The sequence below is a fragment of the Haliotis asinina genome, chromosome 13, assembly GCF_037392515.1.
Source record: "Haliotis asinina isolate JCU_RB_2024 chromosome 13, JCU_Hal_asi_v2, whole genome shotgun sequence".
Taxonomy (NCBI): Eukaryota; Metazoa; Mollusca; class Gastropoda; order Lepetellida; family Haliotidae; genus Haliotis; species Haliotis asinina.
The window spans coordinates 6,442,619-6,586,797 of record NC_090292.1 but is presented as its reverse complement, the minus strand read 5'-3'; the positions used below and the strand labels follow the sequence as shown (position 1 = coordinate 6,586,797).

At 42.9% G+C, this 144,179-nt stretch overlaps 5 protein-coding genes across 5 annotated transcripts; 3 read left to right on the top strand and 2 right to left on the bottom strand.

The window, feature by feature from the left end:
- Positions 1-27,101: 27,101 nt before the first annotated feature.
- On the bottom strand, positions 27,102-37,779 carry LOC137260316 (leucine-rich melanocyte differentiation-associated protein-like). The gene is made up of 5 exons (XM_067797996.1): positions 37,410-37,779; positions 36,077-36,216; positions 33,206-33,326; positions 31,863-31,962; positions 27,102-30,148 (listed from the first exon to the last, which is right to left on the bottom strand). Exons 1-5 carry the CDS (start codon positions 37,529-37,531, stop codon positions 30,083-30,085), a joined length of 549 nt encoding a protein of 182 aa, XP_067654097.1. The 5' UTR covers positions 37,532-37,779; the 3' UTR covers positions 27,102-30,082.
- On the top strand, positions 37,767-61,640 carry LOC137260315 (WD40 repeat-containing protein SMU1). The gene is made up of 13 exons (XM_067797995.1): positions 37,767-37,857; positions 39,567-39,633; positions 48,258-48,401; positions 49,025-49,177; positions 50,185-50,335; positions 51,187-51,275; positions 52,441-52,581; positions 53,832-53,927; positions 55,437-55,564; positions 56,390-56,491; positions 57,433-57,625; positions 58,650-58,802; positions 59,232-61,640. Exons 1-13 carry the CDS (start codon positions 37,832-37,834, stop codon positions 59,328-59,330), a joined length of 1,542 nt encoding a protein of 513 aa, XP_067654096.1. The 5' UTR covers positions 37,767-37,831; the 3' UTR covers positions 59,331-61,640.
- Positions 61,641-64,077: 2,437 nt separating this feature from the next.
- LOC137260388 (cysteine-rich motor neuron 1 protein-like) lies at positions 64,078-97,903 on the bottom strand. Its single transcript, XM_067798056.1, has 20 exons — positions 97,852-97,903; positions 86,351-86,455; positions 85,469-85,573; positions 84,655-84,774; positions 82,577-82,660; positions 75,526-75,615; positions 75,081-75,188; positions 74,374-74,466; positions 73,413-73,517; positions 73,064-73,150; positions 71,950-72,060; positions 71,257-71,337; positions 70,763-70,843; positions 70,434-70,520; positions 69,499-69,579; positions 69,054-69,137; positions 68,163-68,267; positions 66,906-67,007; positions 65,996-66,100; positions 64,078-64,139 (listed from the first exon to the last, which is right to left on the bottom strand). The coding sequence occupies exons 1-20, from the start codon at positions 97,901-97,903 to the stop codon at positions 64,078-64,080; spliced, it is 1,848 nt and encodes a 615-aa protein (XP_067654157.1).
- A 3,732-nt stretch (positions 97,904-101,635) lies between these two features.
- LOC137260103 (uncharacterized) lies at positions 101,636-132,069 on the top strand. Its single transcript, XM_067797807.1, has 3 exons — positions 101,636-101,974; positions 128,736-128,867; positions 130,250-132,069. Exons 1-3 carry the CDS (start codon positions 101,659-101,661, stop codon positions 130,501-130,503), a joined length of 702 nt encoding a protein of 233 aa, XP_067653908.1. The 5' UTR covers positions 101,636-101,658; the 3' UTR covers positions 130,504-132,069.
- Positions 132,070-136,130: 4,061 nt separating this feature from the next.
- Positions 136,131-143,274, top strand: LOC137260139 (BPTI/Kunitz domain-containing protein 4-like). Its single transcript, XM_067797838.1, has 5 exons — positions 136,131-136,581; positions 139,379-139,492; positions 139,683-139,772; positions 141,233-141,349; positions 142,892-143,274. Exons 1-5 carry the CDS (start codon positions 136,521-136,523, stop codon positions 142,960-142,962), a joined length of 453 nt encoding a protein of 150 aa, XP_067653939.1. The 5' UTR covers positions 136,131-136,520; the 3' UTR covers positions 142,963-143,274.
- The last annotated feature ends 905 nt before the right edge of the window (positions 143,275-144,179 follow it).

The window sequence follows — 144,179 nt, the reverse complement described above, 5'->3', positions numbered from 1 at the left end:
CTCAATTTCCGTAGCAAGCAATTCTTCCCTCGTTTAAAAATTAAAACACAAGGTCTTTTAGAACACATTGTTATCGATGTAACCACGTTTGCTTGGCCCTTGTGTCATTTAATTTGAATTTCTGCCACACATATTCAGAAGCATTCTTTCTTTCCATACAGCAACACCATAAGAACCTATAGTAGTATGCCACTGCAATGGTGATTAACCTAGAGCAGTTCTCATAACAGCGGCGACAGCCAGGCTCACATCTTCCATGCAGCAACAGAAGCCAAAACCTAGTGAATTTCATTGTTGAGTTTTTAGCTCATCTCTCAGAAGCCATCCCCACACCTGTCAGGGTCAATTCCTGACTTCATTCATCAAACGCCGTCCTCTGCGTGCTGATCAAAGCCTGCGCAGTTGTTATTTCGATTTGTTAATGGAGGCTGAGCTTAGCTAACATCTGACCTTTAAAAACATTGTTACACTTTTTTCATAAAAGATGCATATTCCTTAGTAGGCTCAATTCGTTGGCTCAGATATGTGTTATGTCCAGTGCATTGCCAGTTCGTGTATGTCTTCGGGAGCTCAAGCTTTCCTGTCAGAGGGGTAGCAGGACAACAAAGCTTAGGTCCCCATTACCGCAAGCTTACTGTTTGCGGTTGTTATACGACAAAATAGGTAGCCACTACCTCCAGTTTTCCTGTGGTGAGGTTCCAGGAAAGACGGTCAGCAGTGTCCCCCGCCTGTGTGCTTGTTGTTGTTTCGGAAAATAGGTCACCAATCCTTCAAATACCTGTCTGTGGTTGTTCCAGGACTAATGGTAGCCAGTACCTCAAGTTTGCCTATCCGCGCTTGTTCCAGGACAAAATATGTCGCGAATGCCGCCAGCTTGCCTGTGGTGAGGTTGTTGCAGGACAAAATAGGTCGTCAGTGCCCATAGCTTGCCCGTGGTTAGGTTGTTGCAGGAAAAAAAATAGGTCGTCAGTGCCTCCAGTTTGCCTGTGGTGAAATTGTTCCAGGACAAAAGGTACCCCAAGCAGGGTGCTCAGTGCCTATGTTCTTCTGTCTGCGAGTATTAACAGAGTGAATAGACAGGGTGCATAGTGCCTATGCTCTTCTGTCTGCAAGTAGTACTAGAATGAATAGACAGGGTGTTCGGTGTCTATGCTCTTCAGTCTGCGAGTATTACTAGAATGAATAGACAGGGTGCTCAGTGTCTATGCTCTTCTGTCTGCAGCCATTAACAGAATGAAAAGATAGGGTGCTTAGTGCCTATGCACTTCTGTCTGCGGGCATTGACAGAATGAGTAGATAGGGTGCTTAGTGCCTATGCTCCTCTGTCTGTGGGCATTAACAGAGTGAATAGATAGGGAGTTCAGTGCCTATGCTCTTCTGTCTGCGGACATTAACAGAGTGAATAGACAGGGTGTTCAGTGCTTATGCTTTTCTGTCTGCAGGTATCAACAGACAGACTGTGTCCTCAGTGCGCCACGGTTGTCTTTTCGGATCTTCCTCTAGTCGTATTAGCCCTGTACTGTCATACATGTCGAACGTATTCCAAGTCCTCGAGGGCAAAACTGACCCAACAGTAAAAGTAGTACCAGGAGATTTATTCCAAACAGGTTTATGTACAAAAAAAACAATCTTTCTTAAACATCCCCTGTATGTTATTGCAATGATATGTTTTCAACACGTACATAAAACCACGTGATGACCACGGTGTACATACCTGATGTTTTCTGACCCGTGGGTGATCCTTTGACTCATAAAAATAACAAAATGATGGCAATTGCTCTTTTGAGAAAAAAATAAATAATTTTCATGAACAACCATGTCAACACGAATAAGGCCGTGGAATGTTTAATTTTTAACTTATTGGCGAATGGGCACATTCATGTAAAATGTCTTTTTGGGTCCTTACACGATTCAAGATCAGTGCCAAATGCAGCCACCATGTAACTGTATGGCAGCACTCTCATACTCGTGCAGTTCGCGTTATTCTTCGTATAAAGCAGCTTCTAGTTGGGCCAGGTTCTGTACAGGAGGATCCCTTTGCTGCACACGACGACCAATCATGTCGCAGGTATGATCCAAAGAGTTGCGATCGGGTGTCATTCAATCGTGAGATGTATCAGGGGATGCTTAACTAAGTTCTTTGTGTATAGCTCGTTTGTAGCACTGACGTGCGTGAGATATGCCCTGTCCATATTGTGAGCATGTTGGCACGCAGATATGCTCTTTTCAGAAGACCATCCAGCTTCCTTGTTCACAGTCTAGAGGGTAGTGACCATGGTAGTCAAGATGGGCAGACAGCTCCCGTCAGTCTGTTATCACACCACTAAAAACACATCGGTTTCTTTCTGACGGTCCCTGGGCGAGGATAAATTACAGGACTATAAGATCTCTGCTTCATGGAAGTGGCCACTGCTCTCGACAATTGAATATACATCAGAGTGAGCGGATTCCCTAGGGGGATGTTGGAATGATAAGCACGGCAATAGGCGTATGAATGATGATTTGTCAGTACTGGGTACGGACCCGAGGGAATCTGACGATGGACTGATTCTGACTGTAATCAGGGAATGTAAGTCGTAGTTCTGTTACTGATATAGGTTTTTAGGGCATTGATTACTTTCTCTGGTAGCTACTTATTTATACGACTGATATAATTTATAGCCAGCTGTGATATCAGACCACAGCTGGCAGAGATATTTCTGAATTGATTCAAGATGATATCACTTGCCTTCTCAAACGAGTAACGACACGTAACGTACTCTCATTGAGCATGCACTAGAATGTAACATTTGTTGTCAGTTACTGGTAGATGTAGGTGTTGATGGAGACGCTGATGGCAACATACAGTCGTGGATAATTATGTAGATAATGCCTGTGGATGATGAAGATGATGGCGATGCTGATGGTGATGATGACAGTCGTTATTTTGCTGCTGAAATTTCTGCCGATGGTGATGATGATAAAGAGGCTGATGGTATCAGGAACAGGTGCCCGTGATGACGACAGTGATGTCCCATGATAATGATAAAGAGGCTGATGGTATCAGGAACAGGTGCCCGTGATGACGACAGTGATGTCCGATGATAATGATAAAGAGGCTGATGGTATCAGGAACAGGTGCCCGTGATGACGACAGTGATGTCCGATGATAGTGATAAAGAGGCTGATGGTATCAGGAACAGGTACCCGTGATGACGACAGTGATGTCCGATGATAATGATAAAGAGGCTGATGGTATCAGGAACAGGTGCCCGTGATGACGACAGTGACTTCCGATGATAGTGATAAAGAGGCTGATGGTATCAGGAACAGGTGCCCGTGATGACGACAGTGATGTCCGAGGATAATGATAAAGAGGCTGATGGTATCAGGAACAGGTGCCCGTGATGACGACAGTGATTTCCGATGATAGTGATAAAGAGGCTGATGGTATCAGGAACAGGTGCCCGTGATGACGACAGTGACTTCCGATGATAATGATAAAGAGGCTGATGGTATCAGGAACAGGTGCCCGTGATGACGACAGTGACTTCCGATGATAATGATAAAGAGGCTGATGGATTTTGCGATGATAAGCATGATGATTATGCTGTTGTTTCTGTGCTGATTGCAAATAGAAGTGCCCTTGCTTCTGATGACGATGGCAAACGTTGATACTCATAATGACCACAGCCACGACGAGCCGGTGGGGTAGCCTAGTGGTTAAAGCGTTCTTCCGTCACGCCGAAGACCTGGGTTCGAGTCCCCACAAGGGTACAGTGTTTGAAGTCCATTTCTGGTGTCAACCGCCGGGATATTGCTGGAATATTGCTAAAAGGCGTAAAACTAATCTGTCACTCACGGCAACTTGGACAATGGCGATGACGATAATAAGTATGGCGATGATAATTGAGACGATTACAACAACAATGATGATAATGATTATCACAACTGCAACTACGACGAATACAACGACGAGGATGACGATGTTTTTGGTGGTAATGAAGGAGTATTCGACAGGACACATTTCTACCGACTGTTCCACGGTTGTAAGGTTCTTGCCACCAACACAGCACGTTAAGTCTGATAGTGGAGACACATATCAGCATCATATATCCCCTATATGAGGACTACAAGTACCCAACCAGGACCGATCTGGCTGTTACAGCCCTCCAGCAGACAGAAGAACAGTTGACGAGACAGAAACAATTGGACAGTACCAGATAAATCTAAACTGGCCTTTTCTATGATTCTTCTACAGTAGCAATCTGCCTGTCAGGGAGATCCGATTGCTCTGTCTGCGGTCGGCTTAAGACATACTACGCCACGGTAATTGCCTAATAAGATAGCCCGCCATTTGGACTTCACATATGCATACTGTCACTCGAGGGTTATGGCTCGGATGTGTAGAAAGACGGGGGATACATACTGTCTGGGTCTGTGGCGGATTACGATCACCAACAACAGTCGTTGTGTAGGCTTTTTGTTTTTGGCTATCACCCGAGTGTCAAACAAAGAGCTTTACTGAAAATAACATCAGTAGTTTCAAGTATGTTAGGGGATATTTTCTGAATAGGATTTAGAACCTTGAGCAGAGGTATTATATTATATCATTGTCTATTATATGGGCGCTGCCTGGAGGTAAGATTTGTTTTCCGAGTTTTGGTATAGATGGGAATTTGGGAATTTGCATGTTGAGGGTTTACATTACAGTTACGTGATGGTTGGCAGATTTAGGGCAAAATAAGTTGGGAGGAACTTGAGATTGGGTTTGCTGTCGGTGGAGTTTGGCAGTTATGGTGTCACAGTGTGTAGGGCAATATGACGTGCGAGCTCGAGGTCTTTGTGGGCTGAGTTTGGCAGTTTAATGTAACAACAAACTGGACAATATGACGTTTTGGGCCTGTAATGGTAATGGTTTAATAGCATGAAGACCAATATGACGTGTAGGTCCGTTGTAGGCGGAGTCCGATGGTTGTGGTGTCATAACATCAAGGACAATATGACGTGTAGGTCCGTTGTAGGCGGAGTCCGATGGTTATGGTGTCAAAACATCAAGGACAATATGACGGTCAGGTCCGTTGTAGGCGGAGTCCGGTGGTTATGGTGAAATAACATCAAGGGCAATATGACGGTCAGGTCCGTTGTAGGCGGAGTCCGGTGGTTATGGTGTCATAACAGCAAGGGCAATATGACGGTCAGGTCCGTTGTAGGCGGAGTCCGGTGGTTATGGTGTCATAACATCAAGGACAATATGACGGTCAGGTACGTTGTAGGCGGAGTCCGATGGTTATGGTGTCATAACATCAAGGACAATATGACGGTCAGGTCCGTTGTAGGCGGAGTCCGATGGTTATGGTGTCATAACATCAAGGACAATATGACGTGTAGGTCCGTTGTAGGCGGAGTCCGATGGTTATGGTGTCATAACATCAAGGACAATATGACGGTCAGGTCCGTTGTAGGCGGAGTCCGGTGGTTATGGTGAAATAACATCAATGGCAATATGACGGTCAGGTACGTTGTAGGCGGAGTCCGATGGTTATGGTGTCATAACATCAAGGACAATATGACGTGTAGGTCCGTTGTGGGCGGAGTCCGATGGTTATGGTGTCATAACATCAAGGACAATATGACGTGTAGGTCCGTTGTGGGCGGAGTCCGATGGTTATGGTGTCATAACATCAAGGACAATATGACGTGTAGGTCCGTTGTAGGCGGAGTCCGATGGTTATGGTGTCATAACATCAAGGACAATATGACGGTCAGGTACGTTGTGGGCGGAGTCCGATGGTTTTGGTGTCATAACATCAAGGACAATATGATGGTCAGGTCCGTTGTGGGCGGAGTCCGATGGTTATGGTGTCATAACATCAAGGACAATATGACGGTCAGGTACGTTGTGGGCGGAGTCCGGTGGTTATGGTGTCATAGCATCAAGGACAATATGACGTGTAGGTCCGTTGTAGGCGGAGTCCGATGGTTATGGTGTCATAACATCAAGGACAATATGACGTGTAGGTCCGTTGTAGGCGGAGTCCGATGGTTATGGTGTCATAACATCAAGGACAATATGACGGTCAGGTCCGTTGTAGGCGGAGTCCGGTGGTTATGGTGAAATAACATCAAGGGCAATATGACGGTCAGGTCCGTTGTAGGCGGAGTCCGATGGTTATGGTGTCATAACATCAAGGACAATATGACGGTCAGGTCCGTTGTAGGCGGAGTCCGGTGGTTATGGTGTCATAACATCAAGGACAATATGACGGTCAGGTACGTTGTAGGCGGAGTCCGATGGTTATGGTGTCATAACATCAAGGACAATATGACGGTCAGGTCCATTGTAGGCGGAGTCCGATGGTTATGGTGTCATAACATCAAGGACAATATGACGTGTAGGTCCGTTGTAGGCGGAGTCCGATGGTTATGGTGTCATAACATCAAGGACAATATGACGGTCAGGTCCGTTGTAGGCGGAGTCCGATGGTTATGGTGTCATAACATCAAGGACAATATGATGGTCAGGTCCGTTGTAGGCGGAGTTTAGGCGGAGTCCGGTGGTTATGGTGTAATAACATCAAGGACAATATGACGTGTAGGTCCGTTGTAGGCGGAGTCAGAGAGTTATGGAGTAATAACATCAAAGACAATATGAGGTTGAAGTCATTTGAAGTACCACCTGTGTTATCAGAACAAGTTAAACACCATGTCGTCCAGTCCCAGCTCTCCAGGCCAATACATCTTTCCTGTCCATAGCAGCTGTCGGGTTGAGCTCAAACTAAGACGCGGACAGTATGTTCCGGAAAGCCTTTAATACGTTGCAGAGATGGCCGGCAATTGGTTTGAGAAGGTTTCGACGCAGCTTTGTAATGATGAAGGCGTGTTCACGTGGCTGTTACAAGCTTAGATCAGGCTCATTTGTATAGATAGCTCTTGACAAGAGCCTTCCATATTAAGCAAGAGAAGGTCTTCTTTAATGCACGCCAAAGTCTCTTAGCTCCATATTTCGTATTATCGATCCGCGTCGGGTTTTGAACTCGACCATGCTGCTAAAACGTATAAATGCATTTTTTAAGTTCCGCTTCCATTCAGCTCTCGAGAAGGGGATTAAGATGATAAAACTCGTAGTAATCTCTGAATTATTGAGTGAATATGCAATCCTTCTGTCGGCGGATTTGAAAGAAGTTGAATTACTGAGCAAATGGAGAGGTTATGTCGTGAGGTTCCTCCGTAATGTCAAGATTCTTTCAAACCACAGGCTTTGACATGTTGCCCATGTTCATGGGGGACTTTACACGTGGAATCTATTTGTTATTCCGTTACTATGGCTTCATGATTAATTCCGTAAAATGCACGTTAAGATGTCATGATTGAATAACTGTTCTCACGGGAGACAAATATTGGACACGTTGAACCTTGAGTGGATGAGTGAGTGAGTGGTGATGTGTTTGTGAGTGAGAGGGTGGGCTTGTGGGTGAGGGAGCTAGTGAGAGAGTGATTGTGAATGGACGCTTATGTTGATTCGTCAGTGTTTGAGTGAGCGAGCGATTGATAGATAATGGAATCTTTTTGTTTGAGTGGCATTTTAGAAGTTAAGGTGTACACAAGGACAAATTGTTATGGATAACAATTTCTCTATTGCGTGAGTGTGACGTTTCGATACAGGTTCTTGTACCGTTGACACTCCTGCTTGTCGCACTCAAGCAATAAAGAAATTGTTATCCATAACAATTTGTCCTATTTGTAAATGGAATCTTTGTTAGATCACACACACCCCCCACCCCAGCCATCACTGACGCATTTGTATGTGCCCCTCAGAATAGTCTGAAAGTCCAGGACTACACCAAACATGGTTTTGTTTATTCCAAAGAGACAGTACTGTTCTGGCATAGGGAATCTAATCCGTCTGTATCGTAGGTCACCCGTATTGGGTTATCCGTTTCCGTTCACCTCGTGGCCGTGGCATATGCCAACTGTGTCGTTCACTTCTACCATAGCAACCACAACGGTTCCAAGGCGGTCCTCTCTTTGAACTTTTAACAACACTTGGGCACATAAGTCAGCAACGTTAAAATATTCGGAAAAGGTGTCATATGTGGTCACATATGTCTGTAACTACTGTAACGTTCATATTTGTATTGTATAGTATATTGCTACTGTTTCTTGACGGAATGATATGTAATAAATATCTTATCTTATCTGTAATACAGATATTACCCAACTTCACATATCAGGTTCGCGATAATCTACGTTCGACTAACTTGTTACGAAATACGTGCTCTTTTCCGCAAAATGATGTTTAAATAGCCCCTCAAGATAATGTCGATTTCCAGCGTCACATATTTTCACAGTTTTGATTCTAAAAGTCATCTTGACAGCTTTTCTTCGACATCAACCTGTCATAGCTCGTGAAGACATGGGTTAAAATGACCCTTCAGTGACCCACGCTTGTCGTAAGAGGCGACGTACGGGATCGGGTGGTTAGGCTCGCTGACTTGGTTGCCACACATCATCGTATCTCAGTGGTGTAAGTCGATGCACATGCTGATGATCACTGGATTGTCTGGTCCAATCTGGCTTATTTACACGCTGTCGCCATTCAGCTGGAATATTGCTGCGTGTGGCGTTAAACAATTAAAACAAAAAACAATTAAAGCGACATAAAACAAAATAGTTAATACGATTTACACACATACACTTGCTGTGTCAAAAATGTATATTAAGCATACAAATCCAGGTGCGGTGAGGTTGGGCGTGGTGATGTAGGTCAAAGTAAATATTATACATCTTCAAACTTATACAAAGTGACACACCCCGTTAAATATATTTCGATCTTGACTATACAAAATCACGTTGCTGGAGTAACATGTCGGATAACCTATCGGATATACCTAACAGGGTGAACATTTAAAACGTGTACTGTGTAAGCGTCATGTCCATCGTACATTATGTACTGAAATATTAATTTCGTCCGGCAGATATTGAATGATATTGACGAGAGTCCCCCAGATGAACTACCCCCATGAAATGAACCACATGCCGTGTTGGCTTCCATTCGCTAATCCTCAACACAAGCTAGCCACTTTAAACAACAAGCTCCCCGAACCACCCTCCCACCTCGCCCCGGCGCCCACCCGACATGTCGTTGCCACTCAACCGTGTCGTACCTGACGACACATGATTAATCTTTCCTGTTGGGAACAGAAATACTTGTCCAACAGTTTTAAACAAAGGAAGTTTCTCTACACAAGTGAGGAATCTCCCCACATCAAAGGTTGTGATGACGAGGAAACACTACGGTTGTGCCCGGCGCACCTGTCATCCACCTGATTAAGTCAGATAAGTGACGTTCTTGTGTTCATACTCCAGCGAACGCCGGAGATATAGAAATGTTTTCATGTCACCTGTCAAGCACTGAACTGTCTCGTCCAGGTATCGGTATTTACAAAGCTTCGTGAAATACCTGAGTGTAGTTTGAACAAGAAAGGGACAAGCAAACACACATTATAAGCTGCGTATAACATATGCTGGGTAACGCGAGTTTGTTTTTCCTTACATTGCTAATTTCCGTATGTCTGTAATCCATGGGTTACTCATTTGGTCATACTTTAAGACAAAAACCCAAATGTCTGATTATCTGTATACAATATGCTACAAGATACACATACGCACATACACGTGCCCACAGATACAATCATACACAATCACACCGTCATCCCCACACTATGCAGCTGCTGACATACATTGTATATGCATTATCTAGCACATGATATCCAAACTGCACGTGCGTCATGGTCAGAACGTAGGCCTCATTCAATTTGTGTATTCATTGCGAGTCTGTCTGTAACGAATTCAGAGGCAACCACTAGTTTTAGTGGTCACTGGTGCCGTTCGTTATGCACATTAAAAAAAATATACAGAGAGAGCTAATGTTCAGGACAAAATATCGAAACAAAAGGACATTCGATATCAGCGAGTTCGATGTGAACGTGGTTTGCTGTGTTCCATTCTCTTTATATAAATGAGATGGCCCATTATATACAGGGATGGGGGAAGATGGGGAACTAGATCAGAATAATTTTATGAACTATCTGTTATTAATTACAAATCTGTATCATCACACATTACTGTAAGCCTTCTCTTTAGACTGAGATAGTGAGTGTGTGAAGTTAGTTTTACGCCTAACTCAACAATAATCCAGCTATATGACGGCGGTCCGTAAAAATTCGAGTCTGGACCAGACAATCCAGTGATCAACATCACAAGCATCGATCTGCGCGATTAGGAACCGATGACATGTGCCAACCAAGTAAGAGAGCCTGACCACCCGATCCCGTTGGTCGCCTCTTACCACAAGCATGGAATGCTGAAGATACATCTTAACCCGGTGTGTGAGTGAGTCAACATTAATGGTAGTTTGTCAGTCAGATTGCGACACTCTGAGTAAATAAAAACGCCAAAACGCTTTCCATATCCGTAAGAAATCTCTGCTAATTCGGTGGAACAAAACAACGTACAAAACATCATTTCTTAACGGGGTCGAATGCTCAGCCGCGCTGACTGATGCTTGTCATCGTATTCACTAGATTGTCTGGCCCAGAGTAGACATGCGTCAAAATGCTGGACTACAGTTGATTGCAGAGTTCAATAACAGACAAACAAACAAACAAAAAACCCAAAACAGTCAGTTGTGGTGGTTTTCTTATCCAAAGACCTTAGCCTGATTTCTTTCATTTTGGCAGCCTTTTATGGCAGGTTGTTCAGCAACACTTCCCGATATCCCTTGTGAATCATTCAAAATACCTGGCAAATTTCCTGTTAATCGGTTCAGTATATGGAACACAGCAGTTGGGGGATTCTGTCACGTTGCTTTCAAGCGAATGTTTAGCATGAAAGAACGAGCAAGTGGACATTCTTTCTTGGCCGCCCGTTAAAGTAGTCCTGGAAGAGTTATTCCCCTTAATTGATGCTCGTGCTCGAAGGAGTCATAAAATCCCCCATATCTTTCTTGCAACCTGGACGTAATAGCACGCGCGCGCGTGCGTATTCTTTTCTTATGTTTTGCTGTAAGTAGGGAAAAATTTATGCCACTTGTTGCTTCCCTCTTGAGGTGATGATGTATTGATGTGTATTGGCATGTAAATGTAATGCCATGAATAATGTAAACAGGATGTAAACAAGGCGTTAACAGGGCGTGAGAACTCACGGGCCACTGCGGGAAGGGGCACGTTGGGAATACATGAAAAACAACGTCCTTCCTTCAAACGACTAACCGCTAATAAGTAATTTATCATTACTGGTTAACTAAATTGCGTTTGTTAATAATGGCAAACATGTTATCTCGGGTGATTAATGAAACAACACACCTATGTGAGAAACCTGAAACGGTATCTCACTATCTCGCATATTCAACTGCTAAAAGACACAAGGCAGGAACAGGATTCTTTATTAGCTAAAGTTGAATGGCATATGGTCCCTTTATATGGATAATGGCGGATGCATTCCTCCAACATGGTAATACTAATAGCCTGCCATTGTTGCTGGAACAGGGGTCTGTTGCTTTTTATATTTTAATGTTTCATTTTGTTTTTCTTTATTTGTTGTAGCATTCAACAGAACAGTTTTTTCGAGGTGAAGTGAAATGAGACAGACAGCAAACACTCGGTTGCACATATAGGGCGTTTGTGTGAATTAAGATTCACTCTGGCAAACATTAAATTGTCTAGGCATTCCAGTCATGATATATAATTATTCACTAAATGAATAAACAGATCGTGCGCTTTATATGAAATACATGCAAATATGATAACAAACTAGTTAGGACGATAAGAAAAATTATAAAGACGTACATTGACTTCGTTATTTGTCAGTCCTAACTTTTTTGACCAGTGGCAGATGATTAAACTTCATAATGTTTTGTTTGTTATCATAATGATGAAGATGGAAGAATATTATCGAGTGAAAACGACTCCGTCTTTGTTGATCAATTTATGCTTTTACTTCCAGTAGGTCATGCAAGTCACGAAACAGTTAAAAATTCTGGGATATCATCCGGGTACTCATGGGAGAAAAACAATAATAAAAGCAACAACCAATCCACGGAAATTGCTCTGGTTCTTTCAGTAATGAGTCCACATCAACATAATACCTTTCTTGTAGATTGCATGCGTTTTCCAAATGCAGTCTAAGTAAACTTAGTCTCAGTGTATTTCGCTACACTCCACCAATGAGTCTAACAAAACCTAGTACAAGGTCGCGTCAGGTAACCTTAGAGCGACCAATGGCCGTCCAATCAAACGTGAGACGGTTAAATAGATTTAACTAATCAGACAACGGCTACTATTTAGGGATCGGAGGGACTTTCAAAATATTCATGTCACTGACACAGATCTCTGTACAAACAAAACTCCGCATATGACACAGTTATTTGACCTGCAGTATATACGCTTTGGGGTTTCTGTTGACATGGTTACCATTGTCTAATATTTCCGCAAGATGACATCCTTGAATATTGCCAAAACACTATTTTCAGCGACTGCTTACTCACCGTACACATGGTTGTACGTACGCCCTGTGCATCACCCGGAAGCGAGCGTACGCTACATAGCATTCAGGGAGAATCGTTCGGGTACGAACTTTTTCGAGATAAAAAGTTCAAAAGGTATGTGCGAATGTCTACTTTCGCGATTTGGTAAGCTGTGTTCAGATTGGTCAATCTCAAAGGTTACCTGACGCGAACTCCCATAAGGTTTTGTTAGACTCAGTAGTGGAGTGTGACGAAGAGCACTGAGGATAAGTTTACTTAGACTGTTTCCAAATGCAAATTTAAAAAAAAATCATTTCATGCAGTCTTCGCTATTATTTTCCCCCTTATATCAGTAAGACATATAAGCATTTCTTCAAAATCAATCCCACGACGCCTTGTACAACCCCGATATGTAAAATCAAGACAATTATGTAAAAACTATAGCAATATGTCAAAAGTTAACGCAAAACGTGGAAAATAACGCAATATGTAAAGTGTGTATTTAACGCAAAAGTAAAACACCCAACGCAAATTGTGAAAACAGTTCCTTACATTATGTAAAATAAATAACACAATATGTAAAAACCAGAGTCTCACTGTCCCCCTGCTCGGGACAAATTTCTGTCTCACTGTCCCTCTGCTCTGGACCACTTTCTCTATCAGTGTCCCACTGTTCTGGACAACCTTCCTGCCACACCTGAACTGTGCCACCTCTGTCTTTGCACATTCCACCTACTCTACTCTTAAAATGATCAGATGGAGTTAGACTCATCTAGTGTCACCTTTCATTTTCATAGTAGCAAAGGACCCGTGAAGGTCCCGGGGTAGAATAGGCCTTCAGCAACCCATGCTTGCCATAAAAGGCGACTCAGCTTGTCGTAAGAGGCGACTAACGGGATCGGGTGGTCAGGCTCGCTGACTTGGTTGACGCATGTCATCGGTTCCCAATTGCGCAGATCGATGCTCATGTTGTTGATCACTGGATTGTCTGGTCCAGACTCGATTATTTACAGACCGCCGCCATATAGCTGGAATATTGCTGAGTGCGGCGTAAAACTAAACTCACTCACTCACTCATAGTAGCAAAGATAGATCACTGGACTCCGCGTAAAATCTATTTGGGTAAATATTTGAGTGAACGAGTTAGTAAGATATTGGGATAATAGCGTCTAAGCCCACCAAATAACATATCTCTTATCAAACTGTCCTTATAGTTGCGCCTATAATTCCACATAACCAACTAGTTCACCTTAAGAAAACAATATAAAGTGGAAATACCAAAACAAAAACAAACAAACAAAAAGAAACAGGAAAAAAAATTCAAAAAGACTAAGGCTTCCGCAGTAATCCCCGCTTGGAATATATTTTATTTATTTGGATTATTTTGAGGTTTTAGGGTAAGGATGTGGTTTAGGGTTAGGGTAATAGATAGCGTTAAGGAGTGTTCATAAATAAACATTAATATTTGTTCATTATTACAGAATGATAAAATAAAACGGAGGAAAGGGGGAAACAAACAAAAGGGACAAGAACAAAACAATAAAGTGCTAATTTATAAAATACACACACAACAACAACAACAACAAAAACAAAACAGGCAAAAAAGGCAAAAACAAAACAAACAAAACATTGAAATAAACAACACAGTTACCAATTAACTACAATGTAGTTCCCCACTGAACACTTCTGGAAATTTTCAGAAACAGCAATTAAGAGGTGAGGAAACCTGCTTCCTTCGACCGCAGATCAGCGTGGAAATGTCTCGTGACTGGATAGTTTACTGGGAATGAGATCCACAGAATGTGTTACACTCACAACCAAATCGAAAATTCAGCAAATGAAAGCTATTCAGGGTTTACTTTTCTGAAATGAGCGCTTTGACTGTTTACATACGTTAACGTGTAACAGTAAGACATCGTTATAACAATAGTAGTATATGCGATGTGATCTGGCACTTTGTGACTCGTATTTCTTATTGTAACTTTTGGGTTGTAGATATTATAATACACCCTGTTAAAGACTGTTAAATGAACCGTAGTTTCTATATTAAACACATGACAATGTCTCGCAATGTGTTCTCTGAATTTCTCTGTTTTGACTTAAAGTAGAATCTAAGTATAGGAGTTTCGGCCTCATCATATTACAACAGTATAATGTTGTGTGTCCTTCTTGTTATTCAGCGCCAGTGTGGGATTTAGTTTCTGCTATGTTTCAGGTTTTGCATGGTGGCACACCAGAGGTAATACGGCACAGACATGTAGTCATGTGCCGAACCTACCGCCCGTGCACAATTATCACGTGCGTCAGCATCAACATTAGTCGTGTGGCTCGTGTGCAGTCAACAACGTTGGCATATTCATCAGAAGGCGACGATGTTGCCGCGTCTACCGACTGTGAAGATGACAATGTGATTAAGAAGATTGCACTCAAGCCCGAAAGATGTTCAGGTAAATAATATATGTGAAATATGTTAATAAGAATGGACAAGAATTATCCGGAACATTTCCCCGTACTACAATAGCCGTACTAACCGTTCATACATTTATGGCTAGTGGGGTGGTTTTGGGTTTTATAGAGAAGCATGTACATTGTGTCAGCGACCATCCTGCATTATATGTTCAAAAGCGATGATATCACCACTATATTAGCGTAAGTCTTTAATCTTTAATATTTTCATGTACAAATTTGCTGAGCCCCTAGCAACCACCACCACTGTAATCCAGTTGTACTAAGCGTAGCGAAAGAAATTCGTTCTAGTATTTTCAACAGTATTTATTGGATTTGTAACGAAAAGTTATACAATAAAGTTGAAATTAATTCTTTCAATATTTCTGCTAATATGTAGTTGATAACGTACATTTTCTAACTGTATTTTCTTTCTTTAGACAACGGGGTGGATGAGCAGTTGATCGCACAAACCACTGGGCACAGTTCTAAGCAATGCAATCGGGGAGTACAAAAGTGTAGACGAGCAACAGGATGAGATGGTGAGCAAAATTCTGAGCAATGGAAGTAAACGGGTCATCAAGGCTGTGCGAGGGCGAGGTCCACGAAGACCACGTGTGACGTTGAGTCTGTGGAATTTACGGTCAATGTCAAGATTGCATAATTGTAATTTCCGGAATAAAGGTTAATTTGAACTTTTGCATGTCCGTGTCTCTTTAAGAAGCAGACGAACAGAAGAAAGTAGTCCCGTAGTATAACCAATATTTTGGTTGGTTATACTACACCCGAGAACAAAGTAGTCGTAGTGTAAGAACAGTTATATATTCACATAATGCGGAAGTAGACATGCCTAATACATTGTCACAAACTACAAAAAAAGTAACGAAAAAGTAAATTCGAAAAGGATGCTTACAGTTTTGTACACATGTGTAACCTCAAACATTATTAGGGTACGTTCCACATTGATTCTGGAATGTTTCAGAAGATAAGATCATGCTTGACCAAACGCAACCAAAAATGATTTTATCAATCATTTTTGTCATGACGTGCATGGATGTCATGCAGCACGAATATTGATTGTTTCTCAAGTGCCAAACATGAGTACAGCTCACTATGAAAGACCCAAAATGAATCTCACAATATTGCACCCACGATCTTTGCAAGTACTGTGCACGAAAATGGGAGGTCTCAACGCTTCCGATCGAAATCATGCAATTGGACGATCGCAAGCTGGCGAATCAAAGAGTGAGGTGGCAAGGATCGTCAACATTCATCCCAGTACAATAACTCGATTGTGGGATCGACTTCGTCAAACAATTTCGACATATGACCGTCCAAGATCAGGAAGACCACACTTGCCCAAGACCGGTACATCCGGGTAACCCACATTCGTGTCCGCCATCGTACCGCCCGGGACACAGCACAAAAACAGGTTGGAGCCCGAAGAGTGGCCGATCAGACAATCAGGAACCGTCCCCGAGAAGTAGGAATGCGTGCCAAACGTCCAAAATTTGTCCCCTCCTTGACACGACTATATCGACGTCGACGGGTGAGATGCTGTTTCGCGGTGCTGCCATTGAGCTTGGCAGACTGGAGGCGCATATGTTTCAGCGATGAATTCCGTTATCTCCTCAGGCGACGTGATGGTAGAGACCGTGTCTACAGACGTCAAGAATGCTTTGCTCCTAGTTGGACGAGATCGGACAGGTGGACAGATTCGGTGTCGGGAGTGTTATGGTGTGGGCAGGGTGGGGGGGGGGGGGGTCTCATGCACCCGCAGATCGGAAATTGTGCTTGTCCAAGGCATTCAGACGGCCAGTCGATACATCGAACAGATTCTCCGTCTTTCACCTTGTTGACCGTCAACGGCAGTTCTTCCAACAGGACAACGCCAGACTCCACACAGCACGTGCCACCGTGGACTACCTGGCCAATAACAACATCAATACCCACCCCACAGATCCCCGGATCTAAACCCAGTCGAACACTTTTGGGATTAGATCGATAGAAGGGTACGTCGACGTCGTAATCCACCACAGAATCTTCAACAGTTGTTCCACATGTTGCTGGAAGAATGAAGAAGGTTTCCATAACAAAACATTCAGCAACTGATTGCATCTGTACCTAGGATGTGTCGGGCAGTGGTAGCAGAGTGAGTGAGTTTAGTTTTACACTCAGCAATATTCCAGCTATATGGCGGCGTTCTGTAAATAATCGAGTCTGGACCAGACAATCCAGTGACCAACAACACGAGCATCGATCTGCACCACTGGGAACCGACGACATGTGTCAACCAAGTTAGCAAGCCTGACCACCCGATCCCGTTAGTCGCCTCTTGTTTTTTAATTAAACCAGTTCAGTTTTCAAGCTGAACATTTTGTACAAATGATATTAGTATTTCTAATGCTATACATTCTTGAAGACGTGGTTGTAAATCTACCAACCCCTCAAATTCAAAATGTGAAACAAATATGAACAAGTATGAGACCATTGTATTATTTTTACTCTTTACTGCAGATCAAAGACGCTTGTAATCACAGGAAACATCATTTTTGTTGTCCAAGCATGACTTACTATGTGTTGGGAATAAACCATCGAGGCATAATGGTTCATTTCTCGTTATACGTTATCAGCTAATTTGCATTTTTGATGATTTGTCTCTATAAGTCCATATCAAACGGCATCAGAATCTCCAACGTTGCACTTTGCGTTCCACGTGACCTTTAATGACCTTAAATGACCTTTAATGTCATTGATACTTACTACATCGATAGTGAATGCCAAAAGTATGTGCTCGCTTGTGAGAAGCGCTGAAACCTGTAACACAAGTTGTAACTTGCACATGACGTCTTGGTGAAGAAGAATATGTTTTATGTTGTCTTCAAAAGATTGTTTGAAAAGTCTTGCCTGCACGCCTGGAATTGGCAGTCGTCCTGCCTCCACAAGAGTCCTTGGTCCACTTCTGTAGAGTAATGTCTTCTTGACAGTCGTCTGCATCTGAGGGCCTTCAAGGTCCAACTCTGCCCCAGGAGGAGGGTATCCACGGTCCTAATAGGAAAGATAACGAACAGCTAAATGTTTCACATCATTCCTGCTTACTACATAGATACTTAATGCCAAAGCATATGTGTGGGATTGTTCGTGAGAGACGCTGTAAAATGAAACACAAGTTGTAACTTGAACATAGCGTCATGGTGAACAAGAATATGCCTTCCTGCTCCCCGGTCATCATCTTTTCATTCGTCCTGTTTTTACTTTTTGTCTGTAAAACGTGCCACTTCAGTGAAAATCTGTTAGTTTGTTCCATGAGTTATGAGAGAATTGATTGATAATGCCAGGATCAAAAGAAACAACCAGCACTGTAGTTCATGTCAATGATCAATGATAAGGAATACTGCTTACCGACATTTTGAAACTTGATCTGCCCATCAGACACATCCACTATGTGTAACAGAACTCGTTCATCATATTGGACAACACAGTCTCTCAAGGGTGTGGATCACCTTGCATCCTATCGTTTGTGACGCCATGACGACTCACAACAAACGGGTGGACTGTCGACGGAACATTTGTGTTCTACGGTGTTCAGATCGGCATGCTTGTATCCGGTACAAAGGTAGCGAGCTGATTTATTGACAGCAGATCCTCAATGTTCACATGACGTTGTGCTAAATGGACTGAAATTAACTTTCTCCTGACTAAATGTTCTCTTAGTGACTGACGACTTAAAATAAAACCATTTCACTTGCTTAGATAACAAGGGACATTTTTACACTCGCCAAACATCCGTATTAAGTTTGTTCCCATCATGTATCCATATGGAAATTTACTTAACGCCCTCTCAACGACTTGAATTTGGTTCTTACCACTACAGGACAAACTGTTGAGTTGGTGTGAACGTGGGGGCCAGTTTGGGACTTGTAGGTGGTAGTGGCAGCGGCGTGGGTAGGTGTCGTGGTGGCGGTAGATGTAGCTCTTGTGGTGGAGGTTGTAGTGGCGGTTTAGTCTGTAGGCGAGCATAGTTTTCAAATTTGATGGTAACGTGGGAAGGCTACTAGCCTACAAAATAATTCACTAGATCGACATTTGCATGTAGAAGCTAAGCTAAAGATTACAAAAAGTTAAAATTCCATTATCTATCAGGCCATGATCTTGCATGATTTAAGAGTGTATTATACCATAACAAGTCGGAGAGAGTGACATACTTGGAAATATACTTGGACTCCATGGAAATTCACTAGCCAGTCGGGCCAGTGACGGTGAATATTTACTGACCCGACTGGATTTTTACTAGCCATTGACTATCGAGCCAGTTGCTATTTCGCACACTTGGCGAGGGTGGTGTAGGTGGTTGAAGTGGTGGCGACTTTGATAGCTGAGCTGGTACTGGTTGATAGTGACTTGAACAGTAATTTTCCCATAATGTGCCTGGATCTGAGAATGTGGGTTCGAATCCAGGATTCGACCTCAATAAAAATACTACAATCTCTGCTGAAAATGTGCAATCCCAAATATAACGCGTGTTCTAGCTGAGAAGGACGTATGCAGAGCCAGAAACTCATGAAATGTATCAGCCGAAATATAAATAATTAAAACTTACCTTGACGGTATCATCTACAGTTTCAACAGTATCAGTCACTATTGTACAGCACGACTGCATGCTTTGTTACATAATGCTTCCCTGCTTTTTTCAATGAAATGATCGTATTAATTACATACATGCCAGTCTGTTTCCGGAATACTTACTCTCTAAATTTGATGATCATATATTTTCCAAGTGTTCGGGACGGATGGGGTAGCCTTGTGGTGCAAATGTTTACTGGTCATGGGCTCGAATCCCCTTATGGTAACAGTGTGTGAAGCCAGTTTCTGTAGTCTACCGCCGTGATATTACTATGATTTACTAAACGTGGCGTAAAACCCACGTCACTCACTAACTCACCCATTCCAATTGTCACGTTTTCTGTATGTTGAGCAACATTCTAGCTCCACTTTCTCTTGATGTATGCATTCCTGAACATTTACGTTCACTGGAACATGCTCCAAAAACACAAGTCGTCTTGCCGTGTGGGCGTACACGTCATTAATAATGTTTGAGAGAAATTGAAGCCTTTCGTATATTGTTTCCTATCTGTTTCTAAAGCTGGATACATATTGATCATATTTCGAATTATGAATGGTACTGAAAATGTTATAAAAGATGTTATTAAAATGTGCAAAAAGATTTTTTTGAAAAGCACTTCATATTGATGTGAATAGGTATGACCGTCCTTATATAAGCCGATGCGACGGTGCATTTACCTCAAAACAATTCGAGTTGATCAGAGCTACAACAGTTAGGATCTTAGTGTTTTTTTTCCCAAGATTTATCACAGACACTTTCATATTTGACGCCTCTTAAACCTTGGTAGAGCTGTTCCAGAGTTAACTTGTGTCATATACTAGCGTACATTCTCATGTTTAAGTGCCTTTGCGTGTGTTTGTGACGAGAGCCACCTTTGTCGCGTGATATAGTCTCCTTTCACACATTTGACCTAGTTGACTCATGTCATCGTATGGTCATGGCGTTGATCACTGGATTGTCTGGTCCAGACATTATTATTTACAGACCTCCGTCATATAGCTGGAATATTGTCGAGTGCGGCATAAAACAGCAAACAACCAATGAGACGTTTGAAGACGGACGCGACAGCGAGTCCCGTTAGCTGTCTCTTGCAGCATGCATGGATTTGTTTCAGCAGATCTAACCCCGATCTTCATATGAATGTACTCGCTGTACATGCGTTGAATGGCCTATTCTACATCTGAAGCCTTTGATGCATTAAACTTTGGAGCTGCCAGCACGTAGAAACCTTATTTTATTCCATAAGTATATGTGGCCCTTTTCGCACTTAATGACACCGTACAGGATTACGAAAGCTGATATAACCTTGCATATTTTTAGTTGTATCATTAATAATGTACGAGATGAGCGATCAGTTGTCAAAATCCCGTGAAAGTGTGTTTGAAGTCAAATCCATTGCTCACAACTTATGATGACGTTCTTAATGCTGGTCCTACTGGGGCACCTTGGCTTTGTCCTCGGTAAGTGTTGGTATTGGTTGGTCCTACTGGGGCACCTTGACTTTGTCCTTGGTAAGTGTTGGTATTGGTTGGTCCTCGTTGGACACCTTGGCTTTGTCCTTGGTCAGTGATGACATGTATTGGTCCTCGTGGAGGACCTTGGTTCTGGCCCTGGTCAGTGTGTTGACAAATGCTGGTCCCCGTGAAACACTTTGGTTTTCCCCTGGTCAGTGTTGACATATGCTGGTCATCTTGGTATCTTGGCTCTGTCCTTGATAAGTGATGACATTTGTTGACATTGGTTGGTTCTCGTAGCACAGTGTGTAAAGTCCATTGTTGTGTCCCCTGCTATGATTCTGCAGGAATATTCCTCAAAGCGGCGTAAAAGTATCACCACTCACCATTTCCAACCTTATGTTGCAGTAAAAGCCGAGACCAACCTAGCTGAGGGGAAACCAACCAGCTCCAGTACAAGATGTCATAGATGTTGGCTGTCAGACCCCGCCCATGTTGTTGATGGGTCGAAGTCTGCGAGGTTTGCAAAAAGTACATGCTTCAACACTGAAGCTGGCGACTTGCATCCATGGTGGCAGGTAGATCTACAACACACCTATTTAATTACCCATGTGTTCATCGTGGGCAGCGACAGGGACGGTAAGTACACAGATAAACACTTCAGTAGGGGTAGTAATAATGATGGCTATTTATACAGCGCAGATTTCCACACACACGTGCATGCACAAAGCGCTAACATATTATTAACCTATTTAACTCAACCTGCCTGTTAGGTGCTAGAAGGTTAGTGGTTACATGACTTTTCTCACCGTTTACCCATTTTCTGCTGGGTGACCAGAGGCAATTTTGAACAACTCACTTGCCTACGCTGAAACCACATGTGTCTTATGCGCTTCGTTGTGGGTCAGGACCGAAGTCGTAGAAACTCTTAAGTTATCAAACTAGGTCACCCATCCAAGGACTCTCCGCGCTCAGCGTTGCTTAACTTAATCTGAAATGTAACCTGAGCTCTATACACAGAGCCACACACCTAGTTACAGCAGCTGCAGAAGTGGTGGTAGTAGTAGCAGCAACAGTGGTAATAATAGTAGCAGTGGTAGTACTAATAATAGTAGAAGTAGTAATAGTAGCAACAGTAGAAGTAGTAATGGTAGCAACAGTAGAAGCAGCAGTAGTTGTAGTAGTAGTAGTAGCAGCAGTAGTAGTAGCAGTAATAATAGTAGTAGTAATAGTAGCAACAGCAGTAGTAGTAGTAGTACTCCTCACTTTCCACCTATTCTGTAACATTCCACCTATTCTGCATATCCATCTATAACGAAGGTCTTTGCGTTAATCGACGCTGGATCAGACAGTCCAGTGATCGACAGTATGAACATCGATCTGCGGTTATGTAACCAGAATGTAAATACACTACCAAGCAAAAGAGAGTGACCGTAGACCTCACTTCACCCAAAACTAGAAACAAAGATTTATGTGAGATTTATCATGATCATTTCCCATGTAAAACAAAATTATTTTCCAGTAATATAACATGATAAATCATTGTAATGCAACTCAGCGTTCATTGAAAAAGTGTATAAACAGTCACAGTATGAGACACGTCATCAAGGGGACACGTCATCAATAGCGACTGTGATCACTATGGGAATCCATACACGCCAACATACGTCTCCTCATTGACGTTGTCGGTCGGTAGATGACCTCAGCTGGAATCATTTTCCTAATACAATAGGGTCAGTTCTTTGCTGCTGATCAAGATGATCCGAGAGATGCTCAATGGAATCCGTGTCTAGAGAAACCGCTGGCCAAGGAAACAGGTATTCTCGAACAGGTCTGGTGGTGTGAGGTCTTGCGCTGTCCTGCTGCAAAATTCCTTCTCTTGGGTGCTGATGTTGAATATAGGGCATCACAAAAGGTCCCAACACTCCATCTTTGTATTCATGTATTCTCAGATGATAACCGGCCGTGTTGATCTCCGGCCAAACATGCTGCCCCATATCCCATGCTGCCAGGATGACCTTCCTGAAGGCTGAACGCATTTTGGCGCCAGCCATTACCCGATTGCCGGTCTTGTTGCGCTTGCGTACGTTTTGACATATTCGTATTTATATTGTTGTTGCTTTGGGTTTTTTTGTTGTTTTTTTCAGTGTGTGTGTGTGTGCGTGCGTGCGTGCGTGCGGTTACTCATCGGTATTTATGCCACTATCGTGGGCGTGCATTTAGACCATTTTGCACCATTATGTTTATCACGTTTTGAAACAAATGCAGAATTTCTTCCATTTTTTCGCCAGTCTGCCTTATTATCGGGACCTGGCGATTGTTTTCTGCTTGGGTTTAAACCTGCACCAGCGTTCATGTTGTTTATACAAGACTGATAACGTTTGCCTGGTAGTTTACCAACAAACAAGCAGGAACACACCGATTACTTACTTTACATGATACTTCCTAGGACAAGGACTTCACGATTTCGCCATCGAGGTGTTCAAACAAAAGCCCTCCAAAAACGACGGCAATGCAGCTCTGTGCCACTATTACGAGGGAGTTTTCAAACCTTACGCTGGAAAATCCGTAAACTGTGACCAGCCAATCAGCGGTCGCTTTGTCAGACTTTCCGGAAAGAAGACTCGGGGACCAGACGACAAACTTACGCTGTGCGAGGTCATGGTGTACGACTCTTTACAATCACGTGGAGCCGGTGAGTCGATGTAACAGATTTATAATGAAGTACTGAAAATATTTATAATAAATATTTCTGATCTGATAATAACTTAAAATACAATCTGATCTACTTAGTAAGTCGATCCGAAAGGAATGCAAGTAGCCTAAACCAGGTGGACGAACTTTAGACATCACGAAACCCGTTAAGTGCTTGACCCTCGTTTCACAGAGCGCTCCTGGGGCCACAGCAAATGTTTGAAATGGTAATATATGAGAGCTACGGTCATTATCATAACACTGCGACAGACTTAAATCAATGTGAAACGACAGGAGTTACGGTCACTAACATCTTAGCGCTACGACAGTCGTATGTCAATGTTACGGTGTTGCAGTTAAGGTAACTATCATATCAACACTGCTACAGACGCAAGTCAATGTTTAAGTACGGGATCACTACCATCTTAGCGCTACGACAGTCGTATGTCAATGTTACGGTGTTGCAGTTACGGTCACTATCATACCAACACTGCTACAGACGCAAGTCAATATTAAAGTACGGGATCACTACCATTTTAGGGCTACGACAGTCGTAAGTTGGTGTTAAAATACTTAAGTTAGTCACTATTACACGAACACTGTGACAGACGTAAGTCGATGTTTAAGTCCTGGGAGTTACGGTCACTATTATCTTATCGCTAAGACGGATGCCGTAAGTCCATGCTAAGGAATAGGAGTTACGGTCACCATCAGACGTAAGTCAATGTTAAAGTGTGGAAGCTATAAGCATCAGTACCTTCTTGCTATGACAGTCGTAAGGTAATGCTAAAGAATACAAGTTACGATTACCTTAGCGCTAAGATCGTTTGTGTACCCGGTTGTGATGATAGAGACGAACCTATTGTAGAAACGAAGAGGTAACGAAGTCCGGTGATGAATACACGTACATGCCCTTGTAGATAGATTGTCTGATACGATTACTTATAGACCGCCGTCATATACGATCTGATAAATCTTTCTGGATCTATTTTTCGTAACTCTTTGATAAGTGCTGATATACACTTGTGGTCTCACGTGAACGCAAGGAAGGCGTGATAAAATATCCAGATGTTAAATAGAGGTCCCTTGATGTATGGGGGATAAATTGCTTTAACTCACAATTGTTACCGTCCATTTGACGCCGTGTAATACAGTTATTCTATGAGACTGTGATTAAAGTTTCGATCACAGAATCCGGTAATAAAGAGATCTATGACTTCGGAACCTTTGGTATTATTATCACATATTGCAACATCGGTCACAGGATTGTTTGGTCTAAACGCGTTTAATAAGTGAGACTTTAACATTTAATGTCGCTTCATCGTTTTATCTACCGCACAGCAACATATCTATACATGCACACATGAGACTGGATTAAATACAGTTGGCCATCACAACTGGGTTCGAGTCCAAGGATGGGTGTTGTGTGAGTGACAACTGTCTTCACAGGTATCTCCTAGAACAAGGACACCAAAAACATTTTATGGTTTATTCATTTTATGGTAATTTTTTTTCGGGGAGGCTGATAGAGTTGTTTTTCAGATTCCTAAACTATTAAAACAAAAAAATCTTAATTACAGGTGAGGTTAATTACGGGTAATGCTGTTTTCTTAATTCTAAGGTAAAATCCGGGAAAACACTATCCCGTACAAGTCGTTTTCGGTGAGGGACTGTGTTTTTTTTCAGATAGCAAACAAGCCAATAAATGAAAAGTATGAACGCAAGTTCTTAATTACAGGTAAAACCTACTACCAAGGCCAACATCCCACATGGGATGCCGAGTCAGTGGCCACGTACAAGATGACCAAAATCCAGTGTGCAGTGACCTGTGAGTGGACATACGGCTGTGTCAGCTTCAACACACCCCTGAAAGATGACGGCACTTACTGTGAGATCCTGCACAAAGTGGTCGGGCAGAAGGGCAGGAAGTTGACAGGGTGGAAACGTATCCGATTGATGCCATGAGCCGTGTAACAACAATTTTTCAATTCTTAAGTTATTTTGACCAAAGCAAACGTAGAATTTCTCTAATCTTTCTGACTGATTGGTCTGAGGTCAAGAAATCATTCGGTACCACTTTCGAACTGAAATGCACAGGTGGGACTACTTCTTTTGGTCAATAAATGTATAAATGTCAATAATCCGTTACGTAACCACCAGTTTTATACTTATACGTGTCCACCTGTAATCTTCAACGTTGAGCAGATACTTACATTGATTATCATTCACATTTAGAGGAAGATTTCATGGAGAAGTGTTAATGTTGACAGAGATTGTGTGAAAGTTTTAGTGTAAATTTTCGAAGAAATAAATCCAGATCACCAATATGTTGTTGGAGCTTGCATTTCATCCAGCAAGTTTCCAATGCGTGAGCAATTACCCTGGTGTACTGGTTAACGCAGGCGCGAAGGGCGAGCTGGCTAAAGCAACAGGCTAGTGATCCAGCGAGAGTGTCGGGATCGAGCCCACCTGTGACGCGCGAGCGTGTGTGTGTGTGTGTGTGTGTGTGTGTGTGTATGTGTCTTAGTGTGTGTCTTAGTGTGTGTCTTAGTGTGTGTGTGTGTGTGTGTGTCTGTGTGTGCGTGTGTGTGTGTGTGACACTTGGAGTCGGTATATGGTATATGGCCAGATGGCGGCCACACGAATACGTACATACACCTAGTTGCGGGTACAGTAACGTGCAGTAAACTTAGACAAGTTGCGATAAGTCTCCACTATATCCCGGATGCATATGCGACTCAGCCTGATAAATGTATTACCTCCCTTGACTGGCTTCTTATCCAATCAGGTGTCTACGCTGGGAAGTTGAGCGAACCAATCACAACTCACGTTTGCTTTTTAATTTATCTAACCGATTAAACTTGGCTACACAATCCATGCAGAGGTTCTCTAAAAGGTAGAAGGAGTTCTTGCATATGTTGTGTTAAAGTTTCGGACCTGTCAATTTGTTTGTATGATTTCCCCAAAATCTGAGTCACACTGCGAGCAAACCTTCACAGTTGCTACCGCTTCCTTTGCTGACACTGGCAAGCTCGGTTATAACGGCGGTCTAGCTGACTGGCTACTGTGAGAATGCGGAGCCAGCCAAGGGAGGTAATAAAATTATCAGGCCGACCCGTAGATGCGTCCAGGGTATAGTGGAGACTTATCGGAACGTATACCCTTGAGATATCGAGGATGCTCTTGCATCAATAAGACGACTAATCTTCTCAACCCAATCTGACCAACGACCTTTCAAGTCCCGATGGATTGTTTGACTGCAAAGGCAAAAGTGTCGAATCGAAGTTTGTGGAAGTAGATGTTTGATCCACTACGTAAATATCTGAAGACATTCTATTGCTGGATGCAATATTTTGATGCTCACAACAAAACCGAGCAATACCTGCAAGAAACCGTTTATTCATGACAGTAATATCGCAATTGTCAATCGGTGTGGAGCATGAATATATTTTAGGGACGCTTCATAAAATCTATCAGCGAGAAACTTTGCGAGAATTACTGAGTTCTTAAAAATATTAAAAGTAAAATACTAATATGATGGGTTACTAGTTTATCACACTTGATAACAACTGTAAGTGTGACAATGGTTGTCTCCCCTTTGGCCATGCTTGTGTGGAACACAGCACAGTGACACTGGAGTTCACTGCCCTTGACGTCCTTATTCCCGAAGGTGAAAGCCCAATCAGAAGCTGTATGCTGCTGTAAAAACACTCACAAGAACATTTATATTTGAAGAGCACATTTCACTCGCAACAACAATCATGCTCGTAACAACTTGAAAATCTCATAATTGTCAATGCACATGATATATTAAAATCATTGAATAATTAAAAGTTTGCTATTTACACAACAATTGAATCCTGTATTTTTAACAATTCAAAAATATATCTCATCCAACAAAAACAATTGCATTTTCGTGATATCACAACATAAAATACAATAACAATCATGAATTACAGTAGATAAATACTTTTCAAACCAACTGGAAGACCCAGTGATAAACATAGTTGCTCCATATGAAGCTGCCAGCCTGCTCAAATACCACGTTACAGAAATGTGAAAAACACTGAAAAATGATTTTGATTTATTACTGAAAAAATAATTAAATTATTTTCAAATGCTGACTCCAGCACCCAGTATGTTTGTTACTGACTTAACACTGCTCTCAACAATATGCCAGCTATAAGGCAGCAGTATATAAATAAACGAGTCTGATAATCCAGTGATCAAGAGCATGAGCATCGATCTATGCAACTGTGATACAATCTCAAGTCAGTTAGCCTGTTAATTGCCTTCTATGAGAAGCATAGTTTACAGAAGATCAATTATTCTAACACGGATTTTATGGGATTTAGCATATCAATACTGATTCTATGATTCCTTCTTAATACTCCGTCACATTCCACCTACTGCACAGCTCGTTGGCTTAATCCATTTATCACTTGTTTTGCATGTACACAGACAACATCAAGGCTCATGTCGACTTGTGTTTGTATATCAAGATCAGCTATAGTTATTATGATGATGGCAACAACACTGATGCACATTGGCCAAAATACAAGACTGACATTTTCATGCGTAAACACTCATGGCTGAATGTAAACCACAAAACCATTCTGTGATACAGGTTTTGTGAAAACCATGGTACATCAGAAACAATATATATACATCGAATTTCCGTGTAGCAAATATTCAGCCTGAATCAACCAAGGTGACCATATTTATGGCAACTAAGGTTGACTTGATTCAATGGAGTCAACAGGTGTTAATCCAGAACAAGTTAAGTAAGAACCATACATAAAATGCAGAGTTAAATATCATAATAAATAGCCGCCAGGAGACAGCAGGCATCTGTATTGCTATTAAACCATCAAGTACCACAGCTGACAAGCATTTCATTGCTTGACAAATAGTTTCTACTTCATTCCTATAAAACAACAAGAATATTCAAAATATCTAGTTTAACATCAAACAGAAAAAGTAATTAAAAATAGAATCAAAATTATCATTGATGTTGCATTAATAATTATTTATGACAGCATGTGTAAATTATGAATCATTCACCTACATAGATAGCAATTTCTTGTTTCAGAATCATATACATCAACAATACCTGTCAATTATAACAATCAACATGATGATAATCATGAGTCCATATATAATTCTTGGTACAATATCAATTATATCACCTGAAGGAGGTTAGCCTCACCTGGATGGTGCTGTGATCATTGTCTGTATTTATGTGCAAGTTACGTATGGTTTGTTGTTTAGTGCCACACTCAGCAATTTTCCAGCTATATGGTGGCACTCTGTAAATAATCCATGCTGGAACAGATAATCCAGTGATAAACACCATGAACATTTATCTACGCAACTGGGATGCAATGACATGTGCCAGCGAAGTCAGCGAGTCTGACCACCCGACAAGTATGGGTCACTGACGACTGGATATCAACAGAGAACAACATACATGAAAAAAACATTAGCTCCCACTGCGGTGTTCGAAATTAACTTGTTTTAGCTTGTAGCAAGCACTTGCTACCTGGTTTAGGTAGCAAAATCCCTGGCAGCAGAAGACCCATTACTGTCTTTTGCCATATGGAACTCTATTAGGTCTCCTGACCCTCTCTCCACTCCACCTGATTACTAGTGGTTTACATGATCGAATTCTCCAAAAGTCTGTCGGTTGCAAGTTTGATTTTCATTAAATCTTCAAGGGTATTTGTTTGCAATCTACATCTCCAGTCAAGTTGAGATCTATCCGTTGAAAAGGACTGATGAGCAGATACAGTTTCACTATAAAATACCAGGTACCATGTCCTTTCAAAACAGGATTTTAAATAGCACATTTGCTACTTCAAAGCATTAATTTCGAACCCAAACAGTGGTGAACAATGTAAATTTGGGTTACACCTTGGTTTACATATTCGCCCAGGTCTAATCCAGGTTTTGAAATCAAAAGCAAACACTGTCCTCAAAAAGAACACATTTTGGCTTATCCACCTCATACCGTCACATTATCATTTTCCATTACCATTTTGTTACCTCCTTGTTGATCAAATAGACTAACCCTTTACTATAATAAGATATACTGGTGTTGGCTAGGTGATGGAAGAGTTCACTCAACCAATCAGAAGAATATGGGTTAAAATTAAATTGCACTATTTTTTTCTCCACTGAATTCAAAGTCCATGACTAAAATCCCAGCCTCAGTCAGTGAGTGCAGATTTGAAATTAAAGTGTTAATTCCACAGCTCTTCATATTAAAAAACAAGTAATGATATTCATTTTTCAGGCACTATAGAGCAGTTCATAGAGGTATGTTTCACTTCAGTGGCGACACCTGTAAAGGGAGGTAACTCAGTTCCAGCAGCTGCTCCGTCGTTTGCCAGAGACGTTACTGTTGCTTTTCTTACTCCTCTTGGTCTGAAATGAAAAAAAACAAAACAAAAACCTCATCTCACAAAATAAAATACATTTCACTCAATTTCAACTCAATCACAGACACTGTCTTTGGAACACAAGAATAAATATGTAATATTCTTTCAACAAATCTGTTGTATGAAAGATTGGGTACAATGTGTGAAGCCCATTTCTGGTGTTCCCCACTGTGATATTGCTGGAATATTCCTAAATGTGGCGTAAAACTGAACTCATCCATTGTTTGATCCGCACTGTAGTAGCCGGTGAGTCAAAAATGAACGTTATGGATGACAGTGTCTTGTTTATTGCGCTAAAGGTCACATGCAACGTAAAACACAACGTTGCAGATTCTGATACCTTTCAGTATGCACTTACCAAAGCAAATCATCAAAAATGCCAATTCAACCTATAAAGTTGAAAAATAAATGTGATGAAAAAAGCCAGCAAAATCAGTATTCAAACGATTCAGTCATTTTCCTCCAGCGTGGGGGGAGCTTGAAAGAATATGCCTGCCCGGAGTATGAGGTCATGAGCAGTAGTCTAATCTTGGTTGTGTACAAAAATAAATAAATAATCTACTCACTACATTTAAAAAAAAATATTGATAGTAATAAGCAGATGCTGTCACATTCTAGAAAACTATAGGTTTATTGAAATATGTCTGCCTGCCTGTCTGCAAATGTCAATGTGCAGTGCACAATTTCATGCAAATTGAAATAAACACCTATTGGGCTTATGAGCCATAAACAAAAAGCCAGCTTAGAATATTGGCAACTGAACCAGTGGCCAATGAAAAGGCATTGTTAGACTTTAGTGCACATCCAGTGGCTCTGACTGTGGTTGGCGTCACGGCTGCTTTATTTTGAGGGAGGTGAACCCAAGTACAACTTTTGATTTGTGATTACATACTTATAATTTTGTTTATTTGTTTTTTCTTAATCAGACATGCATTTTATGTATCATGAATAAGTGATAACTGTGTTTTAATTATGTTTGATTTTTTGGTTGCATGTGACCATTATTTATCGTTTCAATGTAGTGGCGTGATGATTCATATACAGGTGAAACCTTCCATTCCTTGACACCTGCATAAGAGACCATCAAACCTGTGCAGTTAAGGCAGACAACAAATCAGCCCTCTCAGATCACCAGAAAAAATTCTCTCCCTAACAAATGAAGTCTGATGAATTCAAAGTCCTGTCAACCAAACGTCAGGACTTCACAAAAGAAAACTGTTGAAAGACATCAAATTTCCCCACCACAAACCTTTGATCAACAGAAGCCAAGGATACTGCATGCCATCAGAACTAATGAAACTAGAGACTATCAAAGGAACGTGTCTGTTTGTTGTTACGATTTAAACACCCTTGTTTAGTGACTCCATCACTGTTGCTGTTTGTTGTTTTTAGTTCCCTACTGGCTTCTTCCAATTATGTGCCACTGGTTATTCTATTACATGTGTGTGTTTTGTAAATCCTCTGCTTATCACGAAATACCATGTATATATGCTTCTAACCATTTGATGAAGTAAACTTTCAGCTAGATAACGATGTAAGAATCTTCACTGAAACATCGCTTAACACAATAAAAATGTTATTATCCATAAAGTTGTAGGTTTCATTTTTTAACTCACTCAATTATCAAAGATACATACTAGTGAAAATGTGTATTTGCTTATTACTAGATACAACTGTACTGGATCAAACATGCCACTGACCGGTTTCCGGTATATTCTCTCTGCTTCCCTTCTTTCGTCTGGGGTCACTGGCTTGTCGTCCAGAACCTCCAGTGTGGGGATTTTACTGATCACGTAGTACCTGGCAAAAAAATAAAAGTATATAACATTGATGAGTGAGTGAGAGAGTTTACTTTTACACAGCACTTAGGAATAGTCTCGCTAAATGGTGGAAGTCTGTAAACAATCGAGTCTGGACCAGAACGTTCAATGTTTTAACAGCATGAGCAAATGGGAACTGATGACATACGTCGGCCAAGTCAGTGACCCTGACCAACCGATCCCATTAGTCGCCTCTTGCGATTGACTGAATAACTGCCTAGTGTTCCAGATGAGCTTTTGGCCATGATGGTATGATAATGATACTTTTGAAACTAAGCGGGTATTTCCAATTTCAAGTGGGTATCCATACTATTAGATATTCACCATCTGTTTAAAATCTGGGTATTAATTTCAAATAAACAGAACAGCCGGGTCACTGTTTTATTCAATAACATAATGAGACAAAATCCACCGAACAATGCCAGATTATAGCTAATACAGGTTTATCCACATGTGTTATAAGAAATACTATGTGCCTTGCTCTGCATCCTTATTGGTGTTAAACAAGATACCAACAAGGCTACATAATGGTGTAACAGCCATGTCTTCACTTCTCTTTATTTTTGTCAAGACCTTATTCCCATTGTGTTAACACTGTTGCAGTTCTCCGCTACAAATAGCTAATGCTACAAGTTCATTTAAAATATCCCCTGCAACTGATTCTGATTGTGAAACACAGTACTAGCTTATTAATGCATCTAGCAGTCCTCGAATGAATTTTTTTCTGTTTGTCAAGCACAAAAAACTCAGCCATTTGATTGGTCGCTATTTACATATGGACCAATCAGAGAAGGGTTTATAAATAAGGATTAGCATTCTATTTCTGTTGCACATTTTAACTGTGCTTAGAATTATTCAAGGTTTTTTCAACCTCAAATATTTAGAGATGAAAAAAACTTAAGTTTCGATTAACTTGAATTGACATGATATGCAATGTGATTTTGATGCACTGGATAAATATGCATTGCTATTTTGCCATAGTGTAAACGTAAATAGTTAGTGTTTTTTCCTATGCTGTAATTTATTTTTATTGCATGTTTCAACTTTTCTATAGCATATTTTACGCAATTACGCATGATGCTCTGGATAACATAATTATAAATGATAATGAATAAATAATGAGGAGAGTTCTACAGGTATACAACTTCTTTATGAACAAGATCATAACATAAACAACCATAGCATTGTCTAGAAAATAATGTTAATCCGTGAGTATGACCAACCTGAAGTCAACATACTGCTGATAGGATCCACCGTTGAAATAGCTGGGGGCAGCGGCATTGTTCATCATGGACAGAAATCTCAGATTTGGGCAGGTCTTGGAAATAGTGGCAACAAACACACCTGCACAGAAAACACTTGACTTTAGGACATACAGTCAAACCTCACTCACCCGATGTTTCAGAGTACATTGCATATTCTTACTCAACCATCCCAGTGGTTGCATCAACAAAGTAAACTGCATTTTTAATGCAAAAAAATAATGAAAAGTACCATAAAATGGTATAATATGAAAGAACAATAAACTTTGAAATGATTCATGATTGTATTGAATATTTCATGAGCAGAAGATTTGGACTACATATAATTTTATGTCTGCCTGCACTTATACAAAACCTGTGATGAACACTGGGTTCAACCTGATGAAGGAGAAACAGTAGACCATGAAATGTCATGTCTGTCAAATTCAAAATATGGAAGTTGACATTCATAAATTTTCCCTATGTGTATCACTTCTAAATACCGTTGAAAGACTCACCCAGACATTTATGTCTTCTCAAATATTGTCTGGATAAATGAATTTCCAGATATCTGAATCTCTTATTTCCCCTACCCAAATTTTATGGAGGCAAAAAAGAAAAACAAGCACAACAGACATTATATCTATTGAGCAGATTCAGACGAACGAAAAGGTGATTACAAACTTTGTGAACCATACTATTGACAACCGATTCTGCTAGGCACCTCATGGTTAGGCACCAACAAGCACTGGTTGCTCAGGACCACTTCTAGTCCAGATTTTCACAAGTGTCATGTAAATGAGAGTATTAGCAAACAGAATGCATGAGGAGTGCACCTGCATAAGGTTTCTATGATCCTCAACTACACTGATCCACATGTCGCACACAGTGTGTCTTTTCTTTGAAAAACTCTCTATAGTGAGAATGTTGACATTCAAATACCACACAGGAACTCAATGATGCATACTCGCCAGAATTAGTGTGCATGCACATAGGTTGTTTATAGCAGAATTCCAGCACCTTCCTTTGCCATGACTGTTGTTGTTGATGCTGTTATCATTGTTATTGTTCTTGTTGTTTTTGTTGTTGTTATCAACCAAAGCTTTTAAATGCCACTCAAAGAAGGTATCAGCCATACCACCCTTAAACACTGCTATACATCTATAAATAATGTTATAGCCACTATTCTATATATTTGTAATCTGTCAATTTACACTTATTTCAATATGCCAACTGATAATTGAGGAGGAGGTACTGTTCTACAAACAGCAAAATCAGCAGTGATGTGTTCATCCCTTTGAGCATGTGCAGAATGTTGTCAGTATGTCCTCACTGACCCCGAGACTCCAAACATGCTGATATCTTGTTTGTCTATGTCAAGCAGAGCTATCAGGTTGATAACGATCATATCATCACAGCCAGCTTGTCTTCAGTATTCTCTCCTGAAGTTCAAGTAACTTCATGGATAAAAATGATAGGTTACTGGTTTCATTTTCAGGATTACAAAAATGTTGTTCAAAAACCCTGGTCAGTTAACAAAAAAAATCGTTTTCTGTGTTTCAAAAATCTGAATATGTTGCCATGAAAATGTTGTAACTTGTACTCATGTCATCATTTATATTCTTAACAAATATACACCCATCCAAATATATAGCATTGTCATCAATATTATATTTGGGATTACATTTCATTTTTTTCAGTAAATTAAAGATTCTAGTTCTTTTGTTAGGTTGAGACCCATCTGGATTTTGAACCCACACGCTAAGGCACCTGATCACCCACACAAATTGTCATCCAACCCACTCAGCCTCCATGTATTTCACAAAAAATGGAAGGGAGATAACTGAGATAAGGTGCCTGAGTCTGAGTCATGTTGGTTACAGCAAAACAAAACAGAGACTAAATGACCTATCAGCACTCAGAATACATTGCACAACATTTCGTGTACATCATTGTATCAAACTCCTCTGTACACTGGGGTTGCACAACATCCTTGAATGGAGTAAAGATAGACACACGTCACCTGATAGTGAAGTGGTCCAATGTTTCTAGGGCTGCAGTTAAGCAGAAAACCTGTCATGTTGGGGTGTCACTACATCTCAACACCTATATAAATAATATTATAATTCTGTATACTTTAAGGCTATAAATCTAAAACACACTGACACAATGTCTACATGTAAAATGTAAATAACTGGATCTTGAGCAGACAATCCAGTGATCAACATCATGAGCACTGACCCACACAATTCCAATACAATGATGTGTGAAAAAAGTCAGTGAGTCTGACCACCCGATCCTGTATGTCACCTCATATGATAAGCATTGCTTTGCTAAAGACAAATTCTAACTCAGTCCTTCATGGGTCCTCCCCATAATAAATGACAGATAAAATTTGGTTCACTACATCATGATGAAATACGATAAGCCTGCTCAACAACATTTCTTATACAAATACTTTGAAAGGTTTCACAAAATACTGTAAAGATTTTCGCTATTTATCATGGTCTCAGTACAACTAATTTGTTGGTACATATTGATACCATGCCTACTGTAAAATGTAATATGGTTTTTATATACCCAGGTGACTCGTGAAGGTCCCAGGGTAGAAAAGGCCTTCAACAACCCATACTTGCCATAAAAGGCGACTATGCTTATCGTAAGAGGTGATAAACGGGATCGGGTGGTCAGGCTCGCTGACTTGGTCATCACATCTTCGGTTCCCTATTGTGCAGATCAATGCTAATGTTGTTGATCACTGGATTGTCTGGTCCAGACTCGATTATTTACGGACCGCTGCCATACAGCTGGAATACTTTTGAGTGCAGCATAAAACTAAACTCACTCACATACCCAGGTTTTTTATCTTGTTGTGGTTAACCCACAGTGTGTTGAGCTGGGGAAGATGTGGCAGTTTCACCTGGCAGCTGATGTTGTTGTGATCAAGGATCAGAGTCGACACTCTGGGGAAGTCACTCATAAAACGTAAATCTCTGGCAAAGATAAGGAAAAAGCAGGCACAATGTTTTCAAGTATGACCATGCAGAAACAAATTTATGGTCTCTGATCGGGCTGAATCTTTCATTTCCCATGTAGTTCATTTGAACTCAAGGATTATGAAAACAGGCAGAATTAAAATAATCATAATCAGAGTGTAAGAATGAAGATTTTTATGGATATCAACTCCTTTATTATGAGAACACAATCACCTGATGAAGGAGTAAGCATTAACTCCGAAACATTGTCTTCTCATAATAAAGAAGTTGATATCCATAAAATCTTCATTCTTATGTATTTCACTTCTAAATGCCCTTCAAGGACTTGATAATCAGAGTGTATTCTCATGATATAAATCACTGCTAATTTTCTTAATTAACCAGTAACAATCATGAAATGGAGGAACTGAAACACTTAGCAGGGTTACATCTGAATTTACATGCATTCATATCGCATTATAAGGAAATGTGAATTATTTTCATCTTTGTTAGGAATCATGTCATTAATGTGGGTTCAGTTCTCAGCCACATCATACCAATGACATTAAAATATGGCACTTGTTGGTCCCAGCCTGGCACTCAGCATTAATAGGTATAGTAAGGACTGGTTGGCTCCAAGTCAGCTTACTGTATCTGAATTGGGTATCCATGCATGCACATTGTCATATGAGCGAAAAAATCTTAAATACTGCCTTAAACCCACACTTGCACTATAAAACTTGGGCTAGTACAGCACCCACACAAAAACATGCAGGCAAATTCTTATATGAGTGAAAAATTCTTAAAATCTTAGCCCACTGGTCTGTTGTCATATGAACTAGTTCCACCCATGGCCCTCAGAAACCCAAATTACAAACTGACATGCATACCTCAACCTAAATATATATTCAGTATACTGGAACAGGTATAAAAACAGTCAATGAATTTAAGTCAGTGTTGGAATATTACACTGGGAAGGGCTCCCCCTACATAAAATTTACCATCTAAAACAAGGGGCGTACGGGCGGAACTCTTTCCAAAACACCTTTGATTGACCTAACACAGACCATTTTGTTGGTTTTCATCTTGAACTGACAGAAGAAAATGCAATCACTTGAACAAAAGATTTTGCGAAACAGCTACATTGATCGATATTCAACCAATAATATGTTATCGACATGTATCGGGGATGTCTGTGTAAACAAGGATACGTCACTCGGTTGTAGCTCAAATCCAGTTCCTCGATCATTCCTCCATATTTTTCAGCAAGATCAAAGGGAACTTCAACTAAGTCAAGATATGCCAGTGTCCATCTTCTCTTTGATTCTGCCATTTCTACGACAGGGCGATATCGTGACAGATGTGACAGCTGACGAAAACTGTCAGTGATAAAAATAGAACTTGTCACTTGAACCAAGGGTTGTTACTTGAATCTAATTAAATGAAACATAGAAACGAATGGAACTGAGTAGTTCTAATCCTTTCCATGGGTGTTAGATTCCATGCCGCACGGTTTACAGTCATTTAACACTAACAGTGACAGCGACATGGCAGCCACCATTTTGTTTATCACATGACTTCGAAGCGAGACCTTCCGAGATGCAACGCGTTTGTTCGAGATTCGTGAAGAAACATGGCGGTGGAAATCGAGTCAGCGGAGTAAGTATGAACATTAATGCATTGAATGCCGCATGACATGCATACATGCAAATTAATCTATAGGTAAACCTTACCAAAATAGGTTTTGCATGATATGTGTTATAAGTGATGAGATGTGTTTCAAGCAGAGAACTCTTTATGCACTCATAAATGCGATACACATGAGCGAGATGCCGGCATTGTTTTAGAAGGATCTTAAAATGCTTGGGGTTTCTTTCTCATCATATCAGCCTAGCGCATGAGTCACGTTACCATACACTGCGGGGCACTGAATCGGGGCTTTAGGCAGTACTGCATTTTCCGGGGCGCACTCGTTCAGAATAATTAGCGCTCTAAAGACCGGTAAGGGTACCAGACCCAACCCCACAAGCCCTAACCCTTATGATCGTAAAGGGTGCCTTACCCTAACCCCAAAACCTAATTATCGCAAAAGATGGTGGCTGGCTGTTGCTACGGCTGGTAAGTTACATCCTAGCTGGGCTTTGTTTGCACTATCGTCTTTGCTCCATACACTTGTTTCAATATTAGAAATCGCGTTTCGAAGGGAGATAACTGTTCCACATAATTATCGTACCGTTACTCATTTTCACCCAAACCCAATTTTCGCTCAGCCGTTTTGAATCCCGAAATCTATGAGAATTTATGACATGTGTATTGTTTACAAACACTGAAACAAGCATTGTACCACTGCTGCTCAAGCAACAAAATGCTGAGGATCAGTGCACAAAAGTTGAGTTATGGAAACAATTTTTGAAATGTGTGATTTTTTAACCAGAGGTCCCTAATACCAGTAAATTGTTTCTAAGTAAACTTTGTATTAGAACATTTTTAGATATGTAAAAGTTAACAGAAATAGTCGGCCACCTTAATTCAAGTTTAATAATTTCACTTTGTGATTGGATACCCCTGCAGTATGTAGTGCATGACATAAATAGCTTGCCAGTGAGGGGAGCGAAAATAGGTAACGTCAACCCAGAGTCCAGAGTATCATGGTGGCTATGAGTCTGCCGAAGCTAACGCAAAACCTTTCACTTCATTTTCAAACACATTAATCAATGATAAGGAATCAAATACATCATATTAACTAGTAGGTATGGCCATATGCTTATTCTGTTATCAGCACTTGTTTTTTATGAGAGCGAAAAACGGTGACCCAAGGATATTATCTGGGTCCAAGGGCAGAAATCGGCCAGACCGCTACTACCCCAAATTCACCAAGACCCTAAGTGAAGAAAGAGCGACAGGTGGCAGCCTGTGCCAATTAGTGCTAAAAACTACTTTCAGTGAACAGCAGCCTTACACTGAGTATTCATATAGCATCTACTCTATCTCATAGATAGTCATGACAATTGGCTCCATGGCAGACCATACAACAGAGCAAAGACCACCTGTATTTAGTACTTGTTCATCTAGATTCCATCCAGTCAACATTTTGTCTTTAGTAGCCCTATGGAGTTTTGACGTTTGATCCTTCACTGTACAGTGGAAGCTGTCAAAACTGGCACTCACTAGGACTGAAGAAATAATCCTGTTTAGACAATGTGCCAGATTATGGAGCTGATGATACATGTAGTAGCCACGGATGAGATTATATGCCAGTGTTGACAACTTGCAGAACTGGACTGATGTCATTTTTGACAGCTTCCACCGTATATATTTAGTTGCCTCTTTGATTGCTTGAACATGATCATTATTTGGTTTGATTTTAGTGTTGTGAGGCTCATTGAGCAATACCTGAAAGAAAACAACCTCCTGAGAACTCTCTCCATACTTCAGGTAATAATCAGTGCACAGCACAATGATACCACATTAAGACCTTTGAGGTTCTGGCTCTTCAAATCTTGACCAGACATCCCTGCATAACTACAATGAGTAGAGTAGTACATGAAGGGGTTTACAGTTTCTTGCTATCATCCAAGTCACTGAACTCTACCAGTCAGTTCACTAGGTTACTTCTTTTACTTCATTCTTACCTTAGACTAATTTAGAGGTATAGGGAAGCTACATGTCTGCATAACTACAATGAGTAGAGTAGTACATGAAGGGGTTTACAGTTTCTTGCTATCATCCAAGTCACTGAACTCTACCAGTCAGTTCACTAGGTTACTTCTTTTACTTCATTCTTACCTTAGACTAATTTAGAGGTATAGGGAAGCTACATGCCTGCATAACTACAATGAGTAGAGTAGTACATGAAGGGGTTTACAGTTTCTTGCTATCATCCAAGTCACTGAACTCTACCAGTCAGTTCACTAGGTTACTTCTTTTACTTCATTCTTACCTTAGACTAATTTAGAGGTATAGGGAAGCTACATGTCTGCATAACTACAATGAGTAGAGTAGTACATGAAGGGGTTTACAGTTTCTTGCTATCATCCAAGTCACTGAACTCTACCAGTCAGTTCACTAGGTTACTTCTTTTACTTCATTCTTACCTTAGACTAATTTAGAGGTATAGGGAAGCTACATGTCTGCATAACTACAATGAGTAGAGTAGTACATGAAGGGGTTTACAGTTTCTTGCTATCATCCAAGTCACTGAACTCTACCAGTCAGTTCACTAGGTTACTTCTTTTACTTCATTCTTACCTTAGACTAATTTAGAGGTATAGGGAAGCTACATGCCTGCATAACTACAATGAGTAGAGTAGTACATGAAGGGGTTTACAGTTTCTTGCTATCATCCAAGTCACTGAACTCTACCAGTCAGTTCATTAGGTTACTTCTTTTACTTCATTCTTACCTTAGACTAATTTAGAGGTATAGGGAAGCTACATGCCTGCATAACTACAATGAGTAGAGTAGTACATGAAGGGGTTTGCAGTTTCTTGCTATCATCCAAGTCACTGAACTCTACCAGTCAGTTCACTAGGTTACTTCTTTTACTTCATTCTTACCTTAGACTAATTTAGAGGTATAGGGAAGCTACATCCCTGCATAACTACAATGAGTAGAGTAGTACATGAAGGGGTTTACAGTTTCTTGCTATCATCCAAGTCACTGAACTCTACCAGTCAGTTCACTAGGTTACTTCTTTTACTTCATTCTTACCTTAGACTAATTTAGAGGTATAGGGAAGCTACATGTCTGCATAACTACAATGAGTAGAGTAGTACATGAAGGGGTTTACAGTTTCTTGCTATCATCCAAGTCACTGAACTCTACCAGTCAGTTCACTAGGTTACTTCTTTTACTTCATTCTTACCTCAGACTAATTTAGAGGTATAGGGAAGCTACATGTCTGCATAACTACAATGAGTAGAGTAGTACATGAAGGGGTTTACAGTTTCTTGCTATCATCCAAGTCACTGAACTCTACCAGTCAGTTCATTAGGTTACTTCTTTTACTTCATTCTTACCTTAGACTAATTTAGAGGTATAGGGAAGCTACATGCCTGCATAACTACAATGAGTAGAGTAGTACATGAAGGGGTTTACAGTTTCTTGCTATCATCCAAGTCACTGAACTCTACCAGTCAGTTCACTAGGTTACTTCTTTTACTTCATTCTTACCTTAGACTAATTTAGAGGTATAGGGAAGCTACATGTCTGCATAACTACAATGAGTAGAGTAGTACATGAAGGGGTTTACAGTTTCTTGCTATCATCCAAGTCACTGAACTCTACCAGTCAGTTCACTAGGTTACTTCTTTTACTTCATTCTTACCTTAGACTAATTTAGAGGTATAGGGAAGCTACATGCCTGCATAACTACAATGAGTAGAGTAGTACATGAAGGGGTTTACAGTTTCTTGCTATCATCCAAGTCACTGAACTCTACCAGTCAGTTCACTAGGTTACTTCTTTTACTTCATTCTTACCTTAGACTAATTTAGAGGTATAGGGAAGCTACATGCCTGCATAACTACAATGAGTAGAGTAGTACATGAAGGGGTTTACAGTTTCTTGCTATCATCCAAGTCACTGAACTCTACCAGTCAGTTCATTAGGTTACTTCTTTTACTTCATTCTTACCTTAGACTAATTTAGAGGTATAGGGAAGCTACATGTCTGCATAACTACAATGAGTAGATTAGTACATGAAGGGGTTTACAGTTTCTTGCTATCATCCAAGTCACTGAACTCTACCAGTCAGTTCATTAGGTTACTTCTTTTACTTCATTCTTACCTTAGACTAATTTAGAGGTATAGGGAAGCTACATGTCTGCATAACTACAATGAGTAGAGTAGTACATGAAGGGGTTTACAGTTTCTTGCTATCATCCAAGTCACTGAACTCTACCAGTCAGTTCATTAGGTTACTTCTTTTACTTCATTCTTACCTTAGACTAATTTAGAGGTATAGGGAAGCTACATGTCTGCATAACTACAATGAGTAGATTAGTACATGAAGGGGTTTACAGTTTCTTGCTATCATCCAAGTCACTGAACTCTACCAGTCAGTTCATTAGGTTACTTCTTTTACTTCATTCTTACCTTAGACTAATTTAGAGGTATAGGGAAGCTACATGTCTGCATAACTACAATGAGTAGAGTAGTACATGAAGGGGTTTACAGTTTCTTGCTATCATCCAAGTCACTGAACTCTACCAGTCAGTTCACTAGGTTACTTCTTTTACTTCATTCTTACCTTAGACTAATTTAGAGGTATAGGGAAGCTACATGTCTGCATAACTACAATGAGTAGAGTGGTACATGAAGGGGTTTACAGTTTCTTGCTATCATCCAAGTCACTGAACTCTACCAGTCAGTTCACTAGGTTACTTCTTTTACTTCATTCTTACCTTAGACTAATTTAGAGGTATAGGGAAGCTACATGTCTGCATAACTACAATGAGTAGAGTGGTACATGAAGGGGTTTACAGTTTCTTGCTATCATCCAAGTCACTGAACTCTACCAGTCAGTTCACTAGGTTACTTCTTTTACTTCATTCTTACCTTAGACTAATTTAGAGGTATAGGGAAGCTACATGCCTGCATAACTACAATGAGTAGAGTAGTACATGAAGGGGTTTACAGTTTCTTGCTATCATCCAAGTCACTGAACTCTACCAGTCAGTTCACTAGGTTACTTCTTTTACTTCATTCTTACCCTTAGACTAATTTAGAGGTATAGGGAAGCTACATGCCTGCATAACTACAATGAGTAGAGTAGTACATGAAGGGGTTTACAGTTTCTTGCTATCATCCAAGTCACTGAACTCTACCAGTCAGTTCATTAGGTTACTTCTTTTACTTCATTCTTACCCTTAGACTAATTTAGAGGTATAGGGAAGCTACATGCCTGCATAACTACAATGAGTAGAGTAGTACATGAAGGGGTTTACAGTTTCTTGCTATCATCCAAGTCACTGAACTCTACCAGTCAGTTCACTAGGTTACTTCTTTTACTTCATTCTTACCCTTAGACTAATTTAGAGGTATAGGGAAGCTACATGCCTGCATAACTACAATGAGTAGAGTGGTACATGAAGGGGTTTACAGTTTCTTGCTATCATCCAAGTCACTGAACTCTACCAGTCAGTTCACTAGGTTACTTCTTTTACTTCATTCTTACCCTTAGACTAATTTAGAGGTATAGGGAAGCTACATGCCTGCATAACTACAATGAGTAGAGTGGTACATGAAGGGGTTTACAGTTTCTTGCTATCATCCAAGTCACTGAACTCTACCAGTCAGTTCATTAGGTTACTTCTTTTACTTCATTCTTACCTTAGACTAATTTAGAGGTATAGGGAAGCTACATGTCTGCATAACTACAATGAGTAGAGTAGTACATGAAGGGGTTTGCAGTTTCTTGCTATCATCCAAGTCACTGAACTCTACCAGTCAGTTCACTAGGTTACTTCTTTTACTTCATTCTTACCTTAGACTAATTTAGAGGTATAGGGAAGCTACATGCCTGCATAACTACAATGAGTAGAGTAGTACATGAAGGGGTTTACAGTTTCTTGCTATCATCCAAGTCACTGAACTCTACCAGTCAGTTCACTAGGTTACTTCTTTTACTTCATTCTTACCCTTAGACTAATTTAGAGGTATAGGGAAGCTACATGTCTGCATAACTACAATGAGTAGAGTGGTACATGAAGGGGTTTACAGTTTCTTGCTATCATCCAAGTCACTGAACTCTACCAGTCAGTTCATTAGGTTACTTCTTTTACTTCATTCTTACCTTAGACTAATTTAGAGGTATAGGGAAGCTACATGTCTGCATAACTACAATGAGTAGAGTAGTACATGAAGGGGTTTACAGTTTCTTGCTATCATCCAAGTCACTGAACTCTACCAGTCAGTTCACTAGGTTACTTCTTTTACTTCATTCTTACCCTTAGACTAATTTAGAGGTATAGGGAAGCTACATGTCTGCATAACTACAATGAGTAGAGTAGTACATGAAGGGGTTTACAGTTTCTTGCTATCATCCAAGTCACTGAACTCTACCAGTCAGTTCACTAGGTTACTTCTTTTACTTCATTCTTACCCTTAGACTAATTTAGAGGTATAGGGAAGCTACATGCCTGCATAACTACAATGAGTAGAGTGGTACATGAAGGGGTTTACAGTTTCTTGCTATCATCCAAGTCACTGAACTCTACCAGTCAGTTCATTAGGTTACTTCTTTTACTTCATTCTTACCTTAGACTAATTTAGAGGTATAGGGAAGCTACATGTCTGCATAACTACAATGAGTAGAGTAGTACATGAAGGGGTTTACAGTTTCTTGCTATCATCCAAGTCACTGAACTCTACCAGTCAGTTCATTAGGTTACTTCTTTTACTTCATTCTTACCTTAGACTAATTTAGAGGTATAGGGAAGCTACATGTCTGCATAACTACAATGAGTAGAGTAGTACATGAAGGGGTTTACAGTTTCTTGCTATCATCCAAGTCACTGAACTCTACCAGTCAGTTCATTAGGTTACTTCTTTTACTTCATTCTTACCTTAGACTAATTTAGAGGTATAGGGAAGCTACATGTCTGCATAACTACAATGAGTAGAGTAGTACATGAAGGGGTTTACAGTTTCTTGCTATCATCCAAGTCACTGAACTCTACCAGTCAGTTCATTAGGTTACTTCTTTTACTTCATTCTTACCTTAGACTAATTTAGAGGTATAGGGAAGCTACATGTCTGCATAACTACAATGAGTAGAGTAGTACATGAAGGGGTTTACAGTTTCTTGCTATCATCCAAGTCACTGAACTCTACCAGTCAGTTCATTAGGTTACTTCTTTTACTTCATTCTTACCTTAGACTAATTTAGAGGTATAGGGAAGCTACATGTCTGCATAACTACAATGAGTAGAGTAGTACATGAAGGGGTTTACAGTTTCTTGCTATCATCCAAGTCACTGAACTCTACCAGTCAGTTCATTAGGTTACTTCTTTTACTTCATTCTTACCTTAGACTAATTTAGAGGTATAGGGAAGCTACATGCCTGCATAACTACAATGAGTAGAGTAGTACATGAAGGGGTTTACAGTTTCTTGCTATCATCCAAGTCACTGAACTCTACCAGTCAGTTCATTAGGTTACTTCTTTTACTTCATTCTTACCTTAGACTAATTTAGAGGTATAGGGAAGCTACATGTCTGCATAACTACAATGAGTAGAGTAGTACATGAAGGGGTTTACAGTTTCTTGCTATCATCCAAGTCACTGAACTCTACCAGTCAGTTCACTAGGTTACTTCTTTTACTTCATTCTTACCTTAGACTAATTTAGAGGTATAGGGAAGCTACATGTCTGCATAACTACAATGAGTAGAGTAGTACATGAAGGGGTTTGCAGTTTCTTGCTATCATCCAAGTCACTGAACTCTACCAGTCAGTTCACTAGGTTACTTCTTTTACTTCATTCTTACCCTTAGACTAATTTAGAGGTATAGGGAAGCTACATGCCTGCATAACTACAATGAGTAGAGTAGTACATGAAGGGGTTTACAGTTTCTTGCTATCATCCAAGTCACTGAACTCTACCAGTCAGTTCACTAGGTTACTTCTTTTACTTCATTCTTACCCTTAGACTAATTTAGAGGTATAGGGAAGCTACATGCCTGCATAACTACAATGAGTAGAGTAGTACATGAAGGGGTTTACAGTTTCTTGCTATCATCCAAGTCACTGAACTCTACCAGTCAGTTCACTAGGTTACTTCTTTTACTTCATTCTTACCTTAGACTAATTTAGAGGTATAGGGAAGCTACATGCCTGCATAACTACAATGAGTAGAGTAGTACATGAAGGGGTTTACAGTTTCTTGCTATCATCCAAGTCACTGAACTCTACCAGTCAGTTCATTAGGTTACTTCTTTTACTTCATTCTTACCTTAGACTAATTTAGAGGTATAGGGAAGCTACATGTCTGCATAACTACAATGAGTAGAGTAGTACATGAAGGGGTTTGCAGTTTCTTGCTATCATCCAAGTCACTGAACTCTACCAGTCAGTTCACTAGGTTACTTCTTTTACTTCATTCTTACCCTTAGACTAATTTAGAGGTATAGGGAAGCTACATGCCTGCATAACTACAATGAGTAGAGTAGTACATGAAGGGGTTTACAGTTTCTTGCTATCATCCAAGTCACTGAACTCTACCAGTCAGTTCACTAGGTTACTTCTTTTACTTCATTCTTACCCTTAGACTAATTTAGAGGTATAGGGAAGCTACATGCCTGCATAACTACAATGAGTAGAGTAGTACATGAAGGGGTTTACAGTTTCTTGCTATCATCCAAGTCACTGAACTCTACCAGTCAGTTCATTAGGTTACTTCTTTTACTTCATTCTTACCTTAGACTAATTTAGAGGTATAGGGAAGCTACATGTCTGCATAACTACAATGAGTAGAGTAGTACATGAAGGGGTTTACAGTTTCTTGCTATCATCCAAGTCACTGAACTCTACCAGTCAGTTCACTAGGTTACTTCTTTTACTTCATTCTTACCTTAGACTAATTTAGAGGTATAGGGAAGCTACATGCCTGCATAACTACAATGAGTAGAGTAGTACATGAAGGGGTTTACAGTTTCTTGCTATCATCCAAGTCACTGAACTCTACCAGTCAGTTCATTAGGTTACTTCTTTTACTTCATTCTTACCTTAGACTAATTTAGAGGTATAGGGAAGCTACATGCCTGCATAACTACAATGAGTAGAGTAGTACATGAAGGGGTTTACAGTTTCTTGCTATCATCCAAGTCACTGAACTCTACCAGTCAGTTCACTAGGTTACTTCTTTTACTTCATTCTTACCTTAGACTAATTTAGAGGTATAGGGAAGCTACATGTCTGCATAACTACAATGAGTAGAGTAGTACATGAAGGGGTTTACAGTTTCTTGCTATCATCCAAGTCACTGAACTCTACCAGTCAGTTCACTAGGTTACTTCTTTTACTTCATTCTTACCTTAGACTAATTTAGAGGTATAGGGAAGCTACATGCCTGCATAACTACAATGAGTAGAGTAGTACATGAAGGGGTTTACAGTTTCTTGCTATCATCCAAGTCACTGAACTCTACCAGTCAGTTCATTAGGTTACTTCTTTTACTTCATTCTTACCTTAGACTAATTTAGAGGTATAGGGAAGCTACATGCCTGCATAACTACAATGAGTAGAGTAGTACATGAAGGGGTTTACAGTTTCTTGCTATCATCCAAGTCACTGAACTCTACCAGTCAGTTCACTAGGTTACTTCTTTTACTTCATTCTTACCTTAGACTAATTTAGAGGTATAGGGAAGCTACATGCCTGCATAAGTTACAGAAATATTTATGTGAAAACTTAATTTCTATTTTATAAGTCTGATGTGTAGAAATATCGTTGAATTTTTGTGAACACACAATAAATTTGATTTTACATGTGTACAAACAAAAACGGATAAAATAACTGAGGTATACAGAATTTTGTACACTATTTCATTTTGTGGATAAAAGCTATAATGAGGTTCTTGAGAGGTATTTAGAAGTTGGTATTTTAATAGACGACAAAATGTTACGGATGTCAACTTCTTCTTTATTATTTTCGCAGCGTTTCTGGGCTATTCCTTGCCCCCTCGTCCTTCATCCACCTGACGAAGGAGCAAGGAATAGCCCAGAAACAATAACAATATAACAATATAACAATAACAATAACGAAGTTGCCATCCATAACATTTTATCGTATAAAAGCTATAATGTATAATACTATATACATGGCTATATGTAATTTGGATATTTTTTCTTCAAAGAAGCATTTGTATCTTATTGAGATGTTGCCTCTCCTTTATCGGTTATTTCAACAGTTGATTCATAGTGTGTTTGTAGTTATGAATTAATTCTTGTAGAGGTCAGGCAAATAGGAGTAGATTTCAGCTGTCTGTATTTTGTTAACTGAATGTGGTGTTATTTAGAAATGACAATCAAGTCAACTATGAGACGAATCTGTTTCAGGAGGAGAGTGGTATCTCACTGAACACTGTAGACTCAGTGGACAGTTTTGTGAGTGACATCAACAGCGGCCACTGGGACACGGTCCTCCAGGCCATACAGACGCTCAAGTTGCCAGACAACAAGCTGATAGAGCTGTACGAACAGGTAATTCATTGCATGATAAAATTGTGGCATCAGTGCGAAACAAGCTGTAGTTATGGTGCTGTGTGAACAGGCAGATCAAACACCAACAATACTAAACCTAAACAGCACTAACTCATCAGCAAAAGGAACTACCATTGGTGATCAAGCTGTATGAACAGGTAGATATGGCCTTAGAGTCTAACTTAGAGTACTGTCCCGTCTCCCACTGGCCATAGAACTGTACATGCTGACACTCAGTGCCAGTGACAGGTAGATATGGCCTTAGAGTCTAACTTAGAGTGCTGTCCCGTCTCCCACTGGCCATAGAACTGTACATGCTGACACTCAGTGCCAGTGACAGGTAGATACGATACAGGAAAATAGCACGTGATTAATTCTGATTTTTGTCATATCTCATTGCATGCAGTATGATGATACAATGTTTAACATCTTTATCAATTCAGGCAAACATTCTTAAAATCACAGTTACGAATAACATGATGTTGTGTTAATTTGACAGATATTTTCACTTGGGTTTGTATCCTGTCATAGTTCTTCATACTGAGACTATTTTTAATTTTTAATTTTTAATGATATTATGACAGAAAGAGTCTTTAGCTGACATTTTTCTGTGATTGTTTCAGATTGTGTTGGAGTTGATTGAGCTGCGTGAGCTGGGAGCAGCAAGGTCGCTGCTCCGCCAGACCGATCCAATGATCATGTTGAAGCACAACCAGCCTGACAGATACATCCATCTTGAGAACATGCTGTCCAGGTCCTACTTTGACCCCAGGGAGGTTTGTCTTTTTAGTTCTTATGCTGCATCTGTAACTACTGTGTGAAATAGTTTCCAAAGTTTGCTAGCCAGTCGGGCTAGTTATGTCTGAAAGTAGCGCACAAAATAATTCACAAATCTGAAATTTGAATGTAGCAAAAGATTACCAAAAGATGCATGTGTTTGAGAATAAGCTATTGACAGCGTGACATAGGTTTCATCATTGTGCTGCCAGTGTGATAAACATTTTTGTCAGGTCCTAATCTAGCATGATTTAAAAGTGTATTATAACTTAACAAGTTGGATAGAGTAATATATAATTTATTTGGAGACCCCATGAAGATTCACTCGCCAGTCGGGCCAGTGACTGTGTATATTTGCTGACCTGAATGTGATCTTTACTAGCCATGGGTCAATAGATCATTGGCTATTTGGGTTGCTGATGATACATTCATGGATTGGGTGAAGGTTGTGCGTTACATGGGTATAGTGTGAGTTGTTGTGGCTTTAGTTAGACAAGGATATTACAAAAATCTTACTCTCTAAACTGTCCACCTTCAAGCCTCCAAACACCACACCTCTTCCCCTGCAGCAGTACACCAAGTTAGATCCTGTAGTTTACAATCAGGGGTGGATACAGATTTTTGAGAAAGAGGGATGCACATAATTGAGAAAAGGAGGGGTTTGGGGTGTTGCACACTTCATTTAAAGGCGAGTTTCCATTGTCTTTTTAAGTGTAGGGGGTGAGGCTCTCCCCTGCAGATCACTTCTCAATCCACCTAGTCAGAAATACCATCAAAACCAAATTAGAAAACGCGTGCCTGAAATGTTGTGTTTATGCTCATCCTTTAGCCACAAAGTAACCTATTGGTTAATGTGCCAGTTCCTCACACCAAAGGCTGAGGTTTGATTCCTCATGTGGGTACGATTTGTGAAGCCCATTGTTTGTGTCCCTTGCCATGATATTGTTGGAACATTGCTATAGCAGTGTAAAACCCAACACACTCACTCACTCACTTCACCTTGTAGGCTTATCCAGAAGGCCAAACTAAAGAAAAGCGTCGCAACGCCATTGCTACAGCTCTGGCTGGCGAGGTGAATGTGGTGCCACCCTCCCGTCTCCTGGCGCTTCTAGGACAGGCTCTCAAGTGGCAGCAGCACCAAGGTCTTCTACCTCCAGGTAGGCATGTTAACATCCTACAACCAGGGTCAGCTGTAGATCACAGTATTTTGTCTAGTGGCTATTGGAAGGGAAACAATTATTGCAACATGTTATTGTGATATTTATTATCTATTGCAACATACTATTCCAACCAATCATAGTTTTTTCCTGCTTAATTTGTCTCATTTGAAGTAATTTCCTAAATGAATGTATGGTTTTTATTAAATGAAAAATAAAATGGAAATAGTTTTAGTCTCTTTAAAGAACTGAAGAGAAACATTAAATCCAGATGAAGTAGACAGTTAAGACATAAACTCAATGAATCTGCCTTTTAAGTCTGCACCAAAACAATGAAAAAAATCCCAAAACGAAATACAGTCACTTACTAAACTATTGATAGGCACACATACTATCAATGCAACTATAGTTGTCATTTCTGCCATCTATTAATTGTCACAGCCTTATTACCGGTCATTTTGCCGCCATAAAGCTTGAATATTGCTGAGTGCAGCATAAACTACACTCACTCTCACTCACTCACACTCACTCACACTCACTCACTCACTCACTCACTCACTCACTCACTCACTCACTCACTCACTCACTCACTCACTCACTCACTCACTCACTCACAGTGCCATGCCTTAACATTAACTAATGACTATCTTTGCACAAAGAAACCTTAAAAAATCTTGATCCTCTATTCCAGGTACAACTGGGGATGTGTTCCAAGGCTGTGGTCTAAAATAGTATCTCCCTTAAACATGATTTTGTATTTCCGATACAGCTATGAATGTGTTTTAAGGCCACAGGATTTAGTACCTCCCACTCGTTGCTTCTTATAACCCATGCATGATTGTGTACTCCAGGCACAACCATTGATGTGTTCCGAGGCAAGGCTGCAGTCAAGGAACAGGAGGAAGAGAAGTATCCCACACAGCTCAGCAAGACAATCAAGGTACACACATGGTCATTACCCTTGTGTCTGGTGTTAGAGACTGATGGGGGCATGCTTATATAAGGGAGGTAACTCTCATTCCTAAACAATGGTTCTGTGTTAACTAACAGACATAAATCTGAATGATGCTGTTGCCATTAAGAATGGTATTATTGTCAGATGTTAACACTGTTAAGTCTGTTACTAGTGTTAAGGTATAGGAGTTACTACATATCATCATATCACTAAGATGGCATTGTTGAATGGGTGCCAGGCCACATTTCATGAAGCTGTAGTGATGGTATGGCAGTTGTCTGTGTACCCATAATAATATGTCATCTCTATGAAACAGAGATGTGGTGTTTTAGTTTGACTGAAGATACTGAAAAAGTGACTGTGTTTTCTACTTGTGTCCTGTGCAACTGTCTGATGCCTGTTTTCCAATCTGGATCTTATGCCTGTTTCCACCTGTGTCTTGTGCCTGTGTCCTACCTGAGTCTTCTGTCTGTGTTTACTACCTATGTCTTGTGCCTGAAGCTGTTTCTTAACAGTGTTGTATGCCTGTATTTCCTCTGTGTCATGCACCTGGTTCATACCTGTGTCGTGTTCCTGTGTTTCCTACTTGTTTCTTGTGCCTGTTTCTAACCTGTGTCTTGTGTATGTGTGTCCTGCCTATGTTTCCTACCTGTTTCCTACCCATGTCTTGTGCCTGTGTTTCCAACCTGTGTCTCTTGCCAGTGTTTCCTGTGTCTGATGCCTATGGTTTTGTTTTTGCTTGTGTCTGATGCTTGTGTTTCCTACCTGTGTCTTGTGCTTGTGTCTGAATCCAGTGTTTCCAACCTGTGTCTTGCACCTGTGTTTCCTATCTGTGTTGTGTCTGTGTTGCCTATCCGTGAAGATTCGGGGTAGAATAGTCCTTCAAAAACCCATGCTTGCCATAAAAGGTGACTCTGCTTATCATAAGACTAACGGGATCGCTTGTCAGACTTGCTGACTTGGTTGACACATGTCATCGGTTCCCATTTGCACAGATCAGTACTCATGCTATTGATCCCTGGATTGTCTGGACCAGGCTTGATTATTTACAGACGTCGCCATATAGCTGGAATATTGAAGAGTGCAGTGTAAATCTAAACTCACTTTCTCACTCACTGTTCCCTACCTGTTTTTCATGCCTGTGTTGCAGTTCGGTCAGAAAGCCCATGTAGAGTGTGCAAGGTTTTCTCCTGATGGCCAGTACCTGGTGACAGGGTCAGTGGATGGCTTTATAGAAGTGTGGAATTTCACCACTGGCAAGATCAGGAAGGATTTGAGATATCAAGCACAGGTGAGTTCCCTCCACACTTCACTGTCCAGATGGAAGCTGCAGTGGCTGAGCAGGTCAGGAGGCTGATTTTGTGTGCTTAGGTGCCCATGTCTGATGGTCTGTGTTCGAATCCTGGATGGAACTCAACCCAACTAAAGAAGTAGAAATTACCACTAGAATTTGCACTTTACTCAGAACTGGCTTGTGAAGATCTGGATGAGAATTGATCTTCAGTAATGTCTTGTGTTCTGATACTTCTCCACTATACCCTGGATGCATCTATGGTCCTGCCAGGTGAATTTATTACCTTCCTTCCCTGGCTTTTTACCCAATCAGGTGTTTACGCTGGGAAGTTGGGCGAACCATTCACAACTCCCTTTCACTTTTTAAATTATCTAACAGATTAAACTTGGCTGTACAAATGATGCGGGGGTACTCTGCAAGAGGTAGAAAGAGTTTGTACCTGTATTTTTACGTTTCGAAAGTTTCGTAAGTTTCAAACCTGTCAATTTGTCTGCATGATTTCCCCAAATTGTGAGTCGCACTGTGAACAAACTTTCGCAGTTGCAACTGCTATCTTTGTGGACACTGGCAAGCTAGGTTGTAACGGCAGCTAAGCTGATTGGCTACTGTGAGAATACGGAGCCAGCCAAGGGAGATAATAAAATTATCTTGACGAACCGTAGATACATGCAGGGTATAGTGGAGACTTATCGGAATGTATACCCTGGAGATATCGAGGATGTGTCGTAAGAGGCTACTAATGGAGTTGGGTTGTCATGCTCGATGACACGTCATTTCACCCCAGCTGTGTAGATAGTCACTACATTGATGCAGTGGGTCACACTGGATTGTCTGGTCCATGCTCGTTTATTTACGGAATATTGCTGTCGCTGGAATATTGCTGAGTGCGGCATAAAAATATGTTAATGTTATTTTATTATCACTGCTTTTTGCTCAGGTCTGTCTGATCCATGCTTGCTGTAAGAGATGACCAGCAGTGATTGTGTGGTCAGACTGGCTGACTTTGTTGGCTCATGTCATCGTAGCTAACGTTTGTAGATCAATGTCTGTGTTAACCATTGGATTGTCTGGTCCAGACTCTGATATATACAAACAGCCGCCATAATGCAGGAATGTTATTAAGTGTGGTGTTCAACAACAAAACAAACGTGCAGATTGGTAAATCAAATATCAAACTACGTTGCCTATTGACTTTAGTGTTATTACAGTGCTCATGACGTTGATCACTGGATTCCTTGCTTCTTCAGGATAACTTCATGATGATGGACGATGCTGTTTTATGTATGAGCTTCAGCCGGGACTCTGAAATGCTTGCTACAGGGGCCCAGGATGGGAAAATAAAGGTGAGTCTGTATCTCTGTTGGTATACGCCTTGATGACGACTGTCATGTGATGTGATGATCCGTGGTAGAATAGGCCTTCATCAGCTCAAGCTTGCCATAAGAGGCCACTACCCTTGTCATAAGAGGCAACAAAAGGAATTGGGTGGTCGGGCTTGCTGACTTGGTTGACATATGTCATTGGTTCCCAGTTGTGCAGATCAAAGCTCATCCTGGTGATCACTGGATTGTCTAGTCCAGACTTACAGACGGACACCATATGGCTTGAATACTGCTGAGTGCTGCATAAAACTAAACTCACTCACACTCACCGAGGAGGACTGTCAGATGAAGGTGAGCATCAGTCCTGTCAGCACATCAGCAGGACAGAAAAGATAATGCAGCTATCTTTATCTCTGAGTGTGATGCTTTAACAAAACCGTAGGGTATTGTTATCATTGTTCCTATTACTATAAGATATTCATATAGTGCACATATCCACACAACAGGTCATTGCTCATGCTCTATCACTGGACGTCAGTGTCAACAGCATTTCATATTACCAATCTCATCTCCGTTGAGAGTAAGGCTGTTACAATTCACTCACGTATTTGGTGAATCAAACTGTAGCCATCATTAATTCAGTTTGTTATTCATGGTCACCAGAACCAAATAATTTTTCCTTATCCTGACACATGTTTTTTATGCTTGTCTCCTCCTCCTATGCGATGAAGGGGATTTCAAGTGTTTCACTATCTTCAAATTTAGGGAGGAGATAAGCACAATAAGTATGAGTCAGGATAGTGTAAAATATCAATTTTATTCAGAAAATTGCATTTTTATTCAGAAAATTACATTTAATGAATATTTACGATATTTTTAACAGTGTTTAACTTTAAGGGAGTGTGTTGTACTTGAACCTTTATCAAAGATGTGCAGTAATGGAATATGTACTGGCCTTGCGATTGCATGTGATGTTAGTTTGCCAAGGCCGTTGACAATAAATACTGCATACCAAATTTGAATTTCAAGAGGTCACTGTGACAAATTAACACTGTCAACATGGGCCTTCCATATTGTGCATCAATTATAATCTTTATTCATTACCAAATATTTGTGATAGTATCATATTTGTGAAATAATGCATTCATTGCAGCCCTAGAGTATACAACTCTTGCTGCCACAAGGCACCCCAAGCTTTGTGGCTTTCTCATCCTGATGAGGTTAAGGTTCCTTGAGCATTTTCTTGTAAGAGGCAATTAAATGGATTTGTATTAATGCTGGAATGTGAGGCCAAGACTAAGTTGTTCTCATATAGCTGGAATGCCATTTACTTTGAAATTGATTGATGAAGACATCAAAGATAGGACAGGGCTTTTTGCCTCATATGATCCCCTTTGCTCATTAGTTATAGACTGATACTGTATAGCCCGAATATTGCTGAGTGTGGCTTTAAACAACAACAAAACAAACCCCAAACAATGCAGTAGACTTATTATTTCTGCCTAGTGACAGCTTTCCTTTTGACTTCAGGTGTGGAAGATTCTCACTGGCCAGTGTCTTCGGAAGTTTGAGAAGGCTCACAACAAGGGCGTGACCTCCATCACCTTTGCCAAGGACAACAGTCAGCTGCTCAGTGCTTCCTTTGACCAAACTATCAGGTACGTGAGGCTCATCGATATTCATCCTCTCCTTCTCATCAAAACTCAATCCTTCACTCACTCACTCACTCCTTCACTCACTCCTTCTCTCACTCACTCACTCACTCACTCACTCACTCACACATCAGTCATATCAAACACTGATATTCATCCAGTCTGGTGGTAAACAGTGAGATCAGTCCACGTAGTTAGTCCTGGCTAGATAATAATTAGATCACCAGTTTGACACTGAGTTGGCCTTAAGAGGGTGAAGGTTGGTTCAATGCCCAGACAGTGCTCTTGTTGCTAACGTGAGAGGTGACAGGGCAATATGTATCCAGGACCAATTGCACAAGCCCTCACTCGCTTGCTTGCCTACCCACCCACCTGAGCAATCAATCACACTCTCATCTGCTCACTCACATAGACCTTCACTTGCTCACATGAACAGACACTCACTCACTCACTCAGATAGCAAATGCTCACGCTCACTTGCTCTCTCCCTTACTCACTCTCTCTCAAACACATCCAAAATCTGTCTTGCATCAACAATCACTCCTTGTCTCACTCAATCCATCACTTACTAACTTATCAAAACTCACTCTTACATCAACACACCCTCCGTCTGTTGCTCACTTACTCACCAACATGTCCAAAATCATTCACACCACTTACTCACCCACTCACTCACTCACTCATTCAGATCAACACCCACATAAAAGATCACTCATATCACATCAAACCTCTCTCCCTAACCTCACTAAATCACACCCAACTCTAGCAATGTTAATGACCCTAGTCCTTGCCTTATGTTGTGTATTTGTACCTGTGGCTCTCTGTTTTCAGAGTACATGGTCTGAAGTCGGGTAAAACACTTAAGGAGTTTAGAGGCCACACATCCTTCGTTAACGATGCAGTGTTCACACAAGACAGTCATCACATCATCAGGTAACTTCACCTCTATCTTTGTCCACGCTCAGTTATGTGTCACAGCTGTCATGACACATGAAGATCTGGGTAGGAATGCCTCTTGGACAACACATGCTTTGAAAACAGATATGATGAGTGGGAAGTGGGCAGGCTTACTGACTTTGCTAAGATGTGTTCTTGTTGTGATTGTGTAGATCGATGCTCATACTGTCAATCACTGGATTGTCAGGCCCATACGTAAACACTGCTCACGTATACCTAGAAAACAGCTGAGTGCAGCATTAACAGAGCCTAAGTCATCATCATGAGTGAAAGGTTCTGAGTTGATCTGTGACGGCTATCCTCAGGTTTCTCGTCCATGTGTTATTTAGGAGATAAACATCATGTGTCAGCAAATTCCTGGGTCTTATGGAGTATTTGAAGCACAGGAATTTTTTTGGAACCATTGTCACCTAAACAACATATGATGTTTATCAACACAGTAAACACAAAAATAAACCAAAAGGTCCACAGTGGTTTACTGTGTGCACTCAGTTACATTGAGAACGGGTACAACAGTGAAGTATCATCAGCTGTCCGAAACTGCTCATTTGTGACGTCATTCCAAGTATATGTGACAGTACCCCTGGTAATACAACTATACAATTGTGTGAGATATTTCTACATGTCAATACGCCTTGAACAGTCTTGCAATTTCCAGGAATTGAATACTATACAATCAATGTTTTCAGCCAATTAGGTTGCAGACTGCGGTAACATTTGGTTTATAATATATTGACATATTTGAATACACATCAGTGAGTCCAGTTGTCCTTCCTCAGCACACTGTTGAGTGCCAGAGATTCAACAGTTCATTGATTGCTATGTCAGAGTGCAGTCCCCAGGACTGAATTACAAACCAATGAAACACTGCACATAGCTTTTTTTGAAGTTCACTTGTGTTCTCCCAACACTTTCAGCGCAAGTTCAGATGGTACAGTCAAAGTGTGGAATGTTAAGTCCACCGAGTGTCAGAGCACCTTCAAGTCTCTCGGTGGTACAACCAGTACAGATATCACAGTGCACAGCGTTCACCCACTTCCCAGAAACGTGGAGCAGTTCATTGTGTGTAACAGATCCAACACTGTCGTCATCATGAACCTCCAGGGTCAGGTGTGTAGCATGTGAGAGATCCTACAAATGGACGTCAGCTAACACCTGTTGAATCGTTGTACACATGCTGTGGATATGTTATTTGCACATGTTGATTACTTATTAAGCTTAAAGAGAGCCATGAAGATCCGGTTTCAAATTACACAAAACGAATGAAATGATCATAGATTTTAGAAAAGCGAAGTCAACAATATATGCTGTAAATATTGAAGATAATGACTTTGAAAGTATAACTGAATACAAATATTTGGGCACTGTCTTAGATTTGAAACTTTCTGGAACAAATACACTGAGAAATTATCTGAAAAGGGACAACAATGCTTGCTTTGTTTTGTGGAAGTTGAATCATTTTAAAATTGTCTGAACTTTCATGATTTTATTTCTCAAAATCTTTATTCAAAGTGTCATAACTTTTATTTTCTTGAGTTTGTTTGGGAACCTGTCCAGAATAAAAACAAACTCTCAAAAATCGTAAACACTGCATCAAAACTTCTTGGGCATCCGGTCTGAAGTATCGGCAGTTGTTGTCATTACCAAATTTCTGAAATGGCAAATTTTATGTGATCCTACTCTTTTCAGAATATTCAGCATTATTTTCTGGACGCAGACTCTGTATATTCTGACTTTTGGAACAAACAGGGTTCACCACTCATTTGTTCCAACTAGTATTAGATGTATTTATGACAAATCCAGTAAATGTAAAAATTCTTGTCATTATGTATGTTCACTGAACATATATATATCCTGATTATTTTAAACAATTACCATGTTCAGTGTCATGTATGTCTGCTTTATGAAATGCTTGTCCTAAGAGGTGAATATCGGGATTGAGTGGTCAGGCTTGCAGATTTGTTGTCATTGTAACCCCATTTTGTAGATTGATGCTCATGTTGTTGTTCACTGGATTTTCTGATCTAGACTCGATTATTTACAGACTCGTGTCATACAGCTGAAATATTGCTGAGTGTGCAGCAACGGCAAACAAATGAAGTTGGTTTGTTGATTTGACACGTGATACTTACAGATTGTGCGTAGTTTCTCCAGCGGTAAGCGAGAGGGGGGAGATTTCGTGTGTGCATCACTATCTCCGCATGGGGAGTGGATCTACTGCGTTGGAGAGGATATGGTGCTGTACTGCTTCAGTGTGACGACTGGAAAACTGGAGAGAACTCTCACAGTGAGTATATTACTTCTGAAGTATAAATTGTCCCTGACAGAGGCTGAAGCAGCTTTAACAGCACATACTCCAACCACTATTGGGAATTAAGCTTAGACATCACGTCACTGGTGAGGCTGGTGTTGTTCAGAGGTGGGGAGACTGAGAAAAAGTTGGAGACATTGACTAAAAGGTAGAGATCTTGACAAAAAAGTGGGCGATTGACAGAAAGGTGGGGAGACTGGCTAAAAAGTGAAGACTGGCAAAAGGTCGACGTATTGACAAAAGGGTGGAAAATTAAGATTGGCTGGAGGACAAGCATCCCTGAAAGAAGACCAAGTTCAATTTTTGCAGTTGAACTGTACATTTAGTAATGCAACACAAATTCCATTTTAATCGCGATGCTAACCTAAAGATCCCCACACTGATGTTGATGAAATATTGTTTCAGGTACATGAGAAGGATGTGATTGGCATCTGTCATCATCCTCACCAGAACTTAATATCAACATATTCCGAAGATGGACTTCTTAAGATGTGGAAGCCTTGACAGTGGTGTGAATATGTGTTTGAGCATCTGTATTGGGAGACTTCCTGGTTCAACAACACCTTACGTGAACTCTGGCAAGCTGATTTGACGTAACAGTGAAATGTCCATCTACTGGACAGTGCCTGTAATGTTTGTATTTTCTCAATGGAACTATGAATTATAAATCTTCAGGCAAATCTTCCCTGTATTCTGAAAATATGAATTATTATTGTTTTTATGATGTGTTTATTTTTCTAAAGCATTTGAATAGTTTTACTAAACAAATTGTTAAAGAAAAAATAGAGCTTGGCAGTTTGACCAAATCTTTTCAAAACAATCTCTGTTAAAATAAATGATGAAAATATACTTCATGAATTAACTTATTAACTGATTATTTAAATGCTTAAGACTTTGAAATATGGTCCGAGGTTAGACTGTTTCCTAGCTTAACTGCCCAGACAGTATAAATGAACATCAGTCAGTGAACTCTTAGCATGATCCAGATGTGCCAAGTACAACTAACTACTCATGCATCTTTTATCTCTTATCTTCAAAACTGGTCATCTGTTGGTTTAATAGAATTAGAGAATGATTAGGAGTTTCATTTAAGGCGTTTGGCCAGAAACAGCAGCAAATTTTCAATGTGAATATCTTTCTCATGAAAAGAACCATTAAGTGTACACTATGTGTAACTTTAAATTGAATGTGCTCAGAAAACAGAACACAGGGACTTATGGAATTCACAAATACCGTATTTGATAATGTGATCTTGATAAGGTCATCATGTCTCCCTGGCTTCATCAAAGGCTTATGATCATCATGGTACCATGTTGACATCTTTTGACTACAAACAAATCTTAGTCCTCCTTCTTGAGGTTGATTGGACATGATACAGCATGATAAGACTTTATGGATAACAACTTCTTGTTCATTGCATATTGCAACCTTTTAATGTTGATTCTGGAGAAAGTGAATGACTATGAGACAGTAATGCATTAAACTTGCCTGACAAGCCAATAATCACTCATGGTGCATGGTATATCTGATACAGCTGACCTCCATAAGCCTTCCTGGAGCATCCATCGTATGGAGTCCAGAGAGGACAACTGCAGGTGGATCTGGAGGATTTAGTGGTAGGTGGAATACAGCAGGTGTCCATCTTCAGAATGTGTACATAATTTGTAACTTTTTCCACCAGATGTTCATGACATCTTAATGAAGCTTTATCCTTCATGGACCAATAAACTATTGAACTCACCAAACGTTGCTTTTGCTTCAAAGATTCTGATTACAGTCATGGGGTAGGGATGAGGTCCTGCTGTTGGCTGGTGTTTCTTTCGTGTGTTGTTTCTTTGGTACTTCCTGTTTGTCACACAGATAACTAAGGTGTGCAAGGAAGCAAAAGTCACCCAGATTTTGTTTATTGGTTTGTCAGGCAGTATGATAGCCTCGTGGTGAAAGCGTTTGCAAGTCACTCTGAGAACGGGGATCAGTTCCCCACATGGATGCAATGTGTGGAGCCCATTTCTGGGGTACATTTGTTGTTACATGGCCAGAATATTCTAAAAGTGAGCTAAAACTAAACTTTTGCTCACTCAACTGTTGGTTTGTTTGCATCAGTTGGTGGGTTCAGCAGTTGTACACGTCTATGATGTTTCGGTAATATCAATCAGTTGTTTCAAAGGCATTTAGAAGTTGGAGGAATCAAACCAAAAGTGCTTTATGGTTCAACTTCTTTATTATACAAGGTCACAACACAGCACAGGCCAACAACACCTAAATGCAACAATCCAGCAGGATGCATTTACCAGATCCAATGCAGTTGTAAAGAGACATATTGGTGAAACTGGTCGACCACTGGCTATCAGGTTAAAAGAACACAAAACATCAGTTCAAAATTTGGATCAGAAGTCTGCTCTATGTGAACACATCATGCACAACCCCAATCACAAGATTGTTTGGGACAACACCAGGACATTAGTTAGGAACCCCAATGACTTAAAAAAAACCGGAAGCTCCTAGAAGCCATTGCAATCAAGCGGAACAATCCCTCAATCAATAGAGACGGAGGTGTTGTCTTACCCAATGCATGGAACCACCTTATCCTCAGTGACTAATCTTTATCCAAACATCTTTACCTGTAACTCGTTTACCTAATCAACACAAGCCTGTACATCAATCAATCGAAGCCTGTACATCAAGTAATAGAAACCTGTATATCTTGTTACCCATTGTTATCAGTCTACTGTTATGTGTACTTCACCTGAAGAAGAGACTAGAATCTGTCTCCAAACGTTGTGACCTTGTATAATAAAGAAGCTGAACCATAAAGCACTTTTAGTTTAATATCAATCAGTGTAGGTCTGTCTTAGACTTGGCTTTCAGCAACCCATGCTTGTTGTAAAAGGCAAGGTTACTGATTTTGTTGACACATGCCATCATATCCCAATGATTTATTGTACAGATCAAGATTGATGTTCATGATGTTGATCACTGGATTGTCTTTCTAGACTCAGTTATTTTTAGACCGCCACCATACAGCTGGAATATTCAGAACACGCAAACAAAAACACTCTTATGGTATTGAAATACTGTTCAGCAGAGTATCCAGACCACTGGATCATTGCTCTGGTATCAGCTCTATCAGAAGCGGCGCAAAAACTTCAAGAAAATCAATCTTGTATGTATCAAAACTTTATTACCGATAATCAGAATAGACAGTTTGTTAAAAAAAATAAAAATAATAATAATCATCAACATCATATTTCTCTAGTCGTGGTGTGCACTGTATTGAAAGTACTTCAGCATATCAGCGATAGACGCTTAATCAAATAATGCACACATTGTGTATAATGACTGCTCCCTGATTGTCTTTACCGGGATTGATGGAGTAGGGAAGCGCCAGCGCCCATGTGTTTGTGGTCAGGGAGCAATCGTTTTCGTTGTAGTGACTCTAAGATTTGGAATATATGATCGCAACTATTACTATGAAAGACAATGGTAGCTGCAACGTGCTGAACAAACATTTAAACATCATGGCGCTTGATCTATCGGATTTAGTATTTTCATCAGCAGGAACTGAAAGAAGAGACATGATGCACTATGTTGACAGATTCGGGTCCAGGAAGTAGCAGATGTAATATAAGAGATCAAAGTCAGCGGAGTTCTGTGTTGTTTTGTCCATTCAAAAAGACCGTAACTATACTTCAAGACACGACAGCCTGAAACTTAACAAACTAATTGTCCACTTAAGGCAGGAGTAACATAGTTGTTGTGAAAGTCAAGCTTATCGTCAAACCACCTAGCTAGTTGATATATGTTTGTCAAACGTCCACAAGGGCGAATAGGTTTATACCAAGAGAATCGGTTCTGTTAAAATCTTCACACGTTTTATTTTAAGACTGATTGTAAAAAAACCCAAGACGGGAGTCCTAACGCCACTATGACGTAGAGAAACAAGACAGAAGACGTAATGCCACGATGACATAGAGAAGCAAAACAGGAGACCTAATGCCACTGTGACGCAGAGAAACAAGAGAGTTCTCGAGTTGTGGACGTGACCCCTCTTCCCTAACGTACATAGCCCATCATGGGATTCAAACCCCTTTTACTCTATCTGCATCCAGGTGATCGTGTTTACTGAAATGTGCACATTAAAATACATCTAAATCACACATTTATCATGTTTCAATAATTTATGTATTTTTCTCAAATAATTTAATTATTTTAGATTATTTAATTCAACTTTGATTCTAACTGAAATGAATTAAACTGCTACTAATTGTCAAGTTTTAAAGAGCGTCCCTACCCCTACGCCCCACCGTCCTCATTACAATAGCTGTATTTATAAGCGAGGAGGGATATTTGTGTATTGTGTATCAAATTCAGCAAGGGCGTGTCTCAATGGGCCTGGGCCTAGTTCAGCATGCGATCGTATCGTTACAGCCGTAAACTTCCAGAGATGAGAACTTATGGCTGCCAACTTCTTAATTGTACTGAACGTACAGGATGAAATGCTGCGTCCTTCTTAACAAAGAAACTGGCATCTGTCTATTATCAACTTTCGTGTATCTCTTCAAAGATACCGCTAAAAGACTTGGCCACTATTTTAGTATATGAGGAATGTCTAAACTCTACGATCGCTTTTAGAAACGGACCCAGGTGCATCTGTTGTAAGCTCCGTATGCAACACCCTTAACTAAGTTACGGAATAAGTCGAATAATTACGGGAAAATATCATCTTCCACACAAATGCACTTAAAATGTCTCTTTAAACAGAGTATTCTTAAAAGTGCGATCGAAATGAAACGAAAACAGAAACGATATCTCTCTGCAAGACGGTGCTTACACCTCATCCTTTCAGTGGGAAATACAGAGGACGCGTTCCATTGGTGAAGAATGTTTTGGTGGACAAAGGAATTGAAACTGCAAACATATCGAGACACTGTCGACATTTGTTTCACATATATAAATTCATTATTACTTCGTGAATAGTGATCCCATCGTATCTGTCTACTTGTCCATGAAAAATATATTGAAAAGTTGTGGTTGGGGAAGCAGCATGTGTCATCGGTAAATGTTACAGTCAGCAATAGTTTGATACTACTGTCCAAGAAACGTATCATACAGTTATACAAGCTTAAAATGGTCGCCTTCATAGAATCCACAATGAACTGAAAGCTTCCAACTGGTTTCCCAGTAACTAGTTACACAAACACAATGTCCGATAGGGCAGAGGTACATCCGGGTTACGTCTTGCACATCCGGGTTATTCCAAACTTCGACGTTTTCTCCTGACTTCCGTTGCCCATTGCCATCTGATGACTCGCACTGTGAGGAAGAAGTGTAGACCATTGTGTAACATAGTAGCCTTGGGATTGGTTAAATGTGATAATTAATGATTTGTTCATTACAACCGATCAATCATCGAAAAAGATGGAGGGCGTCATTTTTCAGATTTTCCTATTCAGGGTGTTATTGGGAAGGTGTATAACATGATACGACTTGCTGCTTTAAAGTGAGGACTGATATGCAGTCAACATAAACTCCCGGGAGTCTTCATGAAATATTCAGTCATGACGTCTCTGTAAGTGAAGTGAGTATTCTATCAATACATGTTTTCAGGCCCTGAAAACTTCGAAGATATGTTCCATCGTCAACTGTTTCAAAGGCTAGAACGATAGGTCAAAAATGGTTGTGTTCGATTATGAGAAAGTGGGATCGATTGCTTAGTCGTTTGGTCACTGCGACCAGCCTTCGATTATTTCAACTTATCGGAACACCACTATGACATAGTCTGTGATAAATGAAGTATTTGTGAACGTGTTTCATTAAGTTAAACGTTCCCCAATACCAGAGGGAGCTTTACACTTTTAACCATATTCCAGCAATACCACAGCTTCACACATTGTACCCCTGTGGAGAACTAAACCCCGTTCTTCAGCATGACGAGCTTAACCACTGGACAACCCCCACCGATCCGCTTATGACTGAAATTGATATGAATATGTGCCATATCATATTATATCTTTACTAACGAAATGTAGAACTGATGTCTTTCGGCGGCAGTTAGAAGTTGTTATATATGACCAAGATCTTTTATGGATAAATCTTCTATTAATACTTTGACGCACAAAGCATCAGCTGTCAGTACACCCGATGAAGGGGTCAGAAATAACTTCAAGACGTTGCTTGTCAAAGAATTAAAAGAAGATTTATCCATAAATCAGAAATGACCCCAAGACGTTGTGTGTCAAAGAATTAAAAGAAGATTTATCCGTAATAAAACCTTGGGAACATAGAACTGTCTGGATAACAACTTCTTGTTTATCGCACTGAGCGACGTTTTGGCGGGGGACACCAAAACCGGGCTGCAGGCATTGTACGCGTGTGTGGAATCGAACCCGTGTCTTCGGCGAGACCAGCTCTTCATCCACAAGGCTAGCCAAGCGCTCCTCAAAATACCAGTAAAGCAAAACTTTGTATCCCAGCAAATTCGATATTTTTCATTCCGCGAGATGAGAGGAAATAGTGTGCCCCTAATGAAGTCAATGCGGGTTCAGCATCAAGTTAAAGATTATTGCACTTATCTCTTGCACTTATGAGTGAGTGCTATTATTATTGTTTCAGGGTATATGCAGCGCACATATGCACTTAAGTAGTGCTTGTTCAAGGTGCTGGAATTTTCTGTTGATCATTGGGTGTCAATCTCAACGGCATATCGTACTATTAATCTCAGCTCCCTTGGGAGTGTACAGTTCTTGCTGCCCCTAGGTATGCCGTGTTTATTGTGGCTTTCTGATCCTAACGAGATGACTTGATACAAGTAGCCGTTGACTCAGTTTTTCGTGCGGGGGATAGCCCAGTGGTTAAAGCGTTCACCCGATACGCCGAATAGCCGAGTTCGATTCCGTGTGAAACTAATTTCTGGTATCCCCTGTCGTGATATCGCAGAAACTATTGCTGAAAGCTAAACTCAACCACTCGCTACCAGACAAGATATAATACTCTCCACTCATTATAAATCATAGTAACGGTGTCTGGATGCTCTCAAACCTGAGGCGAGGTAAAATGGAACTCGGTTGAACACCTCCTCTTTGTCATTATCGAAGAAGCGTTTTGAGAGGCTTTGTCGCAGCTTAGCACGTCGGTTAATGAAAGTCTTCAACTTAGCCTTTCGAACTTACTTTCAAAATTGAATCTGCAGGAGCAAAGGTCACATCCGGTGATGGGATCGACGTCCGTCCCGAAAGGGCAAACCAAGTCCGTGCACTTGAGACGGGGACAGATCGCTGCGACAACAGTAAACCATAAACACATATTGACGTGTATAGATAATGAATAGGTAACACACTGCATCGTAAAATAAAGAGCTGATTGCGTTGTAAAACATTAAACACACGATGTTGCAAGCAGTAAACACATTCATAATGATTATCCCGGCTGTTCCTTTCTCTGCTCTTCTCCCTCGTAACAAATAGTGAACTCTGTCAATATTTTATTGATAGTTTGTTAAACAACTCTTTTATTTTCAGGAATTATATTCCTCACAGAGTTGGTATGATGTTCTGATTATGACCAGCGTTTTATTGAGTATGTTATGTTTATTAGTTTTCGAGATAGACTGCAATTTGAGCCAAACGGACTATATTTGACAGAACCATACTTCTTGTATAATGGTTCGAATTCCAGATTTGTCCCGACTATGAGTCTTGACCACTGTTTATCCCATTCACAACTGAAGCATTGATGTAACGAACGGATTGTTCAGAGCAATTATGCACTTAATTAATACCACGCACAACCGGTTTTTAGCATTTTGGACTTAAAATGGTCAGTGTTAGTGGTGGGTTGTGTATCAACGCACATTTAACGCCAGTCACTGGTTCGTCTGGACCAGTCGGAGTTAGTAGGATACAGTGACGTGCAATAACATGAAAGTACAAGTGTTTCTTATTCCTTTCCACGTTTCTTCTCAAGGTATATACTGCCCTGCTGGGTGAAATTCTGGACGTACATAAAAGAATGTGTTCCCTTATTTGTTTCTTTGGATATGCATTAAAAAAAAACAGTGTGCAGTCGTTACTCAGTACTGACCGGGGACACTGTTCTGACAGCGGCATGTACGGCAACCATCCACGTTGAGACGGTAGGCGTTGAAAGGGCAGTCGATGGCACAGAAGAACACGGGGCACACAGCTGTGGAAGAATACATGTACAGTTCGTCAGTGATGTCAGGAAGTACACTTGCAGTAAACAAACATGAATTAGTAAAAGCTAATTTGCGGTGGAAAACAAAGGGGAAGGTTCGTTAGACATGCTCCATGTACAGCAAAACAATTTGTTCTGGAAAAGAAAATTTTAAAAATAAAAGAAAATGTGAAAAGTTCTTCCTGTCAGCTAAAATAACGATTGTTTTTTGTCCGTGAGAGATAGAGACGAGGACGGGAGTCATGTCAAAATATTGATTACAGAACAGTCTCGTTCCTGTTTACTGGGTTCCGTCCTATAGCGGACTAAGTGTGAGAACCAGTCCAGAATTTTTAGACTGATGCATTTAACCGGAAATATATATATTTATATTAAGCTTGATTTGATCCGTCTAAGCACTTGTATACAGAAACACTACGCTCCTTCTAATCCTAGAAAAATACGTCGTACAGCGTGCACTGTCGTACAGCGAGCTTTGACAAACGGGAACCTGTAAATCGTGGAAATCTCAAAACGAAGCTCTCTCGAAAACTTTGGCGGCCTGGTACGGAAATGATATCATATCAACAGATTTGTGCGTCACAGAACTGCACCCAAGAAGACACACACACATAGCAGGTGTAACTAGTGAACCAGATGCATTGTGAATCATTGTGTGAATCAAATAGTCTGTGATTTCTTAGTTAAGGTATGATGCTTCGTCCATGATAAAATATATAGAAATACGGTGTTATTAAAGTTTGAAGTTAAAATACATTTGTAAATACCATTATCTTATGAAACAAGGAATTGGGATTCAGTGGAACCAGAGTTATATGTGGTGTCTATTTTCACTTTCACACAAGCGAATTCAGATCGACTGAAAAAGGAGGTGATTGTCTGAATAGGTTAATGAGACTCGCGTTTCGGTATGGAGAGAGGAGGGAGAGACGCGGGGAGAAGAGAGGCAGGGGGAGGGAGTGGAAGGAAGGGAAGAGAGAGAGGGAGAGAGAGGAATAAAAGAGAGTTAGTGAATGTATGTGTGGTGGATGGGTGGGTGTGGGGGAATTGGGGGATTCAGGGTTAGATATATCAGTCACTGGTTTGTCTGAACCAGACTATTTTTGTTTTGAGAACTGAGAACCTAGTGGTAAGTGTACTCACTATCAAGTCTACAGTTGCAGGTCTCGCAGCCCCTGGAGTTCAACATGTAACCTGCCAGGCAGACGTTGTGGCTGCAGTCTAGTTGAGGGCACGTTGGCTTCACAGCTGCAACAATGGCATTCAAACACATATTGATCAAACACGGGCCACGTCATACTTTCCTACCGATATTCTGACGTGAAGTGTTTATACACCGTTTAACACGTAATTCGAGGTTAGACTGTCCCGTGGTTTCTTAAGGTATATATGACATCCATTTTTTTGACATTGCACTGAGGTTACCTTAATGACTTAAGATGACCTTAGCTAAGCTATATTGCTTTGTGAAGGAGTCCCGGCGCTGTATATCGACCTGTACACGTATGTGAGAGAATCCGTGTTTACATGATGACGTTGGTGAGAAAGCTGCCCCGTTGGTGGGAGACGTGGTGGGTATGAGTCGGGGGTGAAGCGTGAGATATTTCCACGCATGGACAAACAGACGAGTATGGTTTACAGCAGGAGACAACCCGAAGATCCGGGTTAGAATCAGTCTTCAGTAACCCATGCTTGTCGTAAGAGGAGACCGGGGAGCGGGTGGTCTAACTTGTTGACACATGCCATCGTATCTCCTTTGCGTAATAGATGCTCATGACGTTGTTCACTGGATTGGCCTGCGTTTTTCTCGGTCATGTACAGACTGCCGCGATATAGGTGGGACATTACTGGGTGCGGCGTTAATCAATAACCAACCAACTAAAGGAAGGATGTTAACATCACGACAAAGCCCATGCGCCCCTTGAAGAGGAGGGTTGAAATTTGTTTTCAGTAATTCTAGTAACAAGTTCGATTATTTACAGACCACCGCCACATTGCTGGAATATTGCGGTGTTAACAAGAACCAACACTTACTGCAGTTGCAGGTTGAGCATCCTGTACGACGGTCAATCTCGTAACCGTCTGGACAAACGTTTGTGCAAGTCGGGACGTCGCACACTGAAACAGGGATCCTTGTCGTCAAAAACGTTCCCGTGTAGACGATAATCAATATGAACTAAACATATGAAAGACCCTGGATCTGTGAAATATGTGTCTGACAATAGATTCTATGTAATGGACTCCTCTGTATAACTCTGTGCTGAGGCCAACCTTCAGCTCTATATCAACAGTAAAGGGCATTAAAACGTTCCCAAATTGGATATACGAATTGTCAGTTCATGTTATATATTCATACTGGTTATGGCTTTGGTGAAGTGACATGTTTTCTAGTTTTCCTTTTCATAAACACAACAAAGTTATGAATGCTCTCCAAATGGCGAACAGTCAGCTTGAAATGAAACGTCGTTGTAATACCTACCGCATTCGCAGAGTGGGCAGCCATTGGCGTCTTTAACGTAACCTTGGTAACACACCTTGTCGCACCGGACAGTCGGACACTCTGTGAAGAGACAGACATTGTCAACGTTAGGGTGCCCTCCATGTCTCCAAGACTTGCATTTTGGTGGACATTCGCCTTCTCAAACTGAAATTACCCGCTCTTGACTTTCATACTTTTGTCAATGTTTGAGCGCCGTCTACGTCTCCAGGACTAGCATTTTGGCGATTTTCATACTTTGATTTGCTACGCTTCTTACTGTAACCAATCAGAGTGAGGCTTACAAATCCGCCTTGTTATAGGATGACTGTGTACACATTCACTGCAAGCTTAAGTCGCCACCGCAACACATTTTCCTTATCGTCACTTTTGATTGGTCGGTACGTTTGTAAAAAACAAAGGGAGATAACTTTTAATTGTGAAACCACGGGAAAGGGTAAAGAGTTCTGGTTGGTTTAGGGAAATGCGAGTCTCGGAGACGTGGAGTGTTCCGTTGTGTTATGGAGCTGTTTGTTCTGGTTCTGGTTGGTTTAGGGAAATGCGAGTCTCGGAGACGTGGAGTGTTCCGTTGTGTTATGGAGCTGTTTGTTGTGGTCGCTATACGTAATAATACACAAACACAGTCTCACCAGGTATAAATCACAGGAACAATTGCAAGTCATATTCCTTGTATGTGGATGTCTGAATACCAAAGTCTCTCGATTATTCGGAAATCAATCAGACTAATACACGACTTTTCTAACAGAAGGATGGTAAGGCTCCCCAAATCCCTGTTAGACCAGCATGTCTCATGTATACCTAGGCCAAGATTTCAAAACTGAATACCAAAATTCCCCCGAGTCTCCAAACAGTGCTTAGGTACGTTCTTACTGACCTAATCATTTCTGAATGTTTTCCGTAAATGACCGAACACTCACCGACTTCGCATTGACAAGTGGTACAACCCTGGGCGTCCAGTCGGTAGCCGTTTGCGCATGTCTGCTCACACCGGCGCTCCTTGCAGCCTGATAATGGGAAGCAAAAGCGCATGCTTAACAGAATCAGCTTAGAGAATAGAAGCCCATCCATGTTCGATTCGATACATGTCCACTAGAAGCAGGAGATTGTCGAGGTCGATAAAAAAAAACATTTAGTGTATCCTACCATTAAAGGTATCCAGATCAGTGATACTGGTGTGTGAAATATGAAAAGAATGGCATAAAACAATACTTACTCGATCACACATTGTCAAGGAATCGGTACTTACGGCAGTTGCACGTGAGACAGCCATACCGGTCAAGGGCGTAGCCTCCTGGACAGAACTGGGCACATCGGAGAGCCGGACAGGCTGACACACAGGAGGAATATGGTCAGTTGTGTTACATATGTTGGATATAATGCGGTATTGGAGGATGTTACACATGTCATTATAAAAGTAAATAGAGGCGTATCATCATTTATTAACAGTAACACATTGGGGATAACCTGTCGTTTTGTTTGCTTGTTGTTTAATGCCGCACAGCGGTTTGTAAATATTCCAATCTCCACCACACAATTCAGTGATCAACGAGCATCGATCTGCGAAATTGGGATCCGATGGCATGTGCATATGTCACCCTTGTCAGTGAATCTGACAACCCTATTCCGGTAGTCGCCTATTACGACAAACATGGGTTGCTGAAAGCTAATTCGGACATTCTAATCTTCAGCTGTCGAGAGCTCTTATCATTGTATCACGTGATGGAACCGACGGCAACTTACCACAGGAGCACTTCCTGCAGCCGTATCTGTCATAGCGGTAACCATAGTTACCACAGGACGAGCAGTTCAACGATAGACACTCTGCAACACAAACAACAGACAAGTCTCAGACATTCTGCAACACAAACCCGTCACAGACACTTTGCAGCACAAACAGCAGACACGTAATGGACTCTCTGCAACACAAACAACAGAGACACGTCACAGATACTTCGCAACACAAACAAAATACACGTCACAGACTCAGCAACTCAAACAACAGACAAGTCATCGACACCTAGCAACACAAACAACAGACGCGTCACAAATACACTCCAATCAAAGCAACAGAGACACCACAGACACTCTGCAACATATGGCAACAGAGGTAATTTCGAGATCTCCCACATACATGTACCTGTTTATCTGTTCCCATGCACACTCCAGTATACAGGATCATATACGCACCAGTTTACGTAGGTACATGCACATATTCACGCCCGTACGTCTTCACTAATTATAAATCACACAGGTAATTTTCTTCGTACACATTCACTCGCGTTGCCAGGTAGACACTTACTCGGCAGCCTCACATATTCACTCACCTATACACGAATCAACGCACCTTTCATCACCTTTCATCCTTTCAGTGACTGTCTTGTCCAGCATAGACATGCAAAGACAGCCTTCTGCCAAAAATAAAGAGCTACGTACGTGGTGCAACCGCAGTTGTCGTCGCAGGGCGGCAAGTACACGTCTTACAGCCGTATGTGTCCACGGCGTAGTTATTGTCGGGGCAAGGGCTGCATTTTCTCTGGGGACACGCTTAGACAATAGATGAAAAAACTGATAAGAGGTATGAAAATTTGGAAAATAAACAGATAAACAAGACATAGTGTGCAGATAGGTGGACAGGGCATTCTCCAGGTAGATAGTGTACAGGTAGATGAAGAGGATATTTTACAGGTAGACAGACATGACGCAGTGTACAGCGGATGAACAGGACAGGTAGATAAGGTCCAGGAAGATTAACAGGAAATTGTGCAGGTAGAGAGTGAACAGGTAGATGAACAGGACATTGTGCAGATAAACAAGACGCAACGCACAGGCAGAATTGTGCAGGTAGACAGACAATACGCAGTGTACAGGTAGATGAGCATTGTGCAGGTAGACAGTGTACAGGTGAATGAGCAGGGCTTTGTGCGGGTAGACAGTGTACAGGTGAATGAGCAGGGCTTTGTGCGGGTAGACAGTGTACAGGTGAATGAGCAGGGCTTTGTGCGGGTAGACAGTGTACAGGTGAATGAGCAGGGCTTTGTGCGGGTAGACAGTGTACAGGTGAATGAGCAGGGCTTTGTGCGGGTAGACAGTGTACAGGTGAATGAGCAGGGCTTTGTGCGGGTAGACAGTCTACAGGTGAATGAGCAGGGCTTTGTGCGGGTAGACAGTCTACAGGTGAATGAGCAGGGCTTTGTGCAGGTAGACAGTCTACAGGTGAATGAGCAGGGCTTTGTGCGGGTAGACAGTCTACAGGTGAATGAGCAGGGCTTTGTGCGGGTAGACAGTCTACAGGTGAATGAGCAGGGCTTTGTGCGGGTAGACAGTGTACAGGTGAATGAGCAGGGCTTTGTGCGGGTAGACAGTCTACAGGTGAATGAGCAGGGCTTTGTGCAGGTAGACAGTGTACAGGTGAATGAGCAGGGCTTTGTGCAGGTAGACAGTCTACAGGTGAATGAGCAGGGCTTTGTGCGGGTAGACAGTCTACAGGTGAATGAGCAGGGCTTTGTGCGGGTAGACACTGTACAGGTAGATAGTGATGTATACTCACAGCACTGGCATGTTTGACAGCCTCTCTGGTCGATCTTGTACTCGTACGGGTAACCCCCACAGGCAGGGCACGCCCTTGGGGGACAGGCTGTGGAGGTGAGAATGATATCTATATGATACTGATGTCAGTATGGTGGCCGACTGATACGTCCTAATCCTCACTGCCTTAGAAGTAAAGAATGCCGTTATATTTGAAATATCGAAGGTCTAAAAATCCTAGACTGCTGGTCGTGATCTTCTTTTCATTGGCAGTAATCTCTCATGAACAAACCGGCTATCTAATCACGTTATCAATAGACGGAGCTGCGAGCGGCATGAAAACCCACCGGGGCGTCCCAGCGGTTACTTACGGATTCCCCATGACCTGCACTTGCATGTGCTGCACCCGTCGTAGTCGGTGAGGAGACCGTATGAACAGAAGATGCTGCAGGTGATATCTGGACACGTCTCCGGCTCTGCAGTGAGTGAGCGAGTGAGTGAGTGAGCAATCAGCCATCACATAAGCAAGGCCTATCACTTACTAAAGACCCTCTCTGTTTAGGCGCAGTCACGAAAATCACCCAAAGGTGTGTAACGGCTATTTACAAGCAAAATGGATAAGTGGGTACACTCCTCGTCAGGAATCTGATTAGTATCATGTCAAGAAACATGCTGAATCCACAGGCTCCTGGAACTACACAACTTCAGCACAGTGGTTTGCAGCGTCCTTGAAGATTAGGTAACCTTAAGACTAGCTGATGGCAAGGTGAGTGAGTGAGTGAGTGAGTGAGTTTAGTTTTACGCCGCATTCAGCAATATTCCAGTTATATGGCGGTGGTGAGTAAATAATCGAGTCTGGACCAGACAATCCAGTTGTTAACAACAGGGGCATCGATCTGCACAATTGGGAACTGATTACATGTGTCAAACAAGTCAGCGAGCCTGACCACTCGATCCCGTTAGTCGACTCTTACGACAAGCATAGTCGCCTTTTATGGCAAGCATGGGTTGCTGAAGACCTATTCTACCCCGAGACCTTCACGGGTCAGCAATGTCTTTGAAGACAAGGTAACCTTAATCCTACTTGATGAGCTACGATCACCAGCAGGCCGTGAGGATCCGTGTTAGAACTGATCTTCAGTAGCCCATGCTTTTTTGGATGAAGCGACTAACGGGATCGGGTGACCTGACATGGTTGACACTTTTGCATATATCGATGCTGATGCTGCTGATCACTTGATTTTCTGGTCCAGATATGAATATTTATGACAGGAATGGTGCTGGGTTAGGTACTGTCCTTATCAGTGGCTAACATGTAATCACATGACTGACCTCGACACTGGCACAGCTCGCAGCCATTCTTGTCTGTCACGAAGCCATCAGGGCAGTCAAAGTCACAGAAGTGACGTGGACACAAGAGGGGAGCTGCAAGTTAAGGAGGGAGTTTACAAAGTTCAGGGAATGCGCTTGAGAAAAAGTTTAAGCTACAAAGTTAGTGGCAGACGTTTTACGCCTCATTAAGCTCTGTCCCTGTATCTTCCGTGGAGGACATAATAAATGGTCTTCATAATGGAATCAAACCAGAATTTGGGGCGTGACGAGCGAACATGTAAAACCACTGGGTGACTGGCGTCTCTAAGGCACATGCTATTAAAGTAGCATGTGAATATTTTACTCAGAGACTTATTTTTCCTAATATCCGGCACAGATTTTATTTATTTTTTGTTTTGGATCAATTCCGAGGATGTATTTTCCGGCGTTTGCAACACATAGTTGCAACTGTTACAGTAATTAATAGTATGCTTGTGTCCAGAATATACGTTCACTGATGGGAACCACTGACAGCAGAGCACTAAAGAAAACGTTTGGCACATGTAGTGGGACTACACCGGATTGTCTAATCCAAGCTCGATTACGTGAGATCGCCGCCTTATACCTGGGATATTACTAATTGCTGCAATATACAATAAGGGAAAACACAAAAGTTTTCAATATGGCTTCGCCTCAGATGGCTTTTTTTTATCTGAACTCAAACCTACTCTTGTCAGCGCATTCACACACAGGACAACCGTCACTTCCGTTCCTGAAGCCATATTCACAGTACAGCTCGCAGCTGACCACAGGGCATAGGGCCGGCCGGACATAATCTGAAACACAAGTCATCCATCGTTAAGGCCTGACGCCAGATATGGTGCAAACCAAACTGTCATGATGGTACAGTCGTGAAACTTTACATGAACATGCCTGTTGGCGTTTCCTGAAATACATTCAGTCATCTGGAAATGGTTTGTAAAGATGGTGTGTAAGTGTTATCATTAAAATACTTTTTGTATTGTTTTAGCGTTGTTGTTTTTTCTCCTGACGTCGGCGCTGAAATCTTTGTCATAAGTACGGACACAACTATTTGAGAAAGTGGGGTCGGGGTATCTAATACCCAGTGCCTGTCTATCTCTGTATCCGCCTAGTTCACCTCTCTACACTTACTTCCGACACATGTGCAAGTTTGGCATCCTTTGTCGTCAATGACGTAGCCCCTGTCGCACACGTTGTTGCAAGAACGCCGAGGACACAGAGCTGAAGGAAATCAAATGGCTCATTTAAGATTTTTTGCAAACCAAAAGTCACTGTGTTCTGTAATCTGATTGGCTGAAAAGCGTGGTCAAATGATATTTGATTCCTGGAAACTGCAAGACTGATCGCTGCGTATTGACTGGTAGAAACATCGTAAACAATTGTTTTGTTGTGTCATCAACAGTGGTGACGTCTTTCAAAACATATTGTGACGTTAGGTCAGAATGACATCACAAATGAGCGACTCCAGATGCCACCATGGGAACCGGCCAGCTGATGACACTTCACTGCTGTACCCATACCCGATGTAAACGATTGCAGACAGTAAAACCCTTTGGTTTACTTTTTTGTTTACAATGTCGATAAATATCTCCTAATTAAAGAAATGCCATCTTCACATACCACCATGTACCCGTAACACGACCGTGTACCTGACACACCACCAGATACCCGACACACCACTATGTACCCTGCACACACCATCATGTACCCTACACACCACCGTGCGCCCGACACACCACAATGTACCCGACACACCACCATGTACCAAGCACACACCATCATGTAACCGACATCCCACCAGATACCCAACACACCACCGTGTACCCAACACATCACCATGTACACGACACACAACCATGTTCCCGACACACCACTATGTACCCAGCACACACCATCATGTACCCGACACATCACCATGTGCCCGACACACCACCGTGTAACAGACACAACACCATGTAACAGACACACCACCATGTAAAAGACACACACCACCGTGTACCCGAGACATCACATCAACCCCACAATCTCGACATAACGCCAGGTGTTTTGCTGACATTATCCCAGTAGACACTTTACTGCCCATCGTCAACACTCAGTCATTACAGCCCAGACGCCCCATGTACAAGTCCACCTTGACATTTAGGCTAGGGGACGGTTGTGTTCGCATAAACATCAAGATCTGTTAGCATTCAATTACGATTCAGGTCTAATTGGGTGTAAAAAGTTCCCAAACTATCCCAAATGATTTCCAATGACCTTGGCATTTGAAAAAGGTTCTCTCCTGAATGAACTGCAGTTGGCAATAAGTGCGATTTGTTACCCGCATATAGAAGGTGGGTTGTTCGGGGTTACACAGGAACTGGCTGGTAAATACTGAAAAGTACATGCTCTTTGAACCTGCACAAAGTCTGTGTTGTTGTACTTTTTCTCTCTCCATTCATGTACACAATTCTCCCACCCTTCTCCCCTTCAAGATGGCGCGTTCAGGTTCAAAACCGTTACTAACATGACAGAAGTAATTTGACACATCAGCATTACTAATTTATTGTGTTGCTGATATTTAATTTGCAGCAACAGGAAAAAACGGAATTTGGGGATACAATTTAAATATTAAACTGTTAAACTGTTTCAAAACAACTTATGTGAGGGGCACAAAGTGATACATTTTGGCTGTTTGATATCGCGTTTCCCTTGATGTGCGCGCACCGCGCGTGTGTGCATGCGTTCGCGCGTGTGTGTCAGATTTAGTGTACGTGTGAGTGTGCGTGCGTGCGTGGGAGCATAAATGTGTGTGCGTGTGTGATATCTTTCAACTCCTTTTGCTTTGTAAATAGAAGGAAAAGTATTATGACATTTAATGTCTTACAGCAATGCTTAGCTTATACTCGTAAACCAAGGTCCAATATGTAGCATTGAAGCCACACATCGTCCACTTGTAGGGTACAACTTAGTGTTACACATCACTTTAAGTGTATCCTACATCAGTCCATAAAGATCCGGGATGGACTTTGCCTTCAGCAACTCGTGCTAGTCGTGAGATTCAAACGATGGAATCGGGTGGTAAGGCTTGGTTGACAAGTCATCGTATTCCAGTTGAGCAGATTGATGCTCAAAATGTTGATCATAGGATTGTCTGGTCCAGACTTGATTACAGATTGCCGTCACCTACCTAGAATATTGCTGTGTGTGGCTTTCAGCAAACAACACTGACAAATGAAACGTATAATATAACAAAGTCATTGCCTGGTTTCAGACTTGCAGCTGTTCACACCAACATTACTGTCTTTCGAGTATATTTCCTTTATTTATGAGCGCAAATGTGTCAAAAGGCAACCAAAATTAGCACTGACCGTACCCATATTTTATCTCACCATTTTGAAATACTTCCACCTGGAGGCCGCTTTCGATTACTTTCACTTAAACAGAGCTCGACAGTCCTTCGTCCTGTCTCGTATTGTTAATGCAACAAATGTTTTGAAATGGTCATCATGCACGCGACAATTTAATTTAGCCTCTATACCAGTATTAATTATCATCAACATTCATTTATCATCAGCATTCATTTTGTGCATGTAATCATTGTGTACATTCTTTGTGAATTTTGTATACATTCATTTTGAGGCCGTACATGATACAAAAAGAATTTCCTCCTGCATAATAAAGTTATATCTCATCTCATATGATCTCATCTGATCTCATCGCATCTGATCTGATCTGATCTGATCTCATCTCATCTCATCTCATTTCGCCATGACACGGTGGACTGACTGTGATAAAGGTGTTCCTGGCGAGCCCTCGATAAGTGCGGGAAATATTACATTGTAACGACAGCATGTCAATATTGATAGGAAGCTTGTAACACTGAATGTACGTATTGACACAGCACCGTCTCTTGACAGTGTCAACACCTGGATGAAGACACGTGTTATAGTCACCACTGGGTATGATGTGTGTATACACAGGTATATCCTGTACCCAACCACTGGCTCTGTGTCAATACATCTCCCGTTAACACACCGGCTTGAAACAGTCACAGATATGAGGACTTGAAGACTATGTGATACGTCCTAACCCGACACTCATAGATAGAACAGTAACTAGTAAAGGTATCTCCTACATGCTGAATGTCCACGGATGCTGTAATTAAGTTAGTATTTCAGACTGGTGTTGCATATCTGTTGCAGAGTCTGAAACAGGATACCGCATGGTTGATCACGCGCTGTCGTATTTTCATGAACCTTGTGCAAATGCAGACAGAATAAGTCATTTTCCGAATGGTGTTGTATATATATGAACAGAGTCTAAAACTGGATCCTACAGTGGAGGCTGTCGAAATATAATCCGGTTTAGACAAAGTGCTGGTTTGTAGAGCTGATGGTAAATGTACATGACATGGATAGGGGCTGAGATTTTATGCCGGTGTAGAGGACTTGTCAGATAGGATAGATGCCGGTTTTGAAAGCTTCCACTGTATAGGGTTGATGACACGTGTTGGCGTAAGAGTTAACATGCTTGCCTCTCACGCCAAAGGTCCGGGTTTAAATCCCGGTGGAGACACCCTATATTTGGTACCGGGGTTTCATACTGTGTTGTGTTCCTGGCACTTCGTCCACCAGGCTGTTTGTACGGAACTGTACGGTTGCACTTAACCCTTAGTAGTAGATGTACAACTCCGGGTAATAATGTAACACAAGAGAGCAGGATCACGTTGCATCCTAGGTACACGAATTAGCACTCGCTTTATAATTACTATTATTATTCCCCTTGTTATAATTACGAATACTGTGGAATACAAGATAGCCAAAATGGGGTGGTTCTATCTTCTACACACAGTTGTATAACCACCCAGTAATAGATAATATAGGAAGTGTAAAACTATATACTGTCAGCTCGTCGACATCCGTCTTGTATATTCATGAATGGTGGCGTGTACTTAATGCTTTGTTCTATTGTCCTGACAATCCTTTAAATCAACCATTGAGTTACATTTGGGACGTACGTCCCGCTATTGTCTGACCAACCCATTATTCATAAGGACAGGGCAGCTGGTGTTTCTCTGCATGTGTAACATGGATTTGAATCTATCTCTTGTTGATGTGCTGCATATTGCACCGATGGATTTCGTTTTCATTTAGCTGTTTGATATTGATTACTCTAAGTGGTTGGGTGATACTGGCTGTTGTAACGGCAACAACAAACTACTAACGTTTAGGCTGTTTAGTAGTATCAACATATGTCCGCACTATTTTCAAAAGGTCGCAACTAGGATGTGGAACTTTACGTCTTGAGATTGAGCTGGGTCACGGAACAACGGCTATGTAAATATTGTAAGAATAGTATAAATGAAGACGGGGTCCATTTTTATGGCAATTTTCATAACAACAGGCACGTTCTCGTCAAAGTCTCTTTAGCGCGATGACTCCTGTCGACCAGACCATAGTTATTGCGGAATGTGATAACCAAGCATATCCCTTCGCTACTTCAGTGATACTAATGTTTAAACGAACAAAAATATTTTAACATATGATATTACACCACCCACAGTTCTCTAACGTATAGAGAAAGTTGTGTCTGCGCATTGTTTTGTGGAGCTTATGTGTCTCGTGGGCGACACAAAGAGGGTCCGTTTCTATCAAGTTCTTATTTTGACATCAAGACGTTTTGGGATAATTTTCAAATTTTGACATTCGGATGTAAGAAATGTATCAAGATACTTTTTAATGAAGCCATGTATAATATAACTGTATCATGTCTTCGTAAGTCTCCATTGCTGAAGCCTCATGGACATCGGCACTGGCGGGGCCTCGGAATTCCAGCAACATCACACACTGTACCCATATGGGAATCGAACCCGGTTCTTCGGCATGACGAGCGAACGCTTTAATCACAAGACTACCCCACCATCCCCGACAGTGCCTTGAACTGTGATTTGTTGATAGTGAGTTTTACATTGTACTCTGCAATATTCCAGCTATATGGTCTGTAAATAAGCCAGTTTGGACCAGACAATCCAGTGATCAACGGACTGAGCATCGGTTTACGCAGATGAGATAGGATAGCCTGTGTGAACCAAGTCAGCGAGCCTGACCACCCGATCCCCTTTGTCGCCTCTTATGACAACCAAAGTTCAGATCAGCATAGGTGAAGATCGGCTCTTACTGGGATCTTTGATATTGTGATTTAAAGCAACCTTGTTTTCAAATTTAAACGTCGTCTGAAAAAGAAATGAGAATGATACGGGAAAAGTCTCACAAATCATTAAGCTTTCTCTATAGATTTGTGTACATATGAAAAAGAAACTTTATGATAAAAACAATGCCTACCAAAACAACATTAACAAAGAATACCGAAACACCGCACTCGCTATCATGACGCCTTGTCTAGCTATGGCATCATCACAGCGTCTTTAAATGATGCACACGTTATGTCTAAATGCTATAAAATTTGCTTTGTAAGATTGTAAAATGCATTAATCAGTTTTTTAGATCTGATCTGTTGACAGAAATGATGAAATCGAGTTCGCCCGTGTCGAGTCGCGATGAACAATTCCGTTGAATTAAGCGACTGAAAGAAAAGTGCATCTCATCTCCCGTGTTAATATTTGTACATGGGAGTATACCCACGCGCTGGGGCACTCAACGCTGTACACTATTTTCCATAGTACATCTGGTTTATATGGACAAGCCGATGTCTTCACAGTTTGTCAACAAGGCAGTGAAGTACTTAAAAGGGGATTTTTCACGTATTGATAGAATAATTATCTAAAATAAATAACCTGATTCATAATGCTCGTATGCCTGTTAGTAGTATCCATTCCACTGTGAGCAGACGCAGAGTTGACGATAGCCCGAGGGATTTTGTATGGATGCTACACGGATATTTTGTTTTAAAATAATACGTCTAAATGACTTTGGTTGCTTTTTTGAACACCTTCAAATTATTGTTCGAAGACAGCATTTTTTAGTTTTTTAACTTCTTAACGTACTAATGTTTTTCAAACAATTTACTGTTTTCTGCGAAACAGTAGCCGAAGGTTCACAGAGCGGCCTTAGTGCAACTGTCTTCAAAAGCCTGTGTGAAGTGGATCGCGAGTGTCCAACGTGTCTTAACACAAGACACGGTTTGCTAGTCCGGATTAATGGCCGGTTAGCAGGATGTTCGTGGTAAGTAGTGGACCTATCTGACACTGAGGTTTACAGCCCGTTGAAGCTACATTTAAGTAAACCAGAGCTGAGGATAGTGTGGTTCAACCGACAAGGGACATGTTTGAGCGATCGTGTGAATGTGGCTCTCCCTGCAACGTTAATCCATGTTACCGTAAATATGGGATATCAAACTAGCTGCCTTATGTAGGTACTCAAACACATTTTACCATTTAGTTATAACTAGTTGTTTATAAGGTCAAAGCAAGTGCAGCGTGTTGATATTTAAGTGATGGCCGCCACATTTGCAAAGTATCTACTCCCGCTAAAACCACATTTCAAGTACATACTCCATTTGCCACAAAAGGAATCATTACCGTACTTTTTCAAATGAAATGGAGCGGAATAAGGTGACTATCTATAGGTATAATCGTTCATAAATGGTCATTCTTCTGTATTTTATTTTTGGGTGGAACTGTTTAAGTAATATATTTTAACTGAATCGTTATAGTAACTGGTGACGTCACAAACGTCTGTGTTGCAACTTCACTGTAGTGTGAACGATTGTTTTTGGATTATCCAACATCAGGGCAGGAGTGAGTGAGTGAGTTTAGTTTTACGCCGCACTCAGCAATATTCCAGCTATATGGAGGCGGTCTGTAAATAATCGAGTCTGGACCAGACAATCCAGTGATCAGCAACATGAGCATCGATCTGCGCAGTTGGGAACCGATGACATGTGTTAACCAAGTCAACGAGCCTGACCACCCGATCCCGTTAGTCGCTTCTTACGACAAGCTGAGTCGCCCTTTATGGCAAGCATGGGTTGCTGAAGGCCTATTCTAACCCGGGACCTTCACGGGTCTCAGGGCAGGATAAGAGCACGGGGCTTGGGTTATATATAAGACAAATCACCAAATAGTTCCCAATCGGTCACTTCAGACGTGAAAACCCAGCTGGTTGTATCCCAGCGGAATGAATTCACAATCAGTTAGTTAAGAGAGCGTAGATAGGTAGGTGAGGAGAGACCAAAAACTCACGCGTGAAACAGAAGCACGTTGCACAGCCGTTTTTGTCATAGATGCGACCCGACGAACACCAGTTCCTGCATAGGCGGTCACAGCCTGAAACACGATGAGGTCTGTTGAAACATCGGCCTCACATCAACCACCACACTCTGAAGCAACCTGGCTCGAATATATGAACATACCTCATTTTTAAACAGACCCACACACTCGAACCTTAGTGCGTGAGTGAGTGAGTTTAAGTTTACTTCACATTCAATATGGTTTTACGCAATGCTGCATTTATATGACAGCTATCAGTGAATAAACGAGTCTGGACCAAACAATCCAATGATGAACTGCATGAGCAACGATCTGCGTAATTGGGAACCGATGACATGTGTCAACCAGATCAGTGAGTCTGACCACCCGATCTCGCTAATCGCTTCTGACGACAAACATGGGTTGCTGGAGATCAATATTCACCCGTCACTCTCATGCATCCCAGTTGTTGAATAGAGTCAACCTGAGGTTTACACCAACCCTCAAACATCCATACAATAATTATTAAACAGAGTCAGTTCGAGTATTACACCGACATCCGCCACTTTCATATAGTATGATCAGGAATTATTGAGAATTTAGAGATTGTGATTTTTTCACTCATTATTCATGCATTAAAAGTGAATATTAGCAGAACATAATTCCAGATTCAAAGACAGGTGAACAGTCAGTATTTTGTTACGTCACTATGTTCAGCAATGCAGGCTTCAATGCTGCGGTGCGTACTACTGATCAAAAGACGTTACAAAGTCGTGGTTCATGCTGTCCCAGTATCGGACCACCTCTTCTTTGATTTCAGCAATATTTGTCTGATTTTTCTTACTGACACTTTCTTATTGACACTTCCCTTCATAAGTTCCCAAACACTTTCTATGGATTTAGGTCAGGGATATAGCTTGACCAATTTAATAATGACATAGTATGGATCCTGAAGCAAGCTTGCCAATGCATTGAACATTTTTTTGTCGTTGTCCTGCTTGAAAATGCAAAATTTTCATTAGAACACGTGAGCAGATGGAAGTAAATGTCCCTCTAGAATGTCCGTGTATTGCTCACTGTTCATATTCCCTTCACATACACAGAGCGGCGATGCCCATATCACAGATATGCCACCCTACACTTTAAACTTCGGATTGCACTTTGAGCGCTGATAGAAAGATTTTTCAGTTTGTTTGGTCCATAATTTCAGTAACTGAATCTGAGAAAACAGCATTATACCAATTAAAATTTATATGCTGTAAGCACCAGTTCAACCTTCGCTAGTCGAAACCCTCGTTCAGGTTTCATAATCGGTGAAGGAATTCCTTGACCTTTCTGCCAGTCTATAGCATGCAGCTCAGTGCTGATTGTCTCCTTACAGACAGACACAGTCTCTCTGTCAATCATATTCACCGCCTTAAGTTTTCTAAACTCCCTCGTTTATTTTCAGAAACAAGAATACCAAGCCGCCTTCTGTCACCGACAGTCAATTTTCTGGACCTAACTGCGCCTCCCTGGTGCTCAATGCCACATCCATTTGCAATACTGACACGATAAACATTGGACAAAGGGATTCCTGTCTTTCTTGAAATCACTTTAGCTGATCTGATGTCCTCGTTATCATACTATAAACTCGGCTTCTTTTTCTCTAAATCAGCCATACTGGGGATCACTGAAAATGTCGTCTGCTAGCAAGTAAGCGAAGGGGGATAACTCTTCACAAACTAATGAAAAAGGGATTAAAGGAGTTTTCTCTCTTGAATGAAACCAAGCAGTTGATAGCTAGTCAAGTATATTTATGCTAGAAATCCATACACATATTCCTAAAATTCTCAGTGATTTCTATCATACTATACACCCCCGTTATTGAATAGAGTCATCTTGCACTGGCGTCTTTTTCTATGGTAGATTGCCATAACATACTTGGATCAACATGAATTTTTTACATTCATTTACATTACATTTACGATCCCTACAATCCACTGTTGTCACCTTGAGTTTTCCACTAAAAGATGTCATTGGTACATCCACAACAGGTCATGGATTTCCCCTGATTGATCCCCCCGACTTACGTTTGTCGTACTGTGTCCGACATTGACAGGTGACACAACCATTGTGGACTTGTCTCCCGAACGGGCAGTAGTTCTCACACTTGATCACCCTGCAGGAGGAGTTGGAGCTCACCACGGCGTCTGTAACATCACCAACGTCACGGTTACACGTGTGGGATCTTACACTCACTTCAGTCGAAAACGTATTCCACTTAAGAATGAAATGAGGTAAGTGTAATATTGTATGCATTAACGTAGATTTAATTTGTTAAAAAATAACGGAAACGAATATCTTTGACAGTAACTTGTGTATTGTAATGATTACAATAGATAACGGGGATTATATCTGGCAGTACGGTACACACTGTACTACTTTCTTCACGTGAGACCCCTAGGGATTCGAACCCAGACTCCCAATGTGAGGCAAGAAAGCGCAAGAGAGACTTGATCCACATAACAACCTCAGCTTCACGGAAGTCCGACACATACTAGTCGAACCGAAAAAAACTCCTGCAAATATTTATTTTTATTCACAGCCAGAGTTTGCTTTTTGTTGTTTTTTTTTGTTTTTTGTTTTAAAAAAAAAATCATCATAAATTTTACTTTTTGAAATAATATCTCACACATAGACCATCTTCAATTTGAAATCATTCCGATATTCTCATTGGGAGAGGAAAACCGTATGTGTTCAGTATTGTCACATCTGGTCTTACGGAGAGACTCCGGATGGGGACACACGTACTACACAGGAGAGCAGCTAGGACCATCACTACTACTACTGAATGTCTGTTCCATTGGTGTAGTCCCAATATGTAGTAGCGACAGGTCAACCTACTGTATGGCAGAAGTTCAAGAGGCCTGCACTCGCACACGGAGCAGCCGTACTCGTCCAGTCTGTGACCGTAGGGGCAGAAGTCGCAGTAGGAGATGTCCGGGCATTCTGGGGAAAAAACGTTGAGTAAGTCAAATTGTTGCGTGAGAGAGTGAGTGTGTGAGTGAGTGAGTGAGGAAGTAGTTGAGGGAGCTGATGGGTGAGAGAGTGGTTGGGTGTGTGAGTGAGTGGTTGAGGGCGAGTTGAGTGAGAGAGTGAGTGTGTGAGTGAGTGAGTGAGGAAGTAGTTGAGGGAGCTGATGGGTGAGAGAGTGGTTGGGTGTGTGAGTGAGTGGTTGAGGGCGAGTTGAGTGAGAGAGTGAGTGTGTGAGTGAGTGATTGAGGAAGTAGTTGAGGGAGTTGATGGGTGAGAGAGTGGTTGGGTGTGTGAGTGAGTGGTTGAGGGCGAGTTGAGTGAGAGAGTGAGTGTGTGAGTGAGTGATTGAGGAAGTAGTTGAGGGAGTTGATGCGCGAGAGAGTGGTTGGGTGTGTGAGTGAGTGGTTGAGGGCGAGTTGAGTGAGTGAGTGAGAGTGTGAGTGAGTGATTGAGGAAGTAGTTGAGGGAGTTGATGGGTGAGAGAGTGGTTGGGTGTGTGAGTGAGTGGTTGAGGGCGAGTTGAGTGAGAGAGTGAGTGTGTGAGTGAGTGATTGAGGAAGTAGTTGAGGGAGCTGATGGGTGAGAGAGTGGTTGGGTGTGTGAGTGAGTGAGTGAGTGGTTGGGGAGGTAGTTGAGTGAGTGACTGAAAGAGTTACTGGATGAGGAAGTGTCTGAGTAAATGAGTGAGTGAGCAAGTCGTAATAATTATTTACAACTGTTCCGTTACAGTGTAGTAATGTATTTACTTACCGTCGTTCAAACAATCACATCCCTGGCAGCCTTGGGTGTCGTTCCGGTAACCGTCGGGGCACTCTTTATGACACAATACTCTTGGACACACGACTGGGGAGGCAGCTGTTAACAAAAAAGGTTTCACATTACTTAATAATAAGGCAGGTTTCAGTCACTTAAGGCGGTAGGGTAGTCTTGTGGTAAAAGCGCCTGCTCGTGACACCGAATAACCGTGTTCGATTCCCCACTGTTCGATTCTGTGATATTGCTGGAAAATAACTAAAAGCGGCGTAAGTCCATGGTCGTTCACTCAACTAAAAACCTCAAAATCGATCTCTTCATCAGCATCGTGTGTTTACTGTTTAATTATCCATCAACTTTTGTTAACACACGTTCCTTGATGTATCGTTGTTCCAGTTATGATTTGCCCAAAGGAACCATTCCTTTGATAAAAAAAAGCTTGCAATCATACAATCGTTGAGAGTTAATTATTTAAACGTTGCCTTGGTGTTGTTTCAACCACACAGCGACCTGTTTATGGGTGAGTGAGTGAGTTTAGTTAACGTTGCATTCACCAAAATTCCAGCTGTCTGTAAATAATCGAGTGTAGATCGTCAATCCAGTGATCGACTCCGTGAGCATCGATCTGGGCAATTGGGAACAGATGACGTGTGCACATGTCAACTAAGTGAGAGTGCCTGATCACCCGATGCCGTTAGTCACCTCTCACGACAAGCATGGTTGTTGCGGAAAAGGTTGGGCAAGCCCTCAGTTCTATCTTAATATAAAGCTTTGCAATCTATCGGGCTTACATGAAAACAAATTGGCTTGCTACGTGCCTGAATCAGTAGAAAGTGAGTGAGTTTAGTTTTAAGGCGCATTTAGCAATATTCCAGCAATATTGCACCTCGTGAGACACGAGAAATGGACATCACACATTTTACCCATGTGGGGAATTGAATCCTGGTCTTTTAGGTAATGATCAAACGCTTTGACCACAAGCCTACCAAAATCGACCGAGCGGCATAGTGACGTATTGTAAAGGTATACAGTACGGTATGGGATTAATTTGCCTCCATGTACGGCGACAGTCGTCTCATTGTCATTCTGAATGTCTGTTGCGTGCAGCCGTGAACTAAATATACCTCGTGTCAACACAAGAACGCCATTTCTGTGTGGGCACATCACAGAAGGTGTTTACCAGCCCGCTGTATGTACTTCTTTCTCACGGGATGAACATGAATGCATTGAAATGGGAAAAACGGATTTTAAATAACGTAAAATGTAGCACGCAAGTTTGCAGTACTTTGGGAGCTTACGGAACGGAAGTCGTATTGATGTTCATATCCATCTTACTTGCCAGATTATAAACAACGCATGTCTGTTTGTTGTTTAACATGGCACAACAGGGAACATGATGCAGTGTGGAGCAGTGGCTATCGTGTGGACAAACATCTACGCTATCAGGATACAGTAAAATACGTGCACCAAACACGCATTTGATCTTAGATCAGATGTTTGTTATGCATGTCTAGAGTTATTCGCTGCCTGTAAAGAACATCACCATCAACATTTCAAGCAGCATGCACAATGACTTAACAAGTCCCTGTACCTGAGACTAGGTTGGTCAAATCCGGAGCCAACAACACTGGAATCAAATCAGCCCAAAGATGTTACACACAGGTACCCCTGCACTCAACATCTCCCTAAGTATCTTCTAGGGCGGTGGGGTAGTTAGTGGTTAAGGGTTTGCTCGTTACACAGAAGACCCGGGTTCGATTCCCCGTGTCTACAATGTGTTGAAACGTATGCTTTATTCATTAGACTACTCCCACCGCACTTACTTTCAGCTTGAAATATTGGAGTGATACTATAAATACACCTTGGTGATTTAGCCCCGTTAATTCGGACCGTAGCATGTACATGGTCCGGATGAACGAACATTGATTACAGTTTGCAGCTGTGCACGCTTAGCTATTTCCATTAGTTAGTGTCCGGTAAGTTGGGTGTCCGTATTGACGCCGTCCACACCAGCGAGGTTTGTCATAGATTGTTTCACGCTATACTCCGCAACAGCAACTGTGTATCCGAGGTAGGTCGAATCGGGACCCGACAGCCAAGAGTTTGGAATTACGAGTATGGATCTAGGTACGATGACATGTGTCAACCAAGTCAGCGAGTCTGACCACCCGATCCCCTTAGTTCTCTCTGAGGATAATAAACATGACACCCTGAACTTCAACTTCAACTTCAGCTTAAACAAAACTCACGTGCACTAATATAGTATTTCCATCAGTTTCAGGGACACTGCCAGTATCATTTCAGCATTATCGTCAAGAATATATATCAATAAAGCCACCATTTTGTACTTATTCGGGTTGAAATTGGTCCTCAGTAACCCATGCTTGTCGCAAAAGGCGACAAACGGTATCGGGTGATCAGGCTTTCTGACTTGCAGTCCATTTGAGTCAAAAGGGGACCGATGAATTGCAATCTAACTCAATCTAACGCAATTAATAAACATACTATACTTAATGAAACGGTGATCATCATCAAAACATCAGACGAACTCTGTGGGGTTTTATGGAATTGAAGCCCTAAAAATGAAAAAAAAGTTTAGCAAAGTATCATTAAAATGTTGGCACAGCTCACTATTTGTTACGAGGGAGGAGTACAGAGAAAGAGACAGCCAGAAAGGATGCAGACGACACGGCGCACGTCGACTCTTGTGCACTTTCCTTTCTTTGTAGGCCTCTGAACCTCTGAATCTTTATGCGCGAATCTACATACATAAACACAGGGAGGAGTCTCCGAAGTCTTCTTCATTTAACATTCATTCTATCGATCCTGATGTGTCGGTATTCTTAGAGTCGTAACAGTATTTACAGCCAGGGATTCCAACACAACGTAAAATAAAAATAGTCCTTTGGAAACATACATGCAAACATGCATACCAAGAGGTGTCCGCGTCTCTCGCGAAGATTGTGTTGAAAGAGACCGTAGTGCCCACCCTCATTTGAGACACTAACAATTCAAAATGTCATTTAGAAACCTTCATGCATAACGTATGTTATATTTAGGATTGTTTCTCATTAGTGAGACCAGTACACAGTTGTCAGTTTTCTGTGTTGTTAACGGCAGGGTGGCTGAATGAGTAGGAAGTGACTCAGCCCCAAAATGTATTTTCCTGAGAAAGCGTATTACCAAAATAAAACATGATCTTAATATAGTGCCAACTGTTGTTCCAATCTGACTTGTTTGTTTTGAGTGTTTCAAGCCGTTCATTCAACATTAGTTGGTGAAAGAAAACATCCGTGCAAGGTGGGACTGTTGCAGTCCTTGTGGACTACTTTAAACCCATGTCATCTGTAAAGCATATTACATTAGGCCTTTTCGATTACCTTTCCACAGTCTATTTACAAATAATCTTGACAGTTTCAAAGTTTTAATAAAATCAAGAATAGCTTTTTGAAACATGTCACTTGCGAAGAGAGAGCGTCACCCTGAAACGCGAAACGTCGAAGATTCGATCGCTTTGCTACATATTTAAAGGGGCGGTGGGTTAGCCTGATGGTAAATGCGTTCACTCATCACGCCGAAGATCCGTGTTCAATTCCCCACATGGACACAGTGTGTAAAGCCCATTTCCGGAGTCCACCTCCGTGATATTATCAATTATAGTAACATAAACAATTTAAATAGCGTCCTGTATGATTTAGAAACTATAACGCATGTCATAAAATACTGATTTTGTATGGTAGATGGTAGATCGTTCCAAAGTACTGCTGCAATCTTGATGAAGGATTGGTCACAATATAGTGATCAGAGCTGCAGATTGTGATCGAAAATCGCGTTGGCTCATAATGAGTGACAAGCTCCTTGAGATATACCGAAGGAGTGTTATAAGTTGTTCACTGGTCGGCAGAAGAACATAAACACACAACGAGGGTACATCAACCCATGGACCCGGGGTCTAGTGAAAATGTACTTACCTTACCGAACACCTCAATGTTAATTTTGAATTGATTGAAGCACGGAGTACACACCTTTTAGTAGCCATCGCTAGATTTTGTACACAAGAAAACAGTAGTAGATTTACCACCCTTCCACTGATTTGCATTCGCAAAGCAGTGGCAATTTACGCACATCATTCATGATTCAGTATTATTCGGGACAAAGAATTAGTACCACGATGTACCAAACAGGTGCTCCAGTCGCGATGTTGTGGGAATACAGCTACAAGCTTCGTACAACCACTAGTAGAAATGTATATTTATTCTAGTTCTGCGTGTCAGCGTTTATTTGTTACAGTTTAGCAGTTTCAGAGTGCGCTATTGGGGCAGGTGCAAGACGCGCTGACTGGTGGCCATACAGATGCAGTTTATTTATAATGTACTCAGCTTTCTAAATATGACCAGGGAGAGAAGTTTGGTCACTTTTAGAAGATCTCCAAAGTGTTTCAGAAGAAACGTGTCCAGTCTAATATAACCGTTATCCACTAAGGCCTTGAATGGTATTATTGTAGAATCCTGTGTCATTTGCAGAAATTCTGCCGTGGATATTTTTCACGAGAAGAATGTGTAGACAAGTAACAATGAGAGACGCCTGAAAATGTAATGTGGTATATGGTGAGGTGGGATAAACGAACGTCAACAAGAATCCGTCACACATCAGCGAAAGTCACATATTTCGCCTTAGTCATCTAGCATTCGCATATACATGTAGTCTGATAACCGATAAAAATATCTGCTTTAGCTGCTACTTAAGGTACTGATTAATTTGGTTTCACAATATAATTTATTGTGAATTAAGGAACATATCTAGTGCACAATGTAAGAATTTATGAAATATCTGACCAATTTTGCTTTTAGAATATAATTTGATTTGAATTAAATATATTTATTGCACAAAGGAAAAAAAATTATCATGAAATTTCTTTTGCCAAAACAGAAAGGAACCAGGCCACAAAGTGCAGAATTTTGAGGCCATACTCTTTACATTTTGCCAATGTTTAACGTTGTCTTTGATCGTAAATTTAATATATCCATGATAGGTCCAATGTGATTTCCCAGCCGCAGACATAAGCGGACACAACAAAATGTTAAACGATATTATGACCTGTTGGGTAATGTCTGTCCATGCAGCAGATAAAGCGCAAATAAATCACAGAATTAAGTAACACGTCACAATTTAATCCTTAAAACCGTAAAGTATAGAAACTATGTGGCCTCTTTCTGACAAAAGGTTTGACAAAATTCAACATGCAGCGTCATGAATATATTCTGAGGATGTGAAAAGTAAACTTCCTTTTTCGAAATCTCAAAATTTAAACTACCTCACCCAAGGCCCACTGTTCTGGTTCCCAGAATAAGATGGTAAACCGTACATATGAATAAGTACAATCAAGATCTTACTATTCTGCATGTAAGTAATAAAGTAGTTTCTGGGAAGATCTCATCTCTGGTCTTCGGCATCCAGATCTACACCAACTGAGGGCATTCTAATGCTATGTTCCTAACAACATCAACAAGTAGCCATAACAATGGTTTTATACTAGTTGCCGTACAATGGTTGTGTGCTGAAGATATTCTACAGCTTTCAAAACGGCAGTTAAAAAGAAAAGCTTTGGAATTGCTTTGCGTAACTATGGATTCAAGTTATAAATCATCGTTACCTCATACGAAAAATGTTGGTACTCCGTTCAGTTTTAGCTGGGTCATGATGGGCGGATTGATATAGTCTTCATGTCGGTTTTCAGTTCAGTTAACGGGAACTATAGACAGTAAATCCTTATGACTGAATCACCTGTAACCTACAACAGCTTCATCGTACACACTTTCATGGATAAATGCAGATAAGATTTATACACAACCCACGCGTAGGAATACATACTGTGTGTGACATGAATGAGGTGTTATCTCATGCAAATTATTTCTCCAAATAGATAGACAAAAAGAATATAGCCACTCAACAAAGAGAAAATAGAGGATAGTATATGAGTGCCCATGTCACAATATGTTTACAACACGAGTGTCTAAATGGGCACGAATGAAATATTATGTTTAATACCGAAGTCGTCAAACTGGAAAATAAACGCAGACATTCCTTCAAAGATAGGCTGGCTACTCACAGTTGCTGTATGCAGAAAGCAGCGTCACAGAAGAAACGTGACGCCATTGCGTTGTTCCTGACGTCACGTCTCTATGACACTGTGATATTTTGTCCTAGGGCATCGTATAAAAGTATTAAGCAGTCTTCACACGACAAACTAAAGTTCGAAAACACGTTGTCAAACTCGAGCTTGAGAGTGTGACCTTTCTAACAAATCGCCACCAACACCAATTTCAGAGTTGCCAAACTGTTGTAGTGAAATCAGATCGATCTCTACAACTCAGCAAACTTTTTCATCACTTTCGGTGTTGTCAAACTCGAGCTTCACGACTGAGGTGTTGTCAAACTCGAGCTTCAAGACTGAAGTGTTGCTAAACTCGTGTTGTTCAGGCACGACCAATCGCAGTCAACGAAATTGTCACGTGACCGCACCGATAGAGCCATAGCGCTCAAATGACACGAACAGTTGACAACGTGTTTGACGTGTGAAAGCTCGAGTTTGCTTTAAACTTTCAACATGTGTTGTCAAACTTTAGGTTGCCTTGTGACGGCCGCTTTAACTCCTGTTAAGTAATAAATAGAGGATATTAAATAAGCGCCCATGTCATACTATTTTTACGACAGGAGTGCCTAGATATTGGTATTTCCCGAGCGAGAGCGAGGTATATATCGATGTCTAGGCACTAGTGTCGTAAACATAGTATGTTGTTGGCAGGAATATAAATATTCTGTTTATATTACCGAAGTCGTTAAATTGAGGAAAATAAACCCAAGTCTACTATCAAATATGGGCGTCGCCGCATGTAGAACGCAACGTCACATAACTGTGACGTCATGGCATTGTTCATGACGTCACGTCACCTTGACAATGAGCTGTTTTGCCCAACGGCATCGCATGAAAAATATGAACCCTGATATGTTCGCCCTCGTAGGTGATAAAAATAAATACCCCGACGTCTTGACAACGGATCTTTTGCTGATAAGTACTGTAGGTGAAACTTGTTCCCTTCAAAGGGACAAGACAGGGTATGCTTGTCTGACATTACTGTGCAGTGGCCCTTCCTTGTGCAATACGATGAGAGTTTTTTCTGTCTCAGTAATATCAGCACACACCATAATCAATCCACCGCCATATGACGTCATAGACATGACATTCTTTTCAAATTTCCCCAGTCTCGATCACGTCACTAAATGAATGGAATACATAAGACATGATCAGCTAAGATAACCACTGTGTTGACGTTACTACCAGCAAACCGTCATTTAATGGCAAAATGACGTTGTGGAATGCGCCGCACAACCGAAAGGGCTCGGAAATGAAGATAAGTGGCATGTAGACACTACTTTGTATTCCGACCCCTTGCTCACAGTCAAACACCTCGGGAAAGTTTGAAAATATATGATTCACCTCTGAACTCAATTTCGGAGAGGGCGATCGTCAGCATTTTAGGTACTAGTATAACTTGTCCAACATTGACCGTATTGAAAACTGCACGGAGACGTTTGTCTATAACCTATGTATCAGATACAGCATTACCAGTTTATTCGGAAACAATTGCTGATATCGCATAATGCGCAGCTGTATCAACAGGATTAAAAGCAAAATTGATCTGAAGAGTTGGCTCGACCATATTTGATAGCATCAAACTCAGGAAAATCTCTTTCACACATAAGCGTGGTGCCACCCTGCGGGAGAGATGTAAACTATCAGATATGTTTTGGTGGATAGTTCATTTACAGACGTAAACGATCTTTCTTTGCATAGCATGAAGTTTCTTCATTGAACACCAAGTGGTACATGCCATCTACCCGTGGGGATACGGTACAGACCCGATCTTCAGCAGTCCTTGCTGGTCTACACCCGTGAAGATCCGGGTTAGAATTGATCTTCAGCAGTCCTTGCTGGTCTACACACCCGTGAAGATCCGGGTTAGAATTGGTCCTCAGCAGTCCATGCTGGTCTACACCCGTGAAGATCCGGGTTAGAATTGGTCCTCAGCAGTCCATGCTGGTCTACAGCTGTGAAGATCCGGGTTAGAATTGGTCTTCAGCAGTCCTTGCTGGTCTACACCCGTGACGATCCAGGTTAGAATTGGTCTTCAGCAGTTCATGCTGGTCTACACCCGTGAAGATCCGGGTTAGAATTGGTCTTCAGCAGTCCATGCTGGTCTACACCCGTGAAGATCCGGGTTAGAATTGGTCTTCAGCAGTCCATGCTGGTCTACACCCGTGAAGATCCGGGTTAGAATTGGTCTTCAGCAGTCCATGCTGGTCTACACCCGTGAAGATCCGGGTTAGAATTGGTCTTCAGCAGTCCTTGCTGGTCTACACCCGTGAAGATCCGAGTTAGAATTGGTCTTCAGCAGTCCTTGCTGGTCTACAGCTGTGAAGATCCGGGTTAGAATTGGCCTTCAGCAATCCTTGCTGGTCTACAGCTGTGAAGATCCGGGTTAGAATTGGTCTTCAGCAGTCCATGCTGGTCTACACCCGTGAAGATCCGGGTTAGAATTGGCCTTCAGCAGTCCTTACTGGTCTACATCCGTGAAGATCCGGGTTAGAATTGGCCTTCAGCAGTCCATGCTGGTCTACACTCGTGAAGATCCGAGTTAGAATTGGTCTTCAGCAGTCCATGCTGGTCTACACCCGTGAAGATCCGGGTTAGAATTGGTCTTCAGTAACACATGCATATCTTATTAGGCGACTGATGGGATAGGATGGTCAGGCTCGCTGACTCAGTTGACTCAAGTCACCGTATCCCATGTTCGTCGATGCTCATGTGGTTGATCATTGGATTATCTGGTCCAGACATAAAAATACTGACACTGAACGCGACTATATGGCATTAAGTTTGCATAGTGCGGCGATAAACAACAAACAAGCAATACAGATTGCATACGGCTGGCCTCTAGTGTTTACGAGTTGTTATTGAATGCACATATCTGTAAACGGCTTTGCAGATATAATGCATATGATTAATTGATTTTTCACCACGTTTTGCAATATGTAAAGTAGATATTATGATAGATTAAATATCCTGTAACATCCGTGACGTGTTCCATCGCACCCTGTGACACAATAAAACAACACTTGATAGAGACCGTCCAACAGTGCATATATCATGACATATTCTAACCACGACGCCACTGGAACCTATTCACATCTTTTTGATATTATGGGTTCCGAGGCGGAGCTCAATAGAAGAGTGGACAGTACTGGCTGAAGAAGTTGACATTAAACACTCAAAACCTACTCGACATACCACCTGATTGGTGGACCAAGCTGACTGTATACACATGCTCTAATACCCAAACCGTACACTACATTCTAAGAAAGAATCTTGTATATTGCCAAACTATTGTTGGAGGCTCTCTGCGCTATTCAGAGTGTGTAGCCCTGTAGGTGTGTCGGAGCAGGTGCTTGGCTACGCGCCAACGCAAAACCATACATACTTCCTGCAGTTGTGCAATACACGTGGATTGCAGGATGGTCTCTATGCAAAGGAACCTGACACTCATGACTGAATAGACCTTTGTTCACAATCACAAAGCATTGTTACTGGCAGTACTAAAGCTATGTCAAGATGTAAGATGTACATAAATCATTAGCTCAAATGGAAGCGGTCTTAAGATGACGAGACAGTCATTATATTTTATGTACGTCTTCGCATCTAAGAAAATCTTAAAGAGATACAGAAGAACATAACTTTGTCATTAGTTTAAATTGATTTTTTTTGTTGTAGATCGATTCGCTTTTCCTTCGGGAAAAGATTATTTTAATTAAGCGAGTGTTCAAGGGTACATAACTATTACCGTTTTATGTCAAGATTGTGAACATCGAAACTTAAAAACCTCTTATCCTCCACGGAGGATACGGACCACAAACATAGTTAGGCCAATCTTATATTGCGGGTCCTTCTTTGACAATGCACTAAGGTTATTGTCAGTCACTTGTGTAAGCTTAGTGCAATGTTAAAGAATGGGAATTAACATGAACCTTATATAGTAAAGGTTGCATCGTGAAAGGAGGTTCTGGTTGGTAGAGATGACGAAGATCGTCTAACATATAACCATATGTGAAGCTGGGACTCCATACATTGAAGTGTGAAGACTTCTTGCATAAGATCAGTTGTACAAATTTACACTGTTCTTGTCTCTTATATGTGAGCGGGGACGTAGCCAGTTTGTTAAAACATGCACACTGTGTTGCAGGCCGAGTTCCAATTTTTACACGAAACATTCATTTTGTTTCTTTATTTGTCTAGTCTGCACTAGACAATGCAGTGATCAACAGCATGAGCATCGATCAGCGCTGTTGGAATACAATAACACCTCTCAACCTCTTACAAGAATTAACTGGTTGATGAAGATCAGTCGGTAGACCCGGTCCGAATTTTATATGAAACGTTTGGTTTGGTCTTGGTGTGTAAGGCCACCCTCAGCGGTGTAATTACTATATGGCAGCGGTGTGCAAATAATAGTTTGCACCATACAATCCAGTGATCAACAGCATGAACATCGATCACCTGATCGCGTTAGTAGACACATTCAGTCTAACAATAACTAAAATGGCAGCATTTTGTAAACAATTGCTTCTGAAAATCTAGTGATCAACAGCATGAACATCGAACAACGCAGATGGAATACGATGTCATGTGTCAACCAGGTCAGTGAAGCAGATCACCTGATCGTGTTAGTAGGAACGAATCACTTGAACAATGACTAAAATGCGAAAAAAACCGCTCACAGTGTACAGACAGAAGGGTACAGTCTTATTGCTGAATAGACTGAACATGTTTGTTGGTGAGGATGTCAGCCATCTGTACAGGACAAACCTAAATGACAATGAAACAAGCCTGACTTTTTGTGGTGGTAGTCACAGTCTATTTAAGCATGCTCTCTCAAGTTGCAATCGATTACCAGGATTCTACAGCTACTGCGGAAACCACTCTTACACGCGTACACGCCTCGTGATTTCTAACTTCTGTCAACGTAATTCAAACAAGATTGAAATTGTGATCTGTTGAAAGTATACTTCACTCCGTGAAATAGAATGACATAATTATTTTTGTGCTTAATTTTGTTTCAAATTTGTTATTCTCTGCATGGGGAAAATCGTTAGTTAAATTTGAAATAAGTATTTGAAATTCTATTCTGTTGGTAAAGTTTTGATTGGAATTCCTCAGACTGGTACATTTTCCACAGATTTGGATGTTGATAAACGTCAGTTACTTCATCAATTCATATGTTGATGTTGGATCTCACCTTATGAGTAAAGTGCAGGCATACCGAAAAATATACATATAAAAACTGCGTTCAAACTGCTGTCGGCAAACTAAGATATTTTCATATCTTTTAAAGAGAGTGTTTCCATTGTGTCATTCCTTGCACTTGAGTTAAAACGGTACCTACCTGCATATGCAGCAACACACACAAGGACGACAGTAACAGCAGCCTGCTCCATTGCTAATTTAATCCCGACTTCGTCTCAAACCTCACTACCTTCTCGCAACATCCAAACTACGTTGAACGCCCATGGCAAATACATATACAATTGAGCACAAACCGGTTTCGGTTGACGCAACCGGTTTGAAATTGTAAAGCTCGACATTTGTAAAATAGCCTCCTTACCTTTTCTACAAAAACTATATGTACATAATAATTAACTAGAAATCATACATACCGATTCAGGCTCAGTTCTTCTCTGCTTTCTGCAGCCTGAGAGCAATTAAGACGGATCGCCGAAACCGGTTTGTTAAATTTGAGGCACAACTGAATCCGGTTTTTCAGTCGTGTAAATATTCGTGAATACATTTTGATACAGTTAAGAGTCACGGTTGTGAAAAGCAGTTCTGAAAGTGAATAATATCTATATAGCCTTGCCCTCATTCCCCTGGATACGTACTGCGGTTTATGTAAACTCCTGTTGTCAACTCAGCGATGAGCGCACAATCTCCCGCGCTTAATCTCCTTTGATTCAGGCGCATGTGAAGTGTTCTGATATGTACACAGTTTTCGCGACATTAGTTTATACGTGTACTTAGACTAACATATGTAAGAATTTGATTATGATATGTACTCTAAGTGATGGGTATTTATAACTACAGCAACAATGTGGCAATTATATTATCAAGTCTGAATTGCATGCTACGGTAAGTCACACACACAAACACAGACACACACAGACAGACACAGACACAGACACAGACACAGACACAGACGCAGACACACGCACACACACACACACACACACACACACACACACACACATACACATGGGTTTCAGTTAAAAAGATTATATCAGGTATTAAGGTTGATGGCATTCTTTTCCATTTAATAACTGTCTGATACAAAAGTCACCAATGTTGCATTACCTCAAATCCTCCAAAATATTCAAATAAAACCACATCAATGTACATCTCACTTCAATACACATTTCATGAATCTCGCGAACTGAGCATTTTGTTGAAACAAACTATAGCTCACCTGGACTAAGCGTTAAGAAAACAGCGAAATCACACTCTGACTATGTGAGACACCAGTTTTGACAGAATCTGGATAAGTGACAGGACACCGCAACAACAACGCCACCACAATCATCAACAATCAGTGGAAGGTCCGGGTTCGATTCCACACGTGGGTAAAATGCGTGAAGCCCATATCTGGTGTCCCGTGTCGTGATGTTGCTGGAATACTGCTCAAAGCGGTGTAAAATTAAACTCACTCACTTATTTTATTGTAAGCACTGACTCACACTTAATTAAGTGGCCGATAGGCGGAAGGATAGCTCATTGGGGAAAGTGTTCGCTCATCACGCTGAAGATACGGGTTCTATTTCCAACAAGGGTTTCTGGTGTTGTGCGTCGTGATATACCTGGAAAGATTGACAAAAGGGGCGTAAAACTAAATTCACTCCCTCACTCACTTACCAAATGGGTGGGACATTTCCTCGTGTTGTTTAACCATGTAAAGTGTTTTCCTAGGTAGTTTGTGGGTAGTCTACGAATACATTCCCATTGCCACCTCTTAACAGAAGAGACCCGTGAAGTTCCGAGGTAGAACAGAGCTTCAGCAACCCATGCCTGCCATAAATGGCGACTATGCTTGTCGTAAGGGACGACTAACGGGATCGGGTGGTCAGGCTCGCTGACTTGGTTAACACATGTCATCGGTTCCCATTTGCTTAGATCTATGCTCATGTTGTCGATCACTGGATTGTCTGGCCCCGACACGATTATTTACAGACCGTCACCATATAAGTAGTTGGAAAATTTGGAGCATGTACATCCATTATATTACTGAGTAGTATAATGTAGACTGTACGAGGCGATGACAACACTGACATCATGACGTCATGACGTCATGACGTCAGTTACCAAGGATACGAATGGTAACGACATACGAGAATGAATGACGTAGCGAGGTCAATACAACAGAGCTTTTTTGTGACCATATTATTCCACATTGATTTGCTATAAAGTACAGCAGAAAGTTTCATTCTCACTTGAACAGATTTTAATAAATTCATTCAGGAAGGTAACATTTGTTTTGGTGTTTAGTATATTATAAGTTATTCATGCAATATACATAAGCTTCATTTGGGAATCAAAGCATGGGACAAGCATTACTTCATTATCCTTGACCTTGATGTTCTAGTCATTGCCCTGACATAGAAGGCTCGTTTTACCGCATGGACTGGTGGCTTTCTTACGGGCTGCTGGAGACGAGAAACACAGAATTTAATACGGACGTCCTATTAGTGAAATCTTGACAGATGCTTTATTGCGTATTTGGACATTGTTTGTTTCCATTCATATTGCTTTGAAACCAATCAAATATTTGGTCGGAGCAAAACCAAAGAAAACAAACACTCAAAGGGTCTAATTAATCCGAATGCTGCAATACAGCGGTAAACTTTAAAAATAATATTATTTTATATATTAAACATTCTTTTTATATAAATATTTCCACTGGATTCACTGGGTCGATATTTCGTCTTGAATAAACAAGTACGTCACAAATAAAGTTTACATCAATTTTCTCCCTGTGTGGCCTTGAATGATCGTTGAATGTACATATGCACACGACGCCCATTACATGCATATGGGCACACATCAAATCAAGTGTCAATACAATAAATAATGAAAGCAATGCAGTTATATATGTCATTAAGGGCACTATATCACACAACATAAAATAAATAATGCGTTTATCTCTATAATTCTATCATCCCCCAAGGAAGTTGCCAAATAATTATTATTGTATTGCCATATAATTTATTCCAAAATGAACATACTTATCTAGATTACAATATGAAATTAAAAGGTTCGAATAAATTACTGCAACGGTGTATTTAATCGATTCCCACGTCCTCTACCAGCCGAGTATTATTTCAAGCGAACCCCATAGAGTTGTGTCCAGTGAATCGGTCTTTATGACTATCCTATACCGCAACTTCTACTTTAAACCAGTTCGGCAAAGACCGACAACACCGCGTGCGACACTTTCCGATGTGCGGAGCAACTGTTTACATTCTATATATGGCAAGTGTTATCTGTTAGAAGGCGTCCGCCGCGAAGTTTCAATTATCGATTTCAGGCAATATGTCAAGGATCGTTGTATCGATAGGAAGCTAAAGTGCGTTCATAAGCCCCAATAAATATAATATAGACGAAAACATTGTCGAAAATGTGTGACATTGTGCCTTTAATCTAAATGATGCATCTGAAGACTTGTTCCCAGTCTATAATAAAGATTCTTCAAGGTTGGTTTATCAATCATTGATGCAGTTAAAGGTAGTTTTACCTTGTAGGTATCATCATAATCTGATGTCATCTCACGTCATGTTCAATATCTCAGTTTTGTCAAACACGGAAGCCATGGAGATCAATTAACTACACATATATAGGCACGAGTACCGAAATCAGTTTAGGAGACAGATGTGGGGCATCAGCGTGAACATTCTTGTTCACTCAACAACTTTGTTTGATGGCAAACATGATTGTTCCACTCCACGCCAGTGTGCTATAGTAACACCGTTCACTAACATGGAATCCCTCGTTGTTCTGCAATCAATGGCGTTTATTGACATGCCCATATTTGTCTCGCCAATTGCCTCTGTAGAACCAGTCGTCTTAATATCTAATGCAACGCAGCTAGTGAAGTAAGTCAGTGTCTGTCAGCATGTTTTAGTGGCTGTTTGACGAGAACAGGATCAACATGTCCTTCTTTGACAAATTTGTTGTCGTGATGTTTGTGATGAAGTTCCATTATTGTCAGGAGTGTATCAATCAGAAACTGCGATCGTTAACCGCTTTTGACAATGTACAGGTGCGCGAATATGTCTTGTGGGAGGTTTATTTAGACAAACTGGATTGTTTAGGGAAATGTTTCCATGATGTTCGTTGTCACAGCTTCCAGACTCTGGGTTCCTCTGGAAGGTGTACAGGCCACGCTACAGCGTTTGCCAGTCCAGACAAGATCTACTCACCCACCGTTGGTTCCCCTGGAGCAAGGATGTATCTACTCCATCTAGGTGAGAGTAACATACTTTTGTTGATGAGGCGCCGAACTAGAAATGACATGAGGGTATGAGGTACGGAGTGTGAGGTTGGAGATGTGGTGTACGGGGTGTGAGGTAAAGGATGTGAGGTACGGGGTGTGCGGTAGAGGGTGTGAGGTACGGGGTGTGAGGTATAGGATGTTTGGTACTGGGGGTGAGGTATGGGATGTGAGGTAGGGGGTGTGAGGTGCAGGGTCTGAAGTAGAGGGTGTGAGGTAGTGGGTGTGAGTTGTGAGAGGTGAGGTAGAGGGTGTGAGGTGTGAGATGTGAAGTACTGGGTGTGAGAGGTGAGGTAGGGGGTGTGAGGTGTGAGATGTGAAGTACAGGGTGTGAGATGTGAGGTAGGGGGTGTGAGGTGTGAGATGTGAAGTACTGGGTGTGAGATGTGAGGTAGAGGGTGTGAGGTACGGGATGTGAGGTAGAGGATGTGAGGTTTGAGATGTGAAGTACAGCGTGTCAGATGTGAGGTAGAGGGTGTGAGGTGTGAGATGTGAGGTAGAGGGTGTGAGGTACGGGATGTGAGGTGCAGGGTGTGAGGTATGGGATGTGAGGTACAGGGTGTGAGGTACAGAGTATGAGGTACAGGGAGTTCTGTACGGAGTGAAAGGCACTGGAAATGACATACGGAGAGTGTGTGATGGGGCGTGAGGTACGGGATGTGAGGTACAGGGTGTGAGGTACAGAGTATGAGGTACAGGGAGTTCTGTACGGAGTGAAAGGCACTGGAAATGACATACGGAGAGTGTGTGATGGGGCGTGAGGTACGGGATGTGAGGTACAGGGTGTGAGGTACAGAGTATGAGGTACAGGGAGTTCTGTACGGAGTGAAAGGCACTGGAAATGACATACGGAGAGTGTGTGATGGGGCGTGAGGTACGGGCTATGGACAACCGGAAGTGAGGAACCGGAGTGAGGTTCGAGGTGTGAGCTACACGGTGTGAGATATCTATTCGAGGTACGGAGTGTATAGCAAATGACGTTAGGTACTGGGTGTGAGGTACGATCTGAGAGATACAGTGTGTAAAGCATGGAGTGTAAGGTGTCATGTAAGGTACGGCGTGGGGGTTACCGGAAGTGAGTTATGTGATTGATGATGGGGGATTTGAGGTACAGGATGTTAGGTACGGAATGTGAGGTACTGGACATTAGAAACAGTGTGAGAGGTAGACAGTGTGAAGTACATAATAAAAGGTGTGAAATCCTATGTATGACGTGTGAGGTAAGAAGTGTGAGGTACTTTGTGTGAGCTACAGGGTGTGAGGTACGGGATGTGAGGTACGGGATGTGAGGTTCGGGTTGTGAAATAAAAGGTGTTGACGTACAGGTGTGAGATACTGGGTGTGAGGTACATCATATTAGGTACGGGGTGTGAGATACTGGGTGTGAGGTACGAAGTGTGAGGTACTTTATGTGAGCTACAGGGTGCGAGGTACGGGATGTGAGGTTCGGGTTGTGAAATAAAAGGTGTTGACGTACAGGTGTGAGATACTGGGTGTGAGGTGCATCATGTTAGGTACAGGGTGTGAGATGCTCGGTGTGAGGTGCATCATGTTAGGTACGGGGTGTGAGATACTGGGTGTGAGGTGCATCTTGTTAGACGGGGTGTGAGATACTGGATGTGAGGTACATCTTGTTATACGGGGTGTGAGATACTGGATGTGAGGTGCATCATGTTAGGTACGGGGTGTGAGATACTGGGTCTGAGGTACATCTTGTTAGGTACGGGGTGTGAGATACTGGATGTGAGGTAGCTTATGTTAGGTATGAGGTTTGAGATACTGGGTGTGAAGTGGATAATGTTAGGTACGGGGTGTGAGATACTGGATGTGAGGTACGTCATGTTAGGTACGGGGTGTGAGATGCTCGGTGTGAGGTGCATCATGTTAGGTACGGGGTGTGAGATACTGGATGTGAGGTGCATCATGTTAGGTACGGGGTGTGAGATACTGGGTGTGAGGTGCATCATGATAGGTACGGGGTGTGAGATGCTCGGTGTGAGGTGCATCATGTTAGGTACGGGGTATGAGATACTGGGTGTGAGGTGCATCATGTCAGGTACGGGGTGTGAGATACTGGGTGTGAGGTGCATCATGTTAGGTACGGGGTGTGAGATACTGGGTGTGAGGTGCATCTTGTTATACGGGGTGTGAGATACTGGATGTGAGGTACATCTTGTTATACGGGGTGTGAGATACTGGATGTGAGGTGAATCATGTTAGGTACGGGGTGTGAGATACTGGGTGTGAGGTGCATCATGTTATGTACGGGGTGTGAGATACTGAGTGTGAGGTACATCATGTTAGGTACGGGGTGTGAGATACTGGGTGTGAGGTGCATCATGTTAGGTACGGGGTGTGAGATACTGGGTGTGAGGTGCATCATGTTAGGTACGGGGTATGAGATGCTCGGTGTGAGGTGCATCATGTTAGGTACGAGGTGTGAGATACTGGATGTGAGGTGCATCATGTTAGGTACGGGGTGTGAGATACTGGGTGTGAGGTGCATCATGTTAGGTACGGGGTGTGAGATGCTCGGTGTGAGGTGAATCATGTTAGGTACGGGGTGTGAGATACTGGGTGTGAGGTGCATCTTGTTATACGGGGTGTGAGATACTGGATGTGAGGTACATCTTGTTATACGGGGTGTGAGATACTGGATGTGAGGTGAATCATGTTAGGTACGGGGTGTGAGATACTGGGTGTGAGGTGCATCATGTTAGGTACGGGGTGTGAGATGCTCGGTGCTAGGTGCATCATGTTAGGTACGGGGTGTGAGATACTGGGTGTGAGGTACATCTTGTTATACGGGGTATGAGATACTGGATGTGAGGTACATCATTTTAGGTACGGGGTGTGAGATACTGGATGTGAGGTAGCTTATGTTAGGTATGAGGTTTGAGATACTGGGTGTGAAGTGGATCACGTTAGGTACGGGATGTGAGATACTGGGTGTGAGGTGCATCATGTTAGGTACGGGATGTGAGATACTGGGTGTGAGGTGCATCATGTTAGGTACGGGGTGTGAGATACTGGGTGTGAGGTGCATCATGTTAGGTACGGGGTGTGAGATACTGGGTGTGAGGTGCATCATGTTAGGTACGGGGTGTGAGATACTGGGTGTGAGGTGCATCATGTTAGGTACGGGGTGTGAGATACTGGGTGTGAGGTGCATCATGTTATGTACGGGGTGTGAGATACTGGGTGTGAGGTGCATCATGTTAGGTACGGGGTGTGAGATGCTCGGTGTGAGGTGCATCATGTTAGGTACGGGGTGTGAGATACTGGATGTGAGGTGCATCATGTTAGGTACGGGGTGTGAGATACTGGGTGTGAGGTGCATCATGTTAGGTACGGGGTGTGAGATGCTCGGTGTGAGGTGCATCATGTTAGGTACGGGGTGTGAGATACTGGGTGTGAGGTGCATCTTGCTATACGGGGTGTGAGATACTGGATGTGAGGTACATCTTGTTGTACGGGGTGTGAGATACTGGATGTGAGGTGCATCTTGTTATACGGGGTGTGAGATACTGGATGTGAGGTGCATCATGTTAGGTACGGGGTGTGAGATACTGGGTGTGAGGTGCATCATGTTAGGTACGGGGTGTGAGATACTGTGTGTGAGGTGCATCATGTTAGGTACGGGGTGTGAGATGCTCGGTGTGAGGTGCATCATGTTAGGTACGGGGTGTGAGATACTGGGTGTGAGGTGCATCATGTTAGGTACAGGGTGTGAGTTGTTCGGTGTGAGGTGCATCATGTTAGGTACGGGGTGTGAGATACTGGGTGTGAGGTACATCTTGTTATACGGGGTGTGAGATACTGGATGTGAGGTAGCTTATGTTAGGTATGAGGTTTGAGATACTGGGTGTGAAGTGGATCACGTTAGGTACGGGATGTGAGATACTGGGTGTGAGGTGCATCATGTTAGGTACGGGATGTGAGACACTGGGTGTGAGGTGGATCATGTTAGGTACGGGGTGTGAGATACTGGGTGTGAGGTACATCTTGTTATACGGGGTATGAAATACTGGATGTGAGGTACATCATGTTAGGTACGGGGTGTGAGATACTGGATGTGAGGTAGCTTATGTTAGGTATGAGGTTTGAGATACTGGGTGTGAAGTGGATCACGTTAGGTACGGGATGTGAGATACTGGGTGTGAGGTGCATCATGCTAGGTACGGGATGTGAGATACTGGGTGTGAGGTGCATCATGTTAGGTACGGGGTGTGAGATACTGGGTGTGAGGTGAATCATGTTAGGTACGGGGTGTGAGATACTGGGTGTGAGGTGCATCATGTTAGGTACGGGGTGTGAGATACTGGGTGTGAGGTGCATCATGTTAGGTACGGGGTGTGAGATACTGGGTGTGAGGTGCATCATGTTAGGTACGGGGTGTGAGATACTGGGTGTGAGGTGCATCATGTTAGGTACGGGGTGTGAGATGCTCGGTGTGAGGTGCATCATGTTAGGTACGGGGTGTGAGATACTGGATGTGAGGTGCATCATGTTAGGTACGGGGTGTGAGATACTGGGTGTGAGGTGCATCATGTTAGGTACAGGGTGTGAGATGCTCGGTGTGAGGTGCATCATGTTAGGTACGGGGTGTGAGATACTGGGTGTGAGGTGCATCTTGTTATACGGGGTGTGAGATACTGGATGTGAGGTACATCTTGTTATACGGGGTGTGAGATACTGGATGTGAGGTGAATCATGTTAGGTACGGGGTGTGAGATACTGGGTGTGAGGTGCATCATGTTAGGTACGGGGTGTGAGATACTGGGTGTGAGGTGCATCATGTTAGGTACGGGGTGTGAGATGCTCGGTGTGAGGTGCATCATGTTAGGTACGGGGTGTGAGATACTGGGTGTGAGGTGCATCATGTTAGGTACAGGGTGTGAGATGCTCGGTGTGAGGTGCATCATGTTAGGTACGGGGTGTGAGATACTGGGTGTGAGGTACATCTTGCTATACGGGGTGTGAGATACTGGATGTGAGGTACATCATTTTAGGTACGGGGTGTGAGATACTGGATGTGAGGTAGCTTATGTTAGGTATGAGGTTTGAGATACTGGGTGTGAAGTGGATCACGTTAGGTACGGGATGTGAGATACTGGGTGTGAGGTGCATCATGTTAGGTACGGGATGTGAGACACTGGGTGTGAGGTGGATCATGTTAGGTACGGGGTGTGAGATACTGGGTGTGAGGTACATCTTGTTATACGGGGTATGAAATACTGGATGTGAGGTACATCATGTTAGGTACGGGGTGTGAGATACTGGATGTGAGGTAGCTTATGTTAGGTATGAGGTTTGAGATACTGGGTGTGAAGTGGATCACGTTAGGTACGGGATGTGAGATACTGGGTGTGAGGTGCATCATGCTAGGTACGGGATGTGAGATACTGGGTGTGAGGTGCATCATGTTAGGTACGGGGTGTGAGATACTGGGTGTGAGGTGAATCATGTTAGGTACGGGGTGTGAGATACTGGGTGTGAGGTGCATCATGTTAGGTACGGGGTGTGAGATACTGGGTGTGAGGTGCATCATGTTAGGTACGGGGTGTGAGATACTGGGTGTGAGGTGCATCATGTTAGGTACGGGGTGTGAGATACTGGGTGTGAGGTGCATCATGTTAGGTACGGGGTGTGAGATGCTCGGTGTGAGGTGCATCATGTTAGGTACGGGGTGTGAGATACTGGATGTGAGGTGCATCATGTTAGGTACGGGGTGTGAGATACTGGGTGTGAGGTGCATCATGTTAGGTACAGGGTGTGAGATGCTCGGTGTGAGGTGCATCATGTTAGGTACGGGGTGTGAGATACTGGGTGTGAGGTGCATCTTGTTATACGGGGTGTGAGATACTGGATGTGAGGTACATCTTGTTATACGGGGTGTGAGATACTGGATGTGAGGTGAATCATGTTAGGTACGGGGTGTGAGATACTGGGTGTGAGGTGCATCATGTTAGGTACGGGGTGTGAGATACTGGGTGTGAGGTGCATCATGTTAGGTACGGGGTGTGAGATGCTCGGTGTGAGGTGCATCATGTTAGGTACGGGGTGTGAGATACTGGGTGTGAGGTGCATCATGTTAGGTACAGGGTGTGAGATGCTCGGTGTGAGGTGCATCATGTTAGGTACGGGGTGTGAGATACTGGGTGTGAGGTACATCTTGCTATACGGGGTGTGAGATACTGGATGTGAGGTACATCATTTTAGGTACGGGGTGTGAGATACTGGATGTGAGGTAGCTTATGTTAGGTATGAGGTTTGAGATACTGGGTGTGAAGTGGATCACGTTAGGTACGGGATGTGAGATACTGGGTGTGAGGTGCATCATGTTAGGTACGGGATGTGAGATACTGGGTGTGAGGTGCATCATGTTAGGTACGGGGTGTGAGATACTGGGTGTGAGGTGCATCATGTTAGGTACGGGGTGTGAGATACTGGGTGTGAGGTGCATCATGTTAGGTACGGGATGTGAGATACTGGGTGTGAGGTGCATCATGTTAGGTACGGGGTGTGAGATACTGGGTGTGAGGTGCATCATGTTAGGTACGTTGTGTGAGATACTGGGTGTGAGGTGCATCATGTTAGGTACGGGGTATGAGATGCTCGGTGTGAGGTGCATCATGTTAGGTACGGGGTGTGAGATACTGGATGTGAGGTGCATCATGTTAGGTACGGGGTGTGAGATACTGGGTGTGAGGTGCATCATGTTAGGTACGGGGTGTGAGATGCTCGGTGTGAGGTGAATCATGTTAGGTACGGGGTGTGAGATACTGGGTGTGAGGTGCATCTTGTTATACGGGGTGTGAGATACTGGATGTGAGGTACATCTTGTTATACGGGGTGTGAGATACTGGATGTGAGGTGAATCATGTTAGGTACGGGGTGTGAGATACTGGGTGTGAGGTGCATCATGTTAGGTACGGGGTGTGAGATACTGTGTGTGAGGTGCATCATGTTAGGTACGGGGTGTGAGATGCTCGGTGTGAGGTGCATCATGTTAGGTACGGGGTGTGAGATACTGGGTGTGAGGTGCATCATGTTAGGTACAGGGTGTGAGATGCTCGGTGTGAGGTGCATCATGTTAGGTACGGGGTGTGAGATACTGGGTGTGAGGTACATCTTGTTGTACGGGGTATGAGATACTGGATGTGAGGTACATCATTTTAGGTATGGGGTGTGAGATACTGGATGTGAGGTAGTTTATGTTAGGTATGAGGTTTGAGATACTGGGTGTGAAGTGGATCACGTTAGGTACGGGATGTGAGATACTGGGTGTGAGGTGCATCATGTTAGGTACGGGATGTGAGATACTGGGTGTGAGGTGCATCATGTTAGGTACGGGGTGTGAGATACTGGGTGTGAGGTGCATCATGTTAGGTACGGGGTGTGAGATACTGGGTGTGAGGTGCATCATGTTAGGTACGGGGTGTGAGATACTGGGTGTGAGGTGCATCATGTTAGGTACGGGGTGTGAGATACTGGGTGTGAGGTGCATCATGTTAGGTACGGGGTGTGAGATACTGGGTGTGAGGTGCATCATGTTAGGTACGGGGTGTGAGATACTGGGTGTGAGGTGCATTATGCTAGGTACGGGGTGTGAGATGCTCGGTGTGAGGTGCATCATGTTAGGTACGGGGTGTGAGATACTGGATGTGAGGTGCATCATGTTAGGTACGGGGTGTGAGATACTGGGTGTGAGGTGCATCATGTTAGGTACGGGGTGTGAGATGCTCGGTGTGAGTTGCATCATGTTAGGTACGGGGTGTGAGATACTGGGTGTGAGGTGCATCTTGCTATACGGGGTGTGAGATACTGGATGTGAGGTGAATCATGTTAGGTACGGGGTGTGAGATACTGGGTGTGAGGTGCATCATGTTAGGTACGGGGTGTGAGATACTGTGTGTGAGGTGCATCATGTTAGGTGCGGGGTGTGAGATGCTCGGTGTGAGGTGCATCATGTTAGGTACGGGGTGTGAGATACTGGGTGTGAGGTGCATCATGTTAGGTACAGGGTGTGAGATGCTCGGTGTGAGGTGCATCATGTTAGGTACGGGGTGTGAGATACTGGGTGTGAGGTGCATCATGTTAGGTACGGGGTGTGAGATACTGGGTGTGAGGTACATCTTGTTATACGGGGTGTGAGATACTGGATGTGAGGTACATCATTTTAGGTACGGGGTGTGAGATACTGGATGTGAGGTAGCTTATGTTAGGTATGAGGTTTGAGATACTGGGTGTGAAGTGGATCACGTTAGGTACGGGATGTGAGATACTGGGTGTGAGGTGCATCATGCTAGGTACGGGATGTGAGATACTGGGTGTGAGGTGCATCATTTTAGGTACGGGGTGTGAGATACTGGGTGTGAGGTGCATCATGTTAGGTACGGGGTGTGAGATACTGGGTGTGAGGTGCATCATGTTAGGTACGGGGTGTGAGATACTGGGTGTGAGGTGCATCATGTTAGGTACGGGGTGTGAGATACTGGGTGTGAGGTGCATCATGTTAGGTACGGGGTGTGAGATACTGTGTGTGAGGTGCATCATGTTAGGTACGGGGTGTGAGATGCTCGGTGTGAGGTGCATCATGTTAGGTACGGGGTGTGAGATACTGGGTGTGAGGTGCATCATGTTAGGTACGGGGTGTGAGATACTGTGTGTGAGGTGCATCATGTTAGGTACGGGGTGTGAGATGCTCGGTGTGAGGTGCATCATGTTAGGTACGGGGTGTGAGATACTGGGTGTGAGGTGCATCATGTTAGGTACAGGGTGTGAGATACTCGGTGTGAGGTGCATCATGTTAGGTACGGGGTGTGAGATACTGGGTGTGAGGTGCATCTTGCTATACGGGGTGTGAGATACTGGATGTGAGGTACATCTTGTTACACGGGGTGTGAGATACTGGGTGTGAGGTGCATCTTGTTATACGGGGTGTGAGATACTGGATGTGAGGTGCATCATGTTAGGTACGGGGTGTGAGATACTGGGTGTGAGGTGCATCATGTTAGGTACGGGGTGTGAGATACTGTGTGTGAGGTGCATCATGTTAGGTACGGGGTGTGAGATGCTCGGTGTGAGGTGCATCATGTTAGGTACGGGGTGTGAGATACTGGGTGTGAGGTGCATCATGTTAGGTACAGGGTGTGAGATGCTCGGTGTGAGGTGCATCATGTTAGGTACGGGGTGTGAGATACTGGGTGTGAGGTACATCTTGTTATACGGGGTGTGAGATACTGGATGTGAGGTAGCTTATGTTAGGTATGAGGTTTGAGATACTGGGTGTGAAGTGGATCTCGTTAGGTACGGGATGTGAGATACTGGGTGTGAGGTGCATCATGCTAGGTACGGGATGTGAGATACTGGGTGTGAGGTGCATCATGTTAGGTACGGGGTGTGAGATACTGGGTGTGAGGTGCATCATGTTAGGTACGGGGTGTGAGATACTGGGTGTGAGGTGCATCATGTTAGGTACGGGGTGTGAGATACTGGGTGTGAGGTGCATCATGTTAGGTACGGGGTGTGAGATGCTCGGTGTGAGGTAGCTTATGTTAGGTATGAGGTTTGAGATACTGGGTGTGAAGTGGATCACGTTAGGTACGGGATGTGAGATACTGGGTGTCAGGTGCATCATGCTAGGTACGGGATGTGAGATACTGGGTGTGAGGTGCATCATGTTAGGTACGGGGTGTGAGATACTGGGTGTGAGGTGCATCATGTTAGGTACAGGGTGTGAGATACTCGGTGTGAGGTGCATCATGTTAGGTACGGGGTGTGAGATGCTCGGTGTGAGGTGCATCTTGTTATACGGGGTGTGAGATACTGGATGTGAGGTACATCTTGTTATACGGGGTGTGAGATACTGGATGTGAGGTGAATCATGTTAGGTACGGGGTGTGAGATACTGGGTGTGAGGTGCATCATGTTAGGTACGGGGTGTGAGATACTGGGTGTGAGGTGCATCATGTTAGGTACGGGGTGTGAGATACTGGGTGTGAGGTACATCATTTTAGGTATGGGGTGTGAGATACTGGATGTGAGGTAGTTTATGTTAGGTATGAGGTTTGAGATACTGGGTGTGAAGTGGATCACGTTAGGTACGGGATGTGAGATACTGGGTGTGAGGTGCATCATGTTAGGTACGGGATGTGAGATACTGGGTGTGAGGTGCATCATGTTAGGTACGGGGTGTGAGATACTGGGTGTGAGGTGCATCATGTTAGGTACGGGGTGTGAGATACTGGGTGTGAGGTGCATCATGTTAGGTACGGGGTGTGAGATACTGTGTGTGAGGTGCATCATGTTAGGTACGGGGTGTGAGATACTGGGTGTGAGGTGCATCATGTTAGGTACGGGGTGTGAGATACTGGGTGTGAGGTGCATCATGTTAGGTACAGGGTGTGAGATACTGGGTGTGAGGTGCATCATGTTAGGTACGGGGTGTGAGATGCTCGGTGTGAGGTGCATCATGTTAGGTACGGGGTGTGAGATACTGGATGTGAGGTGCATCATGTTAGGTACGGGGTGTGAGATACTGGGTGTGAGGTGCATCATGTTAGGTACGGGGTGTGAGATGCTCGGTGTGAGTTGCATCATGTTAGGTACGGGGTGTGAGATACTGGGTGTGAGGTGCATCTTGCTATACGGGGTGTGAGATACTGGATGTGAGGTGAATCATGTTAGGAACGGGGTGTGAGATACTGGGTGTGAGGTGCATCATGTTAGGTACGGGGTGTGAGATACTGTGTGTGAGGTGCATCATGATAGGTGTGGGGTGTGAGATGCTCGGTGTGAGGTGCATCATGTTAGGTACGGGGTGTGAGATACTGGGTGTGAGGTGCATCATGTTAGGTACAGGGTGTGAGATGCTCGGTGTGAGGTGCATCATGTTAGGTACGGGGTGTGAGATACTGGGTGTGAGGTGCATCATGTTAGGTACGGGGTGTGAGATACTGGGTGTGAGGTACATCTTGTTATACGGGGTATGAGATACTGGATGTGAGGTACATCATTTTAGGTACGGGGTGTGAGATACTGGATGTGAGGTAGCTTATGTTAGGTATGAGGTTTGAGATACTGGGTGTGAAGTGGATCACGTTAGGTACGGGATGTGAGATACTGGGTGTGAGGTGCATCATGCTAGGTACGGGATGTGAGATACTGGGTGTGAGGTGCATCATTTTAGGTACGGGGTGTGAGATACTGGGTGTGAGGTGCATCATGTTAGGTACAGGGTGTGAGATACTGGGTGTGAGGTGCATCATGTTAGGTACGGGGTGTGAGATACTGGGTGTGAGGTGCATCATGTTAGGTACGGGGTGTGAGATACTGGGTGTGAGGTGCATCATGTTAGGTACGGGGTGTGAGATACTGGGTGTGAGGTGCATCATGTTAGGTACGGGGTGTGAGATACTGTGTGTGAGGTGCATCATGTTAGGTACGGGGTGTGAGATGCTCGGTGTGAGGTGCATCATGTTAGGTACGGGGTGTGAGATACTGGGTGTGAGGTGCATCATGTTAGGTACAGGGTGTGAGATGCTCGGTGTGAGGTGCATCATGTTAGGTATGGGGTGTGAGATACTGGGTGTGAGGTGCATCTTGCTATACGGGGTGTGAGATACTGGATGTGAGGTACATCTTGTTACACGGGGTGTGAGATACTGGGTGTGAGGTGCATCTTGTTATACGGGGTGTGAGATACTGGATGTGAGGTGCATCATGTTAGGTACGGGGTGTGAGATACTGGGTGTGAGGTGCATCATGTTAGGTACGGGGTGTGAGATACTGTGTGTGAGGTGCATCATGTTAGGTACGGGGTGTGAGATGCTCGGTGTGAGGTGCATCATGTTAGGTACGGGGTGTGAGATACTGGGTGTGAGGTGCATCATGTTAGGTACAGGGTGTGAGATGCTCGGTGTGAGGTGCATCATGTTAGGTACGGGGTGTGACATTCTGGGTGTGAGGTACATCTTGTTATACGGGGTGTGAGATACTGGATGTGAGGTAGCTTATGTTAGGTATGAGGTTTGAGATACTGGGTGTGAAGTGGATCACGTTAGGTACGGGATGTGAGATACTGGGTGTGAGGTGCATCATGCTAGGTACGGGATGTGAGATACTGGGTGTGAGGTGCATCATGTTAGGTACGGGGTGTGAGATACTGGGTGTGAGGTGCATCATGTTAGGTACGGGGTGTGAGATACTGGGTGTGAGGTGCATCATGTTAGGTACGGGGTGTGAGATACTGGGTGTGAGGTGCATCATGTTAGGTACGGGGTGTGAGATACTGGGTGTGAGGTGCATCATGTTAGGTACAGGGTGTGAGATGCTCCGTGTGAGGTGCATCATGTTAGGTATGGGGTGTGAGATACTGGGTGTGAGGTGCATCTTGCTATACGGGGTGTGAGATACTGGATGTGAGGTACATCTTGTTACACGGGGTGTGAGATACTGGGTGTGAGGTGCATCTTGTTATACGGGGTGTGAGATACTGGATGTGAGGTGCATCATGTTAGGTACGGGGTGTGAGATACTGGGTGTGAGGTGCATCATGTTAGGTACGGGGTGTGAGATACTGTGTGTGAGGTGCATCATGTTAGGTACGGGGTGTGAGATGCTCGGTGTGAGGTGCATCATGTTAGGTACGGGGTGTGAGATACTGGGTGTGAGGTGCATCATGTTAGGTACAGGGTGTGAGATGCTCGGTGTGAGGTGCATCATGTTAGGTACGGGGTGTGACATTCTGGGTGTGAGGTACATCTTGTTATACGGGGTGTGAGATACTGGATGTGAGGTAGCTTATGTTAGGTATGAGGTTTGAGATACTGGGTGTGAAGTGGATCACGTTAGGTACGGGATGTGAGATACTGGGTGTGAGGTGCATCATGCTAGGTACGGGATGTGAGATACTGGGTGTGAGGTGCATCATGTTAGGTACGGGGTGTGAGATACTGGGTGTGAGGTGCATCATGTTAGGTACGGGGTGTGAGATACTGGGTGTGAGGTGCATCATGTTAGGTACGGGGTGTGAGATACTGTGTGTGAGGTGCATCATGTTAGGTACGGGGTGTGAGATGCTCGGTGTGAGGTGCATCATGTTAGGTACGGGGTGTGAGATACTGGGTGTGAGGTGCATCATGTTAGGTACAGGGTGTGAGATGCTCGGTGTGAGGTGCATCATGTTAGGTACGGGGTGTGAGATACTGGGTGTGAGGTACATCTTGTTGTACGGGGTATGAGATACTGGATGTGAGGTACATCATTTTAGGTATGGGGTGTGAGATACTGGATGTGAGGTAGTTTATGTTAGGTATGAGGTTTGAGATACTGGGTGTGAAGTGGATCACGTTAGGTACGGGATGTGAGATACTGGGTGTGAGGTGCATCATGTTAGGTACGGGATGTGAGATACTGGGTGTGAGGTGCATCATGTTAGGTACGGGGTGTGAGATACTGGGTGTGAGGTGCATCATGTTAGGTACGGGGTGTGAGATACTGGGTGTGAGGTGCATCATGTTAGGTACGGGGTGTGAGATACTGTGTGTGAGGTGCATCATGTTAGGTACGGGGTGTGAGATACTGGGTGTGAGGTGCATCATGCTAGGTACGGGATGTGAGATACTGTGTGTGAGGTGCATCATGTTAGGTACGGGGTGTGAGATGCTCGGTGTGAGGTGCATCATGTTAGGTACGGGGTGTGAGATACTGGGTGTGAGGTGCATCATGTTAGGTACAGGGTGTGAGATGCTCGGTGTGAGGTGCATCATGTTAGGTATGGGGTGTGAGATACTGGGTGTGAGGTGCATCTTGCTATACGGGGTGTGAGATACTGGATGTGAGGTACATCTTGTTACACGGGGTGTGAGATACTGGGTGTGAGGTGCATCTTGTTATACGGGGTGTGAGATACTGGATGTGAGGTGCATCATGTTAGGTACGGGGTGTGAGATACTGGGTGTGAGGTGCATCATGTTAGGTACGGGGTGTGAGATACTGTGTGTGAGGTGCATCATGTTAGGTACGGGGTGTGAGATGCTCGGTGTGAGGTGCATCATGTTAGGTACGGGGTGTGAGATACTGGGTGTGAGGTGCATCATGTTAGGTACAGGGTGTGAGATGCTCGGTGTGAGGTGCATCATGTTAGGTACGGGGTGTGACATTCTGGGTGTGAGGTACATCTTGTTATACGGGGTGTGAGATACTGGATGTGAGGTAGCTTATGTTAGGTATGAGGTTTGAGATACTGGGTGTGAAGTGGATCACGTTAGGTACGGGATGTGAGATACTGGGTGTGAGGTGCATCATGCTAGGTACGGGATGTGAGATACTGGGTGTGAGGTGCATCATGTTAGGTACGGGGTGTGAGATACTGGGTGTGAGGTGCATCATGTTAGGTACGGGGTGTGAGATACTGGGTGTGAGGTGCATCATGTTAGGTACGGGGTGTGAGATACTGGGTGTGAGGTGCATCATGTTAGGTACGGGGTGTGAGATACTGGGTGTGAGGTGCATCATGTTAGGTACGGGGTGTGAGATACTGGGTGTGAGGTGCATCATGTTAGGTACGGGGTGTGAGATGCTCGGTGTGAGGTGCATCATGTTAGGTACGGGGTGTGAGACACTGGATGTGAGGTGCATCATGTTAGGTACGGGGTGTGAGATACTGGGTGTGAGGTGCATCATGTTAGGTACGGGGTGTGAGATGCTCGGTGTGAGGTGCATCATGTTAGGTACGGGGTGTGAGATACTGGGTGTGAGGTGCATCTTGTTATACGGGGTGTGAGATACTGGATGTGAGGTACATCTTGTTATACGGGGTGTGAGATACTGGATGTGAGGTGAATCATGTTAGGTACGGGGTGTGAGATACTGGGTGTGAGGTGCATCATGTTAGGTACGGGGTGTGAGATACTGGGTGTGAGGTGCATCATGTTAGGTACGGGGTGTGAGATGCTCGGTGTGAGGTGCATCATGTTAGGTACGGGGTGTGAGATACTGGGTGTGAGGTGCATCATGTTAGGTAGAGGGTGTGAGATGCTCGGTGTGAGGTGCATCATGTTAGGTACGGGGTGTGAGATACTGGGTGTGAGGTACATCTTGCTATACGGGGTGTGAGATACTGGATGTGAGGTACATCATTTTAGGTACGGGGTGTGAGATACTGGATGTGAGGTAGCTTATGTTAGGTGTGAGGTTTGAGATACTGGGTGTGAAGTGGATCACGTTAGGTACGGGATGTGAGATACTGGATGTGAGGTGAATCATGTTAGGTACGGGGTGTGAGATACTGGGTGTGAGGTGCATCATGTTAGGTACAGGGTGTGAGATGCTCGGTGTTAGGTGCATCATGTTAGGTACGGGGTGTGAGATACTGGGTGTGAGGTGCATCATGTTAGGTACGGGGTGTGAGATGCTCGGTGTGAGGTGCATCATGTTAGGTACGGGGTGTGAGATACTGGATGTGAGGTAGCTTGTGTTAGGTATGAGGTTTGAGATACTGGGTGTGAAGTGGATGACGTTAGGTACGGGATGTGAGATACTGGGTGTGAGGTGCATCATGTTAGGTACGGGGTGTGAGATACTGGGTGTGAGGTGCATCATGTTAGGTACGGGGTGTGAGATACTGGGTGTGAGGTGCATCATGTTAGGTACGGGATGTGAGATACTGGGTGTGAGGTGCATCATGTTAGGTACGGGGTGTGAGATACTGGGTGTGAGGTGCATCATGTTAGGTACGGGGTGTGAGATACTGGGTGTGAGGTGCATCATGTTAGCTACGGGGTATGAGATGCTCGGTGTGAGGTGCATCATGATAGGTACGGGGTGTGAGATACTGGATATGAGGTGCATCATGTTAGGTACGGGGTGTGAGATACTGGGTGTGAGGTGCATCATGTTAGGTACGGGGTGTGAGATGCTCGGTGTGAGGTGAGTCATGTTAGGTACGGGGTGTGAGATACTGGGTGTGAGGTGCATCTTGTTATACGGGGTGTGAGATACTGGATGTGAGGTGCATCTTGTTATACGGGGTGTGAGATACTGGATGTGAGGTGAATCATGTTAGGTACGGGGTGTGAGATACTGGGTGTGAGGTGCATCATGTTAGGTACAGGGTGTGAGATACTGGGTGTGAGGTGCATCATGTTAGGTACGGGGTGTGAGATGCTCGGTGTGAGGTGCATCATGTTAGGTACGGGGTGTGAGATACTGGGTGTGAGGTGCATCATGTTAGGTACAGGGTGTGAGATGCTCGGTGTGAGGTGCATCATGTTAGGTACGGGGCGTGAGATACTGGGTGTGAGGTACATCTTGTTGTACGGGGTATGAGATACTGGATGTGAGGTACATCATTTTAGGTATGGGGTGTGAGATACTGGATGTGAGGTAGTTTATGTTAGGTATGAGGTTTGAGATACTGGGTGTGAAGTGGATCACGTTAGGTACGGGATGTGAGATACTGGGTGTGAGGTGCATCATGTTAGGTACGGGATGTGAGATACTGGGTGTGAGGTGCATCATGTTAGGTACGGGGTGTGAGATACTGGGTGTGAGGTGCATCATGTTAGGTACGGGGTGTGAGATACTGGATGTGAGGTGCATCATGATAGGTACAGGGTGTGAGATACTGGGTGTGAGGTGCATCATGTTAGGTACGGGGTGTGAGATACTGGGTGTGAGGTGCATCATGTTAGGTACGGGGTGTGAGATACTGGGTGTGAGGTGCATCATGTTAGGTACGGGGTGTGAGATACTGGGTGTGAGGTGCATCATGTTAGGTACGGGGTGTGAGATGCTCGGTGTGAGGTGCATCATGTTAGGTACGGGGTGTGAGATACTGGATGTGAGGTGCATCATGTTAGGTACGGGGTGTGAGATACTGGGTGTGAGGTGCATCATGTTAGGTACGGGGTGTGAGATGCTCGGTGTGAGTTGCATCATGTTAGGTACGGGGTGTGAGATACTGGGTGTGAGGTGCATCTTGCTATACGGGGTGTGAGATACTGGATGTGAGGTGAATCATGTTAGGTACGGGGTGTGAGATACTGGGTGTGAGGTGCATCATGTTAGGTACGGGGTGTGAGATACTGTGTGTGAGGTGCATCATGTTAGGTACGGGGTGTGAGATGCTCGGTGTGAGGTGCATCATGTTAGGTACGGGGTGTGAGATACTGGGTGTGAGGTGCATCATGTTAGGTACGGGGTGTGAGATGCTCGGTGTGAGGTGCATCATGTTAGGTACGGGGTGTGAGATACTGGGTGTGAGGTGCATCATGTTAGGTACGGGGTGTGAGATACTGGGTGTGAGGTACATCTTGTTATACGGGGTATGAGATACTGGATGTGAGGTACATCATTTTAGGTACGGGGTGTGAGATACTGGATGTGAGGTAGCTTATGTTAGGTATGAGGTTTGAGATACTGGGTGTGAAGTGGATCACGTTAGGTACGGGATGTGAGATACTGGGTGTGAGGTGCATCATGCTAGGTACGGGATGTGAGATACTGGGTGTGAGGTGCATCATGTTAGGTACGGGGTGTGAGATACTGGGTGTGAGGTGCATCATGTTAGGTACGGGGTGTGAGATACTGGGTGTGAGGTGCATCATGTTAGGTACGGGGTGTGAGATACTGGGTGTGAGGTGCATCATGTTAGGTACGGGGTGTGAGATACTGGGTGTGAGGTGCATCATGTTAGGTACGGGGTGTGAGATACTGGGTGTGAGGTGCATCATGTTAGGTACGGGGTGTGAGATGCTCGGTGTGAGGTGCATCATGTTAGGTACGGGGTGTGAGACACTGGATGTGAGGTGCATCATGTTAGGTACGGGGTGTGAGATACTGGGTGTGAGGTGCATAATGTTAGGTACAGAGTGTGAGATGCTCGGTGTGAGGTGCATCATGTTAGGTACGGGGTGTGAGATACTGGGTGTGAGGTGCATCTTGTTATACGGGGTGTGAGATACTGGATGTGAGGTACATCTTGTTATACGGGGTGTGAGATACTGGATGTGAGGTGAATCATGTTAGGTACGGGGTGTGAGATACTGGGTGTGAGGTGCATCATGTTAGGTACGGGGTGTGAGATACTGGGTGTGAGGTGCATCATGTTAGGTACGCGGTGTGAGATGCTCGGTGTGAGGTGCATCATGTTAGGTACGGGGTGTGAGATACTGGGTGTGAGGTGCATCATGTTAGGTACGGGGTGTGAGATGCTCGGTGTGAGGTGCATCATGTTAGGTACGGGGTGTGAGATACTGGATGTGAGGTGCATCATGTTAGGTACGGGGTGTGAGATACTGGGTGTGAGGTGCATCATGTTAGGTACGGGGTGTGAGATGCTCGGTGTGAGTTGCATCATGTTAGGTACGGGGTGTGAGATACTGGGTGTGAGGTGCATCTTGCTATTCGGGGTGTGAGATACTGGATGTGAGGTGAATCATGTTAGGTACGGGGTGTGAGATACTGGGTGTGAGGTGCATCATGTTAGGTACGGGGTGTGAGATACTGTGTGTGAGGTGCATCATGTTAGGTACGGGGTGTGAGATGCTCGGTGTGAGGTGCATCATGTTAGGTACGGGGTGTGAGATACTGGGTGTGAGGTGCATCATGTTAGGTACGGGGTGTGAGATGCTCGGTGTGAGGTGCATCATGTTAGGTACGGGGTGTGAGATACTGGGTGTGAGGTGCATCATGTTAGGTACGGGGTGTGAGATACTGGGTGTGAGGTACATCTTGTTATACGGGGTATGAGATACTGGATGTGAGGTACATCATTTTAGGTACGGGGTGTGAGATACTGGATGTGAGGTAGCTTATGTTAGGTATGAGGTTTGAGATACTGGGTGTGAAGTGGATTACGTTAGGTACGGGATGTGAGATACTGGGTGTGAGGTGCATCATGCTAGGTACGGGATGTGAGATACTGGGTGTGAGGTGCATCATGTTAGGTACGGGGTGTGAGATACTGGGTGTGAGGTGCATCATGTTAGGTACGGGGTGTGAGATACTGGGTGTGAGGTGCATCATGTTAGGTACGGGGTGTGAGATACTGGGTGTGAGGTGCATCATGTTAGGTACGGGGTGTGAGATACTGGGTGTGAGGTGCATCATGTTAGGTACGGGGTGTGAGATACTGGGTGTGAGGTGCATCATGTTAGGTACGGGGTGTGAGATGCTCGGTGTGAGGTGCATCATGTTAGGTACGGGGTGTGAGATACTGGATGTGAGGTGCATCATGTTAGGTACGGGGTGTGAGATACTGGGTGTGAGGTGCATAATGTTAGGTACAGAGTGTGAGATGCTCGGTGTGAGGTGCATCATGTTAGGTACGGGGTGTGAGATACTGGGTGTGAGGTGCATCTTGTTATACGGGGTGTGAGATACTGGATGTGAGGTACATCTTGTTATACGGGGTGTGAGATACTGGATGTGAGGTGAATCATGTTAGGTACGGGGTGTGAGATACTGGGTGTGAGGTGCATCATGTTAGGTACGGGGTGTGAGATACTGGGTGTGAGGTGCATCATGTTAGGTACGCGGTGTGAGATGCTCGGTGTGAGGTGCATCATGTTAGGTACGGGGTGTGAGATACTGGGTGTGAGGTGCATCATGTTAGGTACGGGGTGTGAGATGCTCGGTGTGAGGTGCATCATGTTAGGTACGGGGTGTGAGATACTGGGTGTGAGGTACATCTTGTTATACGGGGTGTGAGATACTGGATGTGAGGTAGCTTATGTTAGGTATGAGGTATGAGATACTGGGTGTGAAGTGGATCACGTTAGGTACGGGATGTGAGATACTGGGTGTGAGGTGCATCATGTTAGGTACGGGGTGTGAGATACTGGGTGTAAGGTGGATCATGTTAGGTACAGGGTGTGAGATACTGGGTGTGAGGTGCATCATGTTAGGTACGGGGTGTGAGATGCTCGGTGTGAGGTGCATCATGTTAGGTACGGGGTGTGAGATACTGGGTGTGAGGTGCATCATGTTAGGTACAGGGTGTGAGATGCTCGGTGTGAGGTGCATCATGTTAGGTACGGGGTGTGAGATACTGGGTGTGAGGTACATCTTGTTGTACGGGGTATGAGATACTGGATGTGAGGTACATCATTTTAGGTATGGGGTGTGAGATACTGGATGTGAGGTAGTTTATGTTAGGTATGAGGTTTGAGATACTGGGTGTGAAGTGGATCACGTTAGGTACGGGATGTGAGATACTGGGTGTGAGGTGCATCATGTTAGGTACGGGATGTGAGATACTGGGTGTGAGGTGCATCATGTTAGGTACGGGGTGTGAGATACTGGGTGTGAGGTGCATCATGTTAGGTACGGGGTGTGAGATACTGTGTGTGAGGTGCATCATGTTAGGTACGGGTTGTGAGATACTGGGTGTGAGGTGCATCATGTTAGGTACGGGGTGTGAGATACTGGGTGTGAGGTGCATCATGTTAGGTACGGGGTGTGAGATACTGGGTGTGAGGTGCATCATGTTAGGTACGGGGTGTGAGATACTGGGTGTGAGGTGCATCATGTTAGGTACGGGGTGTGAGATGCTCGGTGTGAGGTGCATCATGTTAGGTACGGGGTGTGAGATACTGGATGTGAGGTGCATCATGTTAGGTACGGGGTGTGAGATACTGGGTGTGAGGTGCATCATGTTAGGTACGGGGTGTGAGATGCTCGGTGTGAGTTGCATCATGTTAGGTACGGGGTGTGAGATACTGGGTGTGAGGTGCATCTTGCTATACGGGGTGTGAGATACTGGATGTGAGGTGAATCATGTTAGGTACGGGGTGTGAGATACTGGGTGTGAGGTGCATCATGTTAGGTACGGGGTGTGAGATACTGTGTGTGAGGTGCATCATGTTAGGTACGGGGTGTGAGATGCTCGGTGTGAGGTGCATCATGTTAGGTACGGGGTGTGAGATACTGGATGTGAGGTGCATCATGTTAGGTACGGGGTGTGAGATGCTCGGTGTGAGGTGCATCATGTTAGGTACGGGGTGTGAGATACTGGGTGTGAGGTGCATCATGTTAGGTACGGGGTGTGAGATACTGGGTGTGAGGTACATCTTGTTATACGGGGTATGAGATACTGGATGTGAGGTACATCATTTTAGGTACGGGGTGTGAGATACTGGATGTGAGGTAGCTTATGTTAGGTATGAGGTTTGAGATACTGGGTGTGAAGTGGATCACGTTAGGTACGGGATGTGAGATACTGGGTGTGAGGTGCATCATGCTAGGTACGGGATGTGAGATACTGGGTGTGAGGTGCATCATGTTAGGTACGGGGTGTGAGATACTGGGTGTGAGGTGCATCATGTTAGGTACGGGGTGTGAGATACTGGGTGTGAGGTGCATCATGTTAGGTACGGGGTGTGAGATACTGGGTGTGAGGTGCATCATGTTAGGTACGGGGTGTGAGATACTGGGTGTGAGGTGCATCATGTTAGGTACGGGGTGTGAGATACTGGGTGTGAGGTGCATCATGTTAGGTACGGGGTGTGAGATGCTCGGTGTTAGGTGCATCATGTTAGGTACGGGGTGTGAGATACTGGATGTGAGGTGCATCATGTTAGGTACGGGGTGTGAGATACTGGGTGTGAGGTGCATAATGTTAGGTACAGAGTGTGAGATGCTCGGTGTGAGGTGCATCATGTTAGGTACGGGGTGTGAGATACTGGGTGTGAGGTGCATCTTGTTATACGGGGTGTGAGATACTGGATGTGAGGTACATCTTGTTATACGGGGTGTGAGATACTGGATGTGAGGTGAATCATGTTAGGTACGGGGTGTGAGATACTGGGTGTGAGGTGCATCATGTTAGGTACGGGGTGTGAGATACTGGGTGTGAGGTGCATCATGTTAGGTACGCGGTGTGAGATGCTCGGTGTGAGGTGCATCATGTTAGGTACGGGGTGTGAGATACTGGGTGTGAGGTGCATCATGTTAGGTACGGGGTGTGAGATGCTCGGTGTGAGGTGCATCATGTTAGGTACGGGGTGTGAGATACTGGGTGTGAGGTACATCTTGTTATACGGGGTGTGAGATACTGGATGTGAGGTAGCTTATGTTAGGTATGAGGTATGAGATACTGGGTGTGAAGTGGATCACGTTAGGTACGGGATGTGAGATACTGGGTGTGAGGTGCATCATGTTAGGTACGGGGTGTGAGATACTGGGTGTAAGGTGGATCATGTTAGGTACGGGGTGTGAGATACTGGGTGTGAGGTACATCTTGCTATACGGGGTCTGAGATACTGGATGTGAGGGACATCATTTTAGGTACGGGGTGTGAGATACTGGATGTGAGGTGCATCATGTTAGGTACGGGGTGTGAGATACTGGGTGTGAGGTGGATCATGTTAGGTACGGGGTGTGAGATACTGGGTGTGAGGTGCATCATGTTAGGTACGGGGTGTGAGATACTGGGTGTGAGGTGCATCATGTTAGGTACGGGATGTGAGATACTGGGTGTGAGGTGCATCATGTTAGGTACGGGGTGTGAGATACTGGGTGTGAGGTGCATCATGTTAGGTACGGGGTGTGAGATGCTCGGTGTTAGGTGCATCATATTAGGTACGGGGTGTGAGATACTGGGTGTGAGGTGCATCTTGTTCTACGGGGTGTGAGATACTGGATGTGAGGTACATCTTGTTGTACGGGGTGTGAGATACTGGATGTGAGGTGAATCATGTTAGGTACGGGGTGTGAGATACTGGGTGTGAGGTGCATCATGTTAGGTACGGGGTGTGAGATACTGTGTGTGAGGTGCATCATGTTAGGTACGGGGTGTGAGATGCTCGGTGTGAGGTGCATCATGTTAGGTACGGGGTGTGAGATACTGGGTGTGAGGTGCATCATGTTAGGTACAGGGTGTGAGATGCTCGGTGTGAGGTGCATCATGTTAGGTACGGGTTGTGAGATGCTCGGTGTAAGGTGGATCATGTTAGGTACGGGGTGTGAGATACTGGGTGTGAGGTACATCTTGCTATACGGGGTCTGAGATACTGGATGTGAGGTACATCATTTTAGGTACGGGGTGTGAGATACTGGATGTGAGGTGCATCATGTTAGGTACGGGGTGTGAGATACTGGGTGTGAGGTGGATCATGTTAGGTACGGGGTGTGAGATACTGGGTGTGAGGTGCATCATGTTAGGTACGGGGTGTGAGATACTGGGTGTGAGGTGCATCATGTTAGGTACGGGATGTGAGATACTGGGTGTGAGGTGCATCATGTTAGGTACGGGGTGTGAGATACTGGGTGTGAGGTGCATCATGTTAGGTACGGGGTGTGAGATGCTCGGTGTTAGGTGCATCATATTAGGTACGGGGTGTGAGATACTGGGTGTGAGGTGCATCTTGTTCTACGGGGTGTGAGATACTGGATGTGAGGTACATCTTGTTATACGGGGTGTGAGATACTGGATGTGAGGTGCATCATGTTAGGTACGGGGTGTGAGATGTTCGGTGTGAGGTGCATCATGTTAGGTATGAGGTTTGAGATACTGGGTGTGAAGTGGATCACGTTAGGTACGGGATGTGAGATACTGGGTGTGAGGTGCATCATGTTAGGTACGGGATGTGAGATACTGGGTGTGAGGTGCATCATGTTAGGTACGGGATGTGAGATACTGGGTGTGAGGTGCATCATGTTAGGTACGGGGTGTGAGATACTGGGTGTGAGGTGCATCATGTTAGGTACGGGGTGTGAGATGCTCGGTGTTAGGTGCATCATATTAGGTACGGGGTGTGAGATACTGGGTGTGAGGTGCATCTTGTTCTACGGGGTGTGAGATACTGGATGTGAGGTACATCTTGTTGTACGGGGTGTGAGATACTGGATGTGAGGTGAATCATGTTAGGTACGGGGTGTGAGATACTGGGTGTGAGGTGCATCATGTTAGGTACGGGGTGTGAGATACTGTGTGTGAGGTGCATCATGTTAGGTACGGGGTGTGAGATGCTCGGTGTGAGGTGCATCATGTTAGGTACGGGGTGTGAGATACTGGGTGTGAGGTGCATCATGTTAGGTACAGGGTGTGAGATGCTCGGTGTGAGGTGCATCATGTTAGGTACGGGTTGTGAGATGCTCGGTGTAAGGTGGATCATGTTAGGTACGGGGTGTGAGATACTGGGTGTGAGGTACATCTTGCTATACGGGGTCTGAGATACTGGATGTGAGGTACATCATTTTAGGTACGGGGTGTGAGATACTGGATGTGAGGTGCATCATGTTAGGTACGGGGTGTGAGATACTGGGTGTGAGGTGGATCATGTTAGGTACGGGGTGTGAGATACTGGGTGTGAGGTGCATCATGTTAGGTACGGGGTGTGAGATACTGGGTGTGAGGTGCATCATGTTAGGTACGGGATGTGAGATACTGGGTGTGAGGTGCATCATGTTAGGTACGGGGTGTGAGATACTGGGTGTGAGGTGCATCATGTTAGGTACGGGGTGTGAGATGCTCGGTGTTAGGTGCATCATATTAGGTACGGGGTGTGAGATACTGGGTGTGAGGTGCATCTTGTTCTACGGGGTGTGAGATACTGGATGTGAGGTACATCTTGTTATACGGGGTGTGAGATACTGGATGTGAGGTGCATCATGTTAGGTACGGGGTGTGAGATGTTCGGTGTGAGGTGCATCATGTTAGGTATGAGGTTTGAGATACTGGGTGTGAAGTGGATCACGTTAGGTACGGGATGTGAGATACTGGGTGTGAGGTGCATCATGTTAGGTACGGGATGTGAGATACTGGGTGTGAGGTGCATCATGTTAGGTACGGGGTGTGAGATACTGGGTGTGAGGTGCATCATGTTAGGTACGGGGTGTGAGATACTGTGTGTGAGGTGCATCATGTTAGGTACGGGGTGTGAGATGCTCGGTGTGAGGTGCATCATGTTAGGTACGGGGTGTGAGATACTGGGTGTGAGGTGCATCATGTTAGGTACGGGGTGTGAGATACTGTGTGTGAGGTGCATCATGTTAGGTACGGGGTGTGAGATGCTCGGTGTGAGGTGCATCATGTTAGGTACGGGGTGTGAGATACTGGGTGTGAGGTGCATCATGTTAGGTACGGGGTGTGAGATACTGTGTGTGAGGTGAATCATCTTAGGTACGGGGTGTGAGATACTGGGTGTGAGGTGCATCATGTTAGGTATGAGGTTTGAGATACTGGGTGTGAAGTGGATCACGTTAGGTACGGGATGTGAGATACTGGGTGTGAGGTGCATCATGTTAGGTACGGGATGTGAGATACTGGGTGTGAGGTGCATCATGTTAGGTACGGGGTGTGAGATACTGGGTGTGAGGTGCATCATGTTAGGTACGGGGTGTGAGATACTGGGTGTGAGGTGCATCATGTTAGGTACGGGGTGTGAGATACTGGGTGTGAGGTGCATCATGTTAGGTACGGGGTGTGAGATGCTCGGTGTGAGGTGCATCATGTTAGGTACGGGGTGTGAGATACTGGATGTGAGGTGCATCATGTTAGGTACGGGGTGTGAGATACTGTGTGTGAGGTGCATCATGTTAGGTACGGGGTGTGAGATGCTCGGTGTGAGGTGCATCATGTTAGGTACGGGGTGTGAGATACTGGGTGTGAGGTGCATCATGTTAGGTACAGGGTGTGAGATACTGGGTGTTAGGTGCATCATGTTAGGTACGGGGTGTGAGATACTGGGTGTGAGGTACATCTTGTTATACGGGTATGAGATACTGGATGTGAGGTACATCATTTTAGGTACGGGGTGTGAGATACTGGATGTGAGGTAGCTTGTGTTAGGTATGAGGTTTGAGATACTGGGTGTGAAGTGGATCACGTTGGGTACGGGATGTGAGATACTGGGTGTGAGGTGCATCATGTTAGGTACGGGATGTGAGATACTGGGTGTGAGGTGCATCATGTTAGGTACGGGGTGTGAGATACTGGGTGTGAGGTGCATCATGCTAGGTACGGGGTGTGAGATACTGGGTGTGAGGTGCATCATGTTAGGTACGGGGTGTGAGATACTGGGTGTGAGGTGCATCATGTTAGGTACGGGGTGTGAGATACTGGGTGTGAGGTGCATCATGTTAGGTACGGGGTGTGAGATACTGGATGTAACGTACATCATATAAGGTGCGGGGTATGAGATACTGGGTGTGAGGTGCATCATGTTAGGTACGGGATGTGACGAAGGAGTTGTGAGGTTAGGATTGTCAGGTACTGAATGTGTCATGTGAAGTGCAGAACGTGAGTTTTTTTATGTGAGAGGTTGTGAGATGTTAGACGTGAGGCGTTGGACGTGAAATGTGTGATGTGAAGTGTGTGGTTTGAGAAGTTAGATTTGAAATCTGCGATGCAAGGTGCGTGACATGGTATGTGTGACTCGTACCATGTGACGTGAAGTGTGTGACTTGAGGTGAGTAGCGTAAGGTGTGTGACGTGTGATATTGCTGTTGTCCTGATGCGAGAAATGAGTTATGGGACGAGACCTGTTGCACAGATGGAATGTTAGGTACGGAGCTTTGACTACGGAGAAAGAGGCTCAGTGCATGGGATGAGGAAGGGTTAAATAGTTCGGGACGTGCGAAGAAAAGATCTTAGTTACATGATGCATGGTGGTGGTCAAAACAGTCGCACGTCACGTCCAGCTAGCAGATTACCGACACTCACATATTCAGTCAGTTTTCAAGACGAGCTGAAACAGAAACCATTGTCTGACTTGATGCTTCAGGGTCCAGCTTTGTTGGCAGTGGATGTACAAGTGATGGCGACTGCAGTCTTCAACACACCTATTGCAATGACGGAATCTGCAACTGTCAGCCTGGCATCATGTTCTCAGTTGGAAGGAGAGCGTGTGTCACAGGTAATGTCATGAATGCACGTCAACAGGAAGGAGTTTATGTGTTACAGTTAATATCATAAATGCACGTCAACAGGAAGGTGGACGTGTGTCAAAGGTAATATTATAGATACACGCTAAAAGGAAGAGGAAGAACGTGTGTCACAGGTAATATTATAGATACACATGACGAGGAAGGTGAGTATGTGTCACAGATAATGTTATAAATACACGTCAACAAGAAAAGTGAGCGTGTGTCACAGGTAGTGTTATAGATACACGCTAAAAGGAAGAGGAAGAACGTGTGTCACAGGTAATGGTATAAATACACGTGAACAGGAAGGTGAGTATGTGTTACAGTTAATGTTATAAATACACGTCAACAAGAAAGGTGAGCGTGTGTCACAGGTAATGTTACAAATGCACGTCGACAAGAAAGGTGAGCGTGTGTCACAGGTAGTGTTATAAATACACGTTAAAAGGAAGAGGAAGAACGTGTGTCACCGGTGATGCTATAAATACACGGCAACAGTAAGGTGAGTATGTGTTACAGTTAATGTCATAATTACACGCCAACAGGAAGGAGAGCGTGTGTCACAGGTAATGCTATACATACACGTCAACAGGAAGGGGAAGAACGTATATCACAGATAATGTCATAATTACACGTCAACAGGAAGGAGAGCCTGTGTCACAGGTAGTGTTACAAATACACGTGAAAAGGAAAGTGAAAATGTGTTACAGTTAATAACATAAATGAATGTCAACAGGAAGGAGTGCGTGTGTTGCAGATAGTGTGTAACTTACTGTGTTGTGTAGAGTGAAATGCACGTGAATATTGTACCCATTACGTCCATAGAATAGTGTTAGTGATACACGTTTTGTGTATTGCAGATGTCATTCATATTGTCAAGTGTAAGTCTTACCCTATTGTACACCCGAAGTGTTAACCGTATTGTATATTGTACGTTCTATCCCATTCGTTTAGTGCAGTTGGTACAGCTATTGTATAGTGTACATGCTGCTACTATTGCAGTGCGTAATTGTTACCCCTATTACATAATTTAAGCGTTATACATATTGTATAGCATAAGTGTTATTCTTTTGTACTGCGTTGCACCTATTGTATAAAATAAATGTTAAAACTGTTGTATAGTGTAAACTTTACCCCTTTTCTATAAAATAAATGTTACCACTGTTGTATAGTGTAAACTTTACCCCTATTGTATAATGTAAATGTTACCACTGTTGTATAGTGTAAACTTTACCCCTATTGTAGACGTGTATCGGAAGGAGTTCTTCTGTACTCTTGAAGACTCCACCGAAATTTTTTCTACCACTAGTGACCCTTATATTCAACAGATAAAGTTAAATGAGTGTATTAGGAGTGGGTGTTCTTTCCACAGACTGCACCGAATGGGGATATGACGCCGTCCGCTATTTTGATCGTTCAATCGGCGGTTACAATGACGCACACGTTTCTGGCGTTACCGAGGCTGCTTGCCGTCAGCTGTGTCTCAACACCAGTACCTTTACCTGCACTACGTGTGACTACAAGGGTGGCGAGTGCTACCTGTCCAGCGCAACGTTTCTGTCCGTTCCAGAAAGCAACCGACATGTTGGGTCATCTTATGTGCACTACCAACGCACCTGCTTGTAAATCCCTAAACATTTAAGTGTTGCCCAAGAAAGAATCACCCACCACTGAGAACAAAAGGAACACTGTATGTGACACTCTGTATTACTAACATTGTGCAACAGATCCCAGGAGTCAAAACCAAAGTTATTATTTGTGTCCACCTTGTAATCAGACACACCGTGCGCAGTCTGTATAATTCTGTAGTTGTCAACTCTGGACTTATGTAACCAATCTCCAAGTGTATAAAGTGAAGACTTCTCTACTCGTCAACTCTGGACTTATGTAACCAATATCCCAGTATATAAAGTGAAAACTTCTCTACTCGTCAACACTGGACATATGTAACAACGTATAAAGTGAAAACTTCTCTACTCGTCAACTCTGGACTTATGTAACAACGTCCCAGTATATAAAGTGAAAACTTCTCTACTCGTCAACTCTGGACTTATGTAACCAATCTCCCAGGGTATAAAGTGAAGACTTCTCTACTCGTCAACTCTGGACTTATGTAACCAATATCCCAGTATATAAAGTGAAGACGTCAACTCTGGACTTATGTAACCAATATCCCAGTGTATAAAGTGAAAACTTCTCTACTCGTCAACTCTGGACTTATGTAACCAATCTCCCAGTATATAAAGTGAAAACTTCTCTACTCGTCAACTCTGGACTTATGTAACCAATCTCCCAGTATATAAAGTGAAAACTTCTCTACTCGTCAACTCTGGACTTATGTAACCAATATCCCAGTATATAAAGTGAAAACTTCTCTACTCGTCAACTCTGGACTTATGTAACCAATATCCCAGTATATAAAGTGAAAACTTCTCTACTCGTCAACTCTGGACTTATGTAACCAATATCCCAGTGTATAAAGTGAAAACTTCTCTACTCGTCAACTCTGGACCTATGTAACCAATATCCCAGTATATAAAGTGAAAACTTCTCTACTCGTCAACTCTGGACTTATGTAACCAATATCCCAGTATATAAAGTGAAAACTTCTCTACTCGTCAACCCTGGACTTATGTAACCAATATCCCAGTATATAAAGTGGGCAATACTCTGTTTTTCTGCTTTTGACTTAAATTGTATGGGATTAATTTCCTTTATACAAGACGACATATGGTGAGTCTGTGATCCTGGACACGAATACCTCATTCAAAATATTTCATGTTTCTACATTCATTGCTATCATTTCGGTCACGTGTCAAGGCATGATAAAAAGACACCAACACCCACTCACTAACCCAACATCTGAAGAGCAGATGGCCTAGCGGCGTGTACAATTTATCGAAACTGCATGGACTAGAATGGCCATGTATATTTATGTACGATATCAACGCTTCATGCTATTTTAACAAAATGTATTTTATACATGCTTTATGAGTAACTCGAGCATAAACAATCCAGCCCATCATTCTAACAGCATGTTTAAAGACGTATTTTGTTGTTGTTGAAATGTAACATCTAAATAGACATGCTGGAACTCATTACTCAGAAGCTTGATTTAACCAGTTCTCGTCAACAATGAGGTCTATTTATAATATGAAGTTTCACACTTAAATAAACACTTTTTTTGTCTCACCAGTCTAGCTCTTTGTTTGAAACCTAGGCTATATGTATTGATGCATGACAATTTTTTAGCTCATTGTTCTAACTCTTTGTTTAACATTTTAAACTGATGAGCAAATGAAAATACGCTGGTTGTGTTGACTTTGTAACAATAAACAGTGATGCAGTGATGACCACTGCACGACGCCGGAAGGTCAAGGCTATTCGATACATCGGTCGGTAGTCACGTGCAGGAATAAGTCGTCTTGTCACTGTGAATCGGCTGACGCGATGACTCAGTGATGAGGCTGCTGATGACGTCACCATCAACACCCGGCTGTGTAGGTAAGTATCCCACAGATAGCGATCCTCTTGGGGTGTTGTGACTCTGGGGCGTCCACTTCTGGGTCGATCACAGGTCTGGCCTGTCATATTGAAACGGTTAAACAGCCGGATTATGGTTTGTCTTGAGCAACCCAGTGTCCTTGAAACATGGTTGTTGGAGGCACCCATTTGTGACATTCCTGAGGCCCGTTCTCGTTGCGCTGACGTCAGTCTAGACATTATGTCGTGAGACTTCTGTCACGTGATTGTTTGGTCTCCACGACAAACAGGATTTTACCCTCTGCGCCAAATATGTTCGTGCATGGTGTTACGAGAGTGTATTTTCTGAAATTTGTATTATTATTGATTAAGTGATAGTTATTATTGGGTCACAATGTTTAGAGTTTAGAGTGATAGTTATTATGGGTCACATTTCGTACCAAGGTAATAGTATTTTAGCGGCACGCCTTGTAAGGTAGCGCTATAGAGTTGCCTCCCTGTGGGCGCTCTACAGCATATGAATATGTGTTTTTGACTGTTGGTAGACACAAGCCGATCGCAAAGCTTCGACACTTCGCTGGAATGCTCAAGAATACGTGACTGTGTAAATGTAAGGTTGGCTGTTGTGTTGACGACACACACGGAATTACACTGGAGCTGTCAATATTCGGTCTATCTACATCTGTGTGTCAACATTGGCCTAAATCCAGGACAGATGTGTAACATTTAGTTTCTAACTGTTTCTCACTCTCACTGAAAACCAAGACTTTGGTGAGCTGATATTATATTTGTGACCCATTACTTGACCTTCGAATGATTCCCGCCAGCATAACACTTACATAGATTTTGTAGATTTGACTCTAGAGTTGCATTGTACCAGAAATCTCAGTAGTGAATCTTCATATCTTCACTTTGGTCAGTACATATTACAGAATATTTTAGACTTATCCGTGTTTTGTTGGTTCGGGGGGAATTTCTTATATCTTTTGTAAAGGCAAATTTGTAACCGTTACAATGTGACCATAGCCACAATTTTGCCAAAATGTGTTCAAAACACGTACAGATGTTTTCGTTCCGTTTCGATAAGTGAAATATGACGATCGCGTTCTGTGCAGTGGATATACTGTACAGTGTACAGGCCTTTCTTACACGAGTGGCTTGGTGAGTGTGTGAGTTTAGTTTTCCAACGCACTCAGCAATATTCGAGCTATGTTGCCGCGGTCTGTAAATAATCGAGTCAGTAGGAGACAATCCAGTGATCAACAGCATGAGCATCGACATGTGCAGTTGGGAACCGATTACATGTATCAACCAAGTCAGCGAGGCTGACCACCCTGTCTTGTTAAGTCACCTGTTACGACAAACACAGCCACCTTTCGTGGCAAGCAAGGATTGCTGATGACCTATTCTACCCTGGACCTTCACGGGTCGTGGTTAGGTGAAACGTGTGAGCACATGTCAGAGACGTGAACACTAAAACCACGCACCAATGGCTGCCAGCTACACCTTCACAAATATCAAAGAGACATAGATATCGTATTGACAACTATCTGTGTTGACGATGGTGATTACGTGATTTAACCTGCGCTGTTTGCTCACGTGTCCACACGGGTCCACACGGGTCTGCATGGGTCCACACGGGTCCACACGGGTCTGCATGGGTCCACTCGGACATTTACTGTTTGATTGAAAATTAGGACAACTTCTGGGGACGTTAGAGTAGCACAATTAAATTAAATTTGTTTGAAGTTTGAATTAGAAAATGGCAAAAGTTGGGGATGGTTGGGTGGGGGTTGGATGGGTGTGAACTATGGGATGGTTTGGCTGGGAATTGTTTTGTTTGTTTGTACGTTTTGTTCAAATATGTCTTTCGTGTTAGCACTAACTGGTTGTGTGGCATTAAACACGAGCTAAAAAGATAATAGTAACTCTTTGGTTTTCTCAGGTGTTTTTAGTGGATTTAGGGTTACTTGTAATGATAGGTGCGTGTCCAGTAGCAAGGGGCACTATTCTGTGTTAATGGTGGTGCATGCAATGTTGTAGGGCGTGTTTGGGAGTTTGTGTTTCGCTGCTGTGTATGTATTGATCTGTTTGGTGACTGTTTGTTTATTTTGTGCAGATGGGAATTTAATTTTGTGTGACGTATTTGTAATTTGGTTAACATCCTGTTAATATTTCTCAATTTGAATTAGTTCTTTCAGTTTTCCAGTGTTGCGTTGTGCAGATGTTTTAGTTTAGGATTTGAATTTTGATATTTACTTTTCCACTTAAGAGTGTTTTTGTTTCGATAGGCTTTTTATTTCACATTTACATTGAGTTTAAGGGCCGCTTTATGTGCTTGGTGCATGTTCGCTACACAGGCATGGGCAGCGAGCCCTATCAAGGCTACCAAAAGTAGAGTTTACTCCGTCGTTTATTAGTTAAAGTTGATACGAAGTGTTTTCCCTTTCTTAGTGCTTGGGGTCGACGGAGTGGGTCTGTTAAATTACAAATTTATTGTGGTGTTTGACGAACTGGTTACTGAGTGCTGTTGCTATGCACCATTAAGTCTACACTGACAACTGATTGGCTGTCTGGGAATCTGTATGATTGAGTGTGTATAGGGTAACTTGATTGCAACATATTTCTTTCATATATAACTACTTTAAGGCTACATGCTAGTTTCTATAAAGAAGAGTGTTGAATAAATAAATATATATACATATATAACACACCTGATGTACTTTCGTTTGAATTTCAGACATTTTGTCACATTGAACTAAAACGGCCCCTGTTCCATGCGCTATAACCGCATAAAAGAGAGCGTCGTTAGAAACATGCACATCCGGTGTGCAACGTGTATAACTCATAATAACATTATAAACCCGACTGACACGAGCACGTGTTCACACGCAGGAAGCACTCACGTGCAATACTCATGGTACACTAATTATTCATGCATCGCAAAGGTGTCCGTCTCGGTGCTCAGCTCCCCCGGGGTGCTTGGTCTCTACACGTGTGTGTCAAAGTGTGCAATATATGTGTAACCTGTAAAACACTCGTGTTCTGCTTGAGTGCATCCCACGCGCGTCGATGTCAGAAAATTATGAAGCAACCTGTGTCTAAATTAGGAAGCACCCGTTTCGTATGCGTGATGTTACAACCTATATGTGCAACCTATATGTACAACCTATATGAGACCTAAGCAGCACCGTGCTGAGTGTGGCGTAAAACTAAACTCACTCCCTCACCTAGGAAGCACCCATTCGAATCCGCAAAGGTCTTGTAAACAACATATGTGCATCCCGGGAATCTAAAATGTAAAAAATCTGTGCAAACAGTGAAACACATGTATGGGATACGTATGCCTGTGTGGTACCTGAACCATTCTCTTTCAGTTGATGTGCTACTCTGAAGCATTTGCGTGCAAACGATGTGCAACCATGAAGCACCCGCATGCAAGCCATTGAACCACCAGCGTTGAACAGACGTCCTGCCCTGAAAAAGACGCTTTCCGCAGATGTGCTACCCTGAAGCCCAAGCGTGTAACTGATGTGCTGCCTTCAAGCAGCCTCGTCTAACAGACGAGCTTCCCCAAAAAACTCATTGTCTGGCGGTGTGAATGAGCATGAAGGCTGTAAAAATGTACATCAACGTCATTAGAACATGTCAGAACAGTTTTGGGAACAGTCAGTCAGTCCTTCAATCCATCATATTCCACGATAATAGAACATGTTAAATATAGAAGTGTAATGTATGCTCACTGGAGAGGTAATCATGCATATCAATGAGAGGAAATAGCCTTGGGATACACGTGATTCGTATAAACTGGTTCAAGTGTTAATGTGCGCAACCTACCCAGCGATATGTATCCTCCGGACGCAGTCGCTTCGATTTTAACTTGAAACATGAGGAAAATGGGCAACAAAAGATGAAAGACATAATACATCACTACATCTCGACGTTTGTTTGTGTATGAAAAATTATATTTCCTCCGTTACGGATATCCACTGATATCCACTATCAACACATTATCATCGAACACAGACGACCAATGAAAAGTCGCTTTTCTGTCTACGGGAAACTGGTGCGACCAGCTTTTGTAGACAGGATCCCAGTCTTGTTCGTCCTGGGTAGGTGGAGAGTATCTCCACACAGCGTCAATTCCGTGTGGCCACCCCATGGGGACTCTTTTAGGAGCAGTGCTAGGAGCACTGATAATTACTACCCTCACCGAAACAGGTAAGTCTTCTGTATTTGTGGGTTGTTAGATAATGCTTATATGGAAAAGTGTTCGGAGAATGTTCTCGCAAAAATCCTAGAAATTCTAGGACATTCCAAAATCTTATGCGTTATAGGGCTGGCATTTCTCCCAAGCATGTCTGTTTGTGTAGGAGGTTGAAATGCGTGTGATATAAAAGAATGCACTCATCATTCTGATGATTGTAAATTCATCTATTAACATTTGTGTGAACAACACCAGATCTCGCTCGAAATGTTGTATAACAAATGAGAAAGCAACACTGATTACGTCGTTTCGCAAGACCACGAGTCACAATGCTTACGAAATCAATCAGAAATTAGCTTTCTGTCAATTGCTTCTGCAGATTGCTTCAAATTCACCGATTAATTCCAACTAGATCATTACGTAACAAGATCGATATCGGGCAAAATAATGATGCTTTCATATTTTATTTTTTTGTGAACATGAAACTGAAACCAACAACTGAACACTTGTTTTACAATTGCTCTGAAGTTTGGCTACTAATTGACAGTTTTCTGAGTTGGTTCGAAAATGGACCAGTCGTAATTTTTCGGATTTCAGTCTCTATCATTTCCTTTGGGTGACCCAATGAAAGCATCCTCGCCAATAACGTGTTCACTGTCATACAAAAGTACATTTGCAAATGTAAATACATGTTCATAGAATTGATATTGATCATGTCACAAAAGCTAATGTATGCTTCATTATAACGAAGTATGACAATATACAACTTCTTTTATACTGAGAAAGTGACAACGACATTAGAATCTGTGTCGACATACGGATATTTGGTGCAGATAATGAAGGTGTTTTGCAGCTTGAACATGTCTCCTTCTTTCTGTCCACACTGTAGCCACCACCCCCTCCACGTCCCTCCCCCCATCTCTCGTTTTTGTTTATTACGCATATGACGTTACTTATATATAGTGAGTGAGTGAGTGAGTGAGTGATAGATACTGAACTTCGCAGATAACACCCCACCCACTCAAAAAAACGACAAAACCTATGACTGTCACCTGCGCCTCTTACAACTTACTCTGAAAGAAGCATTACCGACATTTCCGCTCAATCATTTACTGCCTGGGGGTGTAAACGACAAGATAACGGAATGTTCTCGTCTGTAAGGTCGTGGGCAAACAGTAAAATTCTAATAAATGTTCCCCAATAACAAAGGATGATTCTCGACGGCTACAATCCAAGATTGGTTATGTTTGTGAAACTAAATAACGTTAAAGCATGTCCGAAATGTTGTCCAATTCGCGATTAGCTGACAGCAGAACCTACAAACATTGACGATCGACTCAATACAGGACGTCCCGGATCAATGACAAAAGTTGGGTATCAACTGATCCTCTACACAAATGAACCAAAACGGCACGTCACAAAGTGCTTCACGTCACAAAGTGCTTCGCGTCACAAAGTGCTTAAATTGCGGCCAGGGGGAAGCCTCGTGCATAGTTAGTCTCGAAACATTCGTAGCTCTACGAACTTCTTAAGTCCATCCTTAGCATTCTTGGCTACGATCAAAGTTACGAATTCTTAGACATATAGCTGGAACATTGCCCAGTGCGGCTTAAAACTAAACTCACTCAATCATTTAGGGCTACGAATGTTTCGTGAATACGGGCCCAAGACCTAGATTTTCGAATCTCTACTGATAGTAATCAGATGGTCGTTAGTGCAATTTACTAACGTTAACGTACCGTAACGACTATTTTAGCACTAAGAGAGCTTCTGAACTGTCAGGACTACACGAAACCAAAACTAAAATACTGTCTGAAATATAAAAAAAAAATGGTTTTTTCCCCTCACGTATATGCCTACAATTTAGGCAGGTATTATGTGAAAGTGTGAAATATCGGACTTATTACAGTCTCAGTCTCAGCCTCTTTCCCAAGAGAGACAGACAGACAGACAGACAGACAGACAGACAGACAGACAGACAGACAAAGGGTTTTTAGGGCCAAAACCAATGGTTACAAAATTTATAAACTGACAATCGTGGGTATTTGTGGATTTACATCATTTGATGTACAACAATTTAACAAAGAAATAAGGGATGGTAACCCAAGAGTAAATAATTATATCATTTGTACTTTCCACTTTAGAGGCATGATAGACACATTTAGCAATATCAATCAACAGCTGTACATATTACTTCGTAACATATTCATAGACGTCATCATACGTGGCCTGCCAATGACATGCCGTGGTAGATAACGATTTTTTATACTTAAATATTTTGGACAAATGAGCAAGATATGGTATTCATCTTCAAGATCGTTCACACAAAAGGGACACAGGCGAACTTGTAATGGTGGTTAGGCATAGTCCACCTGCCCTTTTCAATCCTCAGTGTACGTGAACTCAGACTGAGCTGTGTAAGAGCAATTCTATATTTCTTTATAAACTGACGTACAGAAGAAAATTTACACATTGAAATATTTTCAAAACCGATAAAGTAAACTTGAATCTGTGGTCAGTATGATATTCCAAACACACAACCTGTGAATCATTAGATAATAACTAGTAGTCAACAACGTTTATGGCGATGAGTGAGTATAGATTTACGGCGCTCTTGGCAATATTCCAGCAATAGCACGGCGAGGGACCCAAGAAATGGTCTTCACGCAGACACTCATGTGAGGAATCGAACCTGGTCTTCGGCGTGACGAGCGAACGCTTTACTCCTAATGTTGTTCGAAATGACCGTTCATGTTTGAATTTACCCTGCTTCGATACCCTAATTACGGTCCTGTCTGTCCGTGTTGCTAGCTTGTGGACAAGGCAAGAGGACGACTTGCCCCGGTCTCGAGGCGTGCCCTTCAGACTGCGAGTTCGGCTACTTCATAGACGGTAGAGGTTGTCCTACCTGCACGTGTCTGCCACGTAAGTACGTCATGCACAATGTCAATGGAAACCAGCAAAACGCACAGGTGTTTCACTAATAGGATTGCTGTCAGTTTAAAAATGACTCATCATTAGATTCAACTCTAACATTGTTACTTAGAAATTGATTCCTTCTGTGACTGTGTTGCTCATTGTGAATTATTCTGTGAGACTTCTCCTCCCTACGCAGGGTGGTGTCCAAAGTATGTGTGCCCAGCGTGTCCAGGACGAGGATTCCAGACAGACCCGGTCACAGGGTGCCAGATATGCACCTGTAAAGGTACACGAGTGGTAGTAGCGCAGGTAGAAGTAGTGGTAGTGGTAGTAGTTGTGGTGGTGCCGAAAGTAGCAGTAACAGTAGTTGCGGTAGTAGTAGTAGTAGTAGTAGTAGCAATAGCATTGGTAACAGGGGTAGTCCTTGTGATGGTAGTAGTAGTAGTAGTAGTAGGAGAAGGAGGAGGAGGAGGAGGTCTGTAAAAAATCGACTTTGGACCAGTCAATCCAGTGATCAACAACATGAGCATCGATCTGCGCAATCGGGAACCAATGACATGTGTCGACCAAGTCAGGGGGTCTGACCACCTAATCCCTTTAGTCGCCTCTTACGACAAGCATAGTCACCTTTTGTGACAAGCATGGGTTGCTGAAGGCCTATTCTACCTCGAATAGTAGTTGTGGCAGTAGTAGTATTAGCAGTGTTGGTAGTAGCAGTAGTTGCAGTCATGACACTATCAGCATGACTTACTGGAAAAGTTCATCACCATCATTAATTATACAAATCCTTCCTTCCTTCTCCTCCAGATCCCAAACCAAAGCTTCTGACATTTAATCATCCATGACGATTTCCTTTTGAAAACACCTGGCTACTGAGTGGAGAGTTTATTGCGAGCGAGCGCATGAGTGACTCCCGCGATGATCAAAGTTAGGCAAAAACCAATGCTGAATTTCAAAGTTTCAGAGGCGGTTGAGACACACAGGTGTAACTATCAGTCTTACAATATATCCGTGTTTGTGAGGGTGGGATATGCTCTTTTCAGAGCATATTTGCAGTTACAGAAATGTTCAGGTGCTAAGTCATGTGCAATATTGTATCCTATTTTCGTGGCTCTGGTGCATTGCGGGTTTTTTCGTATGTAGCGGCCACAACATTTCCTACTCCCGTGTTGGGATTCAAACCATAGACCGTCTGATCCGAAGTCGGACGCCTTGTCCACATGACCAATGGGGTTATTGCCGTCAGAAAACTGACAAGGTAAGGATGTCATCTGTGCGATGACTCCACGCCCTGCTACATGCAGCAGCTTTATGTTATAATGTCAGGATTGTAGAATGAGTTAGTATCAGAACCAAAATGCAGTCAACATGCTCAGTGTTGATACATATAATTTGATATCAGTATTTTTGTTAGTTTTTCTTTCAAAGTTTTGTGTGGCTAGGGAGCAGTTATTACATGTCAGTGTCAGGTACAGTGAGCTCAGGTATGTTGACCTCAGTTCATGAAGTTTATTTCTTCCTACATGGGTGACCCATCTTCTTTACATAACCTTTGATAGTGTGTTTGAAGTCATTGTCAGGGGTCTGCAGTGGAAGTACAGGCTTGTCAAGAGCTGCTTTAGCATCATCATCACCCGCTATGTTACCTGCTATGCTGAAGTGACCCGGCACCCAGGAGAGGTCGACGTCGGTATCACATTGGCCAATAGATGATTCGTGACGTTTTGACGGTTGTCGATGTTGCAGATGTGTGTCCGCCGGTGAAATGTCAGCGGAGGTGCACGTATGGTCACATTGTCGACGCGAGTGGGTGTTTCACTTGTCAGTGTAAGGCCAGGGCATTGCCGGGAAATCATCCTGCGGGTCAGTATCACTCACTCTCATGTAGTAGTACTACTACTAATAGTAGTAGCAGCAGCAGAAGTAGCAGTAGTAGTCGTAATCGTAGCAGTTGTAGTATTAGTAGCAGCAGCATTAGTGGCAGTAGTAGCAACAGCAGCAATAGTAGTGGTAGTAGTAGCAGCAGCAGTAGTAGTAGTAGCAGTAGCAGCAGCAGTAGTAGTAGTAGTGTTACGGTTAAGAATTTATCGTGACAACAATGTAAGAAATCCCCTGTGAACCAGCAAAACAGAACAAAGACACGTTTAAAATATTCAAATCTTGTATTAAGGCAATGAGAGCAAGTTATACAAAGCCACAAGTCAATATCACAATATCGATTGCAAATACAATACAAGTGAGACAAAATCTAATGCATAGGGTCATAAAATATATAGCAAACTCACCAAAGTCTTAGTGTGAGAGATAAACAGTCATGCAGAATGTAACACGGCGAGCGATCTGACAGCAGTTTCGGGCGTTGACGGATTTGTTGGCGATGTAAACCCCAGTGAATAAATGTGAATGTGTGTCCCTCACAGCACGGCAACTAGCCTTCATATATATTTTCAGTCGTTTCCCGAAAGTACGAGCGCTTACTGCCATCGCCAACACTGTAGAATGCCCTCGAAACAATGTCCCCTGGAAGTAAACAAACAGGAAGTCAAGGGCAAATAATTCCCGGAAAACCTGAATCCTAAAAATGCGGATCATCTATCATACGAAATGCGACCCACCATATTTATTATTCAAAACACTAAACATTGTGACCCAATAATATGCACACTATTAACAGTATTAGTGATAGTAGTAGAAGTAGTAGCAGCAGCAGTTGTAGTAGTATTAGCAGCAGCAGCAGTATTACTGGTAGTAGTAGTAGGACCAGCAGCACTAGTATTAGTAGTAGTCGCAATCGTAGCAGTTGTAGTAGTAGTAGCAGCAGTATTAGTGGTAGTATTAGTAGCAGCAGTATTCGTGGTAGCAGTAGTAGTAGTAGCAGAAGTAGTAGTAGTAACAGCAGCAGCAGCAGAAGTAGTAGTAGTAGTAGCAGCAGCAGTAGCAGCAGTATTAGTGGTAGTAGTAGTAGTAGTAGCAGCAGCAGCAGCAGTAGTAGTAGTAGTAGGAGGAGGAGGAGGAGGAGGAGCAGCAGCAGAAGCAGGAGGAGAATATTCGAAAAGCATTCCAAGGCTTTGCTATGTACTAGTAAATGTACTAGCAGGGGTAATGGTAGCAGCAGCACTAGCATCAATAGCAGAAGTAGCTGTGGTAGTAGCAGTAATTGTATCGGTAGCAGTTGTAGCATTCTCTGTGTGCCAGTCGAAGTAGTCGTAATAGTAGCTGTGATAGTAACAGCAGCAGCAGCAGTAGTAGTAGTAGCAGCAGCAGTAGTAGTAGTAGCTGCAGCACTAGTAGTGATAGCAGTAGCAGCAGCAGCAGTAGTAGTAGCAGCAGCAAGAACAGTAGTAGTACCAGCAGCAGCAGTGCTCCATTACTGAGTGGAATATGTCACTTGTTTTGTTCTGTCAGTTCCCATTGATCCCGATGTTCTGGACACCATGATGGACTTGAGAGATGCGCGAGTCAGCATGTCGCCGTAGTTAGCCGGCCATCATATACACAGAACTGAACACCTGGTGCCCAGGAGATCAGATCAGTTGAAATAGCCGTCCCGTGATTCATATCATAAAGACAACCACCCGTAGATGCTCGTTGTGTTGCAAGCAAATAAGTTGTCTTATGATTCAAGATTCAAGATATCTATTTGTAGAAGGACCACATGACCCAAAGTACAAATGATACAACATACTATTCTATAGAGTTACTATCAGTTTAATAAATGTAGCAAGATTTAACAGAAAGGTCTTATTTTTCTGCTGATACTGGTTGGAAACATTATTAAGATGAGCACCTATTGTTTGCAATACTTGCGTACCATAAAAGAAATGCCGATTATGAAAATCACACAGTTATCTTTATCGATGAAACATGGTGGCACTCACACCACATGGTTCCAGATGTTGGCAACTTGATGGTGAGATTGTAGTAAATGAGGGTTCAGCCTCTGTCCGGCACGGGACCTCGGCGTATTTTGGTTCATGCAGGTTTTGCACCAAATACTTGTCAAGCAGTAATGTTGCGAGCAAGAGGTGTTGAATGTAGGCTGAAAGTTGACGAAGAGGTAGACAAATGTAGACTGGCCGAATAATGACACAACTCCAGTATGACTCTGTGTGTAAGCACATGCCCGTGTGTGTGTGGTCAACACAACAACCAGCTTTATATATACACAGTCACTGATTCTTGAGCATTCCAGCGAAGTATCGAAGCGACCGGCCTGTGTTTATTAACAGTCAAAAACACGCACTCATATGCAGAAGAGCGCCTACAGGGAGGCAACTCTATAACGCTACCTTACAAGGCGTGCCGCTAAAATACTATTACCAATTACAGAAAATACACTCTCGTAACAATACATATGTGGAGAAATTAGTGTGCTCGTGTGAAGAGGTCACAATCACTGGATTGGCTGGTGAAAACTCTGTTACTTACAGACGGCCATCTTGAAGCCATAAAATTCCTGAGTTAGAAGATAAACGACAATAAGGAACATCCTTATTCCAGTACCCTTACTCCGCGGGATTCAAACTGGGCTAACATGGTTACGTCCAGGAGCAGCCTATATCGTATTACACTTACTAAAACTGGTTTCGTAATATGTTTTGAGTAGGTCCAAACAATACAGAATGTCACACAGAAGATCAGAATCGGTGAGTGCGTGAGTTTAGTTTTACGCATCAATATTCCAGCTATATGG

Coding starts and splice junctions, on each gene's coding strand:
- LOC137260316 (XM_067797996.1), bottom strand. CDS start 37,531: ATGGCAGAATCAAAGAGAAGATGGACACTGGCATATCTTGACTTAGTT. Junction 36,217..37,409: donor TTGAGCTACAACCGAGTGAC/GTATCCTTGTTT, acceptor TATCTTTGCCAG/AGATTTACGTTTTATGAGTG. Junction 30,149..31,862: donor AGAGAATATACCGGAAACCG/GTCAGTGGCATG, acceptor TTTTCATTTCAG/ACCAAGAGGAGTAAGAAAAG.
- LOC137260315 (XM_067797995.1), top strand. CDS start 37,832: ATGGCGGTGGAAATCGAGTCAGCGGA. Junction 48,402..49,024: donor TGATAGAGCTGTACGAACAG/GTAATTCATTGC, acceptor TGATTGTTTCAG/ATTGTGTTGGAGTTGATTGA. Junction 58,803..59,231: donor AACTGGAGAGAACTCTCACA/GTGAGTATATTA, acceptor ATATTGTTTCAG/GTACATGAGAAGGATGTGAT.
- LOC137260388 (XM_067798056.1), bottom strand. CDS start 97,903: ATGGAGCAGGCTGCTGTTACTGTCGTCCTTGTGTGTGTTGCTGCATAT. Junction 82,661..84,654: donor TCGGACACAGTACGACAAAC/GTAAGTCGGGGG, acceptor ATCGTGTTTCAG/GCTGTGACCGCCTATGCAGG. Junction 68,268..69,053: donor ATGCTCAACCTGCAACTGCA/GTAAGTGTTGGT, acceptor CCATTGTTGCAG/CTGTGAAGCCAACGTGCCCT.
- LOC137260103 (XM_067797807.1), top strand. CDS start 101,659: ATGTCCTTCTTTGACAAATTTGTTGTCGTGATGTTTGTGATGAAGTTC. Junction 101,975..128,735: donor GATGTATCTACTCCATCTAG/GTGAGAGTAACA, acceptor TTGATGCTTCAG/GGTCCAGCTTTGTTGGCAGT. Junction 128,868..130,249: donor AAGGAGAGCGTGTGTCACAG/GTAATGTCATGA, acceptor TTCTTTCCACAG/ACTGCACCGAATGGGGATAT.
- LOC137260139 (XM_067797838.1), top strand. CDS start 136,521: ATGGGGACTCTTTTAGGAGCAGTGCTAGGAGCACTGATAATTACTACC. Junction 136,582..139,378: donor TACTACCCTCACCGAAACAG/GTAAGTCTTCTG, acceptor CCGTGTTGCTAG/CTTGTGGACAAGGCAAGAGG. Junction 139,773..141,232: donor CCAGATATGCACCTGTAAAG/GTACACGAGTGG, acceptor TCGATGTTGCAG/ATGTGTGTCCGCCGGTGAAA.